This window comes from Trachypithecus francoisi, unplaced genomic scaffold (genome assembly GCF_009764315.1).
Source record: "Trachypithecus francoisi isolate TF-2019V2 unplaced genomic scaffold, Tfra_2.0 Contig01579, whole genome shotgun sequence".
Lineage (NCBI taxonomy): Eukaryota > Metazoa > Chordata > Mammalia > Primates > Cercopithecidae > Trachypithecus > Trachypithecus francoisi.
The window spans coordinates 19,984,629-20,128,807 of record NW_022681442.1 but is presented as its reverse complement, the minus strand read 5'-3'; the positions used below and the strand labels follow the sequence as shown (position 1 = coordinate 20,128,807).

The 144,179-nt window shown below is 40.1% G+C and overlaps 1 long non-coding RNA gene across 1 annotated transcript; it reads left to right on the top strand.

Moving 5' to 3' along the window:
* The first annotated feature begins 65,553 nt into the window (after positions 1 to 65,553).
* LOC117064428 lies at positions 65,554 to 120,995 on the top strand. The gene is made up of 8 exons (XR_004429454.1): positions 65,554 to 65,665; positions 75,195 to 75,262; positions 76,540 to 76,677; positions 86,467 to 86,581; positions 87,993 to 88,064; positions 93,379 to 93,498; positions 115,488 to 115,676; positions 120,791 to 120,995. It is a non-coding gene; the product is annotated as an uncharacterized LOC117064428 (long non-coding RNA).
* Positions 120,996 to 144,179: the final 23,184 nt, after the last annotated feature.

Sequence of the window (144,179 nt, the reverse complement as noted above, 5' to 3'; positions counted from 1 at the left end):
TGTAGTGAGCTGAGATTGCACCACTGCACTCCAGCCTGGGCAACAGAGCGAGACTTTGTTTCAAAAAAATAAAATATTTATTTGTAATAGACCAAATTATTATTATCACAATAACATTCTCAGCTCTTAGTGATAGAAAAATGTTCCTCTGTTTCAATGAAGTGGAGTTTGTCCTTTGATGAGACACTGCAGACAATGAGAAATATGTAAGTCATTGGGTTTCCCTTTTTGCTGTGGCTGCCAGGAAGCTCAAGGCTAATTTGGAGCTCAATTACAGGATCATCCATAGCTTCAGATTTCTAAAGCAAATTATTCCCTTACTTGCCATTGTTACTTGGTTTGTGTTTCAATTTTTATTGTGAGATCATTTTTCTAGGGATGATTTCAAATTATTTTTTAAAATAAGTAGAATATAAAAATGGAAAAGGTTGTGAATATTTTAGTTTTCGTATCTAAAGCCAATGAACTGACCAAACACAAGGTATTTCTTGTGGATATCTAGAGATCCCTCTTCTTCATGGTCACACTTGATAATGATGTGATGGTTAATTCTGGTGCTGTGGTAGGCTACATCATTTGGCCCTAATGCCTTATGCCTCCCTCTATTCATGACTTTTGCCAGATAACTTTGTAGTGCCCACCACTGGGTGTGGGACTGTTGTCTTGGCTCAGTTATTCTTGGACTGGTTGATTGTTTCTCTGGGCATTGACAAAACTGAATAGTAAAAGCTACAACCTTGGAAATCTTGACTGTGTTTAGCTGTGAGGAAGGGATTTCTCCTCTTTCAGAGAACCACAACAGCCTGTCTGGAATGTCTACCACAGCAAAGGATCTTAGCAGCAGTGGGCAAGTACTGGACTGCACAGGTCTGGTTTCCAACAAGGACTTCTTGTGGCAACAAGAAGCCATGAAAAATAGTGGCTCAAATAGATTTCAGTGGTCGACATTTAGATAAAGACTCTACGAAGATCATCTTAGTGTATAAAGAAGAGCTGGTACCATTCCTACTGAAACTATTTCAAAAAATTCAGAAAAAGGGAATCTTCCCTATTCATTCTATGAGGACAGCATCATCCTTATAGCAAAACCTGGCAGAGACACAGCAAAAAAGAAAACTACAGGGCAATATCCTTGATGAACATAGATGCAAAAATTCTAACAAAATACTAGCAAAATGAATCTAACAGCACATCAAAAAACTAATCCACCATGATCAAGTAAACTATATGCCTGGTGTTCAAGGTTGGTTCAATGTATGCAAATTGATAAATGTGATTCACCACATAAATAGAACTTAAGGACCACACGATCATCTCAATAGATGCAGAAAAGGCTTTTGATAAAATTCAACACCCCTTCATGTTAAAACCTGCAACAAGGTAGGCACTGAAGGAACATACCTCAAAGTAATTAAGAGCCATATGTCAAAAATCCACAGCTGACATCATATTGAATGGGCAAAAGTTAGAGAACCCCTTGAGAACCAGAACAAGACAAAGATGCCCTCTCTTACCACTCTTATTTAACATACTACTGGCAGTCCTAGCCAGAGCAATCAGGCAAGACAAAGAAATGAAAGGCATCCAAATAGGAAGAGAAGAAGTCAAGCTATCTGCTTGCAGATGATGTGATTCTATACATAGGAAACCCTGTAGTCTCTGCCCAAAAGCTCCTAGATCCGATAAACAACTTTAGCAAAGTTTCAGGAACAAAATCAGTGTACAAAAATCAGTAGCATTTCTATACACCAACAACATCCACGTTGAAAGACAAATCAAGAATGTAATCCCATTCACAATAGCCACAAATTGAATAAAATACCTAGGAATGCAACTAACCAAGGAGATGAAAGACTTCTACAATGAGAATTGCAAAATGATGCTGCTCAAAAAAATCAGAGATGACAAAAACAAATAGTAAAACATTTCATGCTCAGGGATAGAAGAATCAATTATTAGTTAAAATGGCCATACTGCCCAAAGCAATTTATAGATTAAATGCTATTCCTATCAAACTACAAATGACATTCTTCACATAATTAGAAAAAAAAGATTATAAAATTCATATGAAACCAGAAAAAGAGCTGGAATAGCCAAGGTAATCCTAAGCAAAAAGAACAAAGCTGGAGGCATTACATTACTAGACTTCAAACTATACTGCAGGGCTACAGTAACCACAACAGCATGGCACTTATACAAAAACAGGCACATAGACTAATGGATCAGAATAGAGAGCCCAGAAATAATGCTGCACACTTAACAACCATCTGACTTTCAACAAAATTGACAAAAATAAGCAATGGGGAGAGGACTCCTTATTCAATAAATGGTGCTGGGATAACTAGTTAACTATGTATGCAGAAAATAGTAACTGGACTACTTCCTTGCACTACATACAAAAATCAAGTCAAGATGAATTAAAGACTTAAATGTAAAACCTAAAACTATAAAAACCCTGGAAGATAACTTAGAAAATACCATTCTAAGCATATAGGGCTTTGCAAAGATTTCATGATGAAGACTTCAAAAGCAATTGCAATAAAAACCAAAAATTGACAAATGGGAGTTAATTAAACTAAGGAGTGTCTACACAGCAAAATAAACTATCAACAGAGTAAACAGACAACTTACAGAATGGGAGAAAATGTTTGCAGGCTATGCATCCGACAAAGGTCTAGTATCCAGAATTTATAAGAAACCTAAACAAATTTACAAGCAAAAACAACCCCATTAAAAAGTGGGCAGAGGACGTGAACAGATACTTTTCAAAAGAAAACATATACATGACTAACAAGCATATAAAAAAGTGTTCAATGTCGCCAATTATTATATAAATGCAGATTGAAACCACAATGAGTTACCATCTCACACCAGTCAGGATGGCTGTTTATTTTTTTCTTTCACCTTTTTGTTTTTTAACTTTTACTTTAGATTCAGGGGTACACATGCAGGGTTGTTATATAGGTAAACTCATGTCATGGGGGTTTCTTGTACAGATTATTTCATCACCCAGGTACTAAACCTAATTCCCAGTAGTTATTTTTTCTGCCCCTCTCCCTCCTCCCACCCTTCATCCTCAAGTAGGCCCCAGTGTCTGTTGTTCCCTTCTTTGTGTTAGTGAGTTCTCATCATTTAGCTTCCATTTGTAAGTGAGAACATGTGGTTTTTGGTTTTCTGTTCCTGTGTTAATTTCCTAAGGATAATGGCCTCCAGCTCGATCCATGTTCCTGCAAAAGACATGATCTTGTTGTTTTTTTATGGCTGCATAGTATTCTATAGTGCGTATGTACCACATTTTCTTTATCCAATGTGTCATTGATGAGCATATAGGCTAATTCTATGCCTTTGCTATTGTGAATAGTGCTGCAGTGAACATTTGTGTGCATGTGTCTTTATAGTAGAGCAATTTATATTCCTCTGTAAAATTATAGCATCCGTAATTTTTGGACTTTAATAATAGCTATCATTTTAATAACCATTCTATTATTAAAAAGTCAAAAAATGACAGATGCTGGCAAGGTTGTGAAGAAAAGGGACTTCTTATACACTACTGGTGGGAGTGTAAATTCATTCAGCCACTGTGGAAAGCAGTTAGGTGATTTCTCAAAGAACTTAGAACTACCATTGACCAAACAATCCCATTACTGGGTGTATACCCAGAGGAGTATAAATCATCCTGCCATAAAGACATGTCACTGCAGTACTCTTCACAATAACAAAGACATGGAATCAATCTAAAGACCACCAACAATAGATTGGATAAAGAAAATGTTTTGTAGTATGTATATACCATGGAATACTATATAGCCATAAAGAGAATGAGATCATGTCCTTTGCAGCAACATGGATGGATCTGGAGGCCGTTATCCTTAGCAAACTAACACAGGAACAGAAAACCAAATACTGCATGTTCTCACTTAGGAGTGGAAGCTAAACTCTGAGTGTGCATGGACACCGAGAGGGGCACAGTAGGCACCCGGGCCTACGTGAGGGTGGACAGTGGAAGGAGGGTGAGGATTGAAAAGCTACCTATCAGGTACCATGCTTGTTACCTGAGTGATGAGATAATCTTTACCGCAAACCCCCACGAGATGCAATGTACCTATATGACAAACCTGCACATGTACCCCTGAGCCGAAAACAAAGGTTAAAAACAAACAATTTGAGAACTACCAAAAAAAGGAAGATCATCTCTGGGTTGTGTGAACGCCAAGGGGGTACATCTTAATGGAAGAAGACATGCACATCTTATCTCCTATTAATAAGACAGGTAGGGGACCAAAGTATTAATTGTAAAAATGAGAGCCACGGGATACCTGCCTGCTTGTGGAGTAGTTCAGTTGTCACTTTCAATGTGTAGGAGATGGAGAAGGATATGGAGGGAATGTGCCTCTCCGTTTATGATATGGACTGGAGACTAGATGGGGTCCATAAGGAGGTGTTTTAGGAAAGGGGTGACCTCTGACTTCTTATTTAGGGTCCTCAGTGGAGAATGAATGTAATCCAGACCCAGGTGACATTTATGAAGATGCCCAGCCTGCTGTGCTGAGTTGCATAGTGAGTTGCAGTGGCTGGAGCTGCCTAATGAGGCATGAGATGGACGGTAATGCAAACCGGGAGACAGTAAAAAATGAGTCATGCAGATGGCTTTGAAAGGTGAGCTGCAGCCATACAAACTCACAGCCTGAATTTCTGGCCAGAAGTGTTGTGTATTCTTTAAAAAAGAAAACAAGAAAAAAAACAGTGATCCCCTAGAGGGCATTTCAGATTCTTGCTTCTTGTTTCACTTGCCAGAAAATAGAGATACAGAGGAAAAATGCCCTGGGAGGAAAATATAATTTGAGGGGTGATCGTTGTTTATTTGCTTCATTTAAGATTCAGCAAAACCAGGACTAATCCAGCTCTTCCCTGTCCTCCAGCAAATTTGCTTTCCTCCTATTGCTGCATCAATTTCCCCTTGTTTTCCTTCTGAAGTAGAGAAAGCAGTAACTTCGCTTTCGTTTTTTTGCTGTCTTACACTTTGCGCCAACATCAATCATGTGCTTGACGGAACATTTATTTTACCAGTTTTCTCTGAGCTGAGCATCTTCTTTTTCTTTTCTTTTTTTAGTTTAATGGCATTTCAAAGCCATTTTGAATTTATCTACTCCGACATAAACTGAACGCTGGAAAAGCTGCTCTTTGGTAATCTGTTAAGAACAGCAGATATCTATGCCCAATATCTAGTTTCTTAAAGAGACATTTCTCTATAATTTGAACATCTGATGTCAATTCCAGGCCCCTTGGAAAGCATCCCTAGCTATAATAATCATTAGTGGAGAAAAACTGGCGTGCAAATACAATACTGAAGCACCATGAAACCAAATGTATCTCTAGGGTTGCACTTACTGATGAACAACAACCGTAACAACAAACATAGCTTTTGTGCAATATCAGTTTCCTTGAGCAAGGGAGGAGGCTGTGTGTAGTAGTTAATTTCTCTCTTGCTCTACTATTTACTAAATGAGTGACCTTGGACAAATTCCTTAGCCTTTCTTGTGCCTCAAGTATAATGGAGGAGCCGCTAACGATGGTTCACATTTATTGCGCTCTTTACTGAGTGTCAGGCTGTGTCTCAAGCTCTTTATCTTTAACTTACTAATTCTCCCAACAACACCTGAATTATGTGTAATTGCACCCATCCCCATTTTACCAAAGGAAAAACTAAGGGACAAAAAAAGCTAACCAACTTGTCTAGTGACACAGTGCTGGAAAGTAGTAGAACCAGGGTCTCAGGTCAGGAGGTCTGACTCTGGGGCTGTGCTCTTTACCTCCACACTGGACTGCTTTGATGATCATTATAATAATATATACCTCATTGGATTGTTGAGAGGAGTTAAAGAGACTGGTTCACTAAAGTACACAGCACTATGTCCAGCATTTGGCACAAGCTCATTAAATGTTCACCAGTGTTGTTAAGGCTAAATCACTCAAACTCCTAAAAAATGACCGGTTGCCCAAATTTAAACTTGAGCTTTTGAACTTGAGGTTAGTTCAAATGCCTCTGGTTATGTTGCTATCCTTTAGAAAAATAATTTTGGAACAAAACCAGAATTACCTGATGTAATCCCAACATCATGGCAACTGGTATGAACAAGAGTAGGATGACTATCAAGGTTAGTTCATGAGCAATGGTCAGCTTCTAGACCACTTTGTGACTTTCAGGAAGTGGACTTCTATTCCCAATATTTGAACTCATGCCCACCCCTCCTTTGCCCTGTTTGTCTTGATAGTCCTTTCTACCCTATTCATGGTGTCTACTTCACATTGGTGGAGTGCTGGAAATCATACTTTATTTCATTTTGTCCTCTGGTGTTCTTTTTGCAAGGAAGCACTGCAGCCCCAGCAGAGAGGTAATTTGATTCGTTTTTATTAACAAAGTCAAGTCATATGCAAACGAATTTGTTCAAGAGCTGTTTAATTAGAAAAGGGTTTTTTTCCTTCCATTAGGTGATTCCCTGATGGAGGAAGATCTCAAAAATGTACCACACTTCTATTAAATGTCCCAAATGTTAGATTTAGGAGTGTCTCCATTTTGGAATGAAAATTGCAATTTGGGTTTGGCATAATTCCACACAAGTGACACTTTCTGAATGAGATGGAAGATTAGAGCTGAAGGGACTTTTGAGGTCAGTTGTTCTAACTTCCTTAATATGGCAGGCATGAAAACTGAGGCACATGTCTTCTGAGAAGATTCCTCACCAGTGTTGGTCTCTGTCCTTGTTAGTCTTAAGGAAGTGACCTAAAGATTTATTAATATGATACACTTTGCCATCTTCATTTTTTCTCTCTCTCTTCCTCTGTTTCTCTCTCTCTTTCTCTCTGTGTGTGTGTGTGTGTGTGTGTTTGCAGGTATTTCAGGCTATTGGTACTTGACGAACAGGATGAATTTATTATTAACATGTCTTAAAAGTATTGTTATTACAGAAACTCTATGTAGGCAACAATGATTGCCTTACGTGCCTAGCATTCCTGGGCTCCGTTTCTCCTGACTACTGGTCCTCTCATCCCCCCACCACCCATAATTCTCCCATTTTATCTGCATAATTCCCACAGGAGTTGTCATTTTCTTTTCTGGTTGCATCCTTCCATGCATAGCTTATTGATCTTGTGGTGGACACATGACCCAAGTTAGTTCTGTAAATTATTTCCTTGGGACTTTTGGTGTTAAGACTAGAAAGAACAACAAAGTAGGGTCTCTTGAAGTTAGAACTATACGTAAAACATTTGGATGCCATTGGTTTCACGTATTCTATCAGGTGCAGAAAGTTGATCTGAAGGAAACAGAAACTGAGACATACAGAGGGAAGCAAAAAGCAGAGATGCTCATGAGGATGTAGGATTCTAACTGTGCAATGTCTTAGGTCCTAGCTGCATTCTTGTTCTTCTGTCATGTAGCTCACTGCCTGTGGATTCCTTGAGGCAACCAATCCTCTCCTTTTGGCTTGATTTAATTTAACAACACTGTGAACAAAATATTCCTAAAACTCCCAGAGAAGCAAGGGTGAGTGTCATTTTATCCAGTGTGCACCAGCTAGGCCAGATGCTGTAATAGAAGTATTGAGGGAACAGGAAAAAAAACTCGTAGAAGAAGTAGCCTTTGAATGATGTAGAACAGGCACTTAGCCAGCTCAGCATAGAAGGTATCCTAATGCTTACCCAAGAAAGAGGATTAGAGCCCCACTGCACCCCACTAGTACAGGATAGAGGGCATTCAAAGGCATCTCCAGAGGAATGTGATGTCTCTGGATGTGCAGGCACAGTTCCTTACAGCAAATCCTTATTTCTCGTAAAATTCCGAAGAAAATCCTTTGTGTGTTGCTCAGGAGTGTTGTCCATAGTGGATGGGTCCCACATTGTTGCTGTCATTCTCTGAATTTCCACATTAGGCCAACCACATAAGCATACGTTATACCAAAATATTGTGCCTGAACAAGGCTAGTGGATGTTTGGAAAAGTGCTACTATGTAAAGACTGATTTTAAGTTTAATTCCCAAACCCAACTTGCTCATTTCTAGATCTTCAATACCTACATAATCAGCATAGGTCACAAATCTCAGAAAGATTCTGAGAACCACAGAATTTAAGACTTTTTTCTTCCTAAAGCAACTTCAGTCCAACTCTTCTACTGAATTTCCCTCTATACCAAAGCTGACAGAGGGGAGATTTATTCATTCATCTGGTTTCTGCCCCTTCCTGAGGATATGCAGGAATCTGGGAGACTTAGTGCTTTTGGTTGAGGGTGGATCCCCTAATCTGGATCCATCGGGCTCACTTTTGATTTCCTTATTGCCCCAGCTTGCCTAACTCCCTAAGGCCCCACAACTTGTAATTTCTAGACCAAATCAAGGGTTCGGGAAGTCTTGTAAAGCTGAGATTCTAGGATCTTAGAACCAACCTCCTTAGACCACAGGACCTTTCCCCCTCTGAAGTCTTGCCAGTTCCACCAGGAAGCAGCAGGAGGGATTCTGCTGCTCCTGGGATCCTTGTTCTTGTCCCACTTTCCAGTCTAGGGAAAGCATTTTTCTCTCTCCCTTTCTGTTGGTCTTCTTCCTCCCCTCTCTGTCCATGCCCTCACTTTTCTTCAACGGATTTAGGCTTTTACAAAAGATATGAACAACTGACTTTATGTATATTACACTTTTTCCCCAGGAAAGACATTTTCCAGAAATACTGGAAGAGGACTTGATGACTGACTTGAAATGTAAAGTGAACCGGGATAGGAAATATGAGAAGAGCAAACAATAACTCATATCTTAAATAATCTATCCAATGATATGTGTTTATCAAATAATTAAAGATACGAGAGACAGAGCACTTCAGCCCTAAATGAAAAACTATTGAGTGTTAAGATTTTTTTCTGGCATGCTGTTAAGTTACTTGTGGATCAGTTTGATGTTTACAAGGTTGGCTTTTAAGTTTTCTTAAGGTATGTCCTGAGGGGTCTTTTGGGTTAATGTAGCCCCACTACTAAGATGTGATAAAGAGTGTCTAGTCTATAACATAATAGTTACAGACTCAATGATTTCTCTCTAAATTTGAGAATAAGAGAAGCGCCAACTCTTACCACATCTATTCAGTATTTTACTGGAGCTCTTGACTAGCACAGTAAGTCAAGAAAAAAAATAAAGTCTCATCTATTGGAAAGGAAGACGTGAAACTGCTTTAATCCCCACAGTTGTCTGTGTAGAAAATGCGAAGTTATTTACAAACAATAAAACAAAAATACTAGAACTAATAAGTGAGTTTAGCAAGGTCACAGAAAGTAATAGAGAGAAAAAATCAATTATATTTCTTCTAACAGTGAAAAACTGGACATTGAAATTTTAAAAATAGCAGCATTTGTAATATCCAAACCATAAAATATCTGGGAAAAATTTAATAAAATATGCATAAGAGCTGTTTGCTAATAACTACAAAGTGTTACTGACTGAAATTAAAGAATACCTAAACAAATATGGAGATTCATCATGTTCATATGCCAGAAGTCTCAACATTTTTAAGGTGTAATCTCTACTAAATTAGTATATAGACTCAACACAATTATAATAAAAATGTCAGAAGGATTTTTATCTGTGTAGAAATTAACAAAATGATTCAAAAACTAAATAGCAACTCAAAGAACTTAGAATAGATAAAATAATTTTGGAAAAGAACAAAGCTATAGGATACACACTACCAGATTTTAAGACTTACCAAAAGTTACAGTAATTAAATCAATGTCAAATTGACAAATAGATATGTAGCACAACGGACCAGAAGAAAATCAGATGATTAACCCCCATACATAGATAGCTGATGGGTTTGTGCCAAAGGTGCTGAAGTATATTCAAAAGAGGAAGAGCAGGTTTTCAACAAATAATTGAAATAGTTGAAAAAATTGGATATGCATATGGAAAAATCAGTATCAACCTTTCTCTCACACTATACACAACATTTAACACAAAGTATATTATACACCTAACAGTTAAAAGCTAAAAATCATAAAACTTCAAGAAGAAAATCTGTGGCTTTGGGTCAGGTAAAGATTTCTTAGATATTATATAAAAAGTAAAAACTGTAAAATAATTGCTAAATTTTATTTCAACAAAACTAAAAACTGATGGGTTTTGAGGGAATGGTTTAAAATATGCAGTGCTCCCCCTAGGCGTCAAAATGGCAGTGAGAGAAACCTGGAGCAGTCCCAGAGCCTGAGCCACTGATAGGAGAGGAGAGGGCGATGGCAGTAGCAGTAGGAGGATGGCTGGGGACGCAGGTGCTGGTGTGGACAGGGGTGCTTCTGGTGGCAGCAGTGGGGGCAGTAGCCGTGGGGGTGATGGTAGTGGTCCTAATAGTGGCAGCAGCAGCAGCAGTGAGAGGAGCCTCCAGGAAATGGATGAAAAAACACTGGACCCAAGGTTGAAGGTTTGTAAAGACCTCTGTGATTACACTCTGAAGAAACCACAGATGGAATGCCTGATTGACTGAAGAAAATGGGTGTGAGTGCATCTAACTATCCTCATTCATATTCCCTGAGAATAGGATGAAATTCACAGTTCCACGAGACTTTTATAGAAACATCATCCTATTCTCAGCAAGGTTATGGCTGTGAATCACAACTGTATAGCCTCGCCCAAGACCATGAGAAACCATGACAGGAGAAAAAAAAAAAAAGAAAAGAATTTCTGGCCTTGCCACCCTCAAAAAAAAAGTTTATTAAATGCCGAAAATCTAATTGATCTGCTGATCAAGAAGAACTGATCAGCCAAGAACTGTTGCAAGAATTGTTTTCTGTTTGGGATGTTACAGATGTCAATGCATTGGTAGAGGAGTATGGGAGAACTTCAGCCTTAAAGGAGTTTTCTCTATAAGCCAATTTGGCTAGACCAGAAGCCCAGACATTGAAGAATGATATGGCTGATCTTTATGAGCAGCTATATGTACTGATATAGACTTGATATTTCATGAAATTTGTTTTACTGTTCATTGTGCCATTTTGGTAGCAAGGTTTCCATTTTTAAAAACACTGCTTTCTTCCTCACCTAAGTGTGGGGCAAAAATAATAATGGATGTCAATACAGTTTGTATTAATATGCCCATGTTTTCTGCTTTATTACCAGAAGAGATTAGGGGCCCATTTTTAACCTCCTTAAAGAAGAAAAAGTGCTAGGCAAGAAATTGCCTTTCCCAGACAAACACTAAGGGAATTCATCACCACTAGACCTGTCCTTCAAGAAATGCTCAAAGGAGTTCTATACCTGGAAATGAGAGGACAATATTAATCATCATAAGAGGATGCATAAGTTCAAAGCTCATGGATCCTATAAAGCAATTTCACAATCGAAACTCCAAGGCAACTAGCTAAAACACTATGACAGGAACAAAACATCACATATCCATATTAACCTGGAATGTAAATGGCCTAAATGCTCCACTTAAAAGATACAGAATGGCAAATGGGATTAAACAGTCTCTTACTGCCTACAAGAGACCCATCTACTGGCTAAAGACAGCTATAGAGTCAAAGTAAAGGAGTAGAAAAAAGATACATCACACAAATGGAAAACAAAAATGAGCAGGAATAGCCATCTTCATATCAGATAAGACAAACTTCAAACTAACAATGGTTAAAAAAAGCACAGAAGGGCATTATATGATGATTAAAAGTTCAATACAACAAGAAAATTGGATTGTTGTATATATACCCAACACTGGAGCACCCAGATTCATAAAACAAGTACTACTAGACCTATGAAAACAGATGATAGCAATACAGTAGTAGTGGGGCACTTCAACTCTTCACTAACATCACTAGACAGATAACTGAGGCAGAAAATCAACAAAGAAACTCTGGAGTTAAACTGGGCAGTCTAAATGGACCAATAGATATTTATAGAACATTTCATCCAACCACTACAGGATTCTACAACTAAGAATCCTTGACCATAAAGCAAGTCTCAATAAATTAAAAAAAAAAAATGATATGAAGTATCTTCTTGGACAACAGTGGAATAAAATTATAAATTAATACCAGGAAGAAATCTCAAAACTACACAAGTACATGGAAACTAAACAATTTGCTCCTGAAAGGCCTTTAGTTAAACGACAAAATTAAGGACAAAAAAAAAAAACCCAACCATTTGATACAAATAAAAATAGCAATACAACATACCAAAGTTTCTGGAATTTAGCAAAAGTAGTGCTCAGAGGAAAGTTTATAGCATTAAATGTCCACATCATAAAGATTGAAATATCTCAAATTAACTACCTAATGTTGTTCCTCAAGAAACTAGAAAAATAAGAACAAACCAAATCAAAAAGTAGTAGAAGAAAAGGGATAAAAATCAGAGAAGAATGAGATTGAGACAAAAAAATACAAAGGATCAATGAAACAAAAAGTTTGTTCTTTGAAAGGATAAAAAAAAGTGACAGACCACAAGCTAGTTTAACCAAAAAAAAAGAGAAAAGATTCTAAATAAATACAACCATAAATGATAAACATGACATTACAACTGATGCCACAGAAATGCAAAAGATCATTAGAGACTATGAACATCTCTAACCACACAAATTAGAAAACCTAGAGGAAATGGATAAATTCCTGCAAACATACAACTGCCCAAGATTGAACCAGGAAAAAACAGAAATCCTGAACAAGCCAATAATGATTAATGAAGTCAAATCAGTAATAAAATATCATCAACAGTAACAGCAAAAGCCCAGGACTAGATGGATTCACAGATGAATTTTATCAGACATACAAAGAAGAGTTGATGCCAATGTTACTGAAACCATTCCAGAAAATTAGGAAGGATGGATTCCTTCCTAACTCATTCTATGAAACCAGTATCAGCTTAGTACCAAAATCAGGGAAGGACATAACAACAACAACAACAACAAAAAACTAAGGCCAATGTCCTTGATAAACATACCTGCAAAAATTCTCAACAGAATACTAGCAAACTGAGTGCAACAGCACATCAAAAAGATCACAATCAAGTGGGTTTTACTCCAGGCTTGCAAGGATGGCTCAACATATGCAAATTAATAAACACGATTCACTGCATAAACAGAACTAGAAACAAAAATCATATGATCATCCCAATAAATTCAGAAGACATTCAGTAAAATCCAACATCTCTTTATAATAAAAAAATCCTTGACCGGGTGTGGTGGCTCACACCTGTAATCCCAGCACTTCGGAAGGCTGAGGCGGGTGGATCATGAGGTCAGGAGATTGAGACCATCCTGGCTAACACGGTGAAACACTGTCTCTACTAAGAATACAAAAATTAGCCAGGTGTGGTAGCATGCACCTGTAATCTCGGCTACTCGGGAGGCTGAGGTAGGAGAATGGTGTGAACTCGGGAGGTGGAGCTTGCAGTGAGCCGAGGTCGTGCCACTATCCTCCAGCCTGGGTGACAGTGCAAGACTCTGTCTCAAAAAACAAACAAACAAACAAACAAACAAACAAACAAACAAAAAAACAATTCCTCAACAAACTAGGCATTAAAGGAACATACTTCAGAGTAATAAACCCACAGCCAGCATCAGACTCATGGGGAAAAGTTGAAAGCATTCTCCTTAAGAATTCAAACAAGATAAGGATGTCCTCTTTGACCCTTTATTCAACATGGTACTGAAAATCTTAGCCAGAGCAATCAGTCAAAAGAAAGAAATAAAAGGCATCCAAATTGGAAAAGAGGAAGTCAAATGATCTCTGTTTGCTGATGATATAATTGTATACCTAGACAACCCTAAAGACTTCCAAAAGATTCCCAAATTTAATAAGCAACTTGAGTAAAGTTGCAGGATATAAAATCAACATACAAAAGTCAATAGCATTTCTATACATCAATAACATTCAAAATGAGAACCAAATTAAGAACTCAATTTCATTTATGACAGCCATAAAAAAATGTAAAAACCTATGAATACATTTAACCAAGTAGGTAAAAGATCTCTACAAAGAAAACTACAAAACACTGATGAAATAAATGGTAGATGCCATCTAAAAATGGAAAAACATCCCATACTCATGGATTGGAAGAATTAATATTGTTAAAATGACCATAATGTCCAAAGCAATCTACAGATTCACTGTAATACCTATCAAATTACCAGCATTGTTTTTCACAGAATTAGAAAAAATAATCCTATGGGTCATATGGAACCAAAAAAGAACCTGAATAGAGAAAGCAGTCCTAAGCAATAAGAACAAAGCTGGAAGCATCACATTGCCTGACTTCAAATTATACTACAAGCTTATAGTAACTAAAATATGGTATTGGTACAAAAATTGACACATATATCAATGGAACAGAATAGATAACCTAGAAATAAAGCTACGTACCTACAACCAACTGATCTTTTACCCAGCATTTCTTGATGTGTTTGTTGGCTGCTTGTGTGTCATCTTTTGAGAAATACCTGTCCATATCCTTTGCCCAGGTTTGAATGGGGTTGTTTGGTTTTAGCTTGTAAATTTAAGTTTCTTACAGATTTTGGATATTAAACCCTTATCAGATGCATAGTTTGCAAATATTTTGTTTACAAAATAAAATATGGAGAAAGGGTAAAATAAAAATAGGAAAAAGGACACCCTATTCAATAACTGGTGCTGGGAAAAATGGCTAGCCAAACACAAAAAAATGAAACTGAATTCCTATCTCTTACTATATATGAAAATTAAGATGGATAAAAGACTTACATGTATGACTTGAAACTATAAAAATCCTAAGCCTGGGAAAACCTCTTCTGGATGTTGGCCTAGGCAAAGAATTTATGATGAAGACCCCAAAAGCAAATAAAACAAAACAAAAATATACAAATAGGACTTAATTAAATTTCAAAGCTTCTGCACAGCAGAAGAAACCACAGAACAGACAGAATGGGAGAAAATATTTGCAAACTATGCATCTGACAAGCGTCTAATATCCAGAACCTATAAGAAACTTAAATTTTCAAGCAAAATGCAAACAACACCATTAAACACTGGGCAAAGGATATGAACAGATATTTCTCAAAAGACACACAAGCAGCCGACAAACACAAAGAAATGCCCAACATCACTAATCATTAGAAAAAATGCAAATTATAGCCACAATGAGATATCTTATACCAGTCAGAATGGTTATTGTCAAAAAAGAACAGATGTTGGTGTGGATGTAGAGAAAAGAGAATGCTGATACACTATTAGTGGAAATGTAAATTAGTTTAACCTCTATGGAAAACAGCATGGAGATTTCTCAGTGAACTAAAAATAGAACTACCATTCTACTCGGCAATTCTACCAGGTGTCTACCCAAAGAAAAAGAAATCATTGTATCAAAAAGACACCTGCACTTATATGTTCACCCCAACACTACTCACAATAGTACAGTCACATAACCAACTTAAGTGTCCATCAAGAGTTGACTGGATAAAGAAAAGGTGGAGGCCAGGTGCGGTGGTTCACACCTGTAATCTCAACACTTTGGAAGGCTGAGGCGAGCGGATCACTTGAGGTCAGGAGTTCGAGACCAGTTTGGCCAACATGGTGACTGTGAAGCTTCAAAGGACAGGCTGACTCTCTTGTTAGGGGCTAATGCAGCTGGTGACTTGAAGTTAAAGCCATTGTTCATTTACCATTTCAAAAATCCTAGGGCTCTTGAACATTATGTTAAATCTTCCCTGACTGTGCTCTGTAAATGGAACAACAAAGTCTGGATGACAGCACATCTGTTTATAGCATGGTTTACTGAATATTTTAAGTCCTACTCAGAAAAAAAAGATTCCTCCCAAAATATTACTTCTTATTGACAATGTGCCTGGTCACCCAAGAGCTCTGATGAAGACGTACAAGGAGACGAATGTTGTTTTCATGCCTGTTAACGCAACATCCATTCTGCAGTCTGTGGATCAAGGAGTAATTTTGACTTTCAAGTCTTAATGAAAAAACACATTTTGTAAGGCTATAGCTGCCACAGATAGTCCTTTGATATTCTGGGCAAAGAAAATTGAAAACCTTCTGAAAAGGATTCTCTATCCTAGATGTCGTTAAAAACATTCATGATTTATGGGAGGAGGTCAAAAGGTTAATGTTAATAGAAGTTTGGAAGAATTTGATTCCAGCCCTAATGGATGACTCCAAGAGGTTTAAGACTTCAGTAGAGAAAGTAACTGTAGATGTGGTGGAAATAGAGGGAGATATAGAATTAGAAGTGAAGCCTGAAATTGTGACTGAATTGCTACAATCTCATGACAAAACTTGAACAGATGAGGTGCTGCTTTTTAAGAATGAGCAAAGAAAGCAGTTTCTTGAAAGGGAGTCTACTTCTGGTGAAGATACTGTGGATATTGAAATGACAGCAAAAGGCATAGAATATAACATAAACTTACTTGATAAAGCAGTGGCATGATTTAAGAGGACTGACTTCAATTTCAAATGAAGTTCTGTGGGTCAAATGTTATCAAACAGGATCACTTGCTACAGAGAAATCTTTCATGAAAGGAAGAGTCGATCAGTGTTTCAGATTTTATTTTTGTCTTAGTTTAAGGATTTTCCACAGCTATAGCAACCTTGGCAATGACCACCCCACTCAGTCTGCAGTCATCAACACTGAGGCAAGATGCTCCACTGGAAAAACATTATGACTAAATGAAGGCTCAGATAATCTTTAGACTTTTTTTAACATTTAAATTATTTTTTAAATAAATGTATATACATCTTGATTTAGACATAATGCTATTGAACATTTACTAGACTACAGTATAGTACAAATGTTACTTTTATATGTACTGGGGAACCAAAAAGCTTGTGTGATTTGCTTTATTGCAATCTTCACTTTATTGCAGTGGTCTGGAACAGAACTCACAGTATCATTGAGGTATGCCTACATCTACTCAGACTCTCTTGCAGCTAGAGATTGCCATGTGACACAGATCTGACCAATGAGACATAAGCTAAAATATGCTAAAGATTTCTGGTCAAGTTATACCTCTCCTAATGTAGATGCCACTTATTCTTTCTTTATGTCCCCCTTTTTTTTTGTGAATAAAAGAACACGAACCTAAGACTATAGGTAGGCAAGCATCTTACATCCGCAGTGGAGCAAGAATAAGGAAAAATCCCCACATGGAAGCACCCAGAGGGTTCCTAGAGCACTGAGAACATTGCAGTTTCTGTCTCACCCTACACGGCTTATCTCTAGACTCCTTATTTATTGAAAAATAGAGACCTTTGGTTGGTTAAGCCACATAGTTGTGTTTCTGTGGCAAGGAACTAAATGCTGCAGGTTAAAGCAGTTTAGGAGAGAGAAAATGGTATCCCGGGGTAGGATGGCCACTGTGGAGATGAGGAGAAGCAAAGAAGTTACAGAGCTATTTAGGAGACAAAATTCACACCTTCACAGGAGACCTCTGCTTTGCTCCTTCCCTTATAGAAACTTCTGGAAGGCTAGTTTAGGGCCCGCTTCACTCTCCCCACCTTAATTGATTTTTCACAAGGCTTTATTTCCCAAACTTCTACATCTGCTACACTTCATTTTCTTTTTCGATTCCCAATCCCTCATTCCCTCTTTTTCTAAATATCTCCAACAGGGATATTTACATATTTCCACTGGGGACAGATTTCTAAATACCTCCAGAGCAGATAAATATATGGGGTCAAAAAGACTGGTTTGCATCATTTTTTTAATGTTACTCACATAGTAGGTGAATAATTTTGGAGAAATATCTTAATCACCAATATATTAGCTTCTCATCTGTAAATTGGGATTTAGAATATTTACCTTATATAATTTGAATGAGATAATAACATTTTTCCTGATACCAAGGCCACACCCCAGATTGGTAAGGTCAGAGTCTTTGAAGGTGGGATCCAGGCATCAGTATTTTAACAGCTCCCAGGTAATTCAAAAGTGCAACTGGAATTAAGACCCACTGGTCCGTAGAGGGTTTGGTTCATGGCATACCTTGTGTTAAGTGCTTTATACATATCAGTATTACTCATTTGGACTAGCAGTTCACATGGCCTGAATCCAAAATCCTCCTAAAATATTCATAAGTGAAACCACATGTGCTCAGATTTCCTTTGCCTGCACAGACACTACCAGATTGCCACTCTTCTTTTGAATTTAACTGTCACCTGAAATGTTTCCTTGGTTTTCCCCTTCTTCCCTTGGTGTGGAGATCTGTTAGGACAGTTTTCAAGGATAAATCATTTTCCTGCCATTTCTCATGCGCTGGTTGCAATGCAAACCTCAAAGCACAAAAGAGAGAGTGGTTTGATCCAGTGAATCGATGGAGATTTAGAAGATGGCTGCTGGAGTCTTTGGGAGTCATCTTGGCATCCCTCTAACCTTCTCTGCCTCTTCCAGAGCCTCTGGAGAACTTCCACCGTTGTTCCCACCATTACATGAGCCTCCTGGGGACTTCTCTCATTTAAAGCCAAAACCCAAGAGGCACTTCATACAGCAGCAAACCAACAGTGGCATCTGCTAACCACAGACTTGCCCTTTGGGGCTTCCACTTGACCTGTGGCTTGGCCATCATGTTCCTAGAGCAAATGTTTTCTTAGCTGCAGGCTCAGGGACTGACCTTTCCCATATCACAGGACATCTTCATCAAAGTGATGAGACTGGGGACTTGAATGTTTAAATTGGTGGAAATGAGAATGCGAGGGTGGAGGAGATGCTTTCTTGTTTCCTTATGATGACAGGTCCTCTGGTTTGTTTTATTTGCTTTGTTAAGAGAAACACTTCTAAGTTACCTTATGGTGCTTGGCCTTTTTACGTGACCTTCCCAGATCATTCTTGGCAGTAGTCCTCTTGCATGAAGAAGCACTTGTGTGTGGATGGTCACAAATGTGGTCTGAGGACCATTAGTGTCAGAATTACTGGCATGGGCAGGAAGCTTGTTAAAAATGCAGATTCTTAGGGTAGACCCCAGGCATACAGATGCAGAACTTCTGTGTGTAGGTCAGAGGAGGCCCAGGAGTTTCCATTTTTAATCATCACCCTGAGTGATTCTGAAGTGCAATGCAGCTTTGGAACCACTGGTTTTAAACTCTATTCTGACCTTGGTGAGGAATTTTAGCTCTTGGGTTAATATTGTCTTTCATCATTTCCTCTTTGGAGAAAAGTATTCCAGGCATGAGGCAAGAAGTAGATAAAGTTCTTGAGGGCTTGTATCTCACACTGCCCCCAGCTCATCACCAACCCATGAAAGATGCTTGATGGATACTCTCCTGTGTTGATGATAGTTGCAACCCATCTTATGCATGCTTAGTGCCATTTTCCACTTGGAAGTCTAGTGTTTGTAAAGTCCTGGGCTGAGGCCAGGTCAAGGGACTGGCACAATCTAATGATGCCAAGAACAAAGTTTCCTTTGAAAAGGAGATTTTTAAAAAACAGATTAAGGGCAACAGGCCTATTGGGCTGCAGCCAAGGTCTAGCTTAGCCTTATTTTAGCTGAAATGGTTGAATTATTTCTCATAATTTTTGATACATTTTAAACAGTGAATAAGGGCCTCTTTTTTTTCCCTCTTTTTCTCTGCTGACTTTGAATTCAAATTATTGCAAATAAAAATAGCTTCAGTTGTCCTGAGATGGAAAAAGAAATCTATTTGTTCAGAAGGTTTTCTTGGTATTTGTTGTTGACCATGATAAGTCACAGCTTACAGTCAAGGCAAAGTTCTAGTTCTGGGCTTGTCAGCTGGATGAATAAGGGGCTAATGGTAGCAGAAGACTGTCATATGTGGCTTTGTGCACTGCTGCCTGATTCATTCACCAGATTCTGCTCCGTGACTGCCCAGGGTGGGTGGGACAAAAGGCCTTGTTTTACCCAAATCTTTGGCTGATTTTGAATATCGCTTCTTCTTGCCAGCTGTAACCTCTGCAGTTGGGTCCCTTGAAGGTTGAGCCCTGACCTCTCCCAGGAGTCATTCATCCCTTTGAGCCTCTGTTGTGCAAGACAAAGCCCATCTGAAAAGATTTCCATACAGTTTTTTTGAGTATGGCTTCTTTCACCTGGCATGATGCATCTGAGATTCATCCATGCTGTTGTGTGTGTCAGTACTGCCTTCCTTCTTACTGCTGAGGAGGCTTCCATGGTAAGGATATAATGTAGTGTACTTTTTCACCAATTCAAGCTATTTGGATTTTTTTCTTTCTTTCTTTTTTCTTTGACAGAGTCTCAGTCTCACCCAGGCTGGAGTGCAGTGGTGCAATCTCAGCTCACTGCAACCTCTACCTCCTGGGTTCAGGAGATTCTCCTGCCTCAGCCTCCCAAGTAGCTGGGATTATAAGCACACACCATCACACCTGGCTAATCTTTTTTTTTTTTTTTTTTGTATTTTTAGTAGAGATAGGGTTTCACCATGTTGGCCAGGCTGGTCTTGAACTCCTGACCTCAAGTGCTCTGCCTGTGTCAGCCTCTCAATGTGCTGGGATTACAGGCATAAGCCATAGTTCCCAGCCTTTTTTGGTTTCTGTTGCTAAATATTTGTCATAAATTTTTTGTGAGCTGCATTTTCATTTGAGAGTAGGATTCCTGAGGAGCATTTGTGAAGATGTTCTTGATTGAGTGCTTCTTCCATTAACTTAATTGGAAAGAGAGTAGGGCTCCAGCAGGACCAGTTGGAGAGTTTGATATGTGTCTCTGTGATTAGGGGAACACAGTGGTGTTTAGTGGAAGTAATTGGCCCATATATGCATAAGAAAAGATATGGTAAGGTCCTTTGATAGTGTTTCTTAGAATGCTATTGCCCTCTTTCTGTGTGCAAAGCAAATTCTGGTTCAAATGGGAAGTGTAGGTTCTCAGGGTTGTCAGTGCCTCTGCTTACTTTGTTGTAGGTGCAGCAAACTTCCCTTGTGCTTGTTTTTAGTCTTGCTAAATGACTGTGCAGTCCACTGGAATCTGTGCTCATGAGGTCTGTGTGCATTGAGATGCTATATGTACATGGGACAGTAGGAAGGGTGGATGAGGGCATAGCACATGTCTCCTCTGCTCACTCGCATGCTCCTTGGTCCCCCTTAATGGAAGAAACAGCATTTCCAACTCTGGGGATTGCCAATGCTGAGATAGAACTTTCTGGCTCCCATGGCTGCCATGTTTTAGAGGAAATAAATCAGGTTTGGGTACATACTCACAATCCTTTTTTCTTCCATGTGTCTTTTACAATTTCATTATAGACTTGACTAGAAGTTATAAAGTAGAACATCCTCTTGGTTTCTTGGAACAGCAATGAAATTTCTGGCATAAATATGGTGTGGAAAACCCAAGATCTGAGCTCAGACACTGCTCGTACATTGTGTGGTTTCAGGCAAATCACTTCACTCTGAGGCTCAGTTTTCTTCTCCTTAGTATAGAAATTAAATGGTATTTACTCACAGGGCAATTATGAGGATTCTGACAAGGTAAATGAACCTGGCACAGAGGAAACATGATGATTGTTAAAACCCTGGAGAAGCCTGCATGACACACTCCTGCCATCTGCTCCTTTTTCTTGCTGGGGTTTTTCCCTCTCCTTCCCTGCCTGTCCTCCCCAGTGGGCCTTGTGGGCCTGCTACTTAGTAGCCTCAGGGCCCCATCCTCTACAGATGTCATCTGCTCAGAAGGCTGGAGGTGACTGTGTGTGTTCTTGACAGAGCAGGCGCAAAACACTTCATCTACAATTAAAAAAAACTTTAGATCAGAGAAATGTTGGTTGACGTTATTGGGTGAGCTGAAGACCCACTCCCAAGCCCATGTCCCCTTTGGCTCTGCCATTGCTGCCACTCTAGGTACCAGGGGACCTCCTTCTGCTTTATCTCTGCACCAGCTTGTTTCATATCTCATGCAAGTCATATGACCCCTTTGAACTTCAATTTCCATATGTGTAAAATGTGAATAAATAGTACTTATTCTTTTTTTTTTTTTTTTTTTTGAGACGGAGTCTCGCTCTGTCGCCCTGGCTGGAGTGCAGTGGCCGGATCTCAGCTCACTGCAAGCTCCGCCTCCCGGGTTCACGCCATTCTCCTGCCTCAGCCTCCCGAGTAGCTGGGACTACAGGCGCCCGCCACGTCGCACGGCTAGTTTTTTGTATTTTTTAGTAGAGACGGGGTTTCACTGTGTTAGCCAGGACGGTCTCGATCTCCTGACCTCGTGATCCGCCCGTCTCGGCCTCCCAAAGTGCTGGGATTACAGGCTTGAGCCACCGCGCCCGGCAATAGTACTTATTCTATCAGTTGGAATTTGGAAGCTACAATATACTATATCAACATACAACATGATGATTACTATTATCGAACACTGTATGACTGTAGTGTTTCATTTTTTTCAAAATGACACCTCCTTCATCCTTTTAAAAATAGATTAGAGAAAATAAATCCAAGGGATTGAATTTCTAATTGTGAAATTTCTAGTGCTTCAGCACGAGGATAATCTAGCTACTTGAGAGTGGGGAGAACTTCTTGATTTCCTAAAAGGGTATAATTTAGACAGTTGAGTATTTTGCTTCTGTCTCAGGCTGTCTCTGAATCACACTCCTGGAGGCTCACTTCAGGCCTGTGGGCGGCTTAGAAATTTGTTTTAGAAATAAGGTTTATGTGTCGATTGCACTTCCTCTGTGGCTCTCGCATTGTCTATTTCTGACAATATTTGCATGAAACCAGATATTTGATTTTGAGAACATCTGTTCTCACAATTCATTTCCCACCTGAATCAACGCTCTTCCGCCTGGGCTGAAAGAGCTGCTTCACTCAGCAGTATTGGTGCTGCAGGGCAGAGAGAGGGGAGTGGCATGGTAGGACAAGAGGTTTTGTGAATACAAACAATTTTGCTGGGGCATCGAGCCTTAGAGGAAGGCTGACAAGTGTGGAAGCCTTGGGAAATAAGTGTTCTTTGGCCAAAACTTTAAAATAGGCTCTTATTCTTTTGAATATCCGGACTTAAGATGATTTAGCTGTTTTGATTAAAAATCTTTCTGAAATGTGGCATTCTTCCTGGCTCCCTAAATTAGAGTGTATGGAATTTATTGAGTGCCTTTTGTATGCCAGGCTTTGTTTTTCTTTTCTGCCTTCTGAAAAGGAAGCTTGGGAACAGAGAGGCTGATACCTAAACTTGAACACTTGTACTGCATTATGCTGTTTGTGATGCTTTTGGAGTTTGTCAAGGGCAAATAGCTTTATCCTAATACTAAACGTCCTGTCCCAAAGTCCGTAGCTACAGGGAGCTGGCTATGGAGGAGTGGCTGAAAAAGAGGCACTGCGGCAACCGCTGGGCCATACACAGGCTGGGGCACTCCTCACAGGGCCCCATAGCCTGGACAGAAGTCCTCACAGCAATAGGAAATCACTCAAGGGTTTTAAGCAGCAGTGTGACACGATCAGATATACATTCTGAAGGATCACATGGACTGCAAGTAAAGAGGGTGTTGGGGGGATACAGAGGTGGCTACTGCTTCTCTGACCTAGACAGGGGGATGTGAGAACCTCCTTGTGACCTTGTGTCTGCCCTGTCCGCCTTTCATGATTATTGTCTGCCCTTTTGCTCCTGGTGGCTGACTATGTGTGTGCCTGTCCAGGCCCTGCTGAGACCTTTCAGTCAGATACTGGTGTTCTGCTTTTCCATGGAAACTTCCTTTTACCTTTATGAGGCACTTTCCCATCTTGCTTTGAGTCAGGGTCAGTAGTTGACATTCCCATATTCCCAGTGGATTACTGTTTCCTCAAGGGATGAGGTCAGTCTGACTCATCTTTTTCTTTCCCATAGAAGTCAGCTCAAGTATGTGGCAGTGTTAATTAGATTGTGAATGGTTCTATAGATGTTGAATGGCATTTTAAAACACAGGAGTCAATGGGTAGATTTAGGGTGTGTAATTAGTTCATTTTGACTGCTATAAAGAACTACCTGAGATTGAGTAATTTATAAAGAAAAGGGGTTTAATTGAGTCACAGTTCCACATGGCTGGAGAGGCCTCAGAAAACTTGCAATCATGGAGGAGGGTGAAGGGGAAACAAGGCACATCTTACATGGTGGCAGGAGTGAGAGAGTGAGGGGGAACTGCCAAACACTTTTCAACCATCGGATGTTGCGAGAACTCACTATCATGAGAACAGCACGGAGGAAATTGTCCCCATGATCCAATCACCACCCATCAATTCCCTTCCTTGACATGTGGGGATTACAATTCAAGATAAGGTTTGAGTGGGGACACAGAACCAAGCCATATCAGGGTGAAATGAATAAATGTATGAATATATGATAAATGAATGGGTAAATTTAATGAGAACTTTTTTGTAAATTAGTTATCAATAAGATATTATAACCCAGATAGAATTGTGTGTAAATGGAGGGTACATTGCCTAGATGTAACTTCCTCATACTCCAGCATATTGGATTGGTAATACCATTTTGTGGCTGCCTAGAAATCTTGGTTTACCTCCTGCCTTTTAGCTATGTTCTTGGTTAATGAAACTGTTAGATAACTGAATGCTTCTATTTTGGGGGTAGACTGGTAAGATATTGAAGGATACCTGTTAGTGAGTTACTGCTAGGACTGTTCTTATATGCAGAATTAAAGCGGCCATCTGCATGACATAACATGAGGGAGCTCTGGAGGGAACTCGACCTTCTCTGCAAAACAAGGCCTCCACCTTTTTACTACTGCATTCTTTAGGGAGATCTCTGAGTTTAAAGGCATGGCATAATTTTTTCCTGGAAGAAGTCACACTGCACCTCAAATGTGTTTCCCACCGAGGTACAAATGACTGATGGAAAATTATTTCTTGACAGAATTGAAGGCCCAGTGGAGGGGGGAGTTTTGGGGGACCCAGTCCCCAATATTTCAACATAGGTTCTATTTTCCCTAAGTGTCAGCTGTTCTGAGAAATAAACAGAAAGAGTACAAAGAGAGGAATTTTACAGTTGGGCCTCTGAGGGTGACATCGCACATTGGTAGGACCATGATGCCCCTGAGCTGCAAAATCAGCAAGTTTTTATTAGGGATTTTAAAAGGGGAGTGGGTGTACGAACAGGGAGTAAGTCACAAAGACCACATGCTTCAAAGGGCAATAAAGAACACAAGGCGGAGGCAAAATTAGAATTACTGATGAGGGTCTATGTCCCGCTGTGCACACATTGTCTTGATAAACATCTTAATAGGAAACAGGGTTCAAGAGCAGAGAACCGGTCTGGCCAAAATTTACCAGGCTGGAATTTCCCAATCCTAGTAAGCCTGAGGGTACTGCAGGAGACCAGGGCATACTTCAGTCCTTATCTCAACTGCATAAGACAGACACTCCCAGAGTGGCCATTTATAGACCTCCCCCTAGGAATGCATTCCTTCCCCAGGGTATTCCTTGCTGGGAAAAGAATTCAGCGATATCCCTCTTACTTGCACGTTCATTTATAGACTTTCTGCAAGAAGAAAAATATGGCTGTATTCTGCCCAACCCCATAGGCAGTCAGACCTTATGGTTATCTTCCTTTGTTCCCTGAAAATCAGTTATTCTGTTCTTTTTCAAGGCGCATTAATTTGATATTGTTCAAACACACATGTTTTACAATCAATTTGTACAATAATGGTCCTGAGGTGACGTACATTTTCAGTTCACAAAGACAGTGGGATTAAGAGATTAAAGACAGGCATAAGAAATTATAAGAGTATTATTAGGAAAATGATAAATGTCCATGAAATCCTCACAATTTTTGTTCAGAGACTGCAGTAAAGACAGGAGTAAGAAATTATAAAAGTATTAATTTTGGAAACTGATAAATGTCCATGAAATCTTCACAATTTATGTTCTGCTGCTGCGGTTCTAGCCAGTCCCTCCATTCGGGGTCCCTGACTTCCCACAACAGGAGAACATACAGAGAAGAAGGAGATTAGGGAGTGCAGAGGATGACTCCTCAAATGGATCATCCTGCACAACTTCCCAATTTGAGTAGTTTCAGTTAGGATTGTCTAGGTCAGGGGTCAGGAAATATTTTCTGTAAAGGGCAAAGTAGTGAATATTTTTGGGCTGTGTTAACCCTGTGGTCTCTATCACAACTACTCAACACTGCCCTTGTCATGTGAAAGAAGCCATGGACAATACATAAATGAATGTAGGTAGCTGTGTTCCAATACAGATTTAGTTATTAATACAAAAGCAGGCTATGGGATGGATTTGGCCTGATAGCAGTAGTTTGTTCACCCTGGTCTAAGTTCTTCATTAAAAAAAACCTAAGAAACAAACCTCATCTCTCACAGATTAATCCCCAAAAGTGTTATTTATGGCTGTACTAAATGTCTACTTTAGGTCAAAAGAATGACTCTTCTCTCATGGCCACTCAGGGCCTCAGGCTGACAGGGGCTCTATGTCAACAGTGCTTCCATAATCACCTTGCAGAGAGAAGAGAGGTGGTTACATTGCACATTGGCTCTTAAATTCCCACTTGGAAGTGACATATGCCACTTTCATTCACTTTTCATGGGCAACGCAAGTCACAGGGTCACATAGAATTTCAAGGTGGGTGGTGCAGGGAAAGGTAGTCTTTCTGTGTGCACAGAGGAAAATCCAATATTCTAGGGTAGTTGAATTGTATTAATTACCACCACAGATGAGAACCCCCAAATTCACAGGAACATTCATATTCTCTTCTTGCTCCAACTGAGGGGGCAATTGTTTCTTCCTGTCCTTTATTCAGCATCCTTAGGTCAGCTTATCTTCCCCAGGCCTGGCAAGAGTCAGCATTTCCACAACATTCCTACTGCTTTCTGAATGCTTAGATATTCAGGATGATATCTGACCCTGCTCAGGTATTATCCAAGCCAGAGCTTGCCCAGCATTCTCGATTCCCAGAGCCCGTTAGAATTAGAGAATAAGTTACCCCACTGTTGAATACACTAACCTTTTAAAAATTTTCACTTCCCAGTTTCTTAAATGGTGCCTCGCAACTCAAATTTCAGACTCTTAGGAAGGACTAGGTAGAGGGGTATTTTGGCTTTGGTGGCCTTTCAGTATGTCTCCAATGAAAAGTCTGAGATCAATCTATATCTGTATCTATGTATATGCATACTATATCTATATAGTAATGTTTGGGCAATGCCTTTTATAATCAGGCACGAGACTCCCTCTCCTTGTTTGTTTTTTTACTGTGTCCCATACTTTACTGCACACTTCCGCCAAGCAATGCTCTGAAATACACAATGCCCTACATATCTTCATGTTATTGCCCCTGATGTTCCTTCTGCCTAGAAAGCCACCCTCTCCTGGTGAACTCATGCTCACCAGACCTAGCTTAGCTGTGTTAATAATGTTTCAGATTTTGGGTGGGTGGTGATTTATTTGTGCTCATTGTATTATTAAATTAATAACACTGATAAAAGAAGGCTATTATCAACCAATGATGGTAGCATGTTTTGAATTAAGCATTATGATTAATTCTTAGAACTTGAGGTCAAATAAAAAATACATGAATAAAATCCTACAGAACTGGGATTGGCAAACTGTTGCCTGAGGGCCAAGTTACACACACAGAGCCCGAGAGAGAGAGAAAGAGAAGAAGAAGGAATTAGGTCACATGATTATGGAGGTCCCATGATCTGCCACCTACAAACCTAGAGACCCAGGAAGGCTGGTGGGGATACAGTTCCAGTCTGAATTCAGAGGCCTGAGAACTGGGAGAACTGTTGGTGTAAGTCTTAGTCCAAAAGCAGGGTAAGACTGATGTTCCAGCTCAGCAGTCATGCAGAGAGAGTGGTCTTCCTTCCTCCTTCTTTTTCTTCTATTCAGGCCCTCAATGGGACTGGATGACACCTACCATGTTGTGGAGGGCGATGTGATCTACCTGGTCTACCTATATCAATGCTAATCTTGTCTGGAAACACCCTCACGGACACACCCAGAAACAGTGTTGAAATATCTGGGCACCCTGTGATTCAGTCAAACTGACACATGAAATTAATCATCAGATACCGAAGGTAAGGGGCCTAAAGTTCATGAGGAGAAGGCAGGAGGAGAACTCCCAGGTTAAACAACAAAGGTCATTGCAGCAAGCACACAGATCCATCTCTCCCAATAACACTCCCTCTCATCTTCCCCACTCTCTTCCTATCTTACGGTGATGTTTGAGGAGGGGATAGAAATTTAGTAGGATACTGAGGAAATTTAGCTGAGAGAGCAACTTTCAATGTTTTGTGAGTGAAGCTTGAGAGAGCAACTTTCAATGTTTTGTGAGTGAAGCTTGAAACAGTATACCCATGGGCTCTCACAGTTAAGCCAAATATTACTTCTTAAATCATTGGCTAACTCTATCATAAGTAATCCCAGAACCCCAGAATGATTGCAATAACTTGGAAGACAGGACATACATAGCAGAAAACTCCAAAGTTAAAAAGATGCCAGAAGTAGGTAAGATTTTTGCAATCCTCTTTCCTTTACCTGTAAATGCGTTTTTACTAGTATGGGAAATTACCCTCAAATGCTGAAGCTTGAATTGAAATAAGTCCAATGATTTGCACACAACACATCAAGAGAGGAAAGGACGGGCCTTGATCTTGCCAGTTCTTGTTTTTTTACAGTGATGCAGTGGTCCTCCCAGAGGAGATACCCCTGTCTTTGCAGCTAAACAGAATTATGCTCCTATAGCTTGATTTACTCTCTCACACAGAAAGCCTTCCCCTGATGGCCTCCAGAACAATAATCCACAACCTTCTAACAGAGATGACAGTGAAAGGTTTTATTAAACAAATAAAATCCTGTACCCAAGAATGAGTGTAAGGATGTGGGTTAAAGGATGAAAGAGGAGAGGTAGTGATTTAACTGCAAAGCTTGAGTTTAATATAGAGATGAGTTTTCTTCCTCCATAAGAGTATAACCCCGTGTACAGTTATCTGTCTTCATTTCCAGCACAGAACCTGCTACACACTTTTAAGTTGCCATCAGGGACAGGAACTAAAGTGGAACATGAATCAGAAACTAGAATGAATATACTCATTTGCTAAATCCCACAGCAAATACAAATATTAACTTTCTAATTGAATTGAACAATTGTTTCAAACCAGTGAACCAGCTCAAACTGGATCTGAACCTACGTGTTTTCTAAAACTACTGAATGGAGAAAAAGCTACTAAAAGGAAAAAGAGAGGAAACTGAAGAAGTCTCGGAGACATCTACCCCAAAGAAATAAAAATGTATGTTCACACAAAGACCTCCAGGCAAATGTTCACAGCAGCGTTATTCGGAATAGCCAAAAACTAGAACAAAAAAAACACTCATATTCATCAATTGCTGAAGGGGTAAACAAAATGTAGTATTTTAATAAAGTGCAATATTCTTTAATAATAGAAACAAAATGTTGATATATACTACAACAGGTATGAACTTCAAAAACATTTTGTTGAAGTCCTGTTTTGTTATCTTAAGAGATCTTTGCCTACTCCAAGGTGATAAGGACTTTCCTCCTATAATTTTTCTACAAGTTCTATACATTTTTTTCCTACTAGGCCTGTTCTAGAATTAATATTTATTCATGGCATGGACAGGGAGTAAGATTAAAGGTGTTTATTTCCCATATGGATACCTATTCACTATAAAACACCAACCTTTCTCCCATTGCACTGCAGTTATTTCTTTACTGCGAAGCAAGTGACTATGTATGTATGGTCTGTTTCTGGACAGTCTATTCTGACTCATGGGTTCATTTGTCTATCTTGCACTAATAGCACATTGATATAATAGCATTTTAAGAAATCTTGTAATTAGGTAGTGTCCTTCAAATTTTTTCTTTAAAATTATTTAATTATTTTAGATTCTATGCATTTTTCTGTAAACTTTATAACAAGCTTGTCATTTTCTCAAAATCTTGAGATTTTGATTGGAATTAAATCTATAGATGTATGTGGGAATAACTGACATTTCATTAATATTGACTGTTACAATTCATGAGAATAGTATATTTCTCTATTTGTCTTTAATTTTTCTTAGCAATGTTTTTTTGTTTTGAGTGTAGAGAATTATATATGTTTCTTTAATTTATTCTGAGACATTTGACATTTTTAAATGCTACTGGAAAGGATGTTTTTAAAAATTTTATTTCCCCAATTTTTCTTGTTAACATATACTAACACAGTTTATTTTTGTATAGTGACCTCAGTCCTGCAACATTGGTAATTTTCTTATTAATTCTAATGCTGTGTTTTATAGATTCATTGGAGCTTTTACATACCCAATCATGTCTTTTGCACAAAGCGACATTTATACTTATTTCTTTCCATATTTTCATTCCTTTCATGACTTTTTGTTTGCTTTATTTACTAGTTAGGACTTCTAACACAATCATAAAGGATGTAAATAGAGTAGGCCAGATCCTTATCTTGCTTCTGACATCAAGGGGAATGTTTTACATACTTAATCCTTAAATATGATGAGGTGGACTATTTAAACTTTAATTGAGGTAAAACTACACCTATCTGAAGTGTACAATTCAATGAGTTTGACCATTATGTACACTGATAAAACCATCACTACAATCAAGATAATGACCATTTCTACCATCTCCAAAAGATTTGGTGGTAGGCAGAGTTCTAAGAATGATCCCTAGTGGAGCTTATCTGTGTATAATCCCCTCTTTGTTGAGTATAAATGGAACCTGCAACATTATGAAATGCTACTCCCATGACTTTATGATATTATGCTGTACAACAAAAGGATGATTGTTCAGCTTGACCTGACCTAAACCACATAAGCCCTTTAAATAATAATAATAATAATAAATAAATAAAGCAGCATTTTATAGGTTTGGGAGCATCAGAAGAAATCAGAGAAATTTAAAGCATCTGAATGACACAACATACCTTTGTTGAAGATGGAGGAGACCATGTGAAAAGGACCGGCAGGTGAAGTTCCTGATGAAGCTTGGAGAGATTCCTGGCTGATGGCCAGGAAGGAAATGGAAACCTTAGTTCTACAAATAAAAGTCAGTCTCAACAACTGAATGAGCTGGAAGCAGATTCTTTCCCAGGACTTCCAGATAAAAGCCCAACTAAGCCAAAACGTTGATTTCAACCTCAAAAAAGCCTAAACAACTCAACGGGAAGTTTAACCTTTAGAACTGTGAGATACTAAAAGCCGCTGTATTTTGTGGTAATTTCTAATGTAGCATAAAAAACTGATACACATTTGATACCTGGATGTGAGTGTTGCCATAACAAATAAGTGAAATGTGTGAGTGACTTTGGAGTTGGGCAGATGTTGGAAGAATTTTGAGGAGCATGACAAAAGCCTAGATCACCTTGAAAAGGCTTAGTAGCAATACAGACTTTGAGAATGTTGAGGGTGTGGAAGGAAGTAAGGAACATGCTGGAAGCTGGAGGAAGTGATATGCTACTCTACAGTGGCAGAGAGCTTAGCAATTGTCTCCAACACTTAAATAGAAAGCAAACTTACACATTATGAACTCGGATATTTAGCTGAGAAGATTTTCCAGCAAAATGTCGAAGGTGCAGCCTAGTTTCTTCTTGCTGCTTCTAATAAAATGTGAGAGGAGAGAGATAAATTGCGTGAAAAACTGTTAAACAAAAAGAAACAAGAATCCAATAATGGAGAAATTGTTTGCAGGTCCAGATGTCACAAGGGGCTGCATTTTAGAAATGGATGCTGAAAGCATGGCATAGAAAATAGGCTGAGGACACCAACTTGTTACACCAACTTTCGCTGGAACCTCAGAAAGATCCAAAGACCAGAGTATTCAGCTGCACAAAAGCCCTTCCAGGAGATTAAGGGTATCTTCTAAAGCAAACAATAAGGCATCTAGGAAGCTTAAGAGCGTTGTTCCTCAAGTATCTCAGGATGGGCTAGAGATAGAGAAGAGATCTTACCTGTGGATAACAGTTTTAGCCATGCCTATGGAATTTCATCCTGCTTGTGAACCTAGAAATGTGATAAGATGTCACTCCTGGGATTGTGTTATGTTATATGGCCCAGTTGACCTTAAAATAGAGAGATTATCCAAATGTCTCGAATTTAATCACATAAACCTTTAAAACAAAACAAAAAATAAAATAAAAATAAAAAAGTTTGTTTTGGCCAGGTGCAGTGGCTCACGCCTGTAATCCCAGCACTTTGGGAGGCCCAGGCAGGCGGATCACGAGGTCAGGAGATCGAGACCATCCTGGCTAACACGGTGAAACCCCGTCTCTACTGGAAATACAAAAAATTAGCTGGGCGTGGTGGCAGGCGCCTGTAGTCCCAGCTACTCAGGAGGCTGAGGCAGGAGAATGGCATGAACCCGGGAGGCGGAGCTTGCAGTGAGCCGAGATTGCGCCACTGCACTCCAACCTGGGCAACAGAGTGAGACTAGTCTCAAAAAAAAAAAAAAAAAAATCGTTTCTGGTTTGTGGCAGAAGAAGAGGTCAGAAGTCAAAAATATTAAATATTTGAAGCTTGAGAAGAACTTGATGTGGTTTTACTTCTTTGAAGAAATGAGGGCTGTCCTCAGGATATAAGAGTGATTCCCACCTGACAGCAACAGTCACCAAAAAATAAGAACTTCATTTTTATAGTCACACAAAAGAACCCTACCTGGGTTCTCCCGTCAACCCGAATGAGCTTGGAGGCAGGTACTTACCCTGGACCTCCAGATAAGAGCCCTGCCTGGCCGATACTTAAAATTTTGGTCTGGTGAAACCTGGAACAGACAACACAATCAAATCCATCTGAACTTCAGACCTATAGAATCGTGAGATAAAAATTTGCCGCTAATTTTGTGCTATTTATTGTATAGCAGTAGGAAATTATTCCCTTAAATGTTAGCCCGTCTAGGGGATGTGTAGTGGTATCACATTGTGATTTTATTTTTAACTTCTCTAATAATTAATGATGTCAGGTATCTCTTCAGAGGTTTGTTCTCTATTTGTGTATCTTACTTGGTGAAGTGTATGTTCAAATTATTTGCTGACTTTAAATACCTTGTTTTCTTATTTCATAAGAGTTCTCTTTATGTTCTGGATAGAAGTCTTCTCTCAGGCTTATGTATTGTGAATATTTTCCGCCAGTTGTGGTTGTGCCTTCTTAATGTTGTTTGTGAAGAGAAAAAATTTAAAACTTTAATATAATTCAATTTATCAATTTTACTTTTACGGTTTATGGTTTTTGTGTCTTAGAAATATTTTCCTGTCCCTCAAGGTTGCAAATATTTCCTTGTTTCCTTTTAGGTACTTTATAGTTTAAGAATTTACTTTTTACTGCATATGGTGTGAGGTGAGGAGTAATATTCACTTTTTCTTATATGGCTATCTAGTTGTTCTAGCACCATTTGTTATAAAAACCTATCACCTCTGAATTTAATTACCTCAGTACTTTCGATAAAACTTAATTGCCTCAGTACTTTTTTGACCCATAGGTTGATCAGAAGCATATTGTTTAATTTTCAACTATTTGTAGCTTTTTCTGGTATTTTCTTGTTATTAATTTCTAGTTTATTTTGTAACATGGAGAACATTAGCAAACACCCAGAACACTTTGTATAATTTAGGTATTCTGAATGAATTCTGTTTTGTTTTATGGTTCACATCATTGTCTGTTTTTGTGAATATTTCTTGTAGACTTGAAAACAATGTGTATTCTGTTTCAGCTGGTAAAGAGTTTTACAGTTGTAAATTAGTTTAGACTGGTTGGTAGCGTTGTTCATGTTTTCTATGTGTTTACTGATTTTTTTTCTCTTCTTGACCTATCAATTACTGAGAGAGGAGTGTTGAAGTCTCCAAGTACAATCGTGGATTGGTATATTTCTCTTATTTATATCAGTTTTTGTTTCCTGCATTTCAAAGCTCTTTTATTAGGCACATACACTTTTAGAGTTGTATCTTCTTGAAGAATTGAATCCTTCATTATTGTGATGTGCCCTTTATCTCTAGTAGTAATCTTTGTTGTGAATTCTGCTTTTCTCATATTAATTTGCTGCTCTGAATGCTTTCCTATTGAGGTTAGCCCAAGAAAATTCCAGACATCTATGAACTTTATTTTCAAAACTAACTTCATATGTAAATCATTATTTTTGTGTTGATATTTTAAAAAATCAAAACAAATTCAAAAGATTTGGACAGAGAGGACATAGGACATACGTTTAATCACTTTAGGCAAAAACATTAATCTATAATAAGCATGTAAATGAGATTAATAGACAAGTTTTTGGCACTAATACAACAAAAATCTTCTTTCTTTCTTTCAGAACATAGAGAACAGTCTGCTAACACATTTCTTGAGATATTTCATTTTGCCAGTAAATTAGTCAAGTTTCTAAATATATATATTTTCTGTGATGTGTGTTTTACTAGAATTCAGTACCCTACAAAGACCTGGTATATCACATTGGACAGCAATGAGCTATGATAAGCTCAACAATGTGGCAATTGCTCTATCCCTATAGATGACTAGTTATAAGCTTGATTTAGAAGCTAATTTGCTTGTGTCTTTTAATTCTCCTTTACTATGGGTGATGAAGATGAAACTGGCTGAGATCAGAGCTTGGGTGAAAAAAGATGTACTCACTAATGGTTAGTGTTTTTGGCTGCAATGGATGGTCCTGCAGTCAATATCAAATTGCCTTACTACTTCCATTTTCCAAGCATCAAATCTTTAAGAGCTAGTAGTGATTCTTAGCTGTCTTCTACTGTATCAGGCAGTGGGAGAAACTGTAAAAGATTGGTTGAAGCACCTCTCCAGGTTCTCTCTTCTAATTATTCCCTTTCTTCAGACCCTATCTCTATTCTCAGGGATGATTCTCCTGACTACCTTAGTAAACTACCACCAATCTCAAACAATCTCTGATTTTATTGGAGATTTATTATTCAGCACTCAATTAGGTATGACCCTTTGCATTCTAGTTTTGATCCCTGGCTTATTCTTCCAAATATAACAAAAACTAGTTAATTACTGAGATCAAGTCTCTAGAAATAGACATTTCTGATGAATGAGTAAATTAATCAAAATTTGAGCTGTTGAGCTGGGGAAAATTTTTATGCAGGTGCTATATGTGAAAAGTTGTCTGCAATATTTGGTTTAGCTATTTTGGTAGTAATAAATAGAATTTATTAAATTTTTAAATTATTTACTGTGCTACAAAGGCAATAATTTAACTCGAATATATTCCAGAAAAATCAGGGCATAAGGTTTTTTTGATATATTTTTTCCCATATTTGTCATAGAATAAAGCATTTGTTAATGCTAATATATTTTGGTTTTCCAATTTTTACTACAGTTGATCTTTGAGTTAGGGGACATGGTCGCTGCTGATTCAGTTATCATTGAACCTCCTTATTGAAGAATGACATTACCAAGATAGCACCAAGTCTCAGAATCTGAAAACTTAATACAATGATTTCTAATTCAGCTAATCATCAAAATCACCTGCAGAACTTTACAAAAATTTAAATCATCATGGCCAGAGATTCTAACCAACAAGTTTTGAAGCAAACCCGGAAACTGAATTTTGAAATGTTCCCAGATCATTCTGTTGATCAGCCAAGTTTGGGAATCTCCAGCTGAAATGCCGAGGACTTAGTCCATCCGCAGGCTCATCTCATGACTACAGCCTAGTCAAGGTAAGCAGGGCAGTTGCATTTGCTGGGCACTGTGTCCCTTATGTGAAGAGAAGCAGTGTGGAGATGTGGAGAAACCTATTGGAGAGGAATCATTGCTTTCTTGGTGTTTGCACAGCTAAGGATGCAGAATTTGCTTGTGTTAAAAATTTTACCTGCATGGTAGATTCTATAAGACAGCAGCACTAGGCTTCATCTCATGTTCCAAGGCTTTGCAGCTCTTGATACAAGAGTAAAAAAGAATTCCAATAAAAATTTCTAATAAAAAAGGCAACAGAGCAGAAAACATTTTAAAACAGACTTTTATGTCAGTATATAAGAAGATGAATAAGAGCTCATTTGAATGTGTTATCTGGGACAGTTAAGAAAAAGAGTAAGCGTTATTATTTTTAAAAGGGCATTTTCTGTGACCCTTGGCCAATTATCTCGGTTAATTCAGGCTTCCATCCTTGAAATGGTTGGTGGTCCTCATCTTCTTTAGCCCTAGACACTGGCACGTTGAAAGAGAACTAGAAGTTCTAGGTGGTTCCATTCTCATTGGGTGAACTGTGCCTAAACAATTCTTCCTGCTTTGTTTCAAGTTTCCACAATCGACTGAAGCACCCTTCTGGGCTGCAGAAGAGACGTAATCTGATGTGCCAATCAGATGAAGAGTTTTAGGAGTGTTGGTGTCTGACTATTATGAAACTGACAAATAATAATCATTTGAGCTGGGCCCGGAGAGATAGGTGGACATTACTTTGAAGGACAGACATGCTGGGTTGTTATAAGGTATTTTTTTGTAGCATTGGTTTATGCTTCAAATGACATCATAGAATATGTGAGTAATTTTAAACTGTATTCAACAGCATTCTTCAATGACTCTTATGAAACACAAGCCCTACATGCTGCTTTCAGCTAAAATGATCATGAGGTCCCATTTCAAGGGGCTGCAAGTGCATTACCCCTAGGTAATCTCCCCCACTAACTTGTAAACAGCAAGTTGTACACAGCATTCTTATTCCAGAATTTAACACAGTGCCTTAGGGAAGCAGCTCAATGAACCACTCCAGTGGTTCTCAACCACATGTGATTGATTTTACTACCCAGGGGACATTTGGCAATGTCTGGAGTCATTTCTGGTTGTCACATCTGGGGAGTGAGAAAATGGGAGTGTGTTACTGACATACAGTAGGCAGAGGCAGGGATGTTCATACACATACTACAATGCACAGATGGCCCCTCACGACAAATAATTATCCAGAATTTCAATAGTGCTGAGATTGAGAAGCACTGCACTAGATTAAGTATATAGTTAATCCCAATCTACTCCTTTGGATGCCCATAAATTATTAACTTGTCTATTTCCATGGGCCCTTTGTCTCCAACAATCAGAATTCACTGTGTAATTCTATCAAAAGTTGGAAAGAAATGTGATGGAAAGAGAGGGTGGGCAGAGTAGGGAACTGAGAAAGAAGGTAGTGTATTTTAAAGTTGAAGTAACAGCGTTTTTCAATTATTCATGGTTTTTAATGATCTATACCTTGTTTACCTCCAATAGTATGGATAAATGAGAGTGATTCCCATGGTAAATTGAATCTAATGTTATTCATCATACAAAGTGAGTTTACTGGAGACCTAGAAGAAGAAAGCTTTATAGTTGCCAAAAATACAGTTATTAGTTTTTAATGTAATTTTTACATGATCTGAGCTTGGTGTCATAATTGGTGTCTTATCCGATCATTATTAATTGATAAGTTTCTGAATGCTTTCTAGGGGCTAGGTCCTGTGCTTAGCATTTACATGCAATACTGCCCTGACGCCTCCTAATTACTCACTGAAAGTGTAGAGTAAACTAAGGCTCAGAGAGGTTTGGTGTTTTGCAATTATTCACCAAGTTAACCTCCACCACTTCTCAGAACGAGTGAGTAAGTGGAAGAAGTGGAAAGAGAGTTTAGGTCCTGACCTCCTCGTTCTCCCTCAAGAATATCTTTAAAATAAAATAAAATAAGTTCTCAAGAGGAATTTATTGAGATTTAATCACATAACATTAATTACAATTTTAAACAGAAAGTTTAAAGATGTTAAAGACCAAGATTTTAAAACGTTACAGTCCAGAATAATTTTCTCTCCCTGGCCCCCATCCCCCACCATAAACTCTGGTAAGCGCTTTATAGTGGAGAACATATAGGAGGTCATGAGGTCATTTCGGAACATCAAGGCTACACTTGCTCCTGGGATTTCTGGCTCTGAAACTTGTGCACCTGTTTTCTCACCTGTAAAGAGGAGTGCTTTACCATCTGCTTTGCCTCCCTCATTTAGGTTAGATGCAGATCAAATGAGATAATGTCCATAAATGTCCTTTGTAAGCTTCAGTGTATTGCACATACTTGTCAGAATGGTTTATTTCCATTAAATGCCTGTGGTACATACTCTTACAAAATGGATGTGCTGGTTTCCATGCTGCAGCTAGGGATACATCAGGGACTCAAATCCTCCCCAACAAACGGCCATCTAGAAAAGGCCCCATGGGGACAGTAGTGCTGGAGAAACCGAGGGACAGAGTTGCTGGGCTCTAGTAGTGTCTCAGGGCCTGAGCTTCCCTTTGAAAAGACCATATTATGACAGAGGCATCTGAGCACCTGGGGCAGCCCTTCAGAAATTTTGCTCTTTGAACTCTGGGCATTTTTAAGATTATTCTTTGGTAAAGTTTATCAACTCCTATGAATACGTCAGATTTCTCACTGCACTGGTTCTTTGAAGACAACATTTTTAAAACAATTAGGAGAGAAAGGAGTACCTGAGAAATCCTGACAAGCTTTGGAACTCTGCTCCCATACACTTTGTTGATTTATAAAAATGGTGAATGCCCATTAAAAAAGATTCAAATAATGCAGACAAGTTAAAAAAAAAAAAGCTATAAATATCCTCAAATCCCACCACCCAGAAATTACCACTGAGCATCATTACAGACATAGCCTACTGATTCTATGTGGAGATAGTGGGGTGAGCAAGAGAGAAAACATAAACGAAAGAAGGGTAGGGAGATGGATGGATGGGGTCAGAGAAGTGAAGATACCTCCTCTATGTGACATAGGTGGTGCTTGTCCTGGTCACAGTGGGGTCTAATCCAATGTGAAGGGCCACTCATTTAAAAAAAGCAAAATCATGAAAGATTGAGATATAAAATGAACATGTGTTAAAGATTTTATTTAATTCACCCATTAATGAGAGAACTGATATGTTGTTAACAATCAGAAAATCCAAAGCACATACACATTTAAAGATCAGAAAAGTGAGAGAGGAAGAGATACGTCATTCTACTGGGAAAAATTCAATTGCATATGTATAGTAAGAAATTATTTTGCATTGCTCTCATTTATCTATAATGTACAGTTTTAAAATTTCTCAAAGGCAATGAAAGACTAGAATCAGATAATCCTGAAGGGTATGAGCAAAACACTGCATAATTTTCCTTTGGAGACACTCAATAATATGTTTTGCTTACTCCAAATTTTCTTACACCCACATGTTCCTGCTGCAAGCCCAGAGCCCTTTTCTCACATCACACTGTGGTGTTCTGAAGCTTCTATTGCTTACCCTTGCCAGAAAAAAGTTACTGAGCACTGCAGGTACAACCTCAAGAGTCAGAAAGGACGAAAAGATTTCTTTGTGTGCTTTTGTCTTCTTTATTTTTAAAAAATCATATGATCCAAGAAGTGAAAAAATTTCCAAAACACGTCAGGGAAAAGTTGTAATTTCTACTGTACTCCCCTTTTCCTCCCATGTCTCCTGCCTCCAGGGGAAATCAGTATGGTTTAAGATATGTCCATCTATACCTTCCACATGTTCAACAATCACACGTAAATATTTAAGCACATATACAAGGATTTTAGTTGTGAGAGTTTACATAAGTGGGAGTATGCCATATATATCTATATCTTTGCTTTTTTATTTAAAATAATGCACGGAGGCTATCTCAGGTGCACAGATACCGATTGAATGTATGCAATGGTATGCCATGACATGGATACCCCTTCCCAGTCTCAGTCCTGGGGATTCATTTTCATTAAGTAAGGAGCAAATGCAAATAGTTGTGGAATAGGAGAGGAATTGTCCTTCTCGCAGTAGCCATGGTGGGAAGGGGAGAAGGAGGACAAGTTTTGCCATCTGAATTGGATTGTGGGAGTGGCACAGTTAAGCATCTTTGTCCAGGTGGAACACACACCAGCACCCTCCAATCATTATGGTGTTTCAGAATCCATCAGGCTGTGAATAGGGAGCATTGCTCATTAGTTTTAAAGAAACCAACTCTTTCCTTAGTAATAAAAACCAAACAATTTTCAAAGAAAGTTATATATTTACTAGTGGGAAAAGGAGTTTCCCTACCTGGTCTTCCAAAGAATACTGAAAATCTACCACAGCAGTCTTAGGAGGACATCAAAGGAATACTTGCGGCATACAGCAAGTTAAACATTCATATTCTATTGAAAGCCTCCCCTGCATCATAAAAAAATAAAAACTGGAAGTTGTTTGGGGTGTGTTGAAAATTAGTTATTAGAAAGGAACTTTCTCTTACTAATAGAAACTTACACTATCTGGAGCCAAGAAAAAATGTTAGGTGGTAGAATGGGAAAGAAGAGGAGTATAAGAAAACCATTCCTGAAAGATAATGCTATGAAACTCGCTCCTTTTGTATTATTTTTTTCCTAAGCTGAAGGGAGGCAAATGCTTAAACCATTGTGATCTTGTTAACCTGGGGAGGGTGCAAAACCAGAACTGCTGAGAGGAGGGAAGCAGCCAGCAAGAGGGGCCTTAAGCCAAAGGGCTCCTGAATTGCTCATTTCTACTCATCCAAGGCCCCAGAGCCCTAAGTTTAAAAGAATGTGCTACTTTACACTCTAGTGGTACATTTCTGTTCTACTGGCCTTTTGTTTTAATCTGTCAATCAACACATGTTTTATTGATCATATACTAAGTGCCAAGACTATGGAAGTTACGGCTTCCAGATACAGTAAACTCCTTAAGGGCAGAAACCATCTCGTCGTAGACAAATGGCATAAAAGTAGAAATAATATACAAGGCAACATGAAAGTCATTTCTAATAGTGAGCAAAGGCTTTCCACTTCTTGAAAATTTTGCACGTTTTCAGCGAGGAGAATTTTGAGAGGTATAGAAAAGTGTTTTGCATATAGCAGAAGCTTAATACATGTGTGAGGTATAGAGGGAGAGACCCTTATGAAGCTGGGCTCTTCAAAAAGGTCATGGTGAAGCAGTATGGTGTCCTGGTGCCATAGTAATAAAAATAGTAAAGATGGTGGCAGTGGTAATTATAATAAGAGCAGCTCACAGTTATTCATCTCATCATTTCACTTAATTCTCACAAGCACCCAATGAATTGGATATTTTTATTATTCCCATTTTACAGATGAGAAAACAGAGGCCCAGGCCATTCAGGGAGCAAGTGAGAATGTAGCAGAATGATCAGAAACCACAGACTTTAGACCACAGAAACACACCTGTAGTTGAAAAAGTGGAGTCAATTACTTCTTGCCACATGGGGGAACACACATCATGTGAAACTGCAAGGTTTCTCAGTAACAGGATGTTAGAAAGAACCTATAATAAGATTTAGGATTTGTATGGGTAATTTTGGGAGTGTCCAAGGAATTGGATATTCTCTCTGAATTCTGCAATTCTATGATAAACTATCTTAATAAATCTTATCTATAGGGAGGGCAGACTAGAGTGAGAATAAAGTTGTAACTGGCAAAGAACTAGCAGCGACTCGTTTAGCCAAGGGAAAACGTGGTATTTGTATTTTGTGTTGTGAAGTGACCCTGTCTGAGTGGATGTTTTGTGAGATTGTGACAAGCGGGAGAACAGTATGATTTTACTGTCAGCAACAGCTATATGTGTACTATCACAGAGGCTCGGCTATAAGTTCCCTGACGTAAAGGCCTGCCTTTTTCCCTTCTAACTTTTGAGTGGTTTGTGCCATTGACTTAATTGGCTTAGCCCATTGCACAAACATCTGTACAGTAGACCTGTCGTGAAGATTAGATGTCATGCAAACAAAGGACCTAGCATACAGGGTGCTCTCCATCACTGGGCTATTCCTGGAGGAAGACCAGAGATTGTGGGAGGACAGACAGATTTTCCATCACCCAGATGAAGGAGAGGGCATCTAGATGGAGAACAGCAGAAGCAGAGGCAGGAATATGGAGAATGTCTTATACCCAGAAATTCCCACTAATTGGCTAGACTCACGTTTCAACTTTTAGAGGTTGAGAGCTATGTTTGTAAGCTCTTTTCTTTTCTTAAAGGCAAAGACATCCTATGTAATTTCACAGCAAATGTTCTCTTTGTTTCTTTACTTTTCTTGGCACATCAAGTACAGTGTTAGCCCCTGGAGACTAATTGCTTTTCAAGAAAAGGTGTTTTTCATTTTTTTTTTCTTTCCATCCTCTACATTGGCAAAATAAAGCTGAGCTCAACATCTAATCTTTTCCTTTGATATGGTTATAGACACATTTATATCTCAGGATTGTAAAAAGCCCTGATTTAGCAAAAATCTTTGCTGCATAATTAATTTTTTCCAGCACATCAGGTGATGGTTGGAACTCAGCTATCATCTCAAGCAAATAATTTATTTTTATATCTGAAGATAGAAGAAGAAATAGCTGTTCAATTTTTAAGTGGATTTTATACGTTTTAAGTGAGTAAATCCAATAAATAACTGTTATATGATTTGTTTGGGGGCATTTTTAGTTAACAGTGACCTCATGGTAGTAAATATTCTTAGGTAGCTGGGGATGGGTCTCCTTCCATTCTTTGAAAGTGGGCACATTTCAGGAGAGTGACTGTTACTGTGTTTGGGAACACAGAACATTTTGCCATTTTAAGAGCAATTACTGTTCTTATGAATAATATCATTAAAGGAAATGATAGTGTTTAGCAACATCAGCAATATAAGAACTGCAAAAAATGCAGTATGCTCCTGGATGACAAATACTTCCCTTCCAAAGATAAGGCAAACATCTCTAAACGTGAAAATACCTAAACCCTGGAAAAGAAAACCTTAGAAAAATCTCACTGCTCCTTTAGCACTGATTTTCCACGTCGTAAAGTGACATCTAGACCAGTCCAAACAAGTGAAAAAGGAAGTGAGGGGTGTTTCTGAAGGTTTTAGCTTCTCTTATAGCATGGAATTCAGGAATTGTTTAATATGATTTGTGCCACTTCAGGTAAACTAATTTTGTGAAGAAACTTGCCCAAGGTCAGATTCGTTATCCATGAAACTGAGATAACAGATTTGTAATCATGTTCTCGTCATCAGGGGAATCTGAGATTTGGGATCTATTTGTCTCTAAAAAAGTTTTATTAATATTTGGTTGCAGCCAGCACTTAATCCTCAAGGATTCACACACATTTTATCCTGTATGAGCTCAGTGATTTATATTATGGCTGTGGAAATTAAAATCTAAAGAGATAACCAGATTCCCAGGATTGACCACATAATATCTGTGTAGGATGCTGAAATTTATCCCTTCTAGCTTGCCATTTTTCTCTAGTTACATATCATGCTTATTAATGTTTAATTATGTTACACATTTTAAGTTAGTTTTCCTATGATTTATAGTTAGAACCTAGAGACAGAACCAATCTAATGATTACTGACTTGGAACTTGATTTTCTTGGTTATGGTTTATGAAGTTTGAGCTCCTACTCCATTGGAGTCTACGCACTAGAAAGATTTGAAGGATGGAGCACAGTGTACCATTAAGTGGGTTTACAATCAGGTAGGGATGGATGAGTACACATTAGCACCTTTATTAATTTGGCACTTTTAAGTTGCAAGTGACAGAATTCTAACTCTATTACTTATTTCCATGTGTCCCTAAACTCTATAGGAGACGAAGTACAATAGGGCTTCAAGGACCACTGGAGCCCAGATCTCAAATATGCTGGTGACAGCAATGGAGGGGCCGTGAGCTTTGGAGGCAGTCTTGATTCAAACGCTGGATCTGCACTGCTGTGAGCTCAGCTTGGTGAAGAAATGTGTCCATGTTCACTTTCCTCTGTAAAATGGAGGTTGTAGCTATGTCCTCATAAAGTAGGTATTTAATGACATAAAATTGGTTTCCTTTGTTAAGGACTTGAGGGCTGGAGGGCTGGGAAGGCCAGGGATGGCAGGCTATGCCCAATTTTCCTGCACTGTGAAAACAGCACTGTTAGGAATGGAGGGTACAACTCAACGTCAGCTATCACCAGACTTTGTATGGTTTTGATCCAGCTTTTCTACAGCCATGTGATTTTATTCTGATGTTGTAGGAGGAATGAATCCTTAACCTGGAGATTTCAGAAAATAGTAGGAGAGGAGGGAAAAGCCATTTTCACAGCGAACGAGGAACACTATCAGACAAAGGTGGCTATGTGGAGGGAAAACATGCTGACGCCACAAGATAGCTGAAGAGCCTCAGGGCTTTGTGACAGTTTTATTCCCAGATGGGAAAATATATGACCAAAAAAGACCCTAGGAGAGGTAGAAACTAAAATACCATGGGATCTAGTGTTAAATATTGTGAAATTTGTAAAGGATTATTTTCCTGGCAAATACTTTCAACCTTTAGGGAACAAATCTACCTAGACTTTGAAGCATAAAAATAGAACAAAATACTTCCAATTACTTTTATAAAAAATAGCGTTAGCACTAACGTAAGTCCAAAGAGCACATAAGAATATCGTATGTATTATAGCTATTTTATTTGAGATTTGGAATCTACAATCTACAATCATCAGCAAACAGAACCCAGCAGTACGTTAAAGAAAAAATCACCATGACGAGGAAGGGTTCTTTCTATGACTTCATTAATTGTTTAATCTTAGGAAATCAGTGGTTATAATTCAATTTACTAAGAGCAAAAAAAAAAAAAAAAAAAAGTAATACAACTTGATAAATGCTGAAAAGCGTTTGATAAAAATTAACATCCATTCTTGATACAAAAACTTTCAATCAAATATCAATAAATGAATATGTTCATAGCGTTATAACATGACTAGCCTCAAGCTCGGTGTTAAAATTCCCATTAAGATAAGAAACATGAAAAGAATGTTCATTGTCATAAATACTATCTGGTGGTGTTTTTTTCTAGATGTGCCAATTCCATTAGAAAAAGGAATAAAATGAGTGGTGGAGACACCTTGATGATTTGCAGACTAAAACACTGTGAAACTGTTAAAAAGACAGTAGGATTCTCTATGTACTGAATTATAACAATGCCTATAACAAATAGGATATGTATGGTCACTAGAATATTATATCCTTTCTGTAAAATCAGAGTACATAATTGTGTGTTCGGGAAAGCAAAATGCATTAAAAAACAACTCGTGTTTTTTTTTTTTAACTCATGCTTGTATTTAGCAAGGTATTAACTGTTCTACTTCTGAATTAGGGGTTTACAGGACACTGTTAGTTCCTTCTCTGTGCCTTTTGAAAATTGCTTGACTCTTTTTTTTAAACAATTCACATGATGATAATACTTGTTAACTTATTTATCAAGCAGATACTTTTGGATTATGCTTCATCTCACTCAGTCTTCACATTATTTTCTATCTTTTTATTTTCAAGATGGGAAAAGAGGCTCAAGGAAGGATAAGTAACTTGTTCAAGGTAAAAGGCATTCTGACTTTAAATTCATGTGCTCTTGACCACTCCTCTATTGCTTTTATTATTAGAAAAAGAAATTGTCATTTCCAAAATACATATATATGTATATAGAAAGATATACACACACACACACAGAAATACATTCTGTTATAAATGGTATATGTAAAGATATTTCATATCTATATACAGAAATGATGTATATATATTTTTAAAAAATATATAGATATATAAGTATATATGTATATGTATACATATATACATATATGTACACTCACAAATATGTATAAAAGATATAAAAAGTTGATATAATACAGTGCCTAGAAAATGGTCAATAAATTGTATTTATTCATCTTCCTAAACCCTCCATGCTTGGAATATGAGCAAAAACTATGTTTATTTAGCATTGTATCCCCTAGCAGCAAGCAGGTGTCCTTCACAGTACTAATATTAAACAAATATCTTTTATACAAGTAAATATAATAAACAATAGAAAATTGGATTACATTGCATGCCCAGCAGTGAGCTCTTCCTGCGATACCCCCACTGCCTACTGTCCTCTGCGATGAGCACTGGCCTTTCTCTGGGCTGTGGATAGAGTCACAGCAGGGTTCAACAGGGCCATGGTGTGGATTCAGGGCCCAGCATCGGCCAGTCTGCTTTATGATATCAGTAGGAGAAGCCTCTAGAGAGAGGCTGGCTTTTGGATATAGAAGGATGTGCCTTTCCTCTTCATAGAAATCTGGCCCTTGCAATAGCCTAAAGGAAGACCTCATCCTTTCTACTCAATGTCATTCTTCATGGGTGCTCCAAGGAGGAGCCTGAGGATATAGCCAGGCCATGGAGTTGGGTGAATGCTATTTATGTGTCCCAGGTGGTGCCCAGAGTCCTGAAAACACTAGTGGAATTTTCTGGAAAATACCATAGTTCACCTTTCTTCAGTTAGAATACAGCTCCCCCATGTTTTTCCTTTAGTACTGGCTCCTGAGCTCAGAGAAGATACAGAGAGGATCATGCTGACGTGAGCACTGACCACAAAGGGAACGAGATACTCCAAGAAATGCCCCTTCCCTGTGGTGACAGGATGGAAACTGCCAACCTCTCTGCAGGCGCCCCTCTGGCTGGAAGGAGGCACCAGAACACACTGCCACACTGCATGCTGCAGTGTGTGACACGCTGCTGTTTCTTAAGAGCCTGTATGAGAGGTCAGTGCCACCAAGTGGCTAAAAGGTGAGTGGGCAAACGGAAGGGTATCTGCAATACAGTGGCTTCCTAGTGCTTCTGCTACCCTTCCTCCTGCCTCTGCCACCCACCCATTATACCATGTCTCTCAGGACTCTCTGTGCTGTCCTTGGCTGACTATAGGGTACTGGATTAATGTCCTCTTTTAAGTTAGCTCTCAGGTGTCCAACTCTCCCTTTACACCTTAACCTAGACTTTGGCCTCCTTCCCTGCTCATATTGATTCATCCCATTGTGAGGAAGAACTCGGACTACAGACCAAAGACTCCTTCATTAGGTAGGAAAGACTGAGAATAAGTCAGTGTGTTCCCTCTCTCTTGGTGGATACTTTCACATTTGCTCTGAGCTCTGGCTTAAGGAACTAACTGGTAATGGAGGAAGTTCAGGCAGGCTTGTGGAAGAGATGGATGGATAGACATTTTTTTTTTTTTTTTTTTTTTTTTTGAGACGGAGTCTCGCTCTGTCGCCCGGGCTGGAGTGCAGTGGCCGGATCTCAGCTCACTGCAAGCTCCGCCTCCAGGTTTACGCCATTCTCCTGCCTCAGCCTCCCAGGTAGCTGGGACTACAGGCGCCCTCCAGCTCGCCGGGCTAGTTTTTTGTATTTTTTAGTAGAGACGGGGTTTCACAGTGTTAGCCAGGATGGTCTCGATCTCCTGACCTCGTGATCCACCCGTCTCGGCCTCCCAAAGTGCTGGGATTACAGGCTTGAGCCACCGCGCCCGGCGGATAGACATTTTTTATTAGCACTTTTCTAATCAGTTGAGTTAAGATAAGTGACCACAGGTGCAAGAGACCACATTCTACAATATGAGGAAACACTCAATATATATGTCATATTTGTGCCCTCAAGGAAGTGGTGATTCAGTAAGGGATATAGATCATAAGCACATGGATTAAAAAATTCACACAAGTATTTAAAAATGATAGAATAGCATAAGATAGACATAAAGTATGCAGAACCAATCAAGGAAATAAAAGATGAACTGGACATAATGGTCACTGATAGTATCTGGTCACTGAATGCCAGATACTATCAAGCACTCCCATAAATTTAATTTTATGTAATCTACCCTAAACTGTTGTATTTCATGGATCTCAAAAGAAAACACCCAAACTCTTTCTTTTTTTCTTTATTTTTAAAATTTATATAAATTTAAGCAGTATAAGTGTGATTGTATTACATGGATATGTTGTGTAGTGGCGAAGTCTGGACTTTTCACGTAACCATCACCTGAATCGAGTACTTGATTTTTAAATGGTGCTTGAGTCAACATTTTGCAATGTTGAAGGATCAACATTAAATCATTCTAATCCCCCCTACTCTCTAGAAGCCAACACTTTTCAAAGTGTGCCATGTGCAAATGGCGTTTGGTTAAATATACATAATAAAATTTAACAATAATACCCTTTAAAACTAATGGCCAAATTTGTGCTAATCCCCAACAGTCTAACCTTCTACTTAAAGTGTAGTCTGTAAATCAGCAGCATTAGCATGACCAGGTGCTTGTCAGAAATGCAGAATCTTCGGTCCCTCCTGAGGCCAGCTAAATCAAAATCTGCATTTTACAAGACTTTCAAGTGACTTCAGTGCACATTAAATTTTAGGAAGCAACCAGATGGAACAGGAATAATTTTGCTTCAAGTATCTAATTCTCTGTTTCCTGGTCTTCTTGACTCTTGTAGCACACAGTACTAAATGGTTAACCAGTTGTTCAAGCCATTAAGACTAACAGGTACAAATTTGAAAGAAAAGATTCAGTGAGTAATTAGGATCAAGAGTAAAAGAAAGAGAATGAGAGTAACAGAAGAGAAAGCTATGAATACACAAGTAGGCATAAACGCACACACACACCTGTATTATTAAAGTACTATAATGGAGCCCTAATTAGCATTCTGAATCAAGTACAGTGCCTTGTACATCATTATTCTAACAAATATTTATGAGCCCTTACTGATGAAATCAAAAGTTTGCCTATGATTCGGCCTCTTTTTTTTTTTTTTTTTTTTTTTTTGAGATGGAGTCTTACTCTGTCACCCAAGCTGGAGTGCAGTGGCAGGATCTCGGCTCACTGCAGCCTCTGCCTCCTGGGTTGAAACGATTTTCCTGCCTCAGCCTCCCAGGTAGCTGGGATTACAGGTGCCCACCACCACACCGGTTAATTTTTTATGTTTTTAGAAAAGATGGGGTTTCACCGTGTTGCTCAGGCTGGTCTGAAACTCTCGAGCTCAGGCAATCCATCCACTTTGGCCTCCCAAAGTGCTAGAATTACAGGCGTGAGCCACCGCGCCTGGCCCAGCCTCGTTTTTAAGGAGCTAGAGGAGTTCATCTCAAAATGAAAAGTGATGTCAAACTTAGGATTCAAATACTTTGAAACATGTTAAGTGTGTGCTAAATGAATTTTCTGAGATTGGCCACTTTATTCTGGGATAACTGGCACCTTACAGCCCCACCCATGCCCACATACCCACCCCACCCCACCCCACACACAAATGAGTAATTAAAATTTTATTTTGATTGACCTGAAACGTTTTCAGTGATCTTAGAAGAAATAAGGGAGACAAATAGGGGGGAAAACAACAACATAAAAATATTTTTTAAAATATTGTTATCAGTTTTTGCAGTTACTTGCTGGTCTAAATTTATGGATGAATATGATAATTATATTTCCTAAATAGCTACATACTATAGGCCATCTTGAGATAGTCTTCAGTATTCTGTGGCTTCCTTGTCTGAGGATCAGGAAGCCTTGAATAATCAACAGACACCAAGCATTGTGGTCCCACATGCCCTTGGAAGACTTTCAAGACCTCAGTTCCGTGTGGCTTTGGTGTGCAGTCTGCAAGGTCTGTGTTAAAAGCTTAGAAATAGAGTGCTCCTGTACACATATACATAGACAATTCCACACAAAGAAGTGCCTCATTTGCCATTTTAATCTCCTTGCATAGCTAGTCACCTTGTCTCTTTGAGAGTGTGCCTTGTAACTAGGGAAGTAGCTGTATTTTTTATTTCAGTATTACTGAGAAAATATCCTAGGTAAAAGCTAAATAGTCCCAAAGAAGGTTCAGGAAGGCTGCTAAATATAAAACCCGAGTTTAAAAATTGTAGGATACAAGACCGATATGTAAAAATCAGTTGTATTTCTGGGATTTATTCCATTCCGTTGGTCTATGTGTCTGTTTTCATGCCAATACTAGACTTTTTTTGTTTTTAAAAATATACTATAGCTTTGTAATATAGTTTGAAATCAGGAAGCTTTGTCCTTCTTTCTCAAGATTGCGTCGGCTATTAGGGGTCTTTTTTGGTTTCATGTGCATTTTATGATTTTTCTTTCTGTTTGTAATTGCCATTGGAATTTAGATTAAGATTGCATTGGATCTATAGATCTCTCTGGGTAGTGTGGACATTTTAACAATATTAATTCTTCCAGTCATAAACAAGATAAATATTTTCATTTATTTGTGTCTTCCTCAATTTCTTTCATCAATGTCTTGTAGTTTTCAATATACAGACCTTTCACCTACTTGATTAAATTTATTCCTAGTAATTTTTATGCTATTGAAAATATGATTGCTTTCTGATTTCTTTTTCAGGTAGTTCATTGTTATTGTATAGAAATGCACCTGTTAATTTTGTAGACATTTTATCTCGCAACTGCACTGCATTCATTTATTTGTTCTAATAGTTTTTTTTTGGTGAAGTCTTTAGGATTTTCTCTATGTAAGATCATGTCATCTGCAAACAGAGACAATTTAACTTTTTCCTTTCCAATCTGGATGCCTTTTTTGTCTCATTTCTCAGGCTAGGGCTTTCAGTACTATTTAAGAAATGTCTCTTAAGTAGATGGTGTTTATAATTACTCAATATCCACAGGCAAGAGATAATAACTGGATATCCACTTGCAAAGGAAAATAGTTGGATTCTTGTCTACACCATACACAAAAATTAACTTGAAATGGATGAAAGACTTAAGTGTAAGATCTGAAATGGTAAAACTCCTGGAAGATGAAAACATAGAAAATTGATCTTATCAATGATTTTTGGGGGGATACAACACCAAAAGCAGAAATTAACAAGTGGGACCACATCAAACTGAAAACCTATGAGCAGCAAAGGAAACAATCAACATACTGAATGGGAGAAACTCTGTGAATGAGATACACATGTGCAGAGGAAAACTGGGGACAAGAGAGAGTCCTCTGAACAAGAATATGAGACTAAGCTTGTCATCAGTCTACCAGAGGCAGGTTAGAAACAACTTACAGCTTCAGAAGAAGCTGTAACCATTGTGACAACTCTCTCCTCAATGCTTCAGGTGGTATAGGATGTAGTCTTGGTGTTATCTCTCTTTCAGACAGACTAGGGAAGAAAACCTTATGGCTGTCTCTTTGGACTTTGTTTAGAGTTTGAGAATAATGGGAATTATCCAGGATGCTTTGCAACCATTGCCCAATATGTGGGAGGGTAGCTTTTCCCTTCATTTATACTTTCTCAGGCTTCTCTATTACTTAAGGTGATTCTGGCTTCCCTTCACCAAAGATACTTTACTGGAAGTTGATTTAGGCAAACGGTGACAATTAGCTATTATTTTTTTGCCAATTCAGATTGATTGTTACTGTTTGAGGGACTAGTTTGTCAATTAAGAAGGATTCCAGGGTTTGATGGTATTTCATAAATAACATGGGCTTACGGCATAGGCATGAAGCATGTGTGTCAGATATTTACCATTCATAATCTAGGCTTAGAAGGTGGAAGATCCCTTGACAGACTAGTGGGACACTGGTTTATTAGTCCTAAACCATATCACCACTAGAAGCAGCCCCATATGTAGTTTTCCTCTTCCTCCCTTTGTTCAGCACCTCTACATCTGCATTTGACAATGATGTGCAAGTTTTGGCCTCAACAGTCACTTCTAATTACCTCATCAGATATGATTTTGTTTGATGGCTTCTCATTCTTATCATCTATGCAGTGGGCATCTCTAAAAAGTCAATGGTTTCCTAACAAAGAAAAGAGTAAGATTTGTTAGTCTGCCTGGCTGGCTTTCTTTTGAAATAATCAGGTTGTCTCTTCCCTAAAGAGTGACTTCCCAGCTGGGAAGTCATCACCTGTCATTCGAGTCCATTATTGAAAAACACTTTGTCCTGCTCGTGCTGTGAACTGTGATAGAACCCAAATTCCCCTGGTGTAGAGACTCTCCAACCTTTTCAGTAAAATCCTCCTTTGAGATTGAAGCTGCAGTGTCTAATTACCAGCTTGGGCCATTTTTGCAGGAGGGTTTTACTCTGGCCTTGAAACAAAGTGACAATACATAAAAAGATGAGTTAAAACTCTAACAAGTTACACAAGTAAACTCTAAAGTGAGTTCCGGGTTTGCTGGCCTTCAGTGAATGGTTTTGTTTAGTGGGAACTGAACTGGTTCATCCAGATAGTGCGAGGACAGAATTATCTCACTAAGTGGTGACCTACAGCAAGTCATTAGCCTCCCTAAGCCTTTATTTTCTCAGTTGTAAATTGGAAACAATAATAACTACCTCCTCGGGTTGGTGTCAATATTCTGGGTAGTCAAGATCTCCCTTGATAGTTTTCAAACTCCTAATGCAATAGGTACCCAGCAAATGCCCTTTTACCTTCTTCTTCCCTTGTGTTTGATGGAAGGTCTTATGTTTTATTTTTATTTGATTTTAATCCTAAAAATTAAATTGCTCTTAGGTATTGTACTGTTGTCGTGAGTTTTTCTAGGTAAAAATCAAGTGTTAATAAAACTGAGGAGAAAGTAAGGCCTTAGTGACACCAGGACCCAGAGGTCAGTTGGACAGAGAGGTGGGTGCAGTTCAGAAGCGTCCAGTTGCATGAATCTTTAAGGGATTGCCAGATTATTAGACTCAGGGCCTCATTTAGGCAGCTGAAATATGAGAAGAGAAAAGGTACTTGGAAATGTTTAGAAATATGTCCTCCAAACAAGGTTGGAATCAAGCCAAATTGGGATGTAGGTGATATTGCATTCATTCATTAATCTATTCAATCATTCATGTCCCAGATATTTACTTAGTGTTTTCTGTGTGCTAGGCACTATATCAATTCTTGTGTCAAAGAGCTCGTGATAGATTGATGGAAGGGTCATTATAATACCATGTGGCATGTATCTCTGTTGCAGTAAAATGGTGAAGATAAAGCTACTTTTACTAAGTATTTTAGGGCTCTAAAACCAGCCTTCTCTTGTTAGTATTTGTCTCCCACCACCATCTGTTTTCTCTTTTTTCTGGATGTAAAAAAAAGTGCATGCATAGAGAGAAGGCATGTTCCAACCATGCTTTCAGGTTGGTGTCACTGAGTTCTCCCTCCTAGAGTTTGAGCAAAAATGATGAGTGCAACTTCTGTGTCTTCTATTTAAAAGGAAATCCCTTGCTACCAATTTCCACTATTTATTCTCCACTGGCTGGAAAGACAATGCCAAACAACCTTGGAAAGCATGTGTTGAGGATAACAGGGACTTCCTATTTGCCTGTTCCCCTGGATGACTTTGTGGAGCAGAATGGGCCAGCTGCCCCAGCACATGAGAAAGCAATGACCTTCCAAGACTTTAAGCCACAGAATTAGGGGGAATCTCTTAAATAGCTTCTACTGTAATAGATTGATCATATTTTTTTGAGGTGATGAGGTAACTTAGAAGAACATGAACATCATTTGACTAGCAGAAACTTAGATTTTGTTAACCACATCAAATTCCTAGATATATAGGTGTCAAACTCTGAATCCAAGCTCCAACTCTAGAATGATTTTATATCTAAGACTTTATACACTCCAAAACTGAAATAACTTCTCAAGTCTCCAGGGTATAAAGAGGTCAAGGTTCAATCTTTTTTTAAGTCTTTATCTCTTTGCTAATCTAAGATTTGTAAAAGCAGTGAAGAAACAAGTCAGCATGGATTCTCTTGGAGGTGGGGTGTTAGAGACATACAATTTAAGGGTGACAGTGGCAGCAACAAGAAAGCCAGTGTCTGACAATTCAAAGTCATAGTTGAGAAGATAGTGCCAGAAAAAGAGGAACGGGGACTCTCTTCAGGGTTCATCTTGTTTATTCAACCCAGGCAACCCAGGAACTACCACCTCTAGACATGTGCCTCATCCTAGCCCCATTCAGCTGACGTCTCCTTGTTTGCACTATGTCATATCCTCAGAGTCAGCCTTTCTGTGACTGTCAAGAGTCAAGGGCCATTGTAATCTGTACAAATGGGAGGAGATCCTTGCCCTTTATGCACCATTCATTTATCAAGTAGTTACTGAGTGTGTATTTTATGTCAGGAATATTTAGATGTCTGTTTTAAGAGGGGATAGGACCAAAAAACCCTGTCCCAGAGATACAGGACTAGAATGCGCAAGAAGCACAAAACACAGGTACAAGGAAGGTAAAGAAATACAGCAGTAACCAACAGGATCTACACAGGAGTGTGGTGGCACAGCACAAGGCAGGTGTCTGTTGTCAGTCAGCAGCTTGTATCTACTGTAATAAAGGCACATGATTAATTACACCTGGAGACTGTATGTATGTTCCTTCACTTGCTAATTGCAATTAGCTGCAGAAGCAATGAACATATTGCTCTCGGTGAATGTCAGGACATTTTACTGGATTTCCCTTGGTTCTCTGTGAAGCCGCAATTAACTTCACTAATTATTCCCTTTACCACATGTGCTTCACTTAATGAAGAACCAAACGAATCAATGCTGATCTTTTAAAAAACTTTTGCTTTCCAAAAGCCAACTTGGCTACTATCCAACAATGGCTCCTTAGACAAAATTATGAGTGTCAAATTCATCCAAAGCTGGGAGGAGAGAGGAAGCAAGTTTCAGGTTCTAGAATTTTGTTCTTCAGGGAGGGAGAGGCTCTCTGCACTGACAATAAGCCATGTTGCACTTTTGGCTGGATGTGTTTTAGAAGTTAATGTAGCTGGCCAGGCAGGCATCTCTGCAGCAACCCATCCTTAGTAACTGGTAGTGGTGGGGAGTTGACACACCAGAGATCTCCAGCATGCCAAGGAGTAGGCTAGGAATGCAGGCCCCCTACAAATGAACAAAAATCCTGCTTTGATGCCAGCAATACACCTAGAGTTGAGCAGGGTGCTTTCCTGTCCCTTATGATATAGATAACATTGATTCAAATGTTTTCTTCCTTGAACTTTTATGACTTTTCTCAAGATGACTGCGAATCTCTTCTCCTGCCCCATCTCCGTGTGTGTGTGTGTGTGGTGTGTGTGTGTGTGTGTGTGTGTGTGTATATGTAGGGGATGGCTTAGTGTTTGGGTTCTTATGTCCACATATCTTGCTTTTACCCCACATTATGTTGATTCAGATGTGAAACTCAGTACCTTTTATGATACATATACATGTACAGGCACACATACACACTCTTACATTCCCAAAGCATTCATGAGAATCAGAATTTGGGAGCAAGATAGTAGATGGATATATTAGTTCATTTGCACATTACTATAAAGAAATACCTCAGACTGGGTAATTTATAAGACAAGAAGTTTAATGGGCTCACAGCTCTGCAGGCTATACAGGAAGCATAGCAGCATCTGCTTCTGGGGAGGCCTCAGGAAGCTTTCAATCATGGCAGAAGGCAAAGACGGAGCAGGCAAGTCACATAGTGAAAGCAGGAGCAAGAGAGTGAGGGGGGAGGTGCTACATACTTTTAAAGGACTAGATCTCATGAGAACTCACTATTGCGAGGATGGTACCAAGAGGGAGATGCTAAACTATTCATGAGGGATCCACCCCATGATCCAATCACCTCTACCAAGCCCCACCTCCAGCACCGAGGAATACATGTCAGTATGAGGTTTAAGTGGTGACACACATCCAAACTATCAATGGATTCATACCACATCATCCTAAACCAGCCCAAATGGAAATGTTGGCATCGCTACCTTAAGAAATCCTTCAGACTCCTCACTCCATGGAGCTCTTTATCCCATTGAGTTTCAGCTGGGTCCACCTTGTGAGGAACAACATATTTCCTTCTTTGTCTTCCGCAAAGCAATTTAATAATTCTCCTCTGAAACCTTGGTGATTCTACACCTCAAGTGTCCTCATCATTTCCACCCCCACACCCCCAGAGACAAGGAGGAAGAGAGAGGCAAGAGAACATTCTCTTCATCAGAAATTCTTGTGCCAGTTGCTAGGCTAATACTTCTTTTCATTTAATCATTACTGCAATGTATCCTCCTATTACTTAAAATCCCTGGAGCCCCAGAGAGTCTTCCAATACACCACCACCTCTGTTGAGTGTTGGGGTAGGTTTGTGAGCCAGGCTGGGTAGTCACATTATACAGATAAGGAAACTGAGCATGCAGGTGATGAATACCCAAATGTGCATAGCTTATGTTTGGTAAAGTGTTCTTTCTCCCTTGTCTTGCTATCAGATGGCTGTTTCTTGGAGGTGTTGGAGAGATCGGAAAGTATTGACTCATCTAACTGGCCCCTTCGCTCCCTTGTTCTCCATCTTGCCTTGAAGCAATGCTCTAAAATATGATTTATGAAGCAGAATGTGAGAGAAGCCAACTCATTGGGTTATTTGCAATGCTTCTCAATCTCGACCCTATGGGAATTTTGTTGCCAGATAATGCTTTGTTATAGAAGAAGGAGGGTGTGCTATGTGCCATGTAGGATGTTTAGCAACATCCCTGGCCCCTACCCACTAGATGCTAGTAGAACCCCTGCTCCCAACTCCATAGTTGTGACAATCAAAAATTTCTTCAGATTTTGCTAATGTCCCCTTGGTTGAGAGCCACTGGATCATTGTTACACACCCATTGTGCTGACTGCTTATCATCTTTATGACTTGGACTGTGGATAGTCAGTTACGTTGAACATCTCAGAAATGAGATGCCAACCATGCCCAGCATAGAGAGAAAAAAAGAAATTTGGAGTTTTGTGTTTCCTTTTCACTGGAAAGAGGTGATGTGCTTTCACTTTGGTGGGACAAAGAAAGAAATATGACAACTCTTTCCCATGGCATGAGCTCTTCTCATGGGTTATTGCTGCTGATAGCCCTTGTTTTTATAATGAATAGCCAAAGCAATGCCAAGCACCACCAGTCAGTCACTTGGGGGAAAGATGGGGCATTTGAATAGCATACCACTGTGAAGGCATAAGTTGTTGAAAGAGCAAATGTAAGCTAGACAGATTTGTAAATGTGGCAGATGGTAATCCTGGTATTTCATATTAATTGTTTTTCCCAGGCAGGAGGCCTCCTGTAATTTACATTCTGGAGTAGGATGGGGGGCTGAGCCAGACAGCTCTTACCTCCAAAGAAAACCAGTGGGGATGTGACAGCTGCCTAGCAAATGAAAGGGGAAGCAGGGTGCTTTGCTGCCTTAGAAGCTCTCATTTATTCTAGAGCACTGGGGTGCTGTCACATGTCCTGGGGCGAGGCCAGGGAGAAGAGAAGAGAGTGGATAGTTGAAGGAGGACTGAAGAATAGGTGGCAAAATACCTTCCCATCCAACTGCTCAAGATTGACTTGCAAGCAAAGAGCAGGGAGGGCACCAGATAAGCCCTTGAGGTTTGGCTTCCCTGGCCGTTCCTGTTGCTGGGACCTGGCCATACCTAGTGAGGACAGGATTAGGAATTGGGGAATTCAGGAAGTTATTTTTTTTCTTTCTTAACTTTTCTTTTAGGTTCAGGATACACGTGCAGGTTTGTTATAGGGATAAATTACATGTCACTGGGTTTTGGTCTGCAGATGATTTTATCACCCAGGTAATGAGCATGATACTTGATAGGTAGTTTTTGGATCCTCACCCTCCTCCTACCATCCACCCTCAAGGAGGCCCTGGTGTCTATTGTACTTCTCTTGGTGTCCATGTGTACTCAATGTTCAGCTCCTACTTACAAGTGAGAAAACGAAGCATTTGGTTTTTTGTTCCTTGTGTTAGTTTGCTTAGGAAAATGACCTCCAGCTGCATCCATGTTGCTGCAAAGGACATGATTTCATTCTTTTTTTATGTCTGTGTAGTATTTCATGGTGTATGTATATCACATTTTCTTTATCCAGTTTATCACTGATGGATATCTAGGTTGATTCCATATCTTTGCTATTGTGAACAGTGCTGCAGTGGACATACAAGTGCCTGTGTGTCTTTTGGTAGAATGATTTATATTCCTTTGGATATACACCCAGTAATAGGATTGCTGGGTCAAGTGGTAGTTCTATTTTCAGTATTTTGAGAACTCTCCAACCTGCTTTCAACAGTAGCTAAACTAATTTACATTCCCAACAGCAGTGTATAAACATTTCCTTTTCTCTGCAACTTCACCAGCATCTGTTATATTCTGACTTTTTAATAATAGGCATTCTGACTGATGTGAGAGAAACACAATGAAAAAAGAAAACTTCAGGTCAATATCCCTGATGAACATAGACACAAAAATCCTCAAAAAAATACTAATAAATCCAGCAGCACCTCAAAAAGCCAATCCACAATAGTCAAGTAGGCTTTATTCCCAGGATGCAAGGTTGGTTCAACATATGCAAATAAGTAAATGTCATTCATCACATAACAGAACTAAAACCAAAAACCACATGATCATCTCAATAAAGGCAGAAAAGTCCTTTGATAAAATTCAACATCCCTTCATGTTAAAAACCCTCAACAAACTAAGCATTGAAGGAACAAACCTAGAAATCATAAGAGCCCTTGATGACAAACCCACAATCAACATCAAAGTGAATGGGTAAAAGCTGGAACCATTCACCCTGAGAACCAGAACAAGACAAGGATGTCCACTCTCACCACTCCTGTTTGACATAGTACTGAAAGTCCTAGCCAGAGCAATCAGGCAAGAGAAAGAAATAAAAAGGATCCAGATAGAAAAAGAGGAAGTCAAACCTATCTCTCTTCATAGATGATATGTCTCTATACCTAGAAAATCCCATAGTCTCTGCCCAAAGACTCCTAGAACTGGTAAACAACTTCAGGAAAGTTTCAGGATGCAAAATAAATGTAAAAAAAATCAGTAGCATTTCTACACATAAAAAAATTCCCAAACTGAGAGCCAAATTAAGAATGCAGTCCCATTCACAATAGCCACACAAAGAATAAAATATCTAGAAATAAAGCTAAGTAGGGGTGAGGAGAGTTAAAAGGTCTTTACAGTGAGAATTACAAAACACTTCTCAAAGAAATCAGGACACAAACAAATGGAAAAATGGGGTTTTTATACAGAGCAGGGAAACTTTTGATCCGTAAAGAGTGTGATTTTTACCCTTGCTTACCTGGTACATCTAAGGGATAGTTGTGAAGAGAAAGCAGGAAAAGACTGGTTGTCTCCCAAGTTATAGGTTCCTTTGTTTCAGTCTTTCTGGATGCACTTTGTCCGGAAGCTATTCCTCCTTTCTCTAAACCACAGGGATGAGATAATCCACTCCTGCCCTTAGTGGGACTCTGTCACTGGGTTACCTTTAAGCTTGAGCGGAGGAGGTCCTGGCAATCAGTCACAGAAGGTAGGGAAAGAAGTTTATGTGTGGCCAGGATTGGGCCAAGGAGCCATCAGCGTCAGCAGGACCCTTGGAGAAGCTGTGGCATTGACAAGGCAGGGTTAGTTCGTTGGGCAGTTTTGTGTCAGCTAGGGAAAAGCTAGAGCTATTTTCAGAAATCTCATCACTGTAGGGTTCTGGGTCAGAGTGGAACCAAAGATGGAACCAAAGAGGACTTTGTGTGGATTTAGAAGATGGCAGTGAAACAGCAGCCATTACTTGTGGAAAGTGGTCATGGCCATCTGTAGTGACAGAGGGACCCTGGTGCTCATGGGTCCTGGCTTGGCTGTGCTGTCTTTCTCCCCGCTTGGCTCATCTTGCCGACGGCCAGCCCCTCTCATTGACAGTGCCCCAGGCCCACGACCAGCCACTTGGTGTTGACCCACAAAGGCAGCAGCTCCACAGACTTTTCTACGAGCTTCTCCTTTGAGGCCTTTGAGCCAGGCATGCATGGCCTCTTGAACTCCTCTGTCAGCTCCAACTTGTTCACTTGCATGAGGGAGACGAGGCAGGCTGGTTAGTAGCCATCTCTTTGGTTCTCTGAGTTCACTTTCCCAGCTCCTGCCATAGCTGCATAGGGCCTAATTCTGTTAAAAAGACCTTTTCTTTGTGTACTATGCAGAGTATTGTGTTTTCCCACTTGAGCCTGACTGGCCCAGTGGAGACGGCTCTTCAGGAGTTTGGTTCCCTGTTTGTTAGAATCAAGTCTCATCTGGTGCAAGGAGAATAGGCTGCCTTAAAAGTGGATATTGAGCAGCCCAGAAAAGAGTTTTGGGGAATGAATGATCCCAGCTTTCACTTACTCACTCACTCATTCATTCACTCTTCAATTAATAGGAATTAATTCAATTAATAGACTGTGCCAGGGAATGTACTAGAAATACAATTAATTGGTGACTAAAATAGACATGGCTATCTTCTTCAGAGAATTTAGAGCTTTTAAAGCAAAGGACAGGAAATTAATAAGTAATAAACATGATTATAAATTATTTTTGCTTATCACATGGCACTTATCACAAACAATAAGGTAATAGAGAATAGCGTGGGTGAGGATGAGACTCCTTTAAATTGGGGTGCTTTTGAAGGTCCCTCTGAGGAGCTGATGTTTAAGGGAATGCTTGAAGGGTGAGATGAATTCAGCCACAGGACGTATTGATTCCAGGCTGAGGAAACTGTGTGTGAGAAGGCCCTGAGGTAGGGCAGATATATCACAGCACACAGATGGAGAGCAGCAGGGAATTTTCTTGTGCAGTGGTGACAAGCTCTTTCACTGGAAAAATATCAGCTTCCAGCCAAAATAGAGTAGGACCCAAGAACCCCAGAACTCCTGAAGCCAATTGGTATAGGACCACATGAAAGCAGAAAACAGACATAGAAGTCAGAGGGGATACTACTCAGGAAGAGAGGGTCAGGATTTCGTATAGGACCAGAGCTGTTGCTAGTGCGTATACTGCCATTGTGCAAAGCAAAATAGATACCCTTTCCTCTGAGCAGTCAGAGCCTGGAGCCAACATGATTGGCTTACAGGTGAAGCCTGGGTTGAATTTCAGCTCCTACATAAGCACAGTCCAGCCTGCATTTTCATATGCAGTGCCTGGATCAGGACTAGGAGATTATGTTAGGCATTAAGCTGCCTGAGGCCAGAAGAGTTTCTGAATCTCTTGCTAAAGAGGGATTTGGTGAGTGAATATACTGCATCCAGTTATGTGAAGAGCAGCTAGCTGTTGGTGTACCTAGGCTAACTGTTAAGTCAATTGGCACTTCTGATCTGTTATTGTTCATCTTCACTTCTTTGGTTATTTTAAAGGCTTTTTGGTTGCTATTAACCACATGTACAAAAACAAGATAATCCCCCTGGCCGTCACCTCAGGATCTTGGTGCCAGGCCTCAAGGGGCACACAGGTTACACAGCTGGGGCTGTCTCAGGTTTGAGTGAAGCTGTCAGTTTTCTGTAGCGGGGAAGAGAGGGAAAGGGGAAGGACTCACATTTATCGAACTCTCACTGCATGTCAGGTTGTGCTGGATACTTGACCTACATTTGTCATTTAACTCACATAACCATCCATGAGACAGGTGCTTGCTATTCTACATAGCCTATTCTACATAACCTTATTGCTATTCCACTTAACCCTATTCTACATAGAAAGACTCTGAAGGTCAGATAAATTAACATACCCACAATCTCCAACAGTAAGTGCTAGAATGGAATGTGGTCCCAGGTCTGTTCCATCAGGAGCCTGTGTGAGGAAAGTAAAAGCAGATGCCACTGGAGTTGCTGTCACCGATGCAGTCTGGAAATAGACTCAGATGGTGGCAAGCCTTGGGCATTGGCTAGATTCCTTTTGCCGCCTGTGCCACTGAGGTACCTGTCTTTATTTCTCTGGGATGAGTAATCCTGCACTGGAAATTGAGAGGAATTTTCTGCTGCAAGTAGCCTTCGTTTGTTCTCCCGTTGGTAGATCAATCTAACCATTCATCGTCAGGGGTCTCTGATGTGCTCTGAGGACATGGTTGCCTGTTGGGGAACTGAGCCATGTAGGAATCCTAGTGTCACCTTGGGAACAATTCCTGGAGCTTCTCAATATAACATTTCCAATTGTCATTGAACCTGGGCTTTGTATACCTGGCCTAAGACTAAATTCAGCTTCTTAGCTTTCCTGAGGAGGAGAAAAGGGAGGCGTATCTCTGAGCAGAAAATTCATCTTTGAGCAGAAAAGGCCCAGCCCTGCTGGATCCTCACCCTCTAGATTATTAAGAGAAGAGACATCTGTCTACAGTACACACAGAACCCTCCAAGACATGCTCAGGGCCCCTCCCTGAGCAGGCCCAGAGCTGGCATTCTGACTTTATGTTGGTTATGATTGCTGTATCCAGTCTGTGACAAAGAGTCTCTAGGGCAAGAATCTGAAAGTAGGGTTTCCTTAGTTCCAGGCAAACAAACTCAAGTCTGAGAAGTAAAATGTCGGTGTGTATGTGTGTGTATGTGTGTGACAGTGGTGCATCCATGAAGGAGAGAACCATCTATATTTGATTTAAAAGAAGTCTGTCATTGGTACAAATCAAACACCCATAGGTTTCTTGTCTTTCATAATAATCCCTACCAGAGATCAGAAGCTTTAAAGGCTGCCCAAGTGGTGAAGAGCCATGCTGTGTTTCTCATGGCTACATATAGATGAGGCCAGGGATTCTCTTTTATTCTTCCTTTCCTAAGGCTTTGAAACAACGTCTACCTGTTGAGTGCCAGCTCCTCAGAGAGATCTTAAGCTGGAAGCAAGTATTCAGGCATGAGGAGAGCCCCATTTGACCAGTCACTTGAAATCATAAGCTATGTAACCCAGGGAGAGTGTTGAGTCAGGTTGCTGCCTTTTGGTGAATTGGAAACATGGCAGCAGAGAAGGAGTGATTAACACAAGTTATGGCAGGTTGGTAGGTACAGAGGAAGAGTCTGACTTGGGAGAAAAAAATTGAAAAGTTAATTTTATCTTAGTTGTAAATGCTTATGGACATGGCAAAGCTTTTGCCTGGCACCTAACCAGTGTTAGCAACCTTCTGCCTTCCTCCAAATTCTTCATCAGTTGATGCTACTGACTCACAGAAACCTCTCCTTGCTACTTAAAATACCGTAGTTCCCCTACCTGTTTCCTTTCTTAACTCCTTGCTCCATTCCCTCCAAAGAGTATTGGTCACAGTGATAGAATCCAACTCAAACTAAACTGCTCAGTGAAGGGAACCCGAATCATGTAATTAGGAAATTCAGAGATGATTGCATTTAGAATTTAAGATAGCTCCATATCTATATCCCATCAGCTCAGCAATCCTAATGGAGTCCTCTTTCTCAATAGGAAAGCACCCATACCAGATTCCCTTGGCTCTGAACAGACTGGCTTAGGTGATATACATGCCTGGAGCCAGAAACAATCACTGTGGCCCCAAGAAGCTATTGACAAAAAGAGGCAAACTGTAAAATATTTGAAGAGATTTATTCTGAGCAAATGTGAGTGACCATGGCCTGTGACACAGCCCTCAGGAGGTCCTGAGAACATGTGCCCAAGGTGGTCGGGGTACGGCTTGGTTTTATATATTTCAGGGAGGCATGAGACATCAATGAAATACGTTTAAGAAATACATTGGTTTGGTTCAGAAAGGTAGGACAACTCAAAGCGGGGGCTTCCGGCTATGAGGAAATTTAAACATTTTCTGGTTGACAGTTGGTTGAGTTTATCGGAAGACCTGGGATAAAGAAAAAGGAAATGTTCAGGTTGATGAAGGATTGTGGAGACCAAGTTTTATTGTGCAGGATAAGCTCTCAGATAGCAGACTTCAGAGAGAGCAGATTGTAAAGTGTTTCTTATCAGACTTAAAAGGGTGCCTGGCTCTTAGCTGATTATCTCCTGCATCTGGAAAAGAAGGAAGGAAAAAAAGAGGGGGGAAAGAGGATTCTCTGTAGAATGTGGATTTTTCCCGCAAGGGAGGCCTTTGTATTGTCATTTCAAGATGTGACAGAGAAATATGCTTTGGGGTAAAATAATTTTATTTACTTTCCTGTTATCCCAGAGTCAGATTGGAAAGTAAATCATTATATACAGGGTTAAATGAAAACCATCTGATGAGAATTTGTGGTTTGTAGGGCATGGCTCCTCAGACCCCTTAGATAGGAATTTGGACAAGATTTAAAAAATCAGAGCTTAGTCCTCAAAGCTAAACTCTTTTTGACCAAGCCTGGGCTTTCTGCCTACTCCTAGAATCTGAGAATAGAAGCCTCCCCAAGTGACAGGGACTGAGAATGGGAGAGGAATGCAATTATCAGAAGGAAAAATTGATTTCAGGCAAAGGAAAACAGTAAATGTTTACTACTATATATATATATATATATATATTTACAATTTACCTTATATTAAAAAAAAAACCAAAAATGTCTATGACCCCCAACAAGTCTGTGAGTTCCATGGAGGTACAGAGTTTGTCCATTTTGTTCACCAATAGACTGCTAGTGCCTGTCATGGTGTGTGACACATGGTAAATATTTAATAAACATCAGCTGGATATGTGGATGCATGAATGCACGCATGCTTGGGAACTTGGTATCCCTTGTCTTGTCTTGTCTTAGAAGAGCACAATGATGAGCCTTGTACAAAGAGGAGAAAGAGAAGGGTCAACCAAGTTTGTCACTTCTTTAAAGATTCTTTTGTAATTTTGAATCTTTGATGAATTTTCTTGGCTTGTATCCTTATATGTTTAGAAGACTAGAATGTTCTTAAAGAAGCTCTTCAATACAAGACTCTAGTTGAAAAACAGGAGACACCTGCCTACCTTTATTTTCATCTCTGCACATCTCTGAGTAAGAAGGTTACCAGGGGCCGGGCGCGGTGGCTCAAGCCTGTAATCCCAGCACTTTGGGAGGCCGAGGCGGGTGGATCACGAGGTTAGGAGATCGAGACCCTCCTGGCTAACACGGTGAAACCCCGTCTCTACTAAAAATACAAAAAAACTAGCCGGGCGAGGTGGCGGGCTCCTGTAGTCCCAGCTACTCGGAGGCTGAGGCGGGAGAATGGCGGGAACCCGGGAGGCGGAGCTTGCAGTGAGCCGAGATCGTGCCACTGCACTCCAGCCTAGGCGACACAGCGAGACTCCGTCTCAAAAAAAAAAAAAAAAAAAAAAGAAGGTTACCAGGGCTTCTTACATGTGTGCTTCTCCTGCTCTCTCACTCCTTGGTAACTGTCTCTAGGATTCTGTCCTTTCCAGCACAAAGGCCTGTAGAGAGGGATGCGATTAACAAAAATACCCCCTGTTGGCCCCAAAGGAAGCCCATAGGATCTTTTCTGATCATGTAGGGGAGAGATGAGGTATAACAAAGTAATGAACCTGAGATATTCCAGACTCTTCCATGATCTCAGACACATGGTCTCTGAGCTACACTTCTCAGTTTTTGAGAAGCTAAATGGCAATCAGAGTGTGCTCCACACTCCAGAAGTGGCTTCCTCGGGAATGCAAGTAAATTCATCTCCTCTTTCTGACTCTTCCTCTAAAAGAGTCCCTCTGCTCAGTCTGAAACCTCAATTAAGATAGTTTACTGGATGCTTTTTTGACTGCAGTGGGCATATACATACCAAAGATCTTTCCACCTCAGTGACGTTTTCCCACTGAGCCTCTCCACATGTAGAACAGAAGGTTCTGATTTAGGGGTTACTTCCCAGAAACTCCGCATCTTGTCTCATAACACTATTCTGTGCCTGCCAATCCTCATGGTCCTCAAGATATTTTTGAGGTCCTGCTTCAATCTTTCTTGCTCTGTTGACCTCATGTCCTCCCTTCCCATTGGAAATGGAGACGCAAGCTGACTGTGATGCTTCATTAGCTGGTACTCAGATATTTTCTTCCCCGCAACGGCAGAGTCTCACTCTGTTGCCCAGGCTGGAGTGCAGTGGCACAATCTCAGCTCACTGCAACCTCTGCCTCCCAGGATCAAGCAATTCTCCTGCCTCAGCCTCCTGAGTAGCTGGGATTACAGGTGTGAGTCACCACACTCAGCTACTTTTTTTTTTTTTTTTGTATTTTTAGTAGAGACGGGATTTCACCATGTTGGCCAGGCTGGTCTCAAGCTCCTGACTTTGTGATCTGCCCACCTCGGTCACCCAGAGTGCTGGAATTACAGGTGTGAGCCACCACGCCCAGCCTGGTACTGAGATTTTAAAACCTTCCCTTTCCTTTAGATCTTTAGGCTAAATAAGTCTGATTCTGGAAACTATTTCATGGAAGAACTACAGTTTTTAACAGAGTAGTAAGGGAAGCCTTCATAAGCAAGTCACATCTGTACCAAGTTTCGAAGACGGTATATTAGGCAGAGTCTCTGTAGGAAATGGTTGACTAACTCAAATGAGTGTTTGAACGGAGTTTAATGAAAAGATAGTTCCCCTAAAATAAGAATACCTAGGAAGGAAATGTAGGAAGCATGGTGAAGCCCTCAAAAACTATAGCCACGAAGGCTTGAAGGACAATTATAGCCATTGGAGAGGGTTTGCTTGGCATGAACTGTGCCTTGAATGGAGCATCACAGCCACTGCAAAATTGAGGCTGGAAGAGAGGCAGCTGAGGAAGGAAATGCCCCAACCTTCTTTCTTCCTTATGCCTAATTCTTGTCAATGCTTCATATTAGTTGAACTCAACCAGAAATCAGAAGGCAGAGGAGCTTGATGATGCTGTCCACAGAGGTAAGCTTCTTGAGACTGAGCAGTGGAAAGTGATATGGAGGGACAAAGAACAGAGAATATCTAGCACAGAACATGAACAAGCTAGCTCTATCCAAGCAGGGAGAACAATAAGTTCAATTGTTCTGAGATCTGAGTGTGCCCAGAGTGCTTGAGTAGCTACAAGGAGGCAGATGTGCCTGGAGCAGAGTGAATGGAGGAGGAATTGTTTTTGAAGATTCAGAAGATATTCCTGGCTTTGACAGTGCCTTCAGTGAAAACTATTATGCAGCATGATGAATCTAGCCATTGCTACCTGAAATGTTATAATTAATAGAGATTTTGACTTACTGACAATTTTATTACATCATCCTTCATTTTCAAATTGCTAACTGCTGCATGTGAGTGTGGCAGGGTGAGAGGGCTGGGAGGCTCATAGCTCCAGCTAGAATCACCTCCCTCTTCTCAGCTCCAGTTGATCAAGGGCAGAAGATCAAGCAGTGAGAAGTGGGCCATACCAAGGTACTATATAGCTGTTTCCAAGCAAGTGAGCTAAGACCCTCCCCCACCCCCATGGAACAGAATGGGAAGAAAATTATGTGGAGAGGCAGTGCTTGGTACCTAAACTTTACATTTCTTTTGGTTTTTAATAGCTTTGTGTTTCTGATAACTCTTGCTTGTTAGTTTCTGGTCAAAGCATTCTAGGAGCAATAATTTCCCTAGCATTCCTCTTGATTCTGTCCTCGTATTCCAACAAGGTATTTCTTCTCTTCCCAGGAAACACACAGAAATTTGGCACAATTCTGTATCAGTGGCTATTTAAACCTTTTGTTGTTTTGTGCACACAAATGTCTTCTGCGTGTGTGTGTGTGTGTTTCCTGCCTCCTCATAGACAATGAGCTGCTCAAGAAAGAGGCAATGCTTGCTACAGACTAGAATCTACCCACTGTTTTCAGTTCTAGTTCTAGAAACCACTGGCTACTTAACAGAAAGCAACATGTTTTAGATGCATTTCTTAGGAAGTCAGTGTCAGTAGGCTGAACATGGAGTTATTAGGAAGTAATTTGTGATAGAGGTGGGGATTAAGCTTCACTGTGAGGATAAATAAAATTTTGACAGATGAAGGGGAGGAAAGGGGGTGTTTTTAGCCAGTGAGATAAAATAGATTGAGCAATGGCTTGCAATTGGGAAGAATTGTGATTTATTGGAAGAAAGTATGTGGTTGGAGTACAGGTCATGTTCTAATGAGAAGCAGGAGGTAAGACTGGAGAGAAGAGTTGAATATTTTCTACTTCTTCTTTTTAATAAGTGAAGGACATCAGGTCAGGAATGGGGTTAAGGCTTGACTAGAACTAAATTAGAGGTGGTTCATTATGGTAGTATATAGCAAGAGGGAAACCCAAGTTGGTGTTATTAGAAAAGTAGAGAGCCAAAGAGGTGATCAGGACAAAGTATGCAATCAAATGAGCTTCTGTAATGTGGGCTCCATCCACAGGACATCACAAAGAGACCTCTGATCTTAGGGGGAAGGAAGAAATCTGGTTCTGAGGCAAAGAAGAGAAGGACAAGATTAAAAAATGGATACAGTGGGGAGATGGAGGATAAGATTGGGGGATCCACTTGAAAGGCAAACAGAAGGCAGAGTCAGGGGACATCTCTGAGGCTATGATTTCAGTCTTGGACTTTCTTTTATGGAGGACCTATTGATGCAAGATATTTTTGGTGCCTGCACCAGCTGGAGGCCTCCATGGCTGGCTATGCCCCTGCCCAGGGCCTTACTCGGCTCTGGGTTTGCCACAGGAGGTACCCTGTCTACTCGGCACGGTGGGCTGCACTTGGCTTGCACTCTAGCCTGGATCCCATGCTGGCTACAGGATCCACTTTCAGCCTGCAACTGGGCCAGGCATGCTGCAACCTGCTTTTGCTTTGGGTGCTGGCCATCTGAATGAGGGGAATGCAGTGGTGCCTGAAAAACTTGGAGCCCCAAAGGGGATATTATTACCTGCAGCTCAGTGGACAGGGGTGTGTTAACAGCTCCTTAAGTCCCATTGCCCCACTCTTGCCCATGGCTCCTGTGCTCGCTTAGCCCCACCACTTCTTCCCATCACGTGGGGCAGCTACCTGGCACTGGTGAAAGATGGAAAGCTTCAATGTTACAGCCTTTTCCATACCCACGTTGGGTGAGTCTCAAGTTCTTGTCCTGCATTCAAGAAGAATGAGGTTACACTGACAACCAGAGGGTGAGCAGGGTGCAGAGTTTTATTGAGCAATGCAATAGTTTTCAGCAGAGAGGGGACCTGAAGAGGGTAGCCCCCTACCTGAGGTTGGGTAGCTCTTTCAAGTGTGGCTGAGTGCAGGACTTCTATGAGCTCAGGATTAGGGAGAGTGTGCTGATTGGTTTGTGAGTATGCAAAAAAGGCCAAAAAAAGGTACCACTCAATGATGGGCATGATAGTGTAAAAAAACATTTAGAGAAGGGTAGGTATATGTAAAATAGGTGAAGGATGGGGATCAGAGGAAAGCATGCCAAACAGGAAGAGAAGTTCTCAATCTGGTTCATGGATTTATTAGAGATTTGTAGCTTGGTTTTCAGGCTTTAACCTGTCTTTGGTTTGAAGGTTTCACCAGGGACCTGCCTCCTCACACTATCACTATGACTTTGCCCATGGGTAGTAAACAGGTAGCTGTTGAAGGTTCCTGGGCTTGGGTTACCCTGAATGCCAGGCTGAGATGTTTGATTATAAAACTCTTCTCCATTGAGTCATTTAGAAGCTCCAGAATCCTTGTCAAGACAGAGTTTCAGGCAACCATTGCTAGTTCAACTGATCTGACACATAATCCATGTGCCTAGGCTCTGTGTTGACCACTATAAAGTACACAAAAATGGATGACTCATCTCTCATCTTTTAGAATTTTAATGCATTTTCTCATTCTTAGCTCATATCCATTCTGTGGTTTATGGACTTTGCAGAACCAACTGCTTAATTCCCTTCAGATGCGTTAAGTCCTATGACTTGGATATGTGCGTTTGGAAAGGTGTCCTTGTTTATTTCCTGTTCTTATATGAGCATCCACCTTTCTGTGGTTGAAAGAGGAAAGGTGTAGATGTGGATCCTGGCTCGGTCTCTTCTGTTTCATATCCTTTGGCTGGTTACTTTAATCTCATTGCAACCTTTTGAAAGAGACATTATGATTACATTGAACAGAGTTGGAAAAGGGGAGGTTGAGAGTTAACATAATCAAATGTGCCTGACATGAGGCCCAAAACATTGGTGCTCACTGTGTTAAGAGAAAAGAAGGTGGGAAGGAGACTAATTGGAGTAGACATGGTGCTTACATATAGGCAAAAATGAAACAAACAAAAAGTCAAACCAAGCTCTATCAATCTAAACCAAATTAAACCAAACCCAAACAAACAATAACAAAAACCCTTGCAGCCGAGTCACTTTGCAGCTATCCATTATCCAATGAGACTAAATGGGACTTTTCCTGCTATTATCCTCCTCTGCTCCCGTCACTAAATAGAAGACCTTCTGTTCTAGGTAGCTGATCATTAATCAGTATGCAGCTTCTTCCCTTCAATTCTCTGTCTCTCAATTATCCAAAGAAATAATTTGGCCGAGTGATGAAGGCCTGCATGTTTGCTAACAAAGGGATGCTTCTGCTTCTGTGGGATAGAAATGAGTATTCTGTGAAATAGGATGTAAGCAGTCACTGTGGCAATTTGTGACCTGAAGCCCCTGTGATTCTCAGTGAGTCTCTGGTGCTTAATTATGCCAAGGGTTTCTAGAATCAGCCTCTAGCAGTTTCCTCTGAAAACACCATCAACTACTGTATGGAATCTAAGTAGATGGATCAGGGTAATAACAATTCAAAGAGCTGATTGGAGCCTGGGATAATGAGCCAAGACTGGAGTCAGGACTCAAGGCTCAGTTTAAGTCCCATGGGCCACATAGATTACATTTCCATTAGCACCATGGAGTATTTGTTGTGTGGAGAAAGAGCAACCACCTTGATCCCAGAAAATGTACGTGGTATGGTTTGGCTGTGTCCCCACCCAAATCTCACTTTGAATTGTAATAATCCCCATGTGTCAAGGGCGGGCCAGATGAAGATAATTTAATCACGGGGGTGGTTTCCCCCATACTGTTCTCATGGTAGTGAATAAGTCTCACAAGATCTGATGCTTTTATGAATGGGAGTTCCCCTGCCAAGCTCTCTTTCCTGCCACCATGTAAGACATGCCTTTGCTTCTCCTTTGCCTTCCACCATGATCGTGAGGCCTCCCCAGTCATGTGGCACTATGAGTCCATTAAACATATTTTCTTTACAAAGTATCCAGTTTCTGGTATGTCTTTATTAGCAGCATGAGAATGGACTAATACAGCACTCCAGAGCAGTGTTTCAACCTCTATAAAGAGGGTCTGGGCTTTTCAAAGACAGTTCCTTGGAAGGAGAAAACAGGCCCTTCCTAACTGGCCTAAAAAATTTGTTGGATGAGCGGAACAACTGAGTCAACTCTGAATAGTCCATTTGTGGCTCTGCTTTCTGTGGTACTGAGGAATGTCTTCTTGTGTATTCATGAAATTCATGATAAAGATAGCAATTACTGCTAGCCTTTATTGAACCTGTTGCAAAGTGCATGGCATGTGGAAATAATTTTATATACAATATTTCATAAATCCTTTAAAAAGCTCTGTGAAACATGTAAAATTTTTATCCATATGTCACAGGTATTTGGAACTTGCAGCACCTGAACCAAGGCTCATGTAGGATAACTTGCTCAGGGCCTTATAGCTGGAAAGGTGTGGAGGTAGGATTCAAACCCAGGTTGTCTAACCCAAGTCTGTGTTCTTAACTATGAAGTCAAATTCCTTCATTTTAGACAAAGGGGAATTAATCTGTCCACTGACTATGTAAAGCCATGGGGGAGGGCAGTGGAACTGGGCCCTGACATGACTTACACCCTTGCTGTTTCTACTGGTAATTGACAGAAAACATTTCAATCCACCACGATGACTTGGTGGGATAGGTCCTGAGGCTTCAAAATGTGTTTTTGTGTCTCACTGCTCTGTGGCATGACTTTGTGTCATTCGGGGATAGGGGAAAACTATTATTTGTTTTGATGCCCAGTGAAACTTTCTGTTTTACAACCACAATCAGTCAGAAGTGGAAAGATAAGAGAAACTCATTTCCTGTAGTTGAGGAAACAGTGGCACATGCCTTGTTTAACGCCATACAGCTAAATATGGGCAGAGCCAGCCTGGTCTGTTTAGAGCATTCCAGTACTCTTTTTAGGATGTCTGATACCCTCTGCTCCTCTGAAGTGAAATGGTCACTCATAATATTATTTACTTTACTGTGGCAGCCTTGGAAAATAAATAATTTGGAGTTTAGGAGAACCAGAGGGGTATAGGGAAGGCATGTGGTTAGTGAAGGGAAATGGAATGAGATGTTACTTCATTTCTTCATTCATTCTTCCATTCATTTATTCACCTAACAAATACCAATTGGATATACTGATTATAGAACCTTTTCTAGTGTTACTTGTGCCACTTATGTTGAGCTTCTATTTTCTCATCTGATTAATAAGGATGTTAAAATACATCTAATAATTATAAATATGGAAAACTTGATCTCACTCGTAATCATAGTAATGCAATTATACATACTATGAGTCACCATTTTTTTACTTTTTAAAACAACAAACATTATAAAATAATGCCTAATGCTAATGAGGATATGATGAAAATGCAGTTTCAAATAGATATTTTGGAAAGGAGTGTAGTGGGTTAGTAAGAGCCATAAAAAGATCTATGCTCCTTGACCCAGGGATTCCATTTCTGGGAATCAATTCTAAGTACATTTTAAGAAAGAATCTATGTACACAAAGATGTCTAATGATAGTTTTATTATTAGCAAAACATGGAAACAATCTAACCGCTAAATCAAATGGACAACAGTAAACAAATTCTAGTGGATACGCCCAGTGAAATGTTATGCTGCCAAAAGAGAAAATAACTATCATGAAGTTTCTATAGTAATAAGAAAAATGGTTGATGCAATGTTGATCATAAATAGAAAATCATTATTATCAAGATGAGGAGAGAGCCTCATAGGAGAAAAGAATCAAATGCTCAAAAGGTGGTGATAGGGTAGATTAATGGGTTGTTTTGTAGTTCCTTTTTCTGAAGTTTCTAAAATATGTTTAGGTTACTGTTTTCCAGAGCCGGGCCATGATGTCAGACCTGATTTGAATTCTAACATCAAACGCTTACAAGCAGTGTGATTGTCGAGTTTTCTTCTCTGTAAAAGGGGATTAATAAATGAATACACTTCATAAGGTTGATGTGTGGATTAGAGAAAATAATGGATGTGGAGTGGTCCTACAGTGTCTGATTGGTTGAAATTTGTTAATGAATAGCAATTATTACCATTTTTATGAGGATTTTGAATGTATTGCTGAACATTAATGACAAAAATCTCAATAATATCTATGAGTCTTTCTTGCTCTAAGTTTTGATATTTCTCTTTTTTAAAAAAATGTTTTATTATGCTTTAAGTTCTAGGGTACATGTACCCAATGTGGAGGTTTGTTACATAGGTATACATGTGTCATGTTGGTTTGCTGCGCCCATCAACTTGTCATTTACATTAGATATTTCTCCTAATGCTATCCCTCCCCCAGCCCCCCAGCCCCCAACAGGCCCCAGTGTGTGATGTTCCCTTCCCTGTGTCCAAGTGTTCACATTGTTCAATTCCCACCTATGTGTGAGAACATGCAGTGTATGGTTTCTGTCCTTGGGATAGTTTGCTGAGAATGATAGTTTCCATCTTCTTCCATGTCCCTGAAAGGACATGAATTCATCCTTTTTATGACTGCATAGTATTCCATGGTGTGTATGTGCCACATTTTCTTAATCCAGTCTATCACTGATGGACATTTGAGTTGGTTCCAAGTCTTTGCTATTGTGAATAGTGCCACAATAAACACACGTGTGCATGTGTCTTTATAGTAGCCTGATTTATAATCCTTTGGGTATATATCCAGTAATGGGATGGCTGGGTCAAATGGTATTTCTAGTTCTAGATCCTTGAGGAATTGCCACAGTGTCTTCCACAACAGTTGAACTAATTTACACTCCTACCAACAGTATAAAAGCGTTCCTATTTCTCCACATCCTCTGAAGCATCTGTTGCTTACTGACTTTTTAATGATTGCCATTCTAACTGGTGTGAGATGATATCTCATTGTGGTTTTGATTTGCATTTCTCTGATGACCAGTGATGATGAGCATTTTTTCATGTGTCTGTTGGCTGCATAAATGTCTTCTTTTGAGAAATATCTGTTCATATCCTTTGCCCACTTGTTGATGGGGTTGTTTTTTTCTTGTAAATTTGTAAATTTGTTTACATTCTTTGTAGGTTCTGAATATTAGCCCTTTGTCAGATGGATAGATTGCAAAAATGTTCTCCCATTCTGTAGGTTGCCTGTTTATTCTGATGGTAGTTTCTTTTGCCATGAAGAAGTTCTTTAGTTTAATTAGATCCCATTTGTCTATTTTGGCTTTTGTTGCCATTGCTTTTGGTGTTTTAGTCATGAAGTCCTTGCCCATGCCTATGTCCTGAATGGTATGGCCAGGGCAATCAGGCAAGGGAAAGAAATAAAGGGTATTCAATTAGGAAAAGAGGAAATCAAGTTGTCCCTGTTTGCAGATGACATGATTGTATATTTAGAAAACCCCATCGTCTCAGCCCAAAATCTCTTTAAGCTGATAAGCAACTACAGCAAAGTCGCAGGATACAAAATCAGTGTGCAAAAATCACAAGAATTCCTATACACCAATAACAGACAAACAGAGTCAAATCATGAGTGAACTCCCATTCACAATTGCTACAAAGAGAATAAAATGCCAAGGAATCCAACTTACAAGGGATGTGAAGGACCTCTTCAAGGAGAACTACAAACCACTGCTCAATTAAATAAAAGAGGACACAAACAAGTGGAAGAACGTTCCATGCTCATGTGTAGAAAGAATCAATATCATGAAAATGGCCATACTGTCCAAGGTAATTTATAGATTCAATGCTATCCCCACCAAGCTACCAATGACTTTCTTCACAGAGTTGGAAAAAACTACTTTAGAGTTCATATGGAATCAAAAAGAGCCCGCATTGCCAAGACAATCCTAAGCCAGAAGAACAAAGCTGGAGGCATCATGCTTCCTGACTTCAAACTATACTACAAGGCTACGGTAACCAAAACAGCACGGTACTGGTACCAAAACAGGGAGACAGACGAATGGAACAGAACAGAGTCCTCAGAAATAACACCACATATCTCCAACCATCTGATCTTTGACAAACCTGACAAAAACAAGAAATGGGGAAAGGATTCCCTATTTAATAAATGGTGCCGGGAAAACTGGCTAGCCATATGTAGAAAGCTGAAACTGGATCCTTTCCTTACACCTTATAGAAAAATTAATTCAAGATGGATTAAAGACTTAAATGTTAGACCTAAAACTGTAAAAATCCTAGAAGAAAGCCTAGGCAATAATATTTCTTATTTTAAACATGGCGTTTAAGTAAGTTTTTCGTGACAGAAATGTATTCATACATTAATGTGAGGCCAAAATGTTGTGCCAAGATGATAGAGTTTTGAAAATAAATTTTCCTTAGGGAATACAATGAGATTATTTCTGTCTATTTAAAATCTGAACTGGTTCCTTCTTAGGGATGTGAGGCAACATATAGTTTTATATCTAGGAGATTTGGGAAGGTGTTAGCTTAGAAACTAGTCACTTCCCTCACTTTTTTCTTCTAATAGCTGCCCTTGGTTCTACATAAAAATAAAAAGATGGATCATTATTTATGCACTTACGAGTAATAGAAGAATCTTTGTGATGCTATGTGTTTAGAACAGTCCCACATCTTGCTTTTCCCAAAGCTTTTGATGTGGGAGGAATTTGATTATTTTCTTAGTACAAGAAGACTTATAATATTCTTATGTATGTCTAGAAGCTGATGTGTAAAGGCTTTCTGGGAGTGAAATGATTCTTTCAGAATTACTTTTGGATAATACATGTGTAAGTGAATCAGATGGGTATTGATTAAATGTCTTTCCAACACAAAACAAATTGACCGGATGTATGAAGGGTTTTGCCAACCCCCAGTGTTTGATATTGCCCAACTACATTTGGCTGCTGATTTCCAGCTAAGAGTTGAAAGCTGGAAATCTTGCTTGGAAATGTATTAGTGGAGCAAGGAGCAAGGAGCAAGGCAGAAAGGCAAGGAGTAATCTCTGAGGCAAGAAACTTTTGGATCTTTTCATCATATCCATGTAGCTATTATTCAGTAAAAGAAAACAAAAAAGAGAACTTGGAAAAAGTCCTGAATTATATGTGCTAATTTCTCTCCATTCTGGTGAGATAGCATGACAGCCTTGTGTCTTGATTAGACTTGATTATGGAAAGGCTGGAGAGAGGCCAAGAGAAGTGATTCCCCAAGGTGGTGGCGGAGATGAATAGGCAGGCCACTTTAATATTGGTCTTGGATTTGGCAAGCCACCTTAAGATTGATAACACTTGATTCAAGAATAAGTATTTATAAGAGTCTTTGAAGCTTGGATAATACTTTAAAACATGTTACAGGTGTGAGACTCAACATCACCTGTCTGGATAAATATTCATTATCACCTTCAAACTATATCAATATCCAGACACATTGTTGAAGCCTGTCTTAGCCAGCAGCACTCAGCTTGGTAACAGAAGTCTAAGAAACTTCAGAAGTAATACATGAATTTTCTGCTCTAACATGCTTTTGCTTGACCAAATAATGCTATTTATGCTTGCTGCTGGCGGGAATTAGAGGATTGGTGACATACGCATGTAAGATAGGGTTTTTTCCTTGTTTTGTCCTGTGTTTTGTTTCTAATGCTGGACAGAGACCATGTCAAAGTCCTCTGGAGATAAAACCCCATCTCTTCCACTGTCCCTGGCAAAGAATTATCAGTCTGCTCCTCAGGATTTATGCCACTCAGCAGCATTTGGAGAACATGGCATTGTTAGTCCTAACGGACTCCTCTTAAAACATTTTGGGTTAGGTGCCTCTGGTATTGAGTTTATTATGAGGTTCTTGATTCCTGGTTTCAATACTGGACCAAACACTCTAGGCATCTATTATTTGGAAGAATATAAACATTTCGTTATGATGAATTGCCAGCTGAGGAATTGACAGCACCCTTTTCAATCCCTTGTGAACATATTCACTGGTTGATCCAATATGAGCATGATTGGAAACTAGATGGCTTTTCTTGGAAGGTTTCCAACTGGGAAAACTGTCTTTTTATTGAATTGGTCCACAGATGTCTGATGACATAGAGAAACATGCACTGCCTCAGTTGGGATTAGAGGATCTGAGCAGTGGCTGGCCACTCCAATCACCATGCCATGCTGCCTTCTCCCCAGCCCCATCTCACCAGATCATATAGTCACAGCAGGAGGTGAGCAAATGCTGGAACCGAGGGGAGCACAGTACACATAGGAAACTCTTCTCTCGCTGCAACGATACAACTTTCCTAGGCCAGGCTGTTGCCTTTTTGATTGTCTATCTTGGCAGAGCCTATGCTATTCTCTGATGAGGGACACAAAAGCTGCAAGAAGTGCAAGAAAACTTCTTCTTATCTCCATTATTCTTTTTTAGGGAGATTATGTGCCCACAATAGAATGGAGCTGAGTTCTGCTGCAGGAAGTAGATTGGGCTAAAGATTTGCAGCTAGATCAAAAGGTAGGAGATGAGCGAATGTTGCCCAGGGAACCAACTTGCAAAAGGAAGATTCCCTTAGTATTTCTTCCTCTTGTCTTCATTTTAACGATGAAGGAGCTGGCCAGGGAAAGCTGATTTAGAGCCTTCTTCTCTGTATATATAGCAGGGCATGGTTGGGTGGTTGCAGAATGAGGATATTTTAGTGATCCTATTTACCAAACCTTTATATTCAGTCTTCTGTTTTATCCTCCCCTCTCCCCACTGATCTGTTTTCCAGTGTGTAAACTGAAGAGCACACAATGCAAAAGGAGAGAGTGACATGAGAGGTACAAGCTCTCATGTGACACATAAATAACTGATCAGAAGTGACATTTCAAGAACAGCACAATCCTTTGTAAACATGGTTTCAAAGGTCAAAGCTAAAACACTTTGTTTACTGGCCATGTTATGTTGGGCTTTTATATCTCATTGAACATGATTTACATGCAGTCTTCCCCAAATATTCAAAGCCTGGAATGTCTGATTTTATCAAACTCATAAATAAAATACAATGTGGTGTCTATGATGCTGTGGGACCAGAGAGGGCTGGCTGAGAGTCCTGATTTCACCAGTTACCAGCTGTGTGATCGAGGGTGAGTGACGTCACTCTGCTCTCTGCAAAATGAAAGGAATCCTCATAACAATTCACAGAGTGGACACCACTGATAAGTAAGATAGGGTGGGCAAGCACTTAGTTCTGTGCTTAGCTAAGTCAATGTCAATTTATGTTAAATGAGTAATTAGCAAATGCCTACTGTATCCAAGACGTGTGTCACGCACAAAACTCTCTGGGGTATCAAAGTCTGTCTTAAAAATATTTAAGGCTTTTGTTGCCACTGTTGACCTGAGCAGCTAGTGAAAGAAACCAGACAAAAGCCTTTTAATATTTATAACAAATTCAAGCTAATCTTGTGGACAAAGTTCTTTGTGAGCAATTTCTCCAACATCTGTGAATGTTTTTAGTTCATTGAGTATTCCATGGATGCCCTTCCAGATGACTAATTTTGGTGTCAGAATTTCTGTTTATTGCTGGTGAGGTGAAGCTCCACACTCAACTCCCATCCAAAGATGCCTCCATCTCTCTCTTCTCTTTGTGCCTCCTGTTTGCTTCTTAGTGATGCTTGCATTAGTGCATTTTTTTTTTTCAAAATTGAACTCGTAATAGATGATGGAGTGAGATGGGTCACACAACAAAATTAGGCTCATTTTTGGTGCCTTCAAGTGCTAGCCTCTGACCCGAATGGTAAATTACAAAAAATGAACAGGATACCCTGAAGAGTTGATGGATTTCCTTCCTGAAATTGCTGAACAGTGGATGGAGTAAGGGTGATTTTCCTAATGTTAAAACTATTCCCTGGGGGTAATTTTGGGCACCTTGGGAAGATGCATTAACTACTTTTGGTCACCAGACAGCCATTGCTAAGTAGATCATAAAGAGGCACACTAGTAAGAATAATTAGCAGATATCTTTGTGGGATGAAGACCTGGGTAGTTTTATTGGAAGAAATGTTCTGACTATGGTTTATAATGCTCTTGAACATGAACCTTTCCAAAAGTAAAGCTTGCAGGTAAGAAATGCCTTGGTATTTGTGCTGATCTTTAAATGCCTCTAATAGAAAATTAGGCTTTATGAATTTCAAAGATATTTTGTGAACATCAACACGTTGGTTGTTCACAACAACACAGCCAAGTTGGGCTTGGTGGGGAGCTTAGGGAGTTGCTCTATTAGCAGAAGACTTTATGTAAAGAATGGTGAATTTAGAATCAAGGAAACCTGAGCACTGACTGGACTTGGCTATTTCCTATTCATGTGGTTTTAAGCAATTTATTTTCCCTCTTTGGGTCTCAGTTCTATTGCTTGTGAAACAGTGGGAGTGGATTAGATCAGGGATGGCACATTCTTGGCAAGTGTACTACCTCCTTCTCAACCTGCATCCTTAATGGACATTGTTAATTGGTCAGGGCATATTTTCACACTGAGCACCAGAGGCTTTAGAACAACTTCACTTCTGTCCACAGGTTACCCACAGTGTTGACCTACGAGTGTAAGGAATGTGTAATGGGATCAAGGAAGGTTCGGTGAGATGCTGAAATGAGATGCAGAATACAATGATCATATTCAGGTAATTTATGGGTTGAACTTTTCCATGTTTATGACTGAATTCTAACATGTATTATGTCACCAGGTACAAAACGAAGTAGTGGTAAACAGGGTGGATTCTGTGTTCACATCCCAACTTCATATCATATTAGTTGGATCATTTAACTTCTCCATTCCTCTGTTTCTACCTCGTAGAATGTTTGTGAAGTTTAGCTAAGGTAGGATATCTAAAACACTTAACACAGTGACTGAGATATCTCAAAGATCTTAGTAAATGCTAGCTATGAATATTCAACTCTTGTTTTCTGGTGAGCCAATTAAGAGTTAATGAAGAAAACGTTAGCTCAGATAATTGCAACCCCTTCCAAAGTGCTCCAGCATTGCTAATAACCTTTCATGCCAGAAATTCCGTTTTAAGAGTAGCTCTTACAACACTCTGAGATTTTATTAGTGGCTATTAATTGACAAAATCCTAAGAAATGCTTTTTGTTTTATTTTTGGAAGGCAAACTTTTGGTGTAGCTTGTGGTAATTTGTAAAACTCCCTCCTCCACATTCTGCATCTTATTTACATTCTAGGCTAGCATCTGCAAATTTTCACCCTGAATCATGAAACAGTCAAAATTTAAAAATAGGAAAAGAATGACTTGCACTTTAAGAGCCTAGGTGGCCTTCTCTCTGTAGAATCCTTCATTGTGCTGGCATAGTTTTTTCTAGCCCTTCTCTCAGTTTGACATGGGCACCAAGATAGTGAGACAAAAAGCAGAATCTCTCCTACTGGTGGCTCTAAAAGTTCTTCCCCTAATTTCTTGCCTGGTAAAAAGAATGTGTATAAATACACAAATTACTGATCAAAAGCTATTTGTGAGCTGTTTTCATGGACCTCATTGAGGGGACATTCTGAGAACACTTCTCACTGAGTTTGAGCATTTCCATCCCATAGGGCAGACTTCATTGTAGAAAAACAAAGACCCAGACACAAAGCCAGTTGATGAGATTTGGACTTCCTCCCTTCTCCTCCCCGCTGCCAACCCTGCTCACAGCCAGCCAGACCCCAGCAGCTCTGGACATTCTCCAATGCTCAGCACCTGCCGATCAGGCATCATTTTAAATAACAGAGATGCCTTCTATTATGTAGGAAAAGTTGACATCTTTCAGGGCAAAGGGTTTACATTGGAGGCTCCCTTCATAGGTGAAGAAATGCAAAGGAACTTAGGGAAAGCTGTGTTGCTGAGTTCTGGAGCCCATGAGGGAAGAGTCTTCTACAGTAAAGCTTTGACTCTAGGCTGCTGGTGCTGCCGTGGGGGAACCTGGAGGAGCTCAGTTTTGACAGATTTATTCCCAAAGATGTGCTTGCCCACTGACCGAGCCTTGGTTGTCTTGGTCCTGCTCAATCTCCTTTCCCTTGAGTTCCAGCCTCCCTTTATGAAGCAACACTAAGGTTACCTGGAATGAGAATGGCCACAGAGCAGCAGGGATTTGGGCTTTTTTTCCCCCCAATCAAGAGCCATAGTGCACTTGCTGGAGGGTAGAATAGTTCCCCAAAGACGTGTTTCCCTGCCGTTCACATAATGAAAAGTGAAGTTCTTGATGTCTTTTCCCCAGAACTTGTGTAATTTTTATTTATGTATCACGTAGTTTCTTTCTTTACAGCTCTAAGTAGATTTATTTCACCTTGGATATAGTTCATTATAGTCAACACCTCTTATGGCACGTGCTTGATTTAGGGGTCTGATATGGTTTGGATCTGTCTCCCCCCCAAAATCTCATGTTCAGTTGTAATCCCCAGTGTCAGAGGTGGGGCCTGGTGGGAGGTGATTGGATCACAGGGATAGATCCTTTATGAATGGTTTAGCACCATCGCTTTGGTGGTGGTCTCATGATAGAGTTCTCAAGAGATCCGGTCGTTTAAAAGTGTGTAGCACCACCCTCCACCGACTCCCATTCCTCTTGCTCTGGGTCATGTGAAGTGCTGCTCCCCCTTTGCCTTCAGCCATGACTGTAAGTCTCCTGAGGCCTCCCCAGAAACTGAGCAGATACCAACATCATGCTTCTTGTACAGCCTGTGGAATCGTGAGCTGATTAAACCTCTTTTCTTTATAAATTAGCCATTCTCTGGTGTTTCTTTATAGCAATGTGAGAGTGAACTAATACAGGGTCTTTTTTGTTTTGGTTTGGTTTAAAGATGCACATTGAGCCTACATCCTGCCATCTATCTTTCTGCCAATCCAAATTATTTATTTACTGACCGTGCATCTATTCAATACATATTTATTGAGTACCTACTATGTCCTAGGCACCACTTAAGTGCCCAGTATCCAGCAGAAAACAAAATAGAGAAATCAAAGGCAAAAGCCTTTCCCTCTGTTGTGGCCATTTGCAGACAGTGGATGGACTCCCAGTCAAATTTTGATTCAGATGTAGAGACTAATGATAATATACATGCAGCAGGAAGGTATGAAAATTTTGTTATTCACATGAAGAGACTTTCTGGGAACAGTGGGGAGGCACCCAAGCAGGTCCAAAAATGACATGAAAAAAACTGGAATGGGGACTGGCTCAGGTTTCTTCTGGTGGAGAGTGGGTGGAGCTGGGATACTGATCCCCATGCTTGTGCAGGGGCTTGTGTGATTTGAAGCTCCCATCAGCACCACAGGAGGGAGCACCCAGGCTTTCTTACCAGCTTGCCTACACATAGAGCAAAAGGGAAGAGAGAGGGTCAGCAATAAAATGTCAACAATGGCTTACATTCTTTAAACATTTTTATTAGTTGTAGTATAACACATGCACCGTAAGTAACAAATCTTAAGCATACAGCTTATGAGTTTTTAGACCCATGTAAACATCATCTGGAAAAGATGTAGAATGATTCCAGCAGGCATATTGTTCCCTTGTGTCCTCCCATCCAGTCAATTCTTGCCAACCCAAGAAATAAGCACTATTCTGACTTCTATCATTAAATATTAATTTTTCCTGTTCTTGTGATTTTTATAAATGGAATCATAGCATGTATGTCTGCAGTAGTGCCTTTGTATTAAGTCGAGTGAACACATGTATTTATATAGATCTGGGACGGGACTTTCTATTCTGTTCTATCCTGGCACCAGTCTGACACTGTCTTAATCACTAAAGCTTTTTAGGAATTTCCACATTTGATAATGAAAGTCCTCCAACTCTCCAACTTTGTTCTCCTTCAACACTGATTTTCCATATCCTTTGCATTTCAACACAGACGTTTTAGAATCAGCTCCTCAGTTACACACACACTCACAAACACACCCTCTCTGATGGGCCTTTTGTTGGAATTGCATTAAATCTAAAGACCAATATAGACAGAATTGACACCATCAAATTCATATTGAGAATTTAAATCAATGTGAAATATTTTCTCATTTATGTCTTTTAAAATTTCTAACAACACTATTTTTCAGTTTTCACTCTAGAGACCTTTCACCTCTACAATTGGATTTATTCTTACCTATTTGAGGTTTCTAAATATGATTGTAAATGCTACTTCAAAATTTTATTTTCCAATTATTTGAAGCCAATATATATACACAGTTGATTTTTGCTACTGACCTTGACTCTTGCAGCCTTGATAAATCTGTTTAACAATAATAGCTTGTATAACTTTTGGAATTTTTGATGTGCATAGTCATGTCATACATGAATGTAGCAATATGTCTTCTAAGTCTTTAATCTTTATACTTCTATTTTTTTGTTTTATAATGTTGCTAGAAGCCTGTACAATGTCAAAAGATGTGGTCATGTGCATACCCTTTTCTTTGTTTCTAATCTCAGGGAGAGATTCTTTTATAATCTACCAATAAGTATGTTACTGGCTACGGATTTTTTGTAGCTGTTCTTTAATAGATTAAATACTTTTCTTTCTATTCTTATTTGCTGAAAGCTTTTTTCCTTAATCAGGAACAGGTGGTGAATTTTATCAATGGCTTTTTCTGCCTCTGTTAAGACCATACCATTGGTCTCCTTTATTCGGTTAAGGTGGTGATTTATGTTGATTCATTTTCAAATACTAATGTAACCTTACATGTGTGTGATGAACTCACTATATCATGATGTATTATACTTTTAAATATTGCTGGATTCAGTTTGCTTATATTTTGTTTAGAATGTTTATGCCTGTGTTTATGAGAGATAATTTCCTATAATTTTCCTTGCTTTGTAACGTCTTTGTCAGATTCTGTTATGAGGGTTTCTGTGGCCACAAAAAATAAGTTGGAAAGAATTTACTTTTTTAGAGGCTGTATTCAATTCTTATTATTTCTTTCTTAAATATTTTGATTCATGTTCTTTATTACCAGAAAACCCTTGTGCATTTCCATGTTGTAAGAGATACCTCTGTTTATCCTGTCTCCAACTCTTTACTCAGAAATTGCTTTATCATTGCTGATGAAATGCTTCAATATAGCTGCTTTAAAATATGTGTGACATCTTCTTTGAGTTTGGAACTGATAATTAGTTGTTGATGATAATCATCGTTCACATTTATTTAAAGCCTGTTACTAGGGGTTTTCTGACTTCTTTTCCTTCTACAAATACAAGAGCAGATTTGAGGCAATTGATAACTCAATTTTACTTTCTTGAAATTTAAATGTTGAGAAAGTGTTATTTAATTCAGGCTTGGAAGTTGCAAACCCCACTCACAATGGTCTAGATCCATCCCAATTAACAAATTCATAAATTAATGGAAGGAAAAGAAAAATGAAGGGAAGGTGAGAGGAGGAAGGGAAGAGGAAAGGAAAGTGAGAGGGAGGCAGGAGGGGTGGAAAGAAAAAGAGAAAAGTGAGTGAGAGGGAAGAAAAGGAAGCATGTAGGGGTGAGGGAGGGTGGGAAGAAGGAAATAATGTGGGCTTAGTATGGCAGTACCTTCTTCGGGCATTACAAGAAAATTAAGCTAGATATTGTTTCTAAGGAATCTTTAGTTGAGAAGAGACAAATGATGAGAACATAAAATCCTGCATATTTTCAGAGCTAGCTGGGAGTTAAGAGCCACCTGGTCTACTGCTCATTTGCAGTTGAGGAGACAGAAGTTCAGATAAGAGAATGCACCTGCCTCAGGTCATGCTCTTGGTCACTGGCAAAGCAGGGTCTAATATTACTATTTTCTATTTCTTGTCAGGAAATAACAGGAGGACATTTCAAGAACAAACCAGCCAATGTGAGGAATTCAGAGAAACCCCTCCAAAGGTCAGACCCTCCTACCCTTTGGATTGTCCTTCCCTTTGTAGAGTGAAACAGGAAATCAGATGGTGTGGGGAAGGGAAGGGCTAGCCTCTCTCCGTGGGACATAGGCAAGACTAGCCCCTTGTGACTGGATCTGACCCTCTGTGTTGACATGTGTGTGATCTGCCTTCTGTGGCCTCTGCTACGAGACAGGCTGGAATATTTGTACGTCCATTCTATCTTGGGGCATGTAGGAGGCAGGAGGCCTGGTTACCAGACCAGATGACAGGAAGCAGATTCCTAAGACCAAAGGGAAATGTGAGCCCAGTCCTTCAGGCTGGTCACCCACACTGATTGACAAGTCCAGCTTCTGACCCTAAAATGGGAAATAGCTCATGCCCCTGCAAAGGTTACATATTGGTAGGCATCATCATGAATGCTGAAAAGATAATCAGCAAGCACTTTATTTGTTTTTACTATACACTAATTATGATGGTGTGAAATCAAAATCTAGGAGACTCAGAGACATTTATAAGTCTACATTGCAGGAAAATGTCGGTGTTACGAGCATTGAAAAAAGACCTGTATGCCAATATATTAGGATTAAGTTCTAGAGGGAAGTAGAATCGAAATATGAGTTTAAGAAGATAAATCAATAACATTTCTATTTTTTAAAAAAGATATTGTTCATTCATTTTTAAAATAGTTGGCGATGGAGCCTAAATCACTATGGTATTAAATCATCAAATTGATTTGTAAAAGGGATCTAGTGGTTTGACTAGAAAATTTCAATATTTGCAACATGCTGGAAAATGCATTGTTACTATTTAAACACATAATGACAAATTTTAGAGGTCAAGTTAAAATGATGAAGGTTTTTGCTTACAGGTCCTCTAGCAGAATTTTGAAAGAGTTTTGAACACTACCCTAGACAAAATTGGGACTCCAATGGGAATAAGTGAGGAAACGATACTGGTGTTACCCCAGTGTTCACCACATCTCTCTAAGAGGCTCATGATCCATTACTGCAGAAGATCTCTTATTGCTTGATCTGTGTCCAAACCAAATCTCATGTCGAATTGTAATCCCTAATGTTGGTGTGGGGCCTGGTGGGAAGTGATTGGATCATGGGGGTGAATTTCTTCTGAATGGTTTAGCACCATTCCCTTGGTACTGTGATTCCCTTGTGATTGTGAGTGAGTTCTCCTGAGATCTGGTCCTTTAAAAGTGTGTGCCACTTCCCCATTCTCTCTCTCTTTTGGTCCTGCTCCTGCCATGTAAGATGCCTGGTTTCCCATTTGCCTTCCCCCATGATTGGAAGCTTCCTGAGGCCTCCCCAGAAGCAGATGCTTCCATGCTTTCTGTACAGCCTGCAGAACTGTGAGCCAATTAAATCATTTTTTCTTTATAAATTAGCCAGTCTCAGATATTTCTTTATAGCAATGCAAGAATGGACTAATGCTCCGCCCTGCTCCTGCCCAGTGGAGTTTTTGGTTCTGTGTCTGGATTCAATGTATTCACCTAACTCAAGTCAAATAAAGTGTGTGTTCCAAAAAAGATCTTTAAAGATTTTCTGGTCCAATGTATGTAGGAACTTCCCAGTTCTGAGAGAAGAGAATGCTGATGTAAAAATGTCAAGATGTAATGTTTTTGTTCAGTTAAAACGTACAAGAGAGAAAGAAAATCTTGTATGCATTTGAGGTTGTGAGTGTGCATAAAAATATCTGAAAATCCGCCATATCACCTCCAGTTTTCTCTGATTTTTGTTTATTTTTTCTTACTAAATTTTTCTTATTAACCTACTGTAAAGTTAACTTAATTTGGTGTATTTTTGATTAATGTTAACCCATGTGTAGATGGATCTAACTACCACCACAGTCAAGATACAGAACAATTCTGTCACCCCCGCAATTCCCTCTTGCTGCCCATTTGTGGACCTACCCCTCCTCCAACCCTGACCCCTTGCAATCACTTTCTCTTCTCTGTCTTCATAGTTTTGCTTTCTCCAAAGTATCGTATAAGTAGAATTGTAAAGCATGTCACCTTTTGAGATTGCCTTTGTTCACTCAGCAGAGTGCCTTGAATATTCATCCTTATTGTATTTATATTGTTTGTTTTCAGTGCTGCATAATATTAATTGTATGGATGTACCAGTTTGTTTATCTATTCACCCACTGAAGGACATTTTGGTTCTTTCCAGGTTTGGGCATTTGTGAATATCACTATTGTAAACATTCATGCACAGGTTTTTATGTGAACATAAGTTTTCATTTCTCTGTGGAAGACAAGTAGGAACAGGATTCCTAGTTCATATGGTAAGTGTGTGCTTTCCTTTATAAGCCACTGCCAAATGGAATTTAAGAGTGTCTGTGCGATTTTTGGTAGAGCAATGCATGAGAGTTCCAGTTGTTCACTATCCTCTTTTTGCTTTGTTTTTAGTTTAAAAAAATTTAACCTCTTCAAAGGTGATTTTAATGAGGCTTTAATTTGCATTTTCCTAATCAGTAATGATGTTGAACATCTCTTCATTGCTTATTTACCATCAGTATGTCTCCTTCAGTGAAGTGTCTAGTCAAATCCTCTATTCCTTTTAAAATCTGGGTTGTGTGTTTTCTTATCACTGAGTTATAAGAGTTCTTTAAGGGAGGGATAGCATTAGGAGATATACCTAACGTAAATGACAAGTTAATGGGTGCAGCACACCAACATGGCACATGTATACATATGTAACAAACCTGCACATTGTGCACATACACCCTAGAACTTCAAGTATAATAATAATAATAAAAAGAGTTCTTTATACATCGTGCATGTAAATCTTTTTGCCTAAGATGTGATTTGAAAATATTTTCTTACTGTGTGTGGCTTGTCTCTTTATATTCCTAGCAGTGTCTTTCAAAGAGCAGGAATTTTCAATTCTGGTGAAGTCTGACATCAATTTTATCTTTTATAGATTGTTTTTGGTGCTATATGTAACAGACTTTTTATTTGTCAATGTGCCCAGAGGTATATTAAATTTTACTGATTTTTTTAAAAAGCAGCTTTTGATTTTATTTTACTTTTCTGTTTTCTAGTTCATTGATTTCTACTTTTACCTGTATTATTTTTCCTTCTATTTGTTTTCCTATTTTATTCTTCTTTCTTAAGGTAGAAGCTTACAGTAATTTAAGATCTTTCTTCTTTTCCAATATGAACATTTAATACTGTAGACTATTTTACAAACACTTTTTTACTTACTACAAATTTTGATATACTGTATTTTTATTTTCATTCAGTTCAGACTATGTTAAATTTCATTTGATATTTTCTCTTTGAATAACAGATGTTAAGTAGTGCACTGCTTAATTTGGATATTAATAATCCAAAATGGCAATATACCCATGCCACAAAACTGCATATGTACCCCCTAAAATCTAATTTTAAAAATAAGAGATTAAAAAGACAGTCTTTTAATTTGTGTGTTTAGGTCATTTCATTTAATAACCACTATGTTTACATTTAGGTCTACCATTTAAAGTTTGTTTTCTGTTTATCCTTTCTGTTATTTGTTCCTCTGTTTCCCCTTTTTGCCTTCTTTTTTGGATTATTTAAGTACTTTATTCCATTTTTCACATATCTATTGGGGTTTTGACTATGCTGTTTGTATAGCTTTATGTTTTCCTTTGTATATTTTTTACTTATTTGTATTTTTTTTCCCAATGAATATGCATTATTTGGACAATGAAGAAAGCCAAACTGCAAAAGACAAAAAGAAAAAGAAGGACCTCCAGAGTGACAGAATAACTCCTCACCTGTCAGGTAAGCTACACTCACTGTGTGCATCCCTGATATAAAATGGTGAAGCATTTGCATAACCCATCCTCCTATGTACTTTATATCATCTCTAGATTTACTTATAATAGCTAATGTAATGTAAACGCTATGCAAAATAGTTGTTACACTGTAATGTTTAGAAAATAATGACCAGGAAAAAAGTCTGTACATGTTCAATATAGAAGCAACCATTTTTTTTTTTTTTCAAATATTTCTGATCTGCAGTTGTTTGAATGCACAAATTGTGTGTAACCCACTCCCATGGAGCGCTGACTATACTTGCTTTCCCAGACTCCTTTGCATGGAGGGCATGGACATATGACCTAGATAATGATGGCCTCAATGTTGAATTGGGGGCTAGTGATGTGATGTAGCTAGTACTGCCCAGAATAAAATTTGTTGACAGGTAGTGGCAGTGGCAGCACTGCTCCTGGTTTCTAGATGCCGGATGGGTTCCAGTTCTGGGATCGACATCCACCATCCTATCAGTGCTGTTGGTTGTACAAGCTTTGGTGACAGCCTGGCTGTGGTAATGGCTGCCATCACAAAAATCATTCTGATGTGTGATTTGGGGCATTGTTAATATATGCCCGATTCATTATCGCTTCTTCCGGAGATTCTGTGAGGTACTCATGTTCTTTCCTTCTTTCCTTTTTACTCTTTAATGATACCTTTAATGATGAAATAAAAGCTTACCCTCCTCACAATGATGAATAGGAGGAAGTTTCCAATACAAATTCACTTGCCTTGTGGTTTTTAATTTTTTAAGTGGCAAATTAAAATTGTATATATGTATGCTGTACAGCATGATGCTATGATATGTGTGTACATTGTGAAATGGTGAATTCAGCCTAACTAATGTATCAGTTACCTCACATACTTTTTTTTGTGGTGAGAAAACTTAAATCTCCTCTCTTAGCAATTCTTAAATATATAGTACATTGTTATTATTAGTAATTATAGTCACCATATTGTACAATAGATTTCTGGAGCTTATTCCTCCAAACTAAAATTTTGCCTTCTTTGACCAACATCTTCCACCTCCCTCCTCAGCCCCCAGCTCGCATTTTACTCTCTGCCCCATGAGTTTAACTTTTTTAGATTCCACATATAAGTGAAATAATAAGGTATTTGTTTTTCTGCACCTGACTCATTTAATTTATCCCATAGTTTTTCAAGGGATTTATTTCTACTTAAATCATCCGAACTCAGTTTCTAATTCTTGCAAATAAGGAAGCTGACTAATACAAAATAGATTCGATTTGTAAGGGAAATTAACTGGGTAATTGTGCATTTACTATGCACCTAATAGTGTGCTAAGCATTTTACTTGCATTATCTTGTTGAATCTTCCCACTCATACTATGAGGTAGATACAACCATATTTATTTTACAAACAGGATAGCCAAAGGGCAAAGAAATTAATTATTGTGCCCAAGGTCATGACTTCATTGGGACCTGGACCAGACCTGATAAATATTGCTTTAATATTTAATAGTTGAATAGAATGGGCCTCTAGAACTCTTTCCCAAAGCCTGTCTTTGGGTATAGTGTGAATAGAGGTTGATTTGCCTGATCCTTAGCATGCTTGGGGATCAGTCTTTGCCACCTCTAAAATCAGCATTGAGTTGAGGGCATGAGAGACAGAAGGCTATGGGTAACCTTAAGTCGCTGCAATGGCTGAAGGTGGTTCTGCACTCATAAGTCAACTAGAGCACTAGAAGCCAACTATAACAACCTGGAAAGAGAAAACATGAAAATGCAGCAAAGATACTCCTCTCAAAATAAAACAAATACAACAGTTTTCTTCTTAAACATCAAAGCCCCTTATCAAAGAGGAAGTTCACACCTTCTCATGAGGTTAGGACACTTGTGATGGCATAAAATAAACCACATTTATAAATGCTATGAACCAGGCACAGTGGTTCATGCCTATAATCCCAGAACTTTGGGAGGCTGAGGCAGGCAGACCACTTGAGGTCAGGAGTTTGAGACCAGCCTGGCCAACATGGTGAAACTCTGCTGCTACTAAAAATACAAAATTAGCTGGTTGTGGTGGTCCATGTGTATAGTCCCAGCTACTCGAGAAGCTGAGGCAGGAGAATCACTTGAATCCAAGAGGTGGAGGCTGCAGTGAGCTGAGATCACGCCACTGCACTCCAGCCTGGGTGACAGAGCGAGACTCCTTCTCCATAAATGAATGAATGAATGAAGTGAATACTAAGGCAGAGATTGCTTTGTGTCCACCACAGGCTATTCTGTTCCTTCTGTGTACACCACTAGACTTCAGTCCCTCCATCTCAGGTAAGAGGCACCATGAAATTGAGTGTTGATCAACTCAGACTTCTAAGTCTGACTCTTAAAGTCCATCTGATGCCATTCCACTTTCTCTTTCCTCTGAAAAGAGGAACTCCAAAGATCAGAGGAGGTGGAGCCACAGTTAGAGGCAGTCCGAGTCCCCATTGTGTCACTCAGAAGAAAGTTACTCAGGAGAACCCCCTAACAAGGAATATTCATGGTGTACTACTGTATAAATGAGAAATAAAGTGTTATTGTGTGAAGTCACTGGAATTAGGTAGTTGCTTGTTAACAGTGGTAGCTTGCCTTACCTGATACAAACACCTGGTGTCCAAAGGGTCGCTTTATGGGGATAGCTCCCTTTTCTTAACTCTGAAGATGCCTTATCCTGAAAAGCAAAGTTTAAAACAAATTTAAATGCTAAAGAAACTCTTGTTTTTGGAAGGCTTACTCCATAAAATATAAAAAAAAATTAAAATATGCCATCATCCTATATTAAATATAATTTTTATACAGTAAAGTTTACAGTAGTCCCTTCCATCTGAGGTTTCACTTTTCATGGTTTTAGCTCTCCACAGTCACCCGCAGTCCAAATATATTAAATGTAAACTCCAGAAATGAACAACTCATAAATTTTAAATTACATGCTGTTCTGAGTAACATGACAAAATCTCATGCCTGAGCCATGACATCTCTGCTTGTCCAACATATCTGCTGTATACACTACCCATGTATGGGGCAGCCATAGCCAACTGTTTTAGTCCATTTTCTGTTGCTATAACAGAAGATCATAGCCTAGGTAGTTAATAAATAATAGAGATTTATTTAGGTCATAGTTCTAGAGTCTGGGAAGTCCAAGAGCATGGCACTGATCTTCTTGCTGCATCATAACATGGTGGAGGGCATCACATAGAGTAAGAGTGCGGTAGCTCAGATTTCTCTTCCTTTTCTGATAAAGCCACTAGTTCTGTCATGGAGACTCCACCTTGATCACCTTATCCAATCCCAATTACCTCCCAAAAAGCCCTACATCGAAATTCCATCAACATATAAATTTGGGGATTTATTTTCCAATACATAAAAATTGTCAGACACCTGCTCATATCTCGGACAGCCACCTGTTGATGGTATCAACAGTCACTATTGACGATAGTGGGCAACTAACAAGGTGTTACAAAAATCCTCCGGGGTGAGAAGATGAAGGAAATTTGTGAGCTGACTATTTTACCTTAGGCAGTCTCTCCTTTACTTCCTCCTCCCCATGGCACCCTGGGCAAGGGTGTTAAAGTTGAAGAAGACACATACTGCTTGTCTCTGAGTTGAAAAATGAATCTATGATCAGAGGAATTGATTGATATAGAGGCAGCAAACAAAAAGGGCCCGCATAAGTCTCCAGTGGTTGAGGCTCTCTTTATCTTCTCTCTCCTTTACTTGTAGACTAGGTTTGAATTTCAGCCCTTCCCTTCTACACATTATTGGAAAGAGTAGTTGTTACTGAGGGGACATGAGCTCTCAAGCTGAAAAACTGATATCTATGAAGCATAGTCACTATTAAAAAAAATAGAAAATGTAATGGCATATATCAGCCAAAGCAGAATCGTTAGAATTGATGAGGCTCCACAGCCTGTCTCTGGGGCAAGTGCTCTTAACAGCTGTATGTACTGCCCGGAGTCTGTCTACTGTAGCCTGCAGATGCTAACTTTGTACCTGGATGCCTGGGCACAGCTGAACCTAGATATCCCACCTCTTCCCCCTACTTCCTAACTGATACCCCAAAATTTTGTCTTAGATTCACTACCTTTTGTTTTGTTTTGTTTGAGACAGAGTCTCACTTTTGCCAGGCTGGAGTGCAGTGGCGTGAACTCGGCTCACTGCAACCTCCACCTCCCTCGTTCAAGCGATTCTCCTGCCTCAGCCTCCCGAGTAACTGGGACTACGGGTGCGCGCCACCACACCTACTTAATTTTTGTATTTTTAGTAGAGACGGGGTTTCACCATGTTGGCCAGGATGGTCTCCACCTCTTGATCTCGTGATCTGCCCGCCTCGGCCTCCCAACGTGCTGAGATTACAGGCGTGAGTCACTGCACCCGGCAGATTCACTACCTTTTATGGTGACTCTGCTCAGACTGATATATTTTAATAAAATGTTTCTTGTCCCTTGCATAGATGTGATGTCACTTTCAGCTGACATCCATCCAGGGCACAAGAAACATTTTATATAAGCCTGAGCAAATAAATTTTATAACAGCCTGAGCAGATTCTCTTCACCTGCCCTGCCTTGAGGAGGAGTCTTGCCACTGGAGGGCAAAGCTTCTCTCCTCCTACTTCCTCCTATGCTATGATTGGCCTTGTTACCCCTCCTTGCCCTCCCATCAATCCCCTAGTCTTGAGAGACAACAATCTTGTCTGTCAAGGACATGAGCTTCTTTTAAATAGGGTCAGTGCCAGCTGAGATAAAGGCTGTTTTACGCTAAATAAATCTGAAGCTACACAGTGTCATGGTAAATAAAGAGAATTTCTCTTGCCTACCATGAAAACATCCTCCACAGACGCCAAGACCAAGCATCATCCTATATATACTTCTGATAACAGAAGATCAGCGAACCCAAGCTGAGGATGGATTTCCCCTTTGCTTTTCTTCTGTTTTATGTGGTAACTCTTGAGTCAGAGGCTAGTTTGGTGGGTAAGCATAGAATATGGGGATACCTGTTCAGCCTGGGCCAAGTGTCACTAAAAGGCTGGTGAATGTGTGACAATGTGTTGGGGCTGCTGTCAATGGGCAAGTGGATGACAGAAGAGGATTAAGTCGGGAGAGCCACACTGGGCTGTCTGGGCAGGCAGGAGCGTGGGTGCGGGGGTGGGGAGTGGTAGGGCAGCTGCACTTGCTCTGAAGGCTTTTTAAAAATCTTGCCCTGCTGAGAAACTTAGTTCCTGATTCCTCCTCACCTGTAGGCTCTCAAAATGGGAATTCACTCTCTGAGGGCCTCATTGCTGTCTGCAGAACATAAATGGAGTTCATCTCATCAAATAATGTTTCCTGAATCGCTGAGATCTTTCACATGGAGAGTGGGTCGCTGTGATGAATAAAGATGTTTAAAGGAGTCATGGAGGAAATCACTTGGTGTGTCCAGTGAGGAATGACAAGGGTGAGTGCTGGGAGCTCTGTAAGGCTTGTCACAAATTAATCCTTGGAGCTGGTACAGGATTAATGACATTTCCAGAGAGCATAATTTGAAGTTGATTTGGCATCTCACATCCTTTGAAAGTACGCTCTTCTCTTAAAACATTAAAAAATAAAATAGAGAGGATCTTACCAAGTGAGAGCTGCAGAAATGGTGTGGCTGCTGACACACCCATCTAGCATCACTCAGGATGACCAATATATATGTTCGAAGTGTTTTTGAGACACAGACAGTGAGATGACCAAACTGTTAGCTGACAAACTGGATAAGCATGTGATTCTCCCTCTTGAGAGGGATGACATACATTTGAGTATGTCTAAGACTTGTTTATTAAGATACTGAGCTTGCAGGGCTGCCAAGATTACTTAGAGAAGATTCACTAAGCTCTGGCATAGCCAGCTCACCTCCCAACCCACTACCCCTTAGGGTACCAGAAACCTGTGCTGTGGGCCACCAGGCAGGCCAGGCTCTGGGGCTGCCCAGTTGTCATGAGAAATCCTGACACATGCAGCCAGTGGCTATTTCTGACCATGGTCTTCTTTCTTTGCGAAAGAGCGATAAAAGAGGTAGCCAGGACCATTTCAAGGGCAGATGCAGATTTTGTTGCTCCTGGGGCTAGGTAAAGGAGAACAACAGTATCACCACTTACTACTCAGAATAATACTTCCAACGCCATGAGCCAGAATCAAATGTCAGTATTCACTTGCCCAGTTGAGAATTTTTATGATGACAACCTTTTATCATTCTTGTGAAGATTTTAATGCAGCCAATTTTGAGAGGCTTTTTTTTTTTAAATAAATGTTCACTTTGAAATAATGTTAAGTTTACCAAAAACGTTGAAAGAGAGCACAGAGAGTTCCTGTGTACCCATCACCCAGATTTTCCTAATGTAAACTTTTATATGATTGTAGTTCGCTTGTCAAAACTAAGAGATAAATATCGTTACATTACTATTAAGCAAGCTCCAGACTATTTAGATTTCAGTTGTTTTTCCACTATTTTTTGTTTCAGGATCCCATCCAGTATACCACACTGCCTTTATGTTGTATATCTTCATAATCTCTGGACTGTATCAGGTTCCCAGTCTCCCCTTGTTATTTTACGACTTTGTCATTTTTAAAGAGTAATGGTCAGGTATTTTATAGGATGCCCCTCAATTTGGGTTTCTAGGATGTTTTCCTTATATATAAACTGGGATTATGAATTTGGAGAAGAATACCACAGAGACGAAGTGCCTTCTTGTCACAGCATATCAGGGGATACATGCTAACAACACGACTTACCACTGAGGGTAGTAAATATGCTTACTTAGTTAAGTTGGTGTCTGCCAGGACTCTCCATTGTGAAGTTACTATTTTTCTATTTCCATATCGAAGTGTCACTAAGCCCAGTCCATATTCAAGATTGGAAGGGAATTACATTTGATTTTCTGAATAGGGGAATATCTACATATATTATTGTCAATTCTGTAAAGAAGATATGTTTCCCTCCATTACAAAAATATGTAATATACATACATACATTAGTATGTGTATTTATTTTATACTTCAAGCTATGATTCAATGCTATGCTATTTATTTTGTTGCTCAAATTGTTCCAGCATTAGCCATTGGAATCTCTTTCAGGTTGATGCCTGTGTCCTTTTGACAACACCCCATCCTTTTGTTTTTGGGAGCACTTCCTTGTCTTCTGGTATTATACAATATTCCAAGACCATACTGTGTTTTATCTTCCCTAGTTGTCGAATCAGTCTCTTCTCCAAGGAACCCTGGTTCCTTGGAATTGGAGAATGATATTAGAAACCAAGACCTGGGCACAAGTATGCTTATGGCTATTGGGATGTCATTTCTTTTAGGCCTTCACAAGAACAGAGCTAAGAAGACTCATGCATGTATTCTAATGTGTGTATACACACATATCTATACTTGTTTCTGTAACTATCTGTATCTCTATGTCTGTATCTACCAAGCTACATGTGAGTTCATACTGATGTCTAATTAAGTAAGGTTCATTCTCACCTTTCCCCTTACTGATTTGTAACATCTCTCTCTGACAGAAACCTGGTTTGGAAGATGAAAGATTCTGATACTCTCATATTTTCGTTTGTGTATGGAAGAATTTGATCCTTTTCCATCTGAGCATTCAGGCTTATCCAAGATAAAGCTGTCAATGGTTTATCCAAAAGTGCTAACCCCATAAGAAAAGGATAATCTGTAAACATATTGATGACTAGAGATACTAATGGAGTCCAATGTGCCCTCTGAAACATCATAGGACATTTTATATTCTGTTCAATGTTACTTGCAGCATTATTTTCTTGTGTCCAAATTCCCTGCAAATGAGTAAACTCTCAAAGGACTGTGAAAATCTCAGTCCAGCATGGTAGGAAGCATGTATTAATATTGACTGAGCCTCTAAATTTTTAAAAACAGTTATATGGATATCCAGTAAACCATGCATATTTAAAGTGTAGAACTGAATAAATGTTTGCCTACATATACCTCTGTGAAACTATAACCACAATCAACATTTTAGTTGAGTTCACACATTAATTAAGCAAAGATAAGCTCTTCCTTTCTATAAAAGGGGCCCCACTGGGTATTGTGCCTATCTCCCTCTTTGAAAGACATGAGCCACTGGTATCTGTCACCTCTGTCCATACACAGCTGTTTTTTGGCTACTCATGGGAGTTTCCCGATATCCTCTAGAGGAAATATGTTTCATATCACAGTCATATTGAAGCTTCAGAATAGAGAAGAAAATTGACTTCTAGGTGAGGAAGCACTAAAACAGAAAAATAAATTTAAGAATTGGAGCTTCTGGGAGGAGGAAGACACAACAGGCAGTACGGATTCCATTCTTCAGTTTTTTAAGTGAATTCATATCTAGCCTAATATCTGTACTCAAGAACTTATAATTTTAAATGTAGATAACAAGTATATTTCATTAACTCAGTCCCTGAATATTTGGGATTTATGAAACAGATGTGGAGTTTTAAAGCCATGTCTCCTTAGCTAAGATGCTACATGTAGCCATTTTCTTCTTTATTAGCTTATCAATCTATCAAGGTCAAAAATGGTAACAGTGTTGCATTCTCTAATATGTCAAAATAATGGATTGATCTTGGGAAATTATATAATTCTTCTAAGCTTTGATTCCTTCATTCTTAAAATGAGGACTTTAATACCTGGCTAACATGGACTTTGTGGGCAGTGAATTACATGTGTAAGATTCAGCACTATATAAACATGAAGTAGTATAATATTAGTTGAAGGTAGACTACGATTAAAGAAACATAAAATCAACCTAAAACAACCACTAAAATGACAACAAAAAGTTACAGCTGATAAGTCAATAAAGGAATTTAAACGGAACCATAAAAATATTTAATTAATTAAAAAGGCAGAAAAAGAGAAAGGAGGAAACAAAGAACAACTGGGAAAATACAGGAAACAAAACAGTAAGATGATAGATTTAAACCTAACCACAGCGATAATCACTTAAATGTAAATACTCAAAATGCCATGCTTAAAAGGTAGAATGTCAGACTGGATTTTTAAAATATCAAGGCTCACCTATAAATCTGCCTATATAAAACACATTTCAAATATAAATACAAAACTAGCTTATATGGCACAGTAAAAAGATGAGAGATAATACATACCATGCAAACACTAATCAAAAGAAAGCTGGCTTATCAGTATTAATATCAGACAAAGTAGATTTTACAGCACATATTATCAGGAATAAAGTCATTTCATAATGATAAAGAGATTGGTTCATCAGGAGTACATAATCATTATAAATATTAATGCAACTATCAAAACACATAAAAATTGATAGAACTGTAAGATAAAGTAGACAAATTTATAGTTTTAGTTGGCATAATTCAATATAAGAATGTGGGGTTTAATATGTCTTTTTCATAATAAGTAGAATAAGTAGGCAAAATCAGGAAAGATGTAAAATATTTGAAAAACACTATCAATTAATTTCATTGATGTTTATAGAACTTTCTAACCAACAGCAGAAGAGCAAAATACACGTTCTTCTTAAGTAAACATATAATATTTATCAAGATCAATCACATTCTGGATTACAAAAAAAAGTCTAAACAAATGTAAAGTATTTATTGAAGTCACCCAAAACGTCTTCTGAACACAGTGGAATCAGAGATAAACAGAAAGATCTCTTGGAAAAAAATATTCAAATAGGCAGAAATAAAAATGTATACTTTGAAAAACACATAGGCCAAAAAAGAAAGCAAAAGGGAAGTTAAAACTGTTTTGCACTGAAGGAAAATAAAATACAACATATAAAAATTTGTGGAATACTGCTAAGACAGTCCTTATGGGGAAGTTTATAGCATTAAATGACTATATTAGAAAAGAAGAAAGTTCTTCAATTAATGGCTTCAGATTTCCCCTTTAAAAATTACTTAAGAGGACTGTAAAGTATGAAGAAAAAAAGGAAATACTAATGATTGGACCAGAAAACAATTAAAATGAATGCCAAAAAAAATAGACAAAATGATTTACAGGTTCAAGGTCATCCTAATCATAATTCCAACAGATATTTTTGTAAACATTGATGAGCTAATTCTAAAACTCATATGTAAATTCAAAGTCCTTAAAATAGCAAAAAACTCAGAAAAGAACAAAGTAGAAAACTAACATTAACCTAATTTCAAGATTTAATATAAAGATATAGTAATCAAGACAGTATGGTATTGGCATAAAAATAGACAAATATATTAATCTCATTTTTCACAGATTCTGTTTTTACAAATTTGCCTACTTGCTAAAATTTACAAGGGACCATGAGGACATTTTTGAGATAAAAGGTATTTTTATTATGTTGATTGTAGTTACAGTTTCACGGAGGTATATGTATGTCAAAACTTCAGTAAGAGTGGTTTCTATGTGAACAGACATCCAGGACCACTGCCTTTATAAAAGAGTTTAACCATCCAACAATGGGAGGAAGTCTAACCAGTTGTTATTATTAACTTGGGGTTCTTAGAGCCCCTAAAGGTCCATGGATGTGCTACAGGAGATTTGCAGGGAGACAAACAAGCAGTACATGGGCATACATACATTTTTTAGGGATGAAAGTCTATGATTTTCATCATATTCTTAAGGGGGGCTGTAGGTCAAGAGAGCTTAATAACTTTTACATAAATAATCTCTCTAATTATATAGAGAAAATATTCAAAATTTATCAAACTAATAAGATTTAGTCATTTAGTATAATTCAGGCACTATTTCTAACATAGCCATTTGGGACACTAAAATGGTTGAATATGAACTTGGACTTGACTGATACGGGTTTTTATACTAACCAGATTTATATAAGCCAGTGAAATAGAAAAACTTGGTTAATTAGAATATTTAAATAGCCAAACTGTTTCCTGGCACTCAGTTTTCCATGTGTAAGATATATGTGATAAGAAAGAAAAGTATTATTCATTAGACAAAACAACTCCTTGGGAATGTAATGAGGTCATGAGACTTCTGTGTCTTTGGTTCCTCTTGCGCAGAGTTACAGGTGGTCAGAAAGATGACTCTGAGACATAATGTGGTCAAAGTCTTCAAAGATTAAACTTTCTAAGGCAGCACATTGGGCTGATGCATGTTAGAAAGATTGCAACAAGGATGGAAGTAAAAAAGAGGTTTCCAGTTAACTCTCAAAAAGTGAGAAGGTTTAGTCTTTCACTTCCTAGCAACATTAGCCAGTCAACATTTTACAATAAGAGGGTCTATTTCCACAGTGTTGAGTAACTCAGGATTCTTCACTGTTTTTTCCAGATCTCATGTTGTCCCTTTGTGGATAGATGGCATTCAGATGAGGAGGGGATGCTCATTTAAGGATCCAAGGCTAAAGATTCATGGTGGTCTCAATGCCAAGAGAAGGAGAAATGGTTCCTAAAAACAGCAGCAGCAGTAACACAGTAATGATTATTTCAACACAACCACTGTTTCTGAGGCACTTACTCCATGCTGGATACCATGCTCTGCCCTTCTCCATTATTCCCCATAGGTAGTTAGGATGTCATCTCCTTCTGATAGGGGAACAGGGATTATCATCCCACACTGTTTAAAAATGGGGAACACAGGATGTGTGCTGAGCAATTGGGAGTCTCACATTTAATTACCAGTGTCCCCCTCAGATGCACATGTATAGCACAGAGTTTGCTGTATTTTCTTTTTCTTCTGAGCATTTCAAAGTATGTTAGGCGAGCAGAATCATAGCACCACTGTGAGATCATTTTGTCCCTGAAATTCTCCCTCGTCAACCAGATTAGGCCTGCTTACTCTTGCCTGCTGTCTGGACATGGAGTTCTCAAAATAATAATGTAATAGCTAACATTTATTGAGCACTTACTGTGAGCGTGACCAGTAAGGTGGGCTATTTGAAAGTGCAACAGTGAATGCACTCTCATTATGTATATATTTACTCTAGGAAGTAGGTTCTTTTACTAGCTCTTTTTTTTTTTTTTAAGATGAGAAAAGCCAAGACTTGGAGGGGTTCTTTGCCTTGCCCAATTTAGTGGAGTCAAGATTTCTGATTTCCAGGAACTTTGCTTTTTTTCTTTTCTTTTCTCTCTTCTCCTCTCTTCCCTCCCTTCCCTTCCTTCCCTTCCTTCCCTTCCCTCTTTCCTTCCCTCTTTCCTTCCCTCTTTCCTTATCTTCTCTTCCTCCTTCCTCCATCTTTCCCCTTTTTTTCTTCTCTTTCTTTTTAACTTTCTGTTATGGTAAATGTTAAACATTTATAAAAGTAGACAAAGTTGTATAACAAACCCCTATGTACCCTTTACCCAGTTTAAGCAAGTATGAATTCTTGGCCACGCTTGTTTCATCTATACCCTCATGCATCCCCCTCCGCATTACCAATCTCAGGCATAGAGTGTTTTGTCTGTAATTATTGCAAGATGAACCTGTAGTAGAAGTTCCTGTGTCACATCTGCTGGTTCATCTCTGATTTCAGCTGCAGCTGTGGCAAAAGTTTCTGTAGAGGTCAGACTCTCTCTGAGAGTGACAAAGTCACTCCTAAAATGTGCTGTAAGCATTTTCCTTTTCTGGCTCAGGGCATTCTCTGAAATGTGGGGAGTTATCAACTCATCCAATGGGTGACGGGAGACAATCCCAGATTCTCATCCTCAGATGGACAATTCTGGGAGCGTTCTGTGCCCTTCTCAGAAGTCTGCATGGAATCAGACCCCCGATGGTCACTGCTTTGACCTTGATGAGGCACTCTTTGATTGGTTTTTGTTCCTTCTCTGTCTTACTCTCCCTGATACTTGACTCATGCTTCCTGGGATCACCTCTCAAATAAACTACCTGCACCCAACTCCTTGTCTCAGGCTTTGCTTTTAGAAACATCCAAGCTAAATCAGTATCTATAAAAAAACAAGAGTTTAACCTCCAACCCCACCCCAATATCATTATCATGGCAAAAATAATAATTTCTTAATATCAAATATCAGGTCACTGTTGTATTATTAATATCATAAACTAAATTGGGGGTGTTCTTTTCTCATTCTTTGTTTTCTAAGACAGGGTCTCCCTCTGTTGCTCAGGCTGGAGTACAGTGCAGCCTTGAACTCCTGGGTTCAAGTGATCAGCCCACCTCAGTCCTGTGAGTAGCTGGGACTACAGACATGTGTTACCGCATTCATTTAATTAACACTTTTTTTTGTAAAGATGGTGTCTCACTATATTGTCCAGGCTGGTCTTGAACACCTGGCCTCAAGTGATCCTCCTGCCTCAGCCTCCCAAAGAGCTGGGAATAGGGGCATGAACCACTGTACCTGGCCTCTAGTGAGTTTTGATAGTAAAAAATCTATCTGGGTTGACAAGATGTTTTAGGTTCATCTTGTATATTTCATTCCCTTGATCTTGAATTAGCTCCTAGGACCCTTCATTTCCTTTGTGGGGAAAGAATATTTTAATACTAAAATCTAGGCACTGGAGATGCTCAATATTTCTAGACTTTTCTATGTCTTTTAATTGCATACAATTAGGAAATTTGTTCTGTTTCTTTGTTTTAAAATAAAATACATAATGAATTCATAGTGATACTTCTTTAAATCCAGCACTGAATGTCTTTCTGTCTCACAACTTTATTTCCTTTTTCCCACACAGAGGATCCCAGTTTTCAAGGACACCTGGGATGAGAGAATTTGAAAATCACATAATTGCTTATTTGCTTTATCCCACAATACAAATACTAATCTTAAATAAGAATATCAACATCATCACTAACACTATGATAACGTAAACAGTTTCAGATGTGAATTTTCATTTTTTGCCTTTCTTTTTGTCCTTAGGTTTTATCCCACCCAGGATGTACCTCATAAAAGGCACCTGGGTTTTTTCTGGATATGGGAACCTGTGGTAGAAGGGAGCCATCCGTCTCACCAGAAAACAGGTCTGTCACACATTGCCCTGTCCGTTTGGAATTTAGGGCCTTCTAGTCACAGCAGTAACAATCCAGAGAATCTTATTTTGATCTTGATCCAAGTTTAGGTTCCAAACTTCAAATCTGGCTGTCTCACATTGGGCCTAAGGAGTTCCCTTCAGTGTTGTGGCCTCTCTGTCCCTCTCTTGAATTGACAACAGATGCCTAACTAAAAGAATTAACAAATTCCTTGTATCAGAAGGTGAGAGGACGTTTCTCTTCATCTATTAGTGCAGAGGATATTGAATCTTCCCTTGGAAAGAAAGAATCTTTGGTCTGAAAACAAAGTCCATGCTTCACACCATTATGCCCACTGTCCAGGCCCAACTTCTGGAATCAGGGAGTCTAGAAAAAGCTTCATCCATCGAGTGGCCAAACAGCTCCTGGCTGAGGTCTATGCCACCAGCATCTCTCGTCTTCCTGTCTTGCTTAAGGCCTCCAGGAACCAATCAGCTCTGCTGAAGTGGGTGAGATCCAAAATTCAAAGAAGTGGGCACAACAATTGGTCATCTGAACCTCTAAGGAAGAAGGAAGTGTGAATCACATGTAATTAGAAATAGCTCAAGCATCTGACAAAGAACTGTGTGCCTGGGTGACTCGAAATGGCAGGGGGCATGTGCCTAAATATCTCAACAGTATTCTTATCCCTGCATCCCCCAGTGTTCTGTTCTTCTGCTGATAATGGTGTCACTCTGAGGGTCTCTGGAAAGTCCTGTGGAGGTTTATGCCCATGACTCAGGCATCCAACATGGATACAGTGCTAAGAAAAAACACTGAGCTCAATTTTAGACATGACATTAGCTAGAGCACATAATGGAAAGCAGGGCAAGGGAGGAAATATGTGTGAATTTAGGCACAAAAAGAAAGAATACGGGATTGGGATTTGACTTATCCTTCCCTTGTGGCTGGGCCAAGGGAAGGCCCAGAGTGCATGCGAGTGCCTGCAAATGCTCAGCTGTGGGCACAACTTCTCACATTCTGTGACATCCTCTGTTTCCTGGCCTGTTCCCATGGGACTCTTCTGTCCTAACCTTTCATCATGGATGGTCTCTGGGTGACTACTGAAGTGATTAAACTACTTCCTTAACTCTGATATGGACAGAGCCAAGGGACAGACTTGGATTTGCTGTCTTTCGCCTCCTCCCCGGCTTGTGCCTTTATCTTTTTCTGTATTAGTTCAAGAACCCATATGAGTCTCCAACTGACAGAAATAGAAGTCCAGGCTCCTCAGCCAGGCACCCAAGACTGTCCCATCCTGACTGCCTTTGAGGGCCCTGTATGATCCTCCCAGGCCAGCCAAATAGTGGGTCTGCCACCCTAAGATTTCCTGCTTACATTTTCTTCTGCACCACACCATGACCTTGGCAGTGCTCCTTCAGAGCCTAGTTTCATACTTACCTTTTCTCAATCTACAGGGACTTATTTTCCTTCTCAACCACAATAGCAACAGTCTACTCCATGCTCCTAGGACTCCCTAAGAACTTGTAGCCTATTGACATGTCTTGCTAATATTTCATGCATGCCTGTGTACATGTGTGTATGCAAGTGTATATCTTGACTCCCAACTGACTTACAAGCTCTCAAAGGTCAAAAGCCATTATTATCCTTCTTCGGAAAATCTCTGAAGTCACTAACACTATGTTTGTTTATATAACAGAATGTTAAGGAAGTTTTCCTGTTACTTGAGTATTGACAATTAGGATCTACAAATGAGGACAAAGTTCTGTACCCCAAATTTTGTGACAAGCCAAAAATATTTGGAAGGCAAGTGCCTGTTTGGGTTTTTAATAGCTCTGCTACCATATCTACCACCTTATCATCTCCCTCTTTTGCTTATTTATTTATGTAGATCTGACAATTGGGTGTGGGCTGAGGAGTGTGGAATGAGGAGAAGGATTGCTGGAAAATTATTTGAGTGGTGAGTTGTCAGCCTTTCTCATCTTAGTGGGGATGGAGAGGTCTGTGTTCCACAGGAAACAATCCTTAGATGAGGGTGGTTCCTATAAGAAAAGGGAGATAGACATTACATTTCCTGGCTGGAGGTCTTAATTAGCACAATTGGTTAACTTAATTAGCACAATTGATGATCTACCACTTGTACCTATTTGAGTAGCAAAGAAGAAAGGTGAGTAGAGATGCAAGTGTGGAGACTGGACTCAGCAGCAGAACATGGCCAAGTATATATGAGTTTCACGTAAGTTAAGTAGACCTGGAAGGTTCTTGGGATTGAACTGTCTTGCTGGTACCTCCTGCTGGCTGATGGATGTGATGACACTTGGCATAAGAGACTGGATATGAAACCATTAAGAGGTTTAGGAAGATGTCAAGCTGGGGTGGATTTCCCCTGTGCAGAGTGGAGGCCGCCTTCAAAGACCCAGTAAACGTACCCATAAGCCCCATTGGAGAGCCTGCACCGGGGTGCTTTTCTTACTGAGGGCAGTGACAGTCTAGGCAGGCAACAACCGTGCCAATTAAGTCAAAACTCTACTACTTTCTCCTTATTAGTACCTCCTGTTTGAGCACACCAGAGAAGAAAATGTCCTAAAAACAGGAGGAATGAAAAGGTGGAACATGCTCCCTCCCTTTTCTGGCCTGGCTAGGTCTGAATCTGGGGAAGAGCAGGAAGTGAAATGGACATTCATTTGGAAATGAGATTGAGGATTTAAATTGAGATTAGGAAGTTATAGAGCATATCCAACATATAAATAGGGGACAAGAGAAAGATCTGAGAGAACATCATTTAATACATCAGTGGAAGAAAAATTGTTTGATATGTGAACTCTACTGAGTACAAATAATTTAATAAACATGTTCTATTGACTACATGACACTGATAAAATTAATTATAATCTACTGATCTTCTCTCCCGACCACCTCCCCCCACCACTTATTTCCTCATGGAATGCAAAACTAGGGTAGTACTAGATTCCATTATATATCATAAGGCAGGGGGTTGTGATCACAGTGGGCTGAGCATCACCTGATGAGCTCATCAATAGACACGACATTGAATGAAAATATGTCTTCAGGGTCATGACGTTTACAAATTCTGTTCCATGATGTTCAGGATGCGTCTTGGAGCATCTTTAAGGGCTGTAGCAGTAGGTTAGAAGGGACACTTGATATATTTGGCTCTAGGCCCGCAGGCCTGGCTTAATCAGAGATTTCAAATATTTATTTATGTTTTTTGTAATTTTTGGAAAAAAATACTTCTATGGTTAAAAATAATTAAAATTCATTGGCCTAACATCTCCTAACCTAATGTGCACATCTACATTCCCATGGAGCTGTCACCATTCAAAAGACCTTCAGTGAATAAAACAATCAACCCCTATCTGCCAGACTCTAGGCTAGATTCTGGATACAAAGAAGAACACATAATTAGCAGGTTGATTTTTGGAGATTTTTCTCTTCTCCCTGCTTATTACCTGGAGTTACACAGGAAATTCAGAGAAAGAAGATTATAAAAATGTTTGGTGCAGATTAATGATTCCACCTTCTACCCTTGATCTGCAACATGCATGCAACTAGGAGACAGCTGGAAGGAAAGCAGGTATATTTCAAATTATCCAGATGCTCCTGGATTCCTATCTTAGCTGTGCACTGATAAATAGTTTCATAGATAAATTGGCAACTCAACACATTGTGTAATACCTAGAGGGAGCAAATAATCAATATTTGCCATATTTGATACCAGATATGAGTTCTTGGAGGCTTTGGGGTTGCCTCAGTGCTGCCCCCGTGCTGCCTCAATTTTTTGTGTTCTCTCCAAACACTAAAAGTGCCTACAGTAAAGCTGCTCTACTTGATAATGACAGAATTTCTTTTTGCTGCTTGAAAGTTATAGCAGGTGAGATTGCAGGACATGGAAGACTTTATCAATTTAATTTCCCATGGAATAGTAGCCTTGCATGGATGAGTAATAACCAGTCTTGAAAAGGATGAGCTTCAAATCATCATAGGAAAGTAAGACCCCCCAGACATACATCTTCAGCTGTAAAACAAATGGGCTGGAAAGGAAATAGAGAGCCTCTACTGGAAACAAGAAATATTGATTCATTAGTGTAATTTTAAAAAAAGAAAGAAAGAAAGAAAAAACGAAGAATCCAGTTTTCCCCTTTGGCACATGGTGGTTACTTTGCCAAGGAGTAGACAACAGGGAATTCAGGATTTGGGAAAATGCACAGTGAACTTGCCAACATCATCTTGAATCTTTCCTGTCTCCCCTTTCATTGCTTCATTTACAGAAATTCAGAAAATGTCCCACATCTATTTTGCTGTGCTTTTCTTCCACTCTTCCTTGCACCGAGGCCTACATTTTGGTCACATTAACTCCTTGAAGTGTCCCTCAAATTGTGCTCCTGTCTTGCTTGTCTCTGGGTCTTTAGTCCTGCTTTTCCCTCCTCCTGGAGCACCTGTCCTTACTTCTTACCTGGCTAATTCCCCCTCATCCTTTAGGTTTTTGCTCAGACATGATCCCCTCTGGGAAGATTTTCTCACTAGGCTGGATTGGCTGTCCTTCTTGACTCCCATCACAATGTTCCAACACAGTTAGATAAAGATCGGTTTAGGAGTCCGTCCACCTCCTTCTCAAGATCACAAGCTCCTTGAGCACAGTCAGAGCCAAGTTTGATGCTCTATGTGTCTGGTCAAATTCTGCACCTGGAGCAGGAGGTGTTCAGTTCACAGTATTTGAAGGAAAGATGAATGATGAGATGAATTAGTGCATTTTAGTTTCAAAAAAGGCTTCCCTGGAAGCAAACTTTGATGACTATGATTTAGCCATCTTCCTTGAACATCTGCCTATTGTCTTGTATACAGTTCATCAGATAACTCAATCAGCTAAGTATCTGCCAGACAGTGGGTGTTCAATGTTATCTGGCAAAGAGATGACCTGGTCAGACCTCACTTTTCTTCCCTGGATTTGTTGGACAACCGGTCTCCCTGTCCTCAGCTATTACCCATAGTGATCTTTCCAATACAATCATCTGGTCATGTCATGCACTAGCCTGGCATCCTCCCATGACCCCTCACTTCCAGCTGATTCATGTCTCAATACCTTAGCAAGACATCCAAGTCTTTTTGTGGTTGGAAACCAAATGGTCTTAATTAATCAGTGTTCTTTAGAGAAACAGAATCAGAGATTTATTATGAGGAATTCGTTCACGTGATTGTGGAGGTTGAGAAGTCTCATGATCTGCCATCTGCAAGCTGGAGACCCAGGCAAGCCAGTGCTATAATTCAGTCCAAGTCCAAAGGCCTGACAGGCAAGAAGCCTAGGATGTAATCTCAGTTCAAAGACCAGAGAAGATGAGATGGGATGTTCCAGCTCAACAAGGAAGGCAGGGAGCGAAAAGAAAAAATTGCTCCTTCCTCCAGCTTTTGTACTAATCAGGCCTCCAGAAGGAATTAAGATGGAAAGCAAGAGAAGAAGGGAGAGTAGAAAAAAATAGATATTTAAAACAAATTTGGCTCATTTTTATTATCTTAGACTTGGAATTGCAAGGTGGTCATATTATCAAGAAAATATGTGTTAGCTTAGTGAGATGGAGACACAGATACTGTTCTTAACTAGGTACTAAGGCCAAGCTCAAATGTCACCTCCTCCATGGCCATGTCTGATCATTCCAGCCTTTGTTTTGCTTTTTCTAGTCTGAATAAAATTGGCATCTCTAGCTTGAGCCCTGAATTGATGACTATCTATCTTAATTAGTGCCTTTTTTCATGTCTCTGCAGTGGGCTCTTTGCCCACTCTGGACAGATGTCCTGCCTTATGATAAATATAGTCTCACAGCAGATAGCACCAGGCTGGGCACTTCATGTGATGATCGACTGATACCAAAGCATGTAGACACCCCTGGCCACAGTATTATATATGTGGTCTCATTTGATTCTTTCGACAACCTTCTAAATGTAGATATTGTTTTTCAATTGAGAAAATTGAGAGATTAAATCACCTGCCCAAGGGCCGCATAGTTCATTACAGATAAAACTGGAAGCCTACCAGGATTTAGCCTGTGCTATTTCTCCTGTACCCCTGACTTGAAGAATGTGTTCCTGGAAGAGGAATACTCAGAGCCAGGCTCAGTGGCCATTGATGGTGGACATGGAATCCTGCTTCTGAAACGATTTCCATTCTCAGGCTCTTACATATGCTACTGCTTCAAACTGACTTCCAAGTATGAGCAGCAGGTGCTTTTTCACCTCAGAGGCCATTAGGAGGTCATGATGGGGAATTCTGGATCCCATAATTGCACCAAAGTTTACTGGATGGGAATAGGACAGGGCTTTTTGCTCTTCTGTGCTGTCTTTTAGGACACAGAATGGCTGGGGGAAAACAGAAGCAAGGCAGGCAAGGAGTGTGATGTTCTCACCAGTGGTAGACCTGATGCCCCTTCCCTCGAGCTCATCGTGTGTGGCAGATTAGCATTCTAGAGCAAAAAATTGCATATCCTCCTTGTTTAAGGAAAAACTCTTTATTTCCAGACATTTACATTTATTTATTTATTATTGTATTTATTTATTTAATTTATTTATTTATGAGAGTCTCGCTTTGTCACCCAGGCTGGAGTGCAATAATGTGATCTCAGCTCACTGCAACGTCTGTCTCCCAGGTTCAAGTGATTCTCCCACTTCAGCCTCCCGAGTAGCTGGGAATACAGGAGCCCGCCATCATGCCTGGCTAATTTTCATATTTCTGTAGAAACGGGGTTTCACCATGTTGATCAGGCTGGTCTTGAACTCCTGACCTCAGATGATCCACCGGCCTGGGACTCCCAAAGTGCTAGGATTACAGGCATGAGCCACCGTACCCAGCCCAGATATTTGCATTTAAAAGTTCTTTCTTGATAAGAAAGAACATCATGGTTTTTGAGACGCTTAATATTATGCGTCAACGTGACTGAGGTAGGAGATGTCCAGATGGGTTGTGAAACGTTATTTCTGAGCATGTCTGTAAGGGTGTTTCCGGAAGAGGTGGGCATTTGAATTGGTGGACTGAATAAAGAAGACCCACCCTCACCAATGGGGCAGGCATATTCCAATTCATTGAGGGCCCAGATAGGACAAAAAGAAAGGGAAAATTCTCTCTCTCTTGTTGAGCTGGAATATCCATCAGCTCCTGCCCTCAGACATCATTGCCCCTTGTTCTTGGACCTTTATTTATTTTTGTTGTTGTTTTCTTCTAAGTTCTTATTTTGAAGTAAGTCTAGACTTACATATGTGCACAAATGGTACAGAGAATTCCCTCAGCCTTTTCACCTAGCATCCTCTAATGATAATCTTATGTAATCATAGCTTAATTATAGAAACCAGGAATTTAACTGTGATTTGATAGTATTAACCAATTACCATTTAACCCTTGGCAGTCTTCTAATATATTTTTCTTTTTTTTCCAAGTTTTATTTTAGGTTCAGGGGTAAAAGTGCAGGTTTGTTACATAGGTAAACTGGTGTCATGGGGGTTGTTTATATAGATTATCTCATCACCCAGGTATTAATCCTAGTACCTATTAGTGATTTATCCTGATCCTCTCCCTCTTCCCACCTGCCACCTTCCAAAAGGCCCCAGTGTGTGTTGTTCCCTTCTATGTGAGTCTTTAGATTTAGGTTGGGGGTTATATCATCAGTTCTCCTGGTTCTCAGGCCTTCAGACTCCCTGGAGAACATTGACTAATATTTATTTTTACATTATTTATTTTTTTCAACAAAGAATTGTAAAGAAGATAAAAGCTGCTTATATAGAAAGAGGCTAGAGGAAACAAATGTTACTATGTAACTAGTGGTTATCTCTGTTAGAGAGGCTTTTAGCTTTTAAACATACTTGGGATCATGGTTTATTTGTCTACAATTTTGAAACTTGTTTTATTCATTTAATACTTCATATACTTCTTATATCCTTAAATATTCTTTGTGAGCATAATTTTTAATGACAGCATCATAATTACTTTATAGACATGCCATAATTTGCTATCATTTCTTTTACACTGGACACTTAAATTGCTTACAGTGGTGTTTCACTGAGTGCCTAGTAGCTGTATTGATGGTTTTGTTCTCTTAGTGGCTACTGGGAGGTTACCCAATGTCAGTCACCTAAGGCCATCTTGAATAGTCATTGCCCAGTGGCATTCTGAGTTTCTATGTATTTGTCACCCAGTGATACCCCATGAGCTCTTGCAAATCTCCCCTGGGAGGTCATTATAGCTGAACAAGAGTCCATGAGGATTTCAAACATAGTCTTCAGCACATTTACGCTTTCAAGGAATCAATTGTCCTTCTCCAACTAAGTTTTCTGAATTAATGCAGTTCTCCAGGCCTATGGGGAAATGAGATCTCTTATTTAATGATGTGCCATCCTCATGTACTGCTGCTTTCCACTTCACCCAACAGAGGTTTAATAATAATATTCTCTTTTGTTTGTTTTCTTGTGGATTGTTCTTGTGGAATAATGATGTTCGCACCTCCAGGACAGTTAATATCCAAGCCTGAAATGGAGGCTGCATTGTTGAAAACATTGTGATTATGTAAATTGAATCAAACTTTCCTCTCTGGCAAAGTTTGTTGCCATCCTTTTGAATTCATTCAGTGCTTTATTCTTATCACTATCTCAGTAGAGTAGGCTGGTAAAGTTACTGCTGTATTATTATGAAATGAAATTGAGGCCAGGTGCGGTGGCTCACGCCTGTAATCTCAGCACTTTGGGAGATCGAAGCAGGCGGATCACTTGAGGTCAGCATTTTGAGACCAGCCTGGCCAACATGATGAATCCTCGTCTCTACTAAAAATACAAAAATTATCTGCGCATGGTGGCAGGCGCCTGTAATCCCAGCTACTTGGGAGACTGAGGCAGGAGAATCTCTTGAACTTGGGAGGCAGAGGTTGCAGTGAGCCGAGATCATTCCATTGCACTCCTGCCTGGGCTATAGAGTGAGACTGTGTCTCAAAAAAAAAAAAAAAAAGGAAATTGAGACATGGCACAGAAGTGAGAAAGATTTTCAAGTAAACAGCTATGAAATTATTCCGATTCAGTTGAGGGGCCCATCCACTTGGCTCTTTGGCCTTGAGAGCAGCATATGCTGCTATCCTTCATGTGCTCCTCTGGTTTCCTGGGCTTGCCTTCCTTGGAGAAGTATATTCTCTGGGTCTTCTCTATGTCTCATAATCTGAAATGGAAATTATGAAACATTTAGAGACCTTGGAGCCAAAGATGGGCCTCAGTACTAGTAATACTATTGATGAGAAAATAACATCAATGATGTGGACGCATTGCATTTTCTTAGTCTGGTGGATAGCATCTTTGGAAAACTTTGCTATTCATATTGATCTGGATCATATGGTGTAAAACAAATGAATGTTGTTGCTGTGCAACCACAGCTTCAAGACAGTTGTTTGTCATCAGTATGCTGCCACGAAGCCCCTTTGGTGTGCAAATTCTGAATCTGCTTAAAGCAATGGCTTTTAATCGATTTTTGGATTATGGCTCTCTGGGACTCAGTGGATCCTCTGGAAGAAAAAGCTGCATACGCCCACATTTCTTTACAGAATTTCAGGGAGTTTACATAGCCCCTGAAGCCAAGTTAAAGCAAAGCAAAACAAAATAGTAAAAACCCTTCTGAACAGGTCCAAGTACTGTCTAGAAGAGGACACCAAGGACCAGGAAAATAAGTGGTTCATTTAAGTCTATTTAGCAAGGTACCAACAGAGTTGAGACTAGAATTCAAGCTACTAAACATTGCTTTTCCCCAATTTTAATGACTTGGTTTTTTAAGTGACATATAACCAGGGGTTATATTCAAAATATTGATCAGTCAGTATAGCTCAGGAACAGAGCAGATCTGATGAATCCATTGATTATCTCTATCACTGGGGGTCCTTGCTTGAAGGCACATGTTCCCTGAGATAGGAAAAGGCCTGGGAAATAGCCAAGACCTTAACTCCAAGGGGCAGATTTCTAAGCACAACAGCAGCAGCTGATGTGGCAGGCAGGGCCATGATCTGCCCAGGTCAGCAGTTTGCTTCTCCATCAACAGGATTGGGCATCCAAGCCTGAATCTGAAACGGGGCCCACTTGGTGCTGAGAGCCTGATCATCAGCTACCCTGAGCTCAGAGATGATTCTTTGAATAATGTGCAGTTTAAGGTTTGCTGGGAGACAGAGCAATTGATTCGGCTTTCCTAGGCAAAGACTTCAAATTAGGCAATTGAGTTTTGGATGTGGTTTAAACCACAGTCTCCAGAGAGTCATATACAGCAACATCAGCCTTAAGAATCCAGCATGTAGACAATGCTGGCAGGGTCTGTGGTGTGGTTTGCAGAATCTCTTTCTCTGTGAGATGCTTCCCACGAAGCAAGAATTCCCAACCTCTTAGGGTTAGCAAACATTAACTCTGTGATCAGATCCAGAACTCATCTAATACAAATCCAGTCCCATCTGCCCTGCTCATCTGCCCCCTTTCCCTCCATTTTATAGTTATGGAAACAGAATCTCAAGGAAGAAAAGTCATGAACTCAAGGTGTTGCAGATTTTGTGTTGAAACTCAGTTCTACAGCTTCAAGCCCAGTGTTATTCACATTGCTTGATTAGTGGGTGTGATGGTTAATATTGTCAACTTGATTGGATTGAAGGATGCAAAGTATTGTTCCTGGGTATGTCTGTGAGGGTGTTGCTAGATGAGATTAACATTTGAGTCAGTGGACTGGGAGGGGCAGAACCACCCTCATCTGGGAAGGCACCATCCAATCGGCTATCAGCGCAGCTAGAAAAATCAAGCAGAAGGTGGAATGAGCTGACTTGCTGAGACTTCTGGCCTTCATCTTTCTCCCATGCTGGATGCTTCTTTCCCTTCCTCCTACCCTTGAACATCAGACTTCAGGCTTTTGGACTCTTGGACTTATACCAGTGGTTTGACAGGGGCTCTTGGGCTTTTGACCACAGACTGAAGGCTGCACGATGTCGGCTTCCCTACTTTTAAGATTTTGGGACTCAGACTGAGCCACTACTGGTGATTCCTCATCTTGCACACGGCCTATCCTGGGACTTCACTTTGTGATCCTGTGAGTCAATTCTCCTTAATAAACTCTCTTTCATTTATAGATAGATATATATGCGCATATATACACACACACATTTATATACATATACACATATATACACATATATATATGTATGTACACACATACATATATACATATATCTCCTATTAGTTCTGTCTCTCTAGAGAACCCTGACTAATACAGTGGGTCTTTTTAAAAATACCATCTTTAAAAAGGTATTTTTGTAGCAACTTTTAAAAACACATTCTCTTCTATTCCTTTATGTATTTTATGGCAAAACATTTTAAAAGTCTTAAGTCAGAGCAGATTCAGTGGGATCGTGCCCTTGCAGGGAAGTCAACACTGCCTCCTTGAAAATATACCCTTTAAAGTGAATTTACCTGATTTTGCAGTGGACAAAATTGTTTGGGGTTGCATGTAAGCAAAGGTCCTGTGCCCTGGGGTCTTACCTCACCAATGCTGCAGAGGATCATTCTGAGGCCAGGCCATAATTTGTCCAGTGATGCATGCAACTCTGAAGGATTCCAAAGCATTTTATTTAGCATTTTATTGCCCTAATCTTTTCAAGATGACAAAGGAGATATTTCCTGCACCCTAGTGTTTCTCAACACAAATATTAGCTTGGAGTGCTTCATTCTATTTCACCCTCCAAAGGAATCTGTTATTGAAATTTTGGAAACAGAGATGAACAAACCCATCTCCCAATCCATTTACTGCAATTCCTAATTACTCCATGCTGTTTGTCTTTCTAGGACATTTTTGTGTTCAAGTTGATGTCTCGAGTAGGTAAAGTTCTCTGGATTATGTTAACAGGATTATCACAAATCCTCTCTCTAATAGTTCTGCAGGGATTGGCATTTATCAAACTACTGGTTTCAGCTGCCACATTCTCCATATTTATGATATCTGCATATGAAAACTAGAGTTCTATTTGCATAGGGATTAAAACATGGTATGAGTCTTCCTACAGCTTATGTTCCCCAATGTAGAGGCAAAAATGGGCTACCTTTTCTATGTGCTGTCAGTTTTATTTATGGCTTAAAATATAGTAATTTTTATTTATATTTTTATGATTATAAAAGTGGTATATACTCATTGTAAAATTTGGAAAATGGAAAATAAGAACAACCTCTCCACAATCTTACCACCAATTCCATTTTGCTGTGCTTACATTCCTTCTGTTTCCCCCAGAAATTATCTGCATACAGCATATAAATTTTATCCTTTTATTTAACATGACAATATATGCCTTTTACAATGTTTTATTTTATTTATTTATTTATTTTTTTAATTTTAATTTTTATTTTTTTTTGAGACAGAGTCTTGCTCTGTTGCCCAGACTGGAGTGCAGTGGCCGGATCTCAGCTCACTGCAAGCTCCGCCTTCTGGGTTCATGCCATTCTCCTGCCTCAGCCTCCTGAGTAGCTGGGACTACAGGCGCCCGCCACCTCGTCCGGCTAGTTTTTTGTGTGTGTTTTTTTAGTAGAGACGGGGTTTCACCGTGTTAGCCAGGATGGTCTCGATCTCCTGACCTCGTGATCCGCCCGTCTCGGCCTCCCAAAGTGCTGGGATTACAGGCTTGAGCCACCGCGCCCGGCCCTACAATGTTTTAAATACAATGTTTATATACCATTTTTAAGGGCTGCATCATATTCCGTAATGCGAGTACACCATAGTTAATCGGGAGCTACAGTGTTTCTTTTTATTGTTTTTGCTACTGTAGACATTACTGCTTTGAAGACTTTGTGTAGACTAAATGTGGGTAATAGCCCTCAAATGCCTCCTCAGAAGTGGCATAACTAGTCCAAAAGGTTCTTTTTTGAGGTTCTTGATGTAAACGACTGGTTTACTCTCTAAGAAAGTTGAATCAGTTTATACAGTCACTAGCATATTATAAGAATGTTTATTACATGCCAGTTTCACCAGATCTGAGATACAGATACATACATATACCCATTCACATGCATACATATATGTACACATTATATTTATTTCTTTTCAAATTTTACAGACAAGAGTCATCTCTCATTGTTATATAAATGTAAACATATTTGATTACAAATGGGGTCAAACTTTTTCCATATAATTTTTTTGTTTGTTTGTTTGAGAAGGAGTCTTGCTCTGTTGCCCAGGCTAGAGTGCAGTGGCCTGATCTTGGCTCACTGCAAGCTCCGCCTCCCGGGTTCACGCCATTCTCCTGCCTCAGCTTTGAGTAGCTGGGACTACAGGCGCCGGCCACCACGCCCAGCTAATTTTTTTGTATTTTGTTTAGTAGAGACGGGATTTCACCGTGTTAGCCAGGATGGTCTCAATCTCCTGACCTCGTGATCCACCCGCCTCGGCCTCCCACGGTGCTAGGATTACAGGCGTTATTTTTTAACTAACTATATTTCTTTTTCTGTGAACTATCTCTTCCAGTCATTTCATGGGTTGTATTTTAAGACTGAAGCTGAGCACCATGAGAATGCCATTGTACCAGCTTGTTTGTCTATAAGACAACAGAACTTCAAAGCCACGAGGTGCCTGCCTTTCTTCCAATCAAGTAGACTCTACTAGTCATCTGTAGAGATGCATGAGCTTGGAGCATTTCCTTGTATTTAAGCTGAGGTAAGTTTTCCCATGTATGACTGCAGAAAACGTGGCTTAAATGAACCCCTACAGAAATGCCAAATGTCCTGCTAGCCATGGGGTCTCGTTTGGAACAACTGAAAGAACGCTCTGTCATCAGCCTGGAGGTCATTCTAAGAGGTGGGCAATCACAAGAGCTCATCTAGCACGGTGGAGGGGTTCGGCAAAGATCTTGCACCACAGATGCCTGTCATGAGAGGACTGTGCCTGAGGCCTTGGTTTAATTGGCATCTTCCTGCTCCTTCTCTGCTCCCATGGAAAAGCAAATCAACTTGGAACATTTAAATGGAGCTTTCTCTGAAGTCTCCTGCCCAGTGTTCTCTCTGAGAAATAAAAGATCCATCTTGAGGGGCTTAAGTAACTGGAAATATATGACACTTGGCATTTCCAGCTTCATGGAAAGGAATCAAAGAGAAAGGAGGGTGGGAACGGCTGCTTTTTGCATAGCCGTCATCCCCTCAGTGGATCAGTACCCTTCCCAATTGTGCTTGCGTGCCTGTATGTGTATTGTGTGTGTTGCGTGTGTTCTTGGTTGACAGAGTTCAACTGCTTTGTAGAGCACCAAAGAGTGAAATTAGTCAATATTAAATTTTAGAAAGTTAATGTGATCATTTCATTAATTCCTTGCATTTCATTTAAAAAACAAATGTGCCCTCCTGTACTTACATGCTGCCAAGACTTGAAACAGACATTTACCGTCTTAAGAAAACTGAGGTCTGGGAGAAGTCGTTTATCAAACTCTGAAGGTAAGTTGAACTATTGGTCTCTAAATTTCTTTGCAAATCATATTTTGGATACTTTTAGACTTTATGACCCACCCTCAGAAGGAGACAGCCTTTGCTATGTTTTTCCATATTAGGATCTCATCTGCTTATAATTTGTTGTCTAGTCTCCTTGTGACCGGGGATACTGCATATTTGAGATGGATGGCTGGGTTAGGGGTACAATCTGTGACTTGGTAGCAGTTTTTTCTCTTTATGAGCCCAGAGTTAAGGTTTTCTTGATTAGTTCTACATGGAAACTGTCCCAGATACAGTCACCATCTCTTTTTGACCCCAACCCAGGGTGGTATATTTTGCGGCTCTGTAGAGCTTCCCATCTGATTTTAGTTTAAATTGACACCCCACATAAAAATAAGTTGAGATGTCCATTTACCAGCATGAAGTTCTGGGAACTGGAGTCCCATAAAGAGCTTAGATCACATGGCCAGGTCAAAACAAGAAATAAATCTGTGTGTACTTACAGCTGGAGGCCACCAAAATTATGTGTGTGGGTGGTTTCTTATGGGATAGAGGGAAGATAACTCAAAAACAAAATACAAAAACGATAAATCCCAGTATTTCCTTCTGAGCATGGAATAAATTTGGAAAAATTCATTCAGTCATTCATTCAGTGTTTATTGAGTGCCCTGATATGCCAGCCTGCAATTGTGCCTGGCACTAACAACAGTGAGACAAGATGATGTGTGTTTTGTCAGGGTTCAAGGTTCACTGCAGGGGCCACAGGTTAAAGTAGGTGCTAAAAGAAAAAACAGTAAGCAGGCAAAGGGATACCTGGAGAGCTTGAATCTTGGAGACAGTGCAGATTCTCAGGCTGCAGCGATGTATATTAGTTTCCCATTTTGTATAACAAATTGTGTTACACAATATCACAAACTTAATAACTCCAAACAAGACAGATTTATTCTCTTACTGTTCTGGAGGTCAGAAGTCCTAAAATGGGTGAGCAGGGCGACATTTCTTTCAGTTGTTCTTGGGGAGAATCACTTCCTTGCCTTTCCTAGCTTGTAGAGGCCGCCTGCATTCCTTGGCTCAAGTCCACTCTCAACACTGCAAAGCCAGCAGCACAGTATCTTCTAATCTCTCTCTCTTTGTCCCTGTGCTTCCCTTGTCACACTGACTTTTGTATAAGGACCCTCATGATTATATTGTATCCATCTGGCTAGATAATCCCATCTTGAGATAAAATGGGATAATCTCCCATCTCAAGATCCTTAATTACATCTGCAAAGTCTCTTTTGCCCTATAAGGAGCATATTCACAGGTTCTGAAGGAGGACTATCATATAGGCCATAGTATAATAGCAAGGAAAGTGGATATTTTCGATAACAATATAGATTATCCTTTATGGTTATTTGTCTTTGGGATAAGGACAAAAGGAGAAGAGGATAGTGATTCCTCTCAAGCTCCATCTTGGTGCTCCTTCCCCTCCAAGATCAGAATACACGTGGATGGTTATGTCCAATACAATTGCAGAGAGGGCGATTACAAATAAAGGGATGAAAGGCTGGGGGACCCCTGATTTAGGGGAACTCTCATGGGAAATATCTATAGTCAGTGAAAGTGCAGTCTCAGGCAGGCCCACATTAATAAGCCCCTAATTAGTGTGCTTATGGAGGAAGGCGCCATGTTGACTGAGGCACAATGGGTATTTCTTCCAAAGGATTGCTTTTGGGCTTACTCTGTTGGGTCTGTGGGGCAGCACAGTGAGCCAGTTAGCTCTCCTGTCACCCTACCCCCACCCGACACACATATGCACCAACACAAACACAGGCATACTCACTAGCATACATATGCAGACACAGACACACACTTTCACATTTATGTACATATACGTGGTGATCTTTCCCCTACAAATATTTTTAATTGATATAATTAATATAGTTAATGTTTTTGAGCAGTTTTAGACTTATAGAAAAGTTTAGCAGCAAGTGTAAAGAGTTCCAATATTCTCCCTCATCCCCCACAATTTCCCTTCTTCTTAACCTCTTGCGTTTGTTAAAATTGATGAGCCAATATTAATATATTATTATTAAGTAAAGTCTATAGTTTACATTAACATTCACTCTTTGTATGATACATTCTGCAGATTTTTGACAAATGTATAATGACGTGTAGCCACCATTACTGTACCACACACGATAGTTTTACCAGCCTAAAAATTCCCTGTGTTCTACTCCCATCATTTAAAATATTTCTCTTCTGGGAAGTTCAGTAAAGTTTTGAACCCCTTTTCACTAATTAATATGTAGCTTCTCCCAGACTCTATAGTCTAGTGTTCTTGAGTGTGGTATGCCTTATCACGCTATATGAGAATAGTTCAAGCTTGTAGCAGAAGCTTTTACTTCTTTTAGCAGAATTAGCAAAAGCTTTTACTTGTGAGGGATTTCTTTTCTGTCCTGAGGTCAGTGGTATACTGAGCCTGCTCATACTTGGCCTGTGAGACCTCACTGTATGCATTTCTTTCCAATTCTGAGTTCAGAGAGGTCCAGCTGATAGTCTGAAATCAGGCATGATAGAAGACCATGGGACATTTAGACCATGGACATCAGCAAATGCTACAAATCAGGGTTTGTTTTTTCCCTCTCAGAGAGCCAGCTATTAAACATTGACCAGACACTTTCTGGAGTTCTCCCTTTGTCTGTCTCTTCATGGCTGCGAAATAGCAAAACTAAAGCATTTGCCTGGGATTCAGAGATGGAAGCCATAGGCTGGGTCAACTCAGTGGTCTGTGTCCTTGATGAGTTTGTAGAGAAGCACCATCCCGCAAACCCCGGACTATTCATCTGTGGACTTATCAACAGGAAGATAAACTATATTGTTTAAGCTGTTGTATTGTGAGACCTTTTTGTTGTAGTTGCTTATCCTGTACCCATGAATTAGAGTCAGCTAATTCTTGCCTGTGTACTTTTGCCCAACACTCATTCACCTGCCCCCCTCCCAGATTTAGAATGATAATGTACATGTAAGATGCATCTATTGTTACTCTTTGCAATCCATTTTCTAAAAGAAGCTAGAATGACCTTTTAAAATATTAATCAGATCACTGATTAAAACCTTAAAATGTTCCAATGGCTTCTTATTGATCAAGCCCCTCTTTGCCCTTCCTGCCCCCTCTTATGTCTTTCTCCCTCTCACTTACCAGGTTCTGGTGATGCTGGTCTTCCTTCTGTTTCTGGTACCACTGAGCCTGCCTGCCTGTGGCACCTTGCACTTGACATTTCCTCTGCTAGGAGTTAGGCTGACTCTTTATCGTCTAGGTACTACCTCTTCCCTGAGCCACCAACCTCAAGGGGCCTTTCTCACTGCTTTTTTTTTCTAATTTTTATAGTATAAGATAGCATTTGTCATCACCTGAAAGGATTTTGTTATTGATTGGATTCCTTATTGATAACCTGTCCCTCCTCAGCCAGATCATAAGATCAGTGAAGGGACATCTGTCTATCGTATCTACTTTTAAGCACCATGTGTATACTGGCGGACGACCAGCGTAGACACTCAATAAATATTTGCCAAGTGAATACCTGATTATCCAAAAGAACAGTATCAGCCTTGACTCTGTCCTCAAAGAGCTTCAAATCCATCTGCTGGTGACTTTGAAGCCAGGCTGTCAGTAAGATGAGGGCAGTTTCTCGTGGCGCACTCTGTGACACAGTCTGCAGGGGACAAACTTCACTTTACAAAGCAGGAATTAATTACAATACCAAAGTAACCCAATTTATTTATGTAAATTAATTGAATTTAACTTAATTTCCAACTAGACTGGTCCACTCACTAACCTCCACCCGATTTAAGGAATTTTCCGCTTCATGAGAAGGTGAACAGAAAAAAATTGTGATTCATATTTTCATCAAGTTTATTAGAAACCAGGGATGATTCTGCAGCTATTGATGTCACAGTGGGGAGAGAGAGAGGAGGGCAGTGGCTTTTCTGAGCTGATCTCTAGCCTGACTCAGTTGACTTTTACTAAATATCTTTCTTGGTGAAGCTGAAGAAGTTGTCTTGCTTTCATCAGCCTGAAAGGGAAGCTCATCAGCCGGAAGGTGGAACTTCTGGCAGCTGCTTCCCAAAAATCCCCTTGATTTGCACTGAAACATTCAAGCCCAGGTTTTGAAAAGATTGAAATGTCTTTAGAAATCTTTGCACTGTCTTTATTCCAGGGCTACTGCAGTCTCTGGCACTCCAGACTCAGACTGGCACAGAAACCTTCTACTCTGAATCATTGGTGCCTTTTCCATTAGCCTGTAGGTACCCACAAAATATGCAGAGAAGATGTCTCTTGCTGTGTTGATTTCCCTCATTCTCTCTACTCAGGAAAGGGAGAATATCCCCAGCTCCATTTCAAGCTGTCATTATGAACAGTAGTGAAGGAGTGGATTTGCCTAATAGCTGTCAGAGCTAACACCGGGCAGTGTCAGCAGCGGAGCTGGAGCTACCTTTGGTGGAGCAACTTTCCTTTTCCTCAATCCTGGGTTCCCTCCTACTGGTCTGAACCAGTGACGCAGATGGCAAGCGAAACAGGTGAGTTACTCATCAGCTGCTGCTTCCTTCAGCAAATGGTGAGAATGAGCAAGAGCTATCTTTTGTAAGGCTTACCTGAACCCATGGCAATAGGGAGTAGGTGTATAGGGTTTGTTTCAAGGTGACCGTACTCAGGGAGGAGTCTTCTGTGAGCGACACAGGGAATTTGGTTTCTCTCCTTCATTACCATAGAACAGCTCCTCTGTATTGACGGTCTCCCTCACTGACAAACCATCAATAGGCTCTCATGATAGAGGTTTTCCAATGATAGAAAACACAAAATGTGAGAGTCCACCGAATAAAACCCTTTAAATAAGTGCTCTAACTTTGGACATTCCTATTTACGATTTATATTACTGTTTACCATGGAAAACAGTATGTGAAAAAACACCACGGAGCTTTATAGATTTTTCAACATTTTGGACAGAAATCCACTCTGTCTCCATTATTCCACTCTATTATTGCAATCGAAGACTGCAAACACTTGGCATATGGATTCACTTCCTATGCCTTTGCCACATCAGACATTGCTGAATGATCACAGCATTCTTTCTTGTTGATACAGTGGGAGAATCCCTCTGAACACAGTGTTCTCCACTATAATCGATCAGAAATGTCATGAAATGAAACCCATTTGCCATCCCTGTTCTAAGTTAGTGAGGCCTTACTGTATGTGTGTAAGCCCAGGTGTCCCCTGGAATGGCCTGACCTGACATGCTCTATATGTTCTCATTTTCTAACTTTCAATTCCAGACTCACCTTTGGGGGACACAGACTCCTGCCCAAAGTGAATCAAGTATCCTGCTTTTCTCTCTCACCAGTGTTTCTCTCTGGGGTCACTAAAGTGTGGACCAAAGGGGCAGCTGCAAAACCTTGCTGGGAGCAACTGTTTCTGTGGCCTTTAAAAGTCGAGTCCTAATAGGAAACCAGTGCTCCCAAAGACAAGCGCATTGGAAACTAAATCTAGCTCAGGCATCCTTAATGAATCTGTGGTGCACAGATCTGGCCTTGAGCCATTTTCTGTAACATTCTCATTGATCTTATTTCAGAGAATAGTACCAGTTTTGCAGCAAATTACAAAGAAGGCCTGGTTTCTGAAATTAGCCAAAGGCCAATTAAGGTTTCTCAGGGTTCTTTCCGACTGCAGCATCATCATAAATGACTCTGTGGTGTAGTGGAGGACTGGCATTTTCTAAGCCGGTATCACATTTTGGGCATGATTAAAATCTTCATCTCAGTTACCTGCCTGACCAACCGTCAGTAGCCATGAAACAAAAGGATTACAGTCGATTTACATCCATTAACAAAATGACTCAAAACCCTATCGGTTTAGCCTCAGTGGGGCTTAATCTGATTTTCAGAAGGGAAGAGGAGATGCACAATTAAAGGAAAGAGGAAAGGCAGAAAAGAAATTCAAATGAGAATTTGCTTTGAAGCCCAGGGCTTTTTTGGTTTGGTCATTTTCATAAGGATTTATTAAGTGCCTGTCGGGCTCTTATCACTACAGTAGACCCTGAAAGGGTACAGAGGAAGGAGAAAATGCTAACAATGCCTGTCCTTGAAATTTGCAGGGCGGTATGGGAGAAATACCATATACTGAGGAAGCAGGCAGAGAACTAGCAAATTTGTGCTAGCAGGAATTTCTTCAACATCCTTTAAGTGCCTGGCACTGCTAAGAAAGAAAATAAGAAAAAGGAAAAATCATATTTAAAGTCAATATTTAAATGACTCTTACCATGTGCTTTGCATTAAGGCTTTTGTAAGTGGTGACTCAGTCTTCACAACAACTCTATTCTGTGCATTCCATGGTTATTCCCATTTTTCAGATCAGCAAAGAAGCCCAAAGAAGCAAAGAAACTTGCCCAGGATCACACAAATCAGCAACAGGAGCTGGGATTTGCACACAGTGAGTCAGGCCATAGAACCTGAGATCATAGTCATTATTCTCCCAAGGCCATGGGGTAGTTGAGGATTTGCATTCTCCCTGGGGAGGTAGAAGAGCTAGAGGTAGAGGATGAAAAAATGAAGGCAAGATGATGGTGTCAGGAAGGGGGAGGGACCTGGGCTAAACTTTGGGCATGGATGTGTACAGGGTGGGGAGAAGCTCTGCACTGGTGGGAAGAAAAGGTTCCAGACCAAGAGAAGAGCAGGAGCAGAGGTAACTGAGAGCATGACTGCAGGTAGAGACTAAGGGGTTTGTAGCTGTTCAAGGAAGAGGACTCATTAAATCAAAGGCTGTATTCGTGCAAGGTCAGGGAATATAGCACTGGGGACAGAACAAGGACTTGGAATCTAACAGACCTAGGTTTAAAGTTTGACTTTACCACATGTTCCCTGAGTGATTTTGAGCAAGTTACCTAAGCTTTATTGACCAATTTCCCCAAAAGGAAAATAAGAAGAATGGCTATGGAAGAATAGGGAGAATATTGCATCTTGCAAGGAATTCACCTATTTACTTATTCAAAAATGTTCACTGAGTGCCAATTGTGTGCCACGTGCTGCCGTATATGTTGAAACAATGAACAAGAGTCACATGGTCACTACCTTCCTAGAGTTTGCATTGCAGCTGGTGAGGCAAGCTAACAAATAAGCAGAAAAATTTTCAGATGATGAGAGGAGTTTTGAAGAAAAACTCAGAAGGCACCTGGAATCAATGTCTTTTACAGTGTCTAGGACAATGTTTGGCATGTAGGATGCAAACATTTTACATGACACCAAGTAGCACCATCTTGGAATTCAGCATATGAGAGGAAACCATGGTGTCAGATCTCTTCACTATCCACTCAGAAGGCATTTCTCCTTTCTCCCTTCCTCCTTGCTTAAAAATATTTACTCAAGATTCGTCTTCCAGCATAGGAAAATATCCCCACTTCTTTCAAAGCACATGGCAGCTAATCATGGTAATCCCATTTGCCTTGCCAGGGACTGGTTTAGGGGAAGTCATATGATTCAGGTCTGACAGAGAAGATGTGAGGGGAATTCCACAGAGGGGACTTCTGGATAAGAGTTTCTCACTCCAAAAACAATCAACCAGACAAAAGGCACTTAGAGAAAATGGGCTCTTCTCTCTCCAGCTGATACTTGCATATGACCGTCAAAAATGTCGTATGTAGTTTTCTTAGGGCCATGAAACAGCCAATCTAGAGATCAAGCTAGCATGCTGAATGTGACAGCAAAGAAGGGTGGAAAGAATATGACTTGATGAGGCTGGTTTGAACACCGAATTAGTCCCCTTGGGAACACTCCATCATACATCCCATGTCAGATAAGATACAGAACATGGTGGTACTTACTGTTGAGGCCATTGGGATTAGATTTTCTGTTATTGGCAGCCAAGAAATCCTGACAAATAGAAGCATAATTTGGGAACGTTGAGAGATCATAGGACCAGGGTTTGGTTCTTCCTAAGGGTTGTTGATAATAGAAGAGGAAGACAGTAAGACTCTTTTTTTTTTTTTTGAGACGGAGTCTCGCTCTGTCACCCAGGCTGGAGTTCAGTGGCCGGATCTCAGCTCACTGCAAGCTCTGCCTCCCGGGTTTATGCCATTCTCCTGCCTCAGCCTCCTGAGTAAGCTGGGACTACAGGCGCCTGCCACCTCGCCTGGCTAGTTTTTTCAAGCCTGTAATCCCAGCACTTTGGGAGGCCGAGACGGGCGGATCACGAGGTCAGGAGATCGAGACCATCCTGGCTAACATGGTGACAGTAAGACTCTTATTGATGTGCAGTTTTGGAAGATCATACCCATATTTGACAGAAAATTCCTTAAAAGAGCAAAGTCTTTCTTATTTCCATGGGTTGGATGAGTGTCTTCTGAGGACTCCACTCCTCAAATGTGGGCAGGCATTGCGCTGTGGGGAGCCCCAAATGGATGCTATACATTTCCAAGAGATCATTTTCTACTGAAATGTGGAAAAAAACTCAGAAATGCAACTTCATGAGTTGACTGTATGGATTTTCACTGCTTTTTTTCTCAGTGCCCAGAACAGTAACTAACCCAGAGCAGGGGCTCAAATATCTGCAGAATTTATAAATAAGTGCACTGAAATAAACATGAATATGTTCTAGAATTACATAAGCAGAGCATGAATTTTAAAAATCCAAACAGGTAAGCAAAATAGAGTATGTCTTTATATTTTCTATCACAAATAGCACTTGGTAAAATGTTTAAGGTGCTGTCTCTTAGGAATAGTTCACCATATATTGCTAGAACCACTTTCTAGTGCTGTTTCCTGGATCACGTTCCTATGCAGATAGTCCCCAGATCTCCAGGCCAGCCACAGCTCTGAATGTGAGGAAATACCTGAACAATTTCTTCTCATGTCCTTTTCCATAATGCATGCCTGCATCTTTAGTCAAGGATAACTAGAAGGAAATAGGATCTTGAAGGGCGTGGTTGGGTGGCCTTTGATAGTGCTATTTTTCTCATCTGATCAGGTCTCCCCTTGCTTACAGGATCCCTCCCTATCTTCCAAAGCCTGGCTGGAAGCCCTTTCAAGTTTTCCTCACTTCCCAGGCCAGAGTGAGCTAACTCTTATATCTCATAATCTGCATAATATGTTATCTATCATTGGGCATTAAACTATCAAACAGTAGTACAGGATGAAGCCAGATGGAGCCCACATTCTTTTTCCCCAACAGGATATTCACTCTTAGAGGCAGGAGCTAGGTCCTTTGTTTTTTCATATTTCCTATTGTACTTATAATATCTCTGTGTTGAGTCCTGGTTGTGTCACTTTCCAGCATATTCATAGAGTTTTCTGAGCATCATTATAAAATATCTACTGTTCTAGTAGATGTATAAGGTTATTGTAAATATTAAAGAGATAAAAAGTGTGAAGAGGCTTGTATAATATCCAGTTTGCATTCAAAGATTACTCTACTGTTATTAGCATGTGGCAGGTGCCTAATTCTTATTTAAGGATTTATCAAATGATGCATTGTCTGATTGCTGAGATAGACTCAACTCTCTTGCCTTATCAAGATAGCAGTGCTCTACTGCATTTCAAACATGGAGTTTTAAAACCCTGCTCTGAAATTGTTAGGAGAAACCAGTGGTTTTAGGGAGATGGAAACCCAGAGTGAAGCTGGGCCAGCCTCTGCTCTCTCTGGTCACCAGCTCTTGGCTTGACAGGAGGCCCAGGACAAGAAGGAAATTAAGTACAGAGATGAAGTACAGAGTTGTCAGAGGCTGTTGGGGACAGCAAGGGCTGTACCATGAGCAGTGTCCTCTGGAAGGTGAGATAGTTAGAATCTGGGCACCCAAGGACCTCACAGAGGGTCATGCAATGAAGAAGCCTGAGAACCATCAGCCCTCCAGAGGGAAGTGACTGACACACAATAGCCAATTCCTTTGCTCGGTCTTTGATATTGATCCTGTCTCACCATGAGAGTGCAACTGGAAGAATGGGGCAGGAGACCCACGCTTGTTATCACACTGTTATCACTGAGCATAAACAAAACTACTGAGATGCCAGCAACCAAAGAAATCATTGACTCTTTGCTCGCTTCGCCAGCCTGAGTCCTGGGGCATTGGGGGTGACCCCTAACTTGTACACTTCTGAAGTTCAGTCACAACACAAAGCCTACCTAGAACATGTGGGTGGTGATGGACTGGCAGAGCTGGGTGATTCTTCAAAGGCCATTGACAACACCCTCCTCATTACAGAGATGGGGAAACTGAGGCCCACAGCAGAGAAGGGACTTGTACAAATCCCATGGCCCACTGATGTTAAATTCAGACCTGATTCTTCTTCTTACATTCTTTCCAATCCTAAATGTAGTTAGAAGCACACTTTCACTCTGGAAGATAGAAAATGGTCTCTGATCACAAAAGTGGATTCTATATAACCAACCCAAGAAAAATAAAACATTTTAGTATGTATTTGGCCTGAATTCTAAAAGATCTTAGACCATGGAGGAACAGATGGGTTAACTCTTATTGTCCTCCTGTCCTAAGCCCTTGGCAGCTTTTTTGTAACCCATCAGGTTTGTTAATCTACACATTTAATGCTCTTTTGTATGATGTGGTTTTCACAAGAATGTGGGCCAGAAAGAGGTTCACATGGAGGGTTTCATCAGTGCTATGAAAAATGATAGTATGGTTGACACTCTCCAGTGCATCACAGGCTGCTCTAGGTCCACACATTAACTCATTCAATACTCACAACCATTTTGGCAATTCAGCTTGTAAATAAGGAAATTGAGGCATAGGGAGGGTAAGTAATGAGTTCAGGATCACCTGGCTTGTAAGCGGGAGTGTTGGGATGTAGGTTTAGCACGTCTGACTCCAGTGTCCAGGCTTTCAAGCTGGTTGCAGCAAGTGGTGCTTTAGAACAGCCAGCACTGTTATTTATTTATTTAATCAATCAGTCATTGATTACAAATTCTGTCTCCCTTTCCCCAGGGGCTAGCGGTGGAAAAGGATCAGAAAGGCAGCGATTCTGCCAGGCAGGAAATAGGCTCACAGAGTCCCTCCCCTCCCCTCAAGCTGTGGTCATTAAAACCCCATCTCTCCTCCAGGAGGTCTGCTCCTTCACCGCACTCTCAAAGGCTCACCTCCACATGCTGATGTCAATACTGGATTGAGTTTTCATATTCCCTTGGGGTAAAACTTGCAGACTCTCAGTTGTGCAATGAGAAATAGTCATTTGATCTTTCTCAGCTCTATGTGAATCTTATGAACTGGTCTGCAGAAACCACTCACATCACAAGAATGAAAAAGAAGGATCCCACTCCTCCGCCTCCTCCACAGAGGGAGGGTTAGAAGGCTGGAATAATTCATCAAGAACCCCCCACCCCTTCCCTCCCACCCAACCAGCCCCGCACACACACCAGCACTTTACTCTGCCAGAAAAACATTTGTGTTGCTTCTATGTGCCTTTGATTAATTTCGAAAGAAAGGATCAGCTTTGCTAGAGACTATGTTGTGTTTTCTCTAAATCAGGGCAAATAACATTACTTCTCCAAATGTTGCTATTAGAGTAAGATTTATATTTACCTAGAGAGGCTTCTCCTGAGAGAGATGCAATGAGAAGTTTATGCTACAGACGGAATAATCTGCCATGCTGAAATGTGATTTGCTGCAGAAGGCTGTTTGGGGTTTGGATAAATGAGAAAGATAAATATGATGACTCCTGGTGGTTTTCAGTAACGCGATTATCACTGGGGAATAGGTTCGTTTTCTCTCTCTCTCTCTCTCTCTCTCTCTCTCACCAAAGCCAAAATATTCCAAAATAGAGGATTGGCTTGGTAAGGGTATGGCATATGACAGTGACTGCACCTTCGTCTTTGTACATGTCCATGGTCACACATGCACTTTCCTGCAGATGTGTACATAGGGCATATACAGGCACATGTACACAGTGGCATTTGGACCTCAGCTTGAGCAGCCTGGTGGGCAGAGGAACAAGACATTCCCTGCCACAGTCATCTCTTTTCTACCACCAGGTAGAGCACATGAGGCCAGAGGAACTACCAACATACTGTCAGGAAAAAATTTTTCTCACAAGATAAAGCTGTGAAACTCAGAAAAAGTAAAAGTAAATTTGGCTACAAACACCCTAGGTGCTCAGAGTTTCACTATCACGGTTTCAGGCTATGGAAGAAAAGTATTTGATGGATGTTGTAGGCTTTACATTACTCCTGTGTTTTGTAGTTCAGAGTTAGAACTGGAAAGAGGACCCAGGAGTTCTTGATTTAGGCCTGGCCTCTCATTTATTTAACATTTATGAAGCTCTCACTTGTGTGCAAGGTTGTTCTGGGCCTCTGAAGAGGAATTAGACATAGTTCTGGCACAAGAAATGTTTGTAGCATGACTCCAACATGACCAAACGTAAGCTTGGAGAGTGAGACATCAAATGAGAAGCACATGGGGAAGCTGCTGGAAGGGAAGTGCCATCTCTGACTGGGGAATGAAGGATGGCTACTGTGGATGTAGTCTTTGAGTTGGATCTAGTACCATGGAGGAGATACAAGATTTGAACAGAAAGTGATGGAGGAGGAAGAATACTTCTGGCAGAGAGAACAGTATAATTAAACAGTATAATTAAACTGAAGGATATGTTTAGGCAATAACGAATAGGCTATTCTAGCACATGTGTAGATGTAGAAGAAGAGAAGGCAGGTAGAAAATAAGACATTTCCTTTTTTTTTTGTTTCAGTCATTTTTGGGGTACAAGTGGTTTTTGGTTACATGGGTCAGTTCTTTAATGGTGATTTCTGAGATTTTAGTGCTCCTGTCAACCAAGCAATGTACACTGTACCCAATATGTTGTCTTTTTTTTCCCTCCCCCCTGTATCAGTCCATTTTCATACTGCTATAAAGATACTACCTTAGACTGGGTAATTTATAAACAAAGAGGTTGAATTGACTCAGTTTTATATGGCTGGGGAGGCCTCAGGACACTTACAATCATGGCAGAAGGTGAAGGGGAAGAAGGCACCTTCTTCACAAGGCAGCAGGAGAGAGAGAGAGAAAGAGAAAGAATGCAGGGGAGACTGCCACTTTTAATCCATCAGATATCATGATAACTCCTGCACTACCACAAGAACAACCTGGGGGAAATTGCCTCCATGATCCAATCACCTCCCACCAGATCCCTCTCTCTGCATGTGGGGATTACAATTCAAGATGAGATTTTGGTGGGGACACAAAGCCAAACCATATTACCCCCTTCCCAACCTCCTGCCTCGAGTCCCCAAAGTCCATTATATTATTCTCATGCATTTGCATCCTCATAGCTTATCTCCCACTTATAAGTGAGAATGTACAATATTTGGTTTTCCATTCCTGAGTTATTTCACTTAGAATAATGGCCTCTAGCTCCTCCAAGTTGCTGCAAAAGACCTTATTTTGTTCCTTTTTATGGCTCAGTAGTATTCCATGGTGTATATATACCACATTTTCTTTTCTTTTTTTTTCAGCCTTTTTGCACTGGTTTTTCCACATCTTCGTGGGTTTATCTACCTTTGGTCTTTGATGTTGGTATCCTTTGGATGGGGTTTCTGTGTGGATGTCCTTTCTGTTGATGTTGATGCTATTCCTTTCTGTTTGTTAGTTTTCCTTCTAACAGGCCCCTCTGTTGCAGGTCTGCTGGAGTTTGTGGGAGGTTCACTCCAGACCCTGTTTGCCTGGATATTACCAGCGGAGTCTGCAGAACAGCCAAGATTGCTGCCTGTTCCTTCCTCTGGAAGCTTCATCCCAAAGTGGCACCAGATACCAGGCAGAGCTGTCCTGTTTGAGGTATCTGTTGACCCCTGCTGTGAGGTGTCTCCTAGTCAGGAGCTACAGGGGTCAGGGGCCCACTAGAGGAGGCAATTTGTCCCTTAGCAGAGCTCAAGAGCTCCGCTGGGAGATCTGCTGCTCTCTTCAGAACTGGCAGGTAGGAAGGTTTAAGTCTGCTGACACTGTACCCACAGCTGCCCATTCCCCAAGGTGCTCTGTCCCAGAGAGATGGGAGTTTTATCTATAACCCTTGACCAGGGCTGCCGACTTTCTTTCAGAGATGCCCTGCCCAGAGAGGAGGAATCTAGAGAGGCAGTCTGGCTACAGTGACTTTGCCGAGCTGTGGTGAGTTCCACCCAGTTCGAACTTCCCAGTGAGTTTGTTTACACTGTGAGGGGAAAACCACCTACTCAAACCTCAGTAATGGTGGACACCCCTCCCCGCACCAAGCTCGAGTGTCCCAGGTCTACTTCAGACTGCTGTGCTGGCAGTGAGAATTTCAAGCCAGTGGATCTTAGCTTGCTGGACTCCATGGGGGTAGGATCCCTTGAGCTAGACCACTTGGCTCACTGGCTTCAGCTCTCTTTCCATGGGAGTGAACAGTTCTGTCTCACTGGTGTTCCCAGCCCCACTGGGGTATGAAAAAGAAAACAAAAAACAAAAAACTCCTGCAGCTAGTTTGGTGTCTGCCCAAATAGCCACCCAATTTTGTGCTTGAAACCTAGGGCCCTGATGGTGTAGACACCTGAGGGAATCTCTTGGTCTGTGGGTTGCAAAGACTGTGGGAAAAGCATAGTATCTGGGTGGGAATGCACCATCCCTCATGGCATGGTGCCTCAGGGCTTCTCTTGCCTAGGGGAGGGAGCTCCCCAAACCCCTGCCCTTCCCAGGTGAAGCTATGCCCCACCCTGCTTCAGCTCACCTTCTGTGGGCTGCACCCACTATCTAACCAGTCCCAATGAGATGAGCCAGGTACCTCACTTGGAAATGCAGAAATCACCCACCTTCTGTGCTGAGTTCACTGGGAGCTGTAGACTGGAGTTGTTCCTATTCAGCCATCTTGCCAGCCACTTAATTAATATAATTTCAACATCACTTTCCATCCCCATGTCAGTGGGTGTTGAGGACCTCTAACAATACTTTGGTGCATAGTGAGAGCTCACCAATAATGATACCAAAAACAGAAAGGTTACTGAGAGCAAGAAATGATGCCCATAGAAGAAGCAAGAAGAGTGGCATTTAATATACCAAAATGCTGGACATTTAGTTTTTGTTATTTATTCTCAAGGTACACTCCCACTACTTATCGTAATAGTGGCCCAACTTTATTTTAGTTTGTTTTGTTCCCAGTCTCATCTAATTGCTTCATCCTAAAGTTTCAGAGAGCAATAGGTGCCATGCACTAACTCAGGTGGTCAGGACATTGGAGTTTCTCTGCTAAAATATCAGGTTCAGGATGGGCCTATGCTCCAACTCTGGACAATCAGGAACAAAAATATTCCATCTCATGATGCTTGTTTTAACATCTGGTGAAACAAATTCTCTCTTCCTCTTGACTAGATTTATTATTATTATTATTATTATTATTATTATTATACTTTAAGTTCTAGGGTACATGTGCACAACGTGCAGGTTTGTTACTATATACCACATTTTCTTTGTCTGCTTGTTGGTTGATGGGCACTTAGGTTGGTTCCATGTCTTTGTAATTGTGAATTGTGCTGCTGTAAACGTATGTGCATGTGTCTTTTTCACACAATGACTTCTTTTCCTTTGGATAAATACCCATTAGAGGGATTGCTGGATAAAGTGCTCTACTTTGAGTTATTTAAATAATCTCCATACTGTTTCCTATAATAATTGTTAAACCATATTTTTCAAGTTCTGTTTTCTCCTGGTCTTCAACCCTTTGCATCTTAGTCCAGTGTGGTCATGCTTCAGCTGCTGAGCTGAAACTTTTGCAGGTGGCAATCACTCTCACTAAGTAAGGATACATAAGGGCTCTGTACTCAGGACAAGGTAATAAGTAGAGGCTTCTGGAAGGTGCCTGGGGAGGAGATATGTCATCTATCTTCCTGCTTACTGCCTTGGTCCTTGCCTTTTCCTCAGCCTGAATTCTTTTTCTTTTTCTTTTTCCCATCACAATTGTCTAAACCATACTCAAAGAGACAACTTAAATGCAAGTTTTACAGGAAGTTTTTGCTTACTGTCCTCAGCCAGAAATAACCACTCCTTTTTCTGGAGATTCGAAATCTTATGTTCCTGTGGGACGTGGATGGGATTCTCCTATAAACAGTGGAAAACCCCAAATGATTAGCTGTGCCCCCGCTCCCAATTCCGTTTGGTGTCTGTGTGTCTATTCCTGTAAAAAGCTCTTATTATGGCTCTTAAGTCAACTGCCAAACTTGGCCTTGATAAGCATAAAACATATTTTCAAAGAGAAGATTACAGGGTCAAACACTGTAGCTCTGAACCGTGAATCTGCTCTGTTGCAAATGTGGCCAACAGGGCGAGAGCGTGACTGTGTTATTCCAGCTCCTCTAATTAGGGATTTTGGGAAGGAATCAGTTGTTGCTAAAACTCTGAGTCCTTTAGGGAGGCTTTGAGAACAGGACACACTACCTGGAATACAGGAAGTCCTCAAGTCTCCTTATGAATAGAGCAGAAAGCAGAGAATCAAGAGCCCAATCTGGGCTCTTTCAACTTGTTCAAAGCAAACTCACTGCCTTCCTTTTCCCCAGACCAGGCTGCTTCTCTTGTGTCAGCCATTTCAGTTAACATTTACTCTACTAGAGAGTTGTGCAACTCAAAAAATCTAGAGAGCATCTTTGGCCTCTTCTCTGTCTCGCTATGTCTAATCTATTATCAACTCTTGTGATTTTATGCACATCATTCAAATCCATCCCCTCCTTTCCACCTTTTCCTCCACAACCCTAACCAAGCAATTATCGTCTACTACCTGGATAATTGCAGCAGCCTCCTAACTGTTTATTCCCCTATACTGTCTTGCCTTCCTCGTGTCTGCTCCTTCCATTTCAGTTAGATTGATATTAGATCTACAACTCAGTCTTTAAGTCATTGCCTAAAGCCATCCGGGACTTCCTGCTGTACTCAGCCAGGGTCCAATCACACAGGCATGGTAGGTCATGGCAAGCAACTGGAAACTATTTGACTTCTTCAGCTTCATCTTTCTTGACTCTCTCCTTGTCTCTCTGAACTCCAAGTGTTATGGCATTTTTGGTCCAGGGTTTCAATATGGCATGGTCTTTCCTCTGGACATTTACAGATTGTACAGATTGCCTTTCCCTCTGCCTAGAAAGTGCATCCTCCTTTCTTCACCTACTAAGTCATCCTTTAGTTTTCAGCTTAACTGTCACTTTTTTAGAGAAGTCTTCCTTTATCCTACAAACTAGATCATGTCCTTCTCTTATAGACTATTATGTTTGTCTTGTTTCCTTTAGCAGATACAACTGCCCTTAAAACAGGGGCCTTTCCAATATTAATAGATAACTTCCCCAAGCAGCAAAGATAGAGGAAAAAACTCTGGATATTGATGGAGCTTTGTCTCTGGAAAGTCACATGCTTTTAGGCAAATTTTTTAACTTCTGGTGATAAGATAAACTTGAACTTCTGAACAAGGGCACAAGACTTCTTTAAATACCAGCCTAGTTACCTACTATATGTGCAACTTTGGGAAACTAAACATTATTTCTTGTCTCAGTGAGACATCTGCACAATGAAGGTGATACTGTCTACACAATGAAGGTAATACTGTCTCTACTTGGAATGGCTGTTGTGAAAGTAAATAACGTGTGCAAACTTCTTTGCACAGTGCTTTGCGCAGGCTGAACACTCAATACATGTTTCTTAGCTGCTGGTGGTTGTTCTTTGAACCCTGATTTCCTCAAGTGGGAAAAAGGCATAATAAATGATAAATCCTGCCACACCTATCCCTTGGTGTCATTTGAGACTAAATCAAAACAAGCAGAAGGTAAAAGCACATCGTAAACTATAAAATGCCACACAATATTAGGTGTTTTTATTATGATTAGACAATACAAATACAAAAGGAGCAAACATCTAATGCAAGCTTAGACACTGATTAGATGATTAGTGGATATGTGTTGAAGAGTTAAATATAATTGTTAAAACAAGAGGCTTTTCTAAGTACTTGGCACAAGATATATGTCCCCACCCTGATCCCTATGAATGTTCTCATTTGCATTTCACATGGCAAGTGCTCCACACACTTCCCGGCCCACCCAGGGATGTCTCTCCTAGTGGGATGGAGTTCTCTCCATGGCCTGGGAAGCTATGAAGCTCCCTCTCTCTTGTCCCCATTCATCTCTTCTTGCCTCCCTGTCCAGGTGGTAGTTGAACCGGTAGCCCCGCTGTTAGCTTGGTTGCATTAGTATCACTAGAGACAAACTGTGAAAGGGGAAATGATCTGTTATTGCTCTGGTCCAACTCATTTTTCACTTGAACACAGGGCAGAGTGAAGCACATTGCTCTTTGATGTCTTTATTTTCCTGTCAATAAGAATCTTGTTAGCCACCTGGCCGAGCAGGGTTTAACACTGGCTTGCTCATTTGGCCAATCCTGTCTCTCTTCCTTTATTAACCCTGGTTGGGTGTGAAGACTTGAAGTGCTGAATCCTTCAAGATTAGAGTTCTTGGATGCAGTGAACAATCTAGGGCCAGTAATTCGGCTTGGAATTATGTCCTTTAACTCATTGAACAAGCATTCGCCACTTGTCTTACAAGGAACTCTGCAGAACATAGAGAAGCACTGGAGGTGGCTATACATGATGAAATGGGAGGAATGTGGGCAAGAGTGTGTTCTCTGGAGTCAGATTGCCCAGATGTGACACCTGACTATGTCAACTTATGGCATTCTGTACCTATTGATGCTGCAGTTTCCCAGTTTCCTCAGATTGTTGAAATAATCTGAGGCATAGTGCTTGCAAAGAAGTAAGCATGCAGTTTTAGCATAGCATTGATAATGATTATTCAAGGTTCACTGAAGATTATAAAGCACATACTGTGTGTCAGGAACTCTTTTTGAAGGCTTGAAATGCATCAGGGAACAAAATAAAAATTCCTGTTCTCATGGAGCATACACAATGAGGATGATGATAATGAGGATGAGGATGAGGATGATGATGATGACATTGAAGATGGTCTCTGCCACCTGGGAGTTTAATGTCTGTCAGGGGAGATGAGGCAATTCCTCATGCTGCCATGGCCTTACCTTGTGATGGTTGTGGTCCAATAAACTTCTCCTACTGTACTGTGAGATCCTGGAAAGTATAAAGAATGCTCTGTTCATCTCTGAGTCTCTACTGCCTGGTTTTTGAGGTGTATAAATGGGTGTTTTATTAGGACTTTTCAACCTTATGATAGGGTACTGTCTATCATGGGTGAGGAAGATGGCTCATGAAGGCCCCATTAAACTAGAGAAAATATGCTAGGGGTAGGGTAAGGCAGACCTCATTCATTTATTTATTCACCCATTCATTCAGACATATTTCTTGAGCACCCAGGAGGGGGCAGGAACTGTGTAAAGCACTGTGAGGAACACTGATATCCATGTGGTTCTCCTGGTCACACTTTAGCAGAGCCAGGGAAACACATCAGTGGCTATTTCCCTAAGGTTATTGTGCAGCACCCATGCCTCCATTTCCAGTCTTCATCCCCTTTTACTGCAATGGATACCCTCCCTTAGGGAGAAAGGGAGGAGCTGCTACTGAGAGAAGTGTGTTTTGACAGAGAACCACCTGCTGGAACACAGATAAAGGAAAATTGAGGGAAACTGTTCTGTCCTCCTCCATCTGACTGAGAATACTGATAATGACAGTATTAGCAGCATCAATATTTCTAGAGATGAAACTCAATTACATGAACAACTGACCTATAATTCAGTGAGAAATGTTCCATCCCTGCATCAATATCTTCTACAGTAGATGCTTTGAGAGTTTGTTATGAATGACAAATAAGTGTTGAGGTTGCAGTGATTCACGGACTACCTGGTCTACCCTTGGATGCTGTATTTGTATTACCACCAACTTCTGGTGTCATCTTGTCAGAGTCTTGCTGTTAAAGGTAGCGTGAGGTCTCTGGGATGGAGATGACCTCAGGAGTGATGAGTATGTGGGGAAAAGGAGGAGGAGGGTGACACTGTGACTTTTATAGTGCTGTCTATTCTGTAAACGGTTTTTATTTGTGGTTCCCCAAACAACCCAGTAATGTAGCAGTCACTTCAATTTTCTCATCTGTGAAAATGAGGCAAGAGACTTGCCCAATGTCTCAAAACTGGCAAGTGTCAAGAGAGGAGCCAAAAACCCAAGTTTTGTGTGTTTTCCACAATGCCAGCCAGGTTACTGATTGTGACGTAGACTTGAGTTGAGAAACTTCTGGATGAGTAGATGATTTCTCTAGAACACTAGTTTCTCAGAATGTCAAAGGTCTTACAAACACATACAAAGTTGTTTCTGTCAAATGAATCAGAGCACCACTGGAATGAGGAAGTTAAAAGACTTCCCTACTGCAAGACTTCTCCGTGCCTTTCACAGGCTCACCTAAGTCACTCTTTGTGACTGTTCAAAACAGGGAGAGAGGATACAATGACTTCTTCAGAATGCAGGCATTCTTTTTTTGCATGGATCACTGATATAGTTTGGCTCTGTGTCCCCATCCAAATCTTACCTTGAATTGTAATGAACCCCATGTGTCATGGGAGGACCCCAGTGAGAGGTAACTGAATCATGGAGGTCTGTTTTTCCTGTGAAAACCTGTGGGTGTTCTCATGATAGTGAATAAGTCTTAAGAAATCTGACAGTTTTATAAAGGGGAGTTCCCCTGCACATGCTATCTTGCCTGCTGCCATGTAAGACATGACTTTGCTCTTCCTCCACCTTCCACCACAATTGTGAGGCCTCTCCAGCCACATGGAACTGTGAGTCCATTAACCTTCTTTCCTTTATAAATTACCCAATCTCAGATATGTCTTTATTAGCAGCATGAGAATGGACTAATATGGACTACCTTGTAAGAACTTGCTTTCTTGGAAATACGCTTTGGGAAACCTTGCTTTAATCTCTAGTTTTCTTTTTTAGTTCCCTCTAACAACCTCAGGAAGATGCTTCTCTGATACAAAGACTTAGGGAGGATGGCAACCCAGTGATTGGCAGCAAGTTTGTTTTCAGCCAGAGCCACGGTCACACCCAGCTCTTAGTTCTTGCACAGGTCTGTCCATCTAAGGCCTAACATCCTAGTAGAGAGGGAATGACCTGCAGATAAGGAGGTTCTGCCACCACCCATCAATGTGATCTTAGGCAAGTCACGTTCCTTTCTGGGGCTCAGATTCCTCTCCTGTAAAGAGAAGGATTTGGATAAGAATAATTCCCAAGACCCATTCTATTAACAGTCCCATAACATACAATTCCAATTTCTAGGTCAGTTGGTCCTCACATCAGTAGTTCTCACACAGATGCATAAAATCTACCAGGCACCTTGTTAAGATGCATAGTACTGTGTCCTATCCACAGAGATTACAATTTAGATTTGGAGTGAGGCCTGGGGATCTGTATTTGTAACCATCAGGCCAGGAGCTTTTGTTGAGAAAGTCTATTTATACCAATACCTGGACAGATTTATTGAGACACAGTGAGGACTACAGGGAGCCCCCTGGACATATGACAGACTGGGGCAGTCAGCCTTACACACCAGCTGATTGCAGGTGTACCCGTCCAGCCTATGGTCTGCCTCCTTGGGAAGATGGCCATTCTCTAACCCAAAGCTGCCTCTTAAGTGGGCTTTGTTCTCTTTCGATTCACCTGTAGTTGTTAATTATTCACTAACAGCCCTGTTGAGGGTTAGTTAGGGGAAGAATTGCTTTGTTTATTTAACAATCCATCACTTATTACAAGGCATTAAAAAAAACCCATAGACTGTATCACACATTCAAGTGTGGACTCTGGAAATACCACCACAGCAGTGAAATCCATTTACAATCTGTTTACATGCTGTTTTGGAATGTTGGGTTTTAGAAAAGAAGTTGGCCTTTTTAGAAAAACTTTTTGCTAAAGTGAGAGTTACATAATTCTAAGCTCTGTTTGGAAGCAAGCTGCCAAAAGTTTTGGTGGCTGAAAGAACAATTGTTCTCCAGTTTCACTTCAAACCAGAGATGGCTAAGGAACTTAAAAATTAAGGAAGATATTTAAGTGAACATAAATTACTTTGGTAATCAAACATAAGTTTTGTTGTGTTTTGCTTTAAAGTTTAGGAGATGGGGTAGGACTGAGAATATGAGAATGAAATCCTTTTCCCACAGGGCAAACTGGCAAAGGAAGCTTTATGAAAAGCTCTTGGTGGAGGTTCCCACTCCTGACACCAAGATGGTTCTCCTAAGCCAGTTTTCACAGCTTCCAGCGGGAGAAGCAATACAAACAAACAAATGGTGGACAGTTCTATGCTTCTTAGTGTCTCGTGCTTATTTTCTAGATACTTGTGCTCCTGTTGTGCCTATATTTTTTAACCTTTTCTTTCATTTAACATTATTACACAAGTGCTTACCCAAGTGCTACAGGTCCTTGTAACAGAACAAATATATAAGCCCTTCCTTGTTTCCCATCACACAAATACAAAATGTTCTTTAATCACTGTTGTACATTTTGATTGTTTTCAGTTATTTTTTTTCTTTTATGAAAAAAACATATTGTGATGAATTCTCAGTGCATGAAGATTTTTCTGTATTTAGAATCCTTGGAGAATTCTAATGTAGATTGAGTTCTGGCACCTTAACTGTGTAAATTGCCCTCAATTTTTCTTCACTTTCTCAAAATGTGAGGAACAGATTTTGAAGCCAAGCTAGTCTGAAGTCACATCCTGGGAGGGGTCTGACTTCAAAGTAAAGATCTATGAAAAGGAAAACATTCTAAGCAAGTCAAGACAATATCATAATGCTATTTTGATAATATAAATATTATCATTTATTACAAAGTATGTTAGATGAAAGAGTTACCTAAATGTTTGCTAGAAAATCTAATTCATGGTGATAACAATGATATGTTTCATTATAGTCAATTTATACATTAGATTTGAAAGTACTTTGAAACAAGTAATTTTCTGTGTTTTCATTACTATCCATTAGGAGAGTATTTAGTTATTCTGATCATTGTTCAGGCAAAAGAATCAATCTGGTAGTTCTTTTCTGGTAGAGGGACTACACAGGGCTAAGTAGAGGCAGCACTGATACCTGGGGCCATGTTTTCCTGATATGCAGACCTGTGGTGAATGGGAATATTTTACCACAACAAAGTAAACTAGTCTTTATTCTTTAGTTTATCTCTGTGTGGAATAAACAACACAGTGATAGTACCTACGAGAAGGTCAATATCTACCTGCTGAAAGTAAAGAGATGAAAACATTTCTCTGTTCTCAAGAAGCTGCCATTGTAATGGGAGAAATGTAATTGCAAATGGATTGCCTTCAATCCAATTATTCATAACTCTATTATAGCAGTTAATATGGAGGGCACCGGGGGGATGCCCAGGGAAGGCTTCACCAAGGCGGAGAAATTTGAGTTATCCTTGAAGGAAAAATACAGGTTTATAAGCCAGGAAATAGGGTGTGTTCTGGGGAAAGACATTCAAAGTGGAGGGCCCGGGGGCATAAACTGAGAAACATAAGAGGCCATGGGTTTCTCTGGGATGGTGATGTAAATTCAGTGCCACTGGATCCTAAGGTTTGGAGGGTGGGTCAGTGGAAGACAAGGCAAATAAAGGTGGGACACTCGAGGGCTTGTGGGAAATTGTAAGAAGTTTGGACTCCAAGTGGTTGGTGAAGAGAGTCAAGACAAGTTTGCAAGTTACATGGAGTGTGTGTGTGTGTCTGTGTGTGTGTATGAGAGAGAGAGAGAGAGAATTGGAGAAAGAAAAGGAGAGCTACAGATTGAACATCTGCGTCACCCTAAAATTCGTATGTTGAAATCCTAATCTCCAGTGTAATGGTATTTGGAGGTGGGGGTATGGGAAGTGATTAGGTCTTAAAGGTGGAGTCTTCCTCAATGGGTTTAGTGTCCCTATAGAAGAGACCCCATAGAGATGCCTTGTCCTTTTCCCATCATGTGAAGATACAGAAAAAATGAACCAGGAAGCAGGTTCTTAGCAGACACCAAATCTGCCAGCTCCTTATTCTCAGACTTGCCAGGCTTCAGAACTGTGAGGAATAACCTGCTGTCATTTATAAGCCAATCTGTGATATTCTGTTATAGACACCCAGTTGGACTAAAACAGATAGAAACAGAGATACACAGAGGGAGGGGAATAGGTTTTGGCAAACAACCTTCACTGTGGATTAGTGTGAACAATGTCCTGGAGAAGGTTGATCTTTGTAGCTGGGAAATTACTCGTGAGGCCATTGCAAGGAGTGAGGTGGAACCTAGGGATTTAGTGTAAGGTAGGGAAAGCTGGGATAGAGAGAAAAAGTCCAGTGTAAGAGACACATGATAGAATTGAGCATCTATTAAATGCAGGGAGTAAGAAAGATGCCACAACTAAGGATAACTTCAAGATTTTTAGTTGGGGAAAGAGAGTGAAAAAAATCTGGAAAAGACAGGAAACAGAAGCAGGATAATAAAATGAGTTCTGTCTAGGACACATTATGTTTGCAGTGTTTGTAGGGAACCCAGACAGAGGTGTGGCAGCTGGAGATGTGAGCTGAGATATCAGGGAAGGAGAGGGGTGTTTGGCAGTTGTCTCAAATGTAGCTTATGTAGTTGACAATGTGGAGTGGGCGGGGTCCTCCAGAGAGAACAGACGGAAGGAAATAAAGAAGTTCCACCTGGGAAATGCTGACCTTTATTAAAAAGGATCTAGCAAAGGAGGCTGAGAAGGGATGGAAGAGGCAAGAAATGGCAGTGATTTGGAAAGAAAAGGAGGAGAATTTGTTGTTTGTCTGGTTAAAGATTTTCGCTGGCCGGGCGCGGTGGCTCAAGCCTGTAATCCCAGCACTTTGGGAGGCCGAGACGGGCGGATCACGAGGTCAGGAGATCGAGACCATCCTGGCTAACACAGTGAAACCCCGTCTCTACTAAAAAATACAAAAAAATTAGCCGGGCGAGGTGGCGGACGCCTGTAGTCCCAGCTACTCGGGAGGCTGAGGCAGGAGAATGGCGTGAACCCGGGAGGCGGAGCTTGCAGTGAGCTGAGATCCGGCCACTGCACTCCAGCCTGGGCAACACAGCAAGACTCCGTCTCAAAAAAAAAAAAAAAAAAAAAAAAAAAAAAAAAAAAAAAAAAGATTTTCGCTAAGGAGAGTGTGGCTGAATAAGTTATCACTCAAGTGGGATTCTTGTGTCCAGGCAAATGCCGCTCTGGACAGAACACAGGGACTGTGGCAGTAACCTCAGTCTGTCGCCAACAAACAAGGATATGTGGCCATCTACTTGCCATAACATCAGACTGAGGTAGACAGTGTTGTCCTGGGACAGGCGGCTCAGGAGGGCTGCCAGGGGATGTGGCCTTCTTCATTTTCTGAAGCAAGTTAAGAGAGAAGAAAGAAAGAAAGAAAATCAGTGCAAATGTTCACTGGCTTGGGGCTCCATTTTCTTGAAATAATTTTATTTTTTTACCAACTCTACAAGGGGGTTGTATCTGGGGAACACTTTCCTTTGTTCTCTTGCTTCCGGAAGGGGCTTCTGTTGTGGACCCTTGCAGCCCCTCTTCCCACAGGAGGAGATGCTGAAGATTAACAGTTTTTCCAATTGGTGGGGTGTGAACGGTCTGCATATCTGTCAGCTCACTGTTCTTTTCCCAGGTAGTTTAAGGCAAGAGAGCTCCTGTTTCCTTTTGCTTACCTCTTCCGATTTTGGAAGTGGTCTGATCCACATTGTCCTCTTCTTTGTTGCCAAGAGCGACGTTTAGAGGAAGGTAGGTGGCTACAATTGACTGGCTATTTTGCCTGACTTTGATGTAGTCATTGGAAAAGTAATATATTAGGGATTACATTTGGCTGTAGGTCCAGGCTGCATTCCCATATCCAGATGTAACAGGAATTAAACTAATGTTGACAATACCCTCCCTCAATTTGACTCATGTCTATTTCTCATTTGATTCAAATATTTGTTGGAAGGGGGAAAAAAGCATGATGTATTGCTGTGTTCAAATCCCAACATATGCCCATTTTATGTGTAAAGACATCTGTGAACTCCATTCGTAAATGACAGAGCAGGGATTAAGCCAGAATGCAAACCCAAAGACCAAATCCAGACTCCTTGTCCTCTTTTTACTACACCATGCTGCCTCTTCAGGCTGAAATTATACTGACCAAAAAAAAAAAAAAAAAAAAAAAGTAAATTCACATAGTCCAAGTGTGTGATTCCAGTTATGATGGGGTATGGGTTCACTTAAGCCACTCTGATGTCCTGCTTGCTCCCAGGCTATCCTTACAGGAAACACTCTCTGTTCTATTCCCACGAGGTGGATTCTAAGATCTAAGAGTGTCCTCTCATCCCTCCTGCTGGGATAGAACTGAAGATTAATACAGCAAATACACTTTCTTTTCCCAAAGAGTTCACTTTTTTGCGTGACATCAGCTTTCTTAATGGGGAACAGGAAAAGGGTCTAATTTCTCTGTGGGACCATTCAAGTCCTTTCCCAGGACAGGGTGATCCTTGGGAAAGTAATGAGAATTTTCCTTCAGGTTCCACCATGCTCTAGGATATAGGGAGTTTTTGACTTTTCTTTCCTTGGTCTTACTCATCTTAACAATCACCCAGCAACCACTCCCTGACTGTACCCCAGCAAGGCCATGCATGTGAGATTGCCTTGCAGTTGTGGAGAGTGAGTCTGTCCCCAAAGCATGACTGTATTACTTCATTTACTCCTCACTATGCTCTGGTGGTTTATTTTCCCAAATGGGGAAACTGAGGTGAGAAGTGTTCAAGGCTAACCAGGCATAGATAGCAAGTAAGCTACTATTACACGTGAGTTTGGTTTTCCTGACTTATGTTGTTCTTTACACCATAACAGTGGATGTATTTGTAAGACTGAACTCCAATCTCTGAAACAGAAAAAAAAAAAGTAGAGGTGACTTGGAAAGCATGGGAACTGAGAGATTCTCCTATTCAGCTTCCCCTTTACTTCCTGTGTGATATGGTTTGGCTGTGTCCCCACCCAGATCTCATCTTGAATTGTAACTCCCACAATTCCCATATGTTATGGGAGGAAGCTCGTGGGAGGTGATTGAATTATGGGGGTGGGTCTTCCCTGCATTGCTGACGTGATAGTGAATGAATCTCATAAGATCTGATGGTTTTAAAAACGGGAGTTTCCCTGCATAAGCTCTCTCTTTGCCTGCCACCATCCATGTAAGATGTGACTTGTTCCTCCTTGCCTTTCACCTTCTGCCATGATTATGAGACCTCCCTAACCACGTGGAACCGTAAGTCCAGTAAACCTTTTTCTTTTGTAAATTGCCCAGTCTTGGGTATGCCTTTATCAGTAACATGAAAATAGACTAATTCAGTAAAAATTGGTACCAGTAGAATGGGGCATTGCCGAAAACGTATCTGGAAATGTGAAAGCAACTTTGGAACTGGGTAACAGGCAGAGGTTGGAACAGTTTGAAGGGCTCAGAAGAAGAGAGGAAAATGTGGGAAAGTTTGGAACTTCCTAGAGACTTGCTGAATGGCTTTGACAAACATGCTGATAGTGATATGAACAATAAGGTCCAGGCTGAAGTGGTCTCAGATGGAGATGAGGAACTTGTTGGGAACTGGAGCAAAGGTGACTCTTGTTATGTTTTTGCAAAGAGACTGATGGCATTTTGCCCCTGTGCCCTAGAGATTTGTGGAAATTTGAACTTGAGAGAGAACTTTAGGGTATCTGGTGGAAGAAATTTCTCAGCAAGAAGGCATTCAAGAGGTGACTTGGGTGCTGTTAAAGGCATTCAGTTTTA